Source organism: Nomascus leucogenys, unplaced genomic scaffold, assembly GCF_006542625.1.
Source record: "Nomascus leucogenys isolate Asia unplaced genomic scaffold, Asia_NLE_v1 Super-Scaffold_241, whole genome shotgun sequence".
Lineage (NCBI taxonomy): Eukaryota > Metazoa > Chordata > Mammalia > Primates > Hylobatidae > Nomascus > Nomascus leucogenys.
The window spans coordinates 1266801-1370485 of record NW_022095767.1 but is presented as its reverse complement, the minus strand read 5'-3'; the positions used below and the strand labels follow the sequence as shown (position 1 = coordinate 1370485).

The 103685-nt window shown below is 45.7% G+C and overlaps 2 protein-coding genes across 8 annotated transcripts in view; one reads left to right on the top strand and one right to left on the bottom strand.

The window, feature by feature from the left end:
* Positions 1 to 4526: 4526 nt before the first annotated feature.
* ACSBG2 (acyl-CoA synthetase bubblegum family member 2) lies at positions 4527 to 63150 on the bottom strand. 6 transcript variants are annotated; one of them, XM_030807811.1, is made up of 15 exons: positions 63120 to 63150; positions 62874 to 62959; positions 56822 to 56919; positions 50828 to 51057; positions 46743 to 46831; positions 37228 to 37308; positions 32380 to 32529; positions 20568 to 20735; positions 14942 to 15123; positions 14602 to 14835; positions 11937 to 12154; positions 10175 to 10314; positions 9752 to 9998; positions 6891 to 6999; positions 4527 to 4963 (listed from the first exon to the last, which is right to left on the bottom strand). In XM_030807811.1, the coding sequence occupies exons 6-14, from the start codon at positions 37252 to 37254 to the stop codon at positions 6926 to 6928; spliced, it is 1440 nt and encodes a 479-aa protein (XP_030663671.1). In that variant the 5' UTR covers positions 37255 to 37308; positions 46743 to 46831; positions 50828 to 51057; positions 56822 to 56919; positions 62874 to 62959; positions 63120 to 63150; the 3' UTR covers positions 4527 to 4963; positions 6891 to 6925. The 6 variants fall into 6 exon arrangements, with proteins under 6 accessions (XP_030663671.1, XP_030663670.1, XP_030663667.1 ...); XM_030807810.1 differs by adding an exon at positions 42252 to 42372 and having other exon boundaries at positions 50828 to 51047; positions 62874 to 63124; XM_030807807.1 differs by lacking the exon at positions 63120 to 63150 and adding an exon at positions 42252 to 42372 and having other exon boundaries at positions 62865 to 63116.
* Positions 63151 to 99451: 36301 nt separating this feature from the next.
* The window catches only part of RFX2 (regulatory factor X2), a 120493-nt gene continuing 116259 nt past the window's right edge, over positions 99452 to 103685 (top strand). For both annotated transcript variants that reach the window (XM_030807780.1, XM_030807781.1), the window contains exon 1: positions 99452 to 99652. The gene's annotated coding sequence lies outside the window, so the exon portion shown is untranslated. The remainder of the gene's footprint in view (positions 99653 to 103685) is intronic.

Here is a 103685-nt window from a genome sequence, read left to right as displayed (position 1 = left end):
AGGTGGAGGTTGCAGTTAACAGAGATCGCACCTCTGCACTCCATCCTGGGGAACAGAGGGAGACTCTGTCTCCAAAAAAAAAAAAGTAAAAAAAAAAAAAAAAAAGGGAAAAATGTGATGAAGGCGGTTGGGGGCTGGAGTGAAGAGAAGGAGGAGCATAGAAGGAAATTAACCTACCACACCCATTCCCCACCTGGTGTGCAGCCCAGTTCATCCCCAGGAGGAGCTGAGGTATGTGGTCTCCCAGTCCCTCCCTCCCATCCACAACATATTTTCATGCCCCTCTGTCATTGGGAAGGCAGTGCCCACTCTGGGCTCTACCTTTTTTTTTTTTTTGAGACAGAGTCTCGCACTGTCGCCTAGGCTGGAGTACAGTGGCGCGATCTCGGCTCACTGCAAGCTCCGCCTCCCGGGTTCACGCCATTCTCCTGCCTCAGCCTCCCAAGTAGCTGGGACTACAGGCGCCCGCCACCATGCCCAGCTAATTTTTTGTATTTTTAGTAGAGATGGTGTTTTACGGTGTTAGCCAGGATGGTCTCAACCTCCTGACCTCGTGATCCACCTGCCTCAGCCTCCCAAAGTGCTGGGATTATAGGCATGAGCCACCATGCCCGGCCTCTGGACTCTACCTTTTTTTTTTTTTTTTTTTTTTTTTTGAGACAGAGTCTCGCTCTGTTGCCCAGGCTGGAGTGCAGTGGCACAATCTTGGCTCACTGCAAGCTCCGCCTCCCAGGTTCATGCCATTCTCCTGCCTCAGCCTCCCAAGTAGCTGGGACTACAGGTGCCTGCCACCATGCCCGGCTAATTTTTTGTATTTTTAGTAGAGACGGGGTTTCACCGTGTTAGCCAGGATGGTCTCAACCTCCTGACCTCGTGATCCACCCACCTCAGCCTCCTAAAATGCTGGGATTACAGGTATGAACCACCATGCCCAGCCTCTGGACTCTACCTTTTTATCAGCTTGATCACACCCCCCGTTCTAGCCATAGGGGGACAGTGGTCCCTAGATCAGACATCCAGAATGTTCCTGTCCATGGCCAGCCTGGTGCCATCACTGTGTATCCCGTGGCCCAGAGCCATGATGGGGACATGGCCCATTGCCTCTTTGTAGAGGCCAGTTTTAGCGGGCAGAGAGGATCTACCCAAGAAGACCCTTCACTGCCCTGACAAGCCAGTGGTCTGCAAGGTGACAGTCCCCTGGGAGGAGCCAGGGGCAAGTCTGGCAGCAGGAGGGACTCCAGAGTCACTGTTCTACATTGTTGACGTTGAGTGAGAGGGTTCACAAGGGAGCTGGAAGAAGAGTGGTGAGATGGAGGAGGTAAGTAAGTCGTGGGCATCATCGAGGTCAAGGAAGCAGAGCCCTGGGCTCCCAGAAGGTTGGATTAGAGAAGGACTTTGAGTTGCTGTGCCTGGGGGTTTATGAATTCATTTGCCCACCAAGCATAATTGAAAGCAGGGGCGTGAAGAGATATTTATACACCCGTGGTTTCTTTTCTGGGTATTGAGTGTGTTTCTACCATGGACTCTGAACCATGCCATGGACCCATATACATAGAATTATGATTCACAAGAGCCAAAAGGTGGAAGCAACCCAAGTGTCTATTGATGGATGAATGGATAGATTAAATTTATCCACGTATATATGTGTACATACACACACACACACGTACATACATGACGAAATGTTCAGCCTGAAAAAAGAAATGTTAACACATGCTAAACATGGATGAGGCCAGGTGTGGTGGCTCACACCTGTAATCCCAACACTTTGAGGGGCCGAGATGGGAGGATCAGTTGAGGCCAGGAGTTCGAGACCAGCCTGGGCAACATAGGGAGACCCTGTCTGTATTTTTAAAAAATTGTTAAAAAATTGAAAAAAGTTTAAAAAAGGATGACCCTTGAAGACATTATCCTCAGTTATATAAGCCAGTAAGAAAATGGCAAATATTCTTACATTATCACTTTTTTTTTTGAGATGGAGTCTTGCTCTGTTGCCCAGGCCAGAGTGCAGTGGCATGATCTCAGCTCACTGCAACCTCCACCTCCCAGGTTCAAGTGATTCTTCTGCCTCAGCCTCCTGAGCAGCTGGGACTACAGGCATGCACCACCAGGCCCAGCTAATTTTTGTATTTTTTGTAGAGCCGGGTTTCGCCATATTGGCTGGGCTGGTCCTGAACTCCTGACCTCATGATCCACCTGCCTCGGCCCCTCAGAGTGCTGGGATTACAGGCATGAGCCACCATGCCCGGCCGACAATTTCACTTTTAAGGTGCTTAAAGTTGTAAAATTCAAGAGACAGAAAATAGGATGATAGCTTTCAGGGGAAGGGGAAATGGGGACTTGTTTGATGGATATAAAGTTTCAGTTTGCAAAGATGAAATTTCTAGAAATGCGTCATGTTGATGGTTGTACTACAATGTGAATGTGCTTAATGCCACTGAACTGTGTACTAAAAAAGGGTTAAAATGACACATTTTATGTTACATATATTTTACCACAGTTAAATTTTAAAAGCCTTCCTGACATTAGTAGATTCTTGTCGTTTCTCAAAAAATATTGAGAGAACATTAAGAGAACAGTGAGACCAGGGTGATAATCATTATAGAAAATACATACATTCCTCTCCTGTATTCGAGCTTCCCTCACTTGACATAATCAACCATTTGTATTTCCTTGATGAGGAATCAGTATTGAAAAGGAAGTGAAAAAATATTTGCAAAAGATATGCACATCTCTGTAAAAAGCTTACACATTTTGAGAAATAGGTTAGCAGTGAGGTGTCAAAATATAATATTAACATACAAAAATCAACAGCACTTCCATATACCAACATTAACTACCTAGAGAAAACCTAAAAGTGGGGAGATCACATGGACATTAGAAACAAACCATAAAATAGAATTATATTGACCAAAAATTGTACAGTGTAGTCATGGATAAAATTAGAAGGGTTTGGCTGAGTTCACTGGCTCATACTTGTAACCCCAGTGCTTTGGGAGGCCAAGACAGGAGAGGATCCCTTGAGCCCAGGAATTTGAAGTTACAGTGAGCTGAGATCACACCAGTGCACTCCAGCCTGGGTGACAGAGTGAAGCCCTGTCTCTATTTTTAAAAAACTCAAAAAGGTTTACTAACAGAAACACGAAAATGCAGAAAATGTGGCATGAGATATACCTCAGAAAGGGCACTGTTGACAGTGTGAGAGCTGAAACAAGAAGCCAGAGCGTTGCCTTGTTCAACTTCAGCTGGGAATGTATAGTCGGCCACTCAAATTTTTCACTCCTGTGTATGTCCTGGAATGACCTCTAAAGTGCCATAACTATTGATTTGGGGTTTACAAGCAAATTCTAGTGATGAGGCGAATTTGCAAATACGGAATCGGCAAATAATGAGGACCAGCTGTACTAACTCATTAAAAAGTAAAAGCCCACCAAATAGTTGAGGAGGGCCATTGATGTGGTTTGGATATTTGTCCCTGCCCAAATCTCATGTTGCACTGTAATCCCCAGTGCTGGAGGTGGGGCCTGGTGGAGGTGTTTGGGTCGTGGCAGGGGGGTGGATCCCTCATGGCTTGGGGCTGTCTTCACGATAGTGCGTTCTCGAAAGATCTGGTCATTTAAAAATGTGTGGCACTCCCTCTGGCTTGCTCCTGCTTTTGCCATGCGACATGCCTGCTCCCCTTTTGCCCTCCGCTATGACTGTGAGCTCCCTGAGGCTTCACCAGAAGCTGAACAGGCACAGCACCATACTTTCTGTAAAGCCTGTAGAACCGTGAGCCAGTTAATTAAACCTCTTTTCTTTATAAATGACCCCATCTCAGGTATTTCTTTATAACAGTGCAATAATGGTTTAATACAGCAATCAAATATGACATTAGCCTTATCTACATTGCATTAATTTTTTTTTTTTTTTTTGCAAGGAGAATGCCATTTTAAGTTACTGGTGTATTTAAAAAATGGAACTCAAAAGGGTCTCTGGCCTGCCTCTGAATATCTAGAACCTTAAGAGACACTGGGAGTTTTGTTGCTCCTGATATGCTGTTTCTGTCCAGGCTGGGAGATGTTCCCTCTCCCACTCTCCCTACTAATATTTCAGGGACACACTATGAATATGCTGTATCAGCTCTGGTCTGCTTACAGTGGACTGTTGGATGGGAGAGGAATAAACTATCTTCTTTAAGTTGTTATTATTGAATTTTACTACAACAGCAAAACTCCTCCCTAATGATGGAATTAGTCAAGAGTCATACCTTGACTCTTGAGCTAACCAAGAGTGACTGTGTTGATGATAACCATTAACTCAAACCGAGGACTTTCTGGAGTTAGATACTGCATTCCCTGTACATCATCTCCATGAACTTCCATGGCCACCCTCCGAGATGGGGATCTACTTTCCAGATTTAAAATCTCCGAGCCTCAGACAGTTGAAATCACAGCTGGTCACAATTTGAACCCAGAACTGATTTCAGAGTCCAAGCCCTCCCCATCACACTAAATAAAGGACAAAGTATTTGTGTCAAGCCAAAAATCAAGACATGGAACCCTGAAGTGCTTTATTATCAGGACTTATTGGAAGGGTTTCCCAGTTTCTTTCAGGCAGGTGAGTTGATTTGGGGGTCCAGTTCTTCAAATCTGTGAAGGCTTTTTCTTTCTAATGTCTAATTCCCCTGAGGAGAAAAAAATCAAATGGGAGCCCACAAGTTCAGATCTTTCTTCTAAATCAGGCAGTCTTTAGTAGACTTCCCAATAGGCTTCCCTGGAGTCATTACTTGAAGGTCCTTAGAAAGATCTACAATGATTTTATTGCTTTGAAATGTATGGCAGATTCTTCTAGGGAGCACCTCTCCAACAGACGAACAATCAAGAAACTGACCAATGAGGAATGTGGCTTCTTAAAAACAGCAGGGAAAGCTTCTACCTAGAGCAGCATTTCACTTTTTGCAATGAGGCCTTCCTGCTGAAGGCTGCAAAGAGGAGAAACACAAGTTACCACATAGGGATTCTTGTAATATGTGCATTCAGTCTCCAAGATCCCACAGTCACCATATGATGAAAATATTCCCGAGTGAATTGATCCATTTATAAATTGGCTGTCACCCAAAATCTCCCCAAAATGAACTTTAGAGTGGCACCATCCAAAAGAAACATTACTGGAGCTACCTACACAATTTAACAATGTATAGCAGCCACACTTTTAAAAAAGGAACTTGGCCAGGCACAGTGGCTCACACCTGTAATCACAGCACTTTGTGAAGCTGAAGCAGGAGGATCGCTTGAGGCCAGGAGTTTGAGACCAACCTGGGCAACATAGAAATACCTAATCTCTACAAAAACATTTAAAACATTAGGTGTGAATGCATCACTGCACTCCAGCCTGAGCAACAGAGCAAGACCCTGTCTCTAAAAAGTAAATAAAAATTTAAAACCGGTAAAATTACTTTTAATAATAAATATTTTATGTAACCCAGTATTCCAAAACATCATCTCAACATGTCATCAAAATTTTAAAATGCTGATGAGATATTGTGTATTCTTTTTTTTTTTTTTTTTTTTTTTTTTTGGTGCTGAGCTTTTGAAGCCCAGCGTGTGTTTTATGTATTACAGCACATCTTGGTTTGGACAGACCATATTGGACAGCACTGGTGTAAGAGGGTCCATCTCTCACTCCCACATCAATGTCCAATGGTTTCTCATTCAGCTGGAAAGTGAAATTGGAAATCTTGCGAAAGATGAAGAAATGAATGTGGTATGTTGAACTGCTGGGCCCACCCTCAAGACATCGACAAATGAAGGTGTGGAAGGGTTAAACCAGTTAACATTGAACAAAGGACAATGCATATGATGAGTTACAGGCTGAGTTGTATCCCTCCACAATTCATACGTTGAAGTCCTAACCTTTAGTACCTCAGGATGTAACTTACTTGGAAACAGGATCATTATAGAAGTTAAAATGAGGTCATTAGGGTGGGCCCTAATCTTACTAACCTGTCCTTATAAAAGGGAAATTTGAACACAGAGACACCCAGAGGGAAGACGATGTGAAGACACAGAGAGAAGACAGCCATCAGCAAGCCAAGGAGAGAAGTCTGGAATGGATCCTCCCCTCACAGCCCTCAGAAGGAACCAAGCCAGCCAGCCTCTCGATCTTACACTTTTAGCCTCCAGATCTGTGAGACAATAAATTTATGTTGTTTAAGCCCTCCAGTCTGTGGTACTTTGTAATGTAGCCCCAGCAAACTAAAACATGGGTTGGCTGGTGGCATTAGAACAATTTGCCCATGAAAAGGTTACGGGAGCCTATAGGACAATTGAAGATGCATTCTACTTTCTGCCTGCACTGTGCATCTAGTGAAGAAAAAAAAAAACAAACCTCAATAACTATCAGCGATTCATGGTGTCATGGAGGCTCCCTCTGCACATGTCTCGGGGAAAGGAGAGGATAAATGGATAGTGGAAGTTCAAGCCTCCATCCCTTATTATCTGTGTAATGGGCCAACACACCTCATTCCTTGAGTTCCTGGCAAGTAGAACTTTCTCCACTAAAGTTTCTGACAAAAGGCCTTCTCCAAATAAGACCCAATGAGACATTTGGGATTCATTGCTTCCTACTTTCTAGAAACAAATAGAAAAGGCAGGAAGCACATCTAACAACATTGGTGGCCAGCTCAAGGAGTTTACACACCCTACCATGACCCTGGTAGAGTAGAGACAGCATGAGTCGAAGCCTGCTACTCAGAACCCACTGCAACTAAGTGTGTGTGTGTGTGTGTGTGTGTGTGTGTGTGTGTGTGTGTTTCTGCAGTTCCAATCACAGATCTGCCTGCCACACAGTGGAACCCTCTCTTGGACTCTGAAAGCATAGCCCAACAAAGCCAAGCAACTGAATCTCACCATCAGAACAGCTGAGAGCAGCTCCATCAAAGCAGTCAGTGGTACATGTGATCAATTTGTTTTTTGTATTTCTGGGCTACAAAATGTCTCTTAAGTTTCATCATGGGACCTATCGAGAAAGGAGAAATCAATTGAGTTGTGGAGATAAAAGAAAATTCCATACACCCATGCATGACCAGGCAACAGAGTCCCATGCCTGGGGCTAGGCTGGGTGGCTGGCTGTGCCATTGACTTTCAGGGTGTGTAACTTTTGCCATCTGTATGGGGATGATAAAACTTCCATGTGATCCTTCAGTTGTGGTGAGGATTCTGTGAGCTGGAAGGTGAAGAGCATGCTGCATTCTGTGCCTGATGTGGACTGTGCACCCAATGGAGGAGGGATATCATCATCTCAAACCATGCCCCTATCCCCATGTTACAGGTGAGGGAACTGGGCCATAGAGAGGACCAGTTCCTCTGAGGTCAGCCAGCAAGTGCATGGCAGAATCAAGTCTCAAACTGGGAGTTGTCTGCTCCTTCAGCCCAGGACTTTCATTGAAAGCCTCTGAGTCACCAGGGGCATTGAAGCCCCTCTGGGTGTCTCAAGCAACCCCACAAGGACTGTGTTTTCAACTTATAGATGAGAAGACCACCAGCCTGGACAACATGGCAAAACACCATCTCTACAAAACAAAAAGAGAATAGCGGCCGGGTGCGGTGGCTCACGCCTGTAATCCCAGCACTTTGGGAGGCCAAGGCGGGTGGATCACGAGGTCAAGAGATCAAGACCATCCTGGCCAAAATGGTGAAACCCTGTCTCTACTAAAAATACAAAAAATTAGCTGGGCATGGTGGCGCACACCTGTAGTCCCAGCTACTCGGGAGGCTGAGGCAGGAAAATCACTTGAACCTGGGAGATGGAGTTTGCAGTGAGTCGAAATAGTGTCACTGCACTCCAGCCTGGCGACAGAGCGAGACTCCGTCTCAAAAAAAGAAAGAAAGAAAATAGCCATGCATGGTGGCACGCACTCGTCCCAGCTACTCAGGAGGCTGAGGTGGGATGAGGTGGGAGGATCGCTTGAGCCTGGGAGTTAAGGCTGCAGCAGCAAGTCATGATTGTGCTATGGTACTCCAACCTGGGTAGCAGAGTGAGACTCTGTCTCCAAACAAACACACACACACACAAAAACAAGACTCAGTGGGTCAAGTCACTTCCCTGTGTAGAGGAGACAGGATTTGAACCCAGGTTGTTCAATGCCACATACTTGCTCTGACTCTTCCATCCACACCGTCAGATTACAGCTGAGCGCTGACAGCAAACTCCCAAATGAAAGTACGTTAGTAGAATCCAGTATCCCCACTCTGGAGTGAGCCCTTCCCTCATGGGGGAAGAGAGGCAAAAATAAAACTCATACAGAGACTAATTTCATGTTCTGATGCTTTAAAGAAGACAGGGTGGTATAATGGGGGTGACAGCAAGCTACAGGGTGAAATATTAAGGATGATGGCAAGCCACTTTAGCCAGCATGGTCAGGGAAGGCTGAAACCATCCCTAAAAACTATAATATTAATCAGAGAAGAAGGGAGGGGGAGAAACTAAAATCACCACACTTACAGCACACTCAACATTCATCATTAGGTCAGTTTGCTCTCTGACCCCTTCCTCATAGCTAGCTGTTTGCCAATTGCCCCAGAATCACACACACACACAAAAAAAAAACACACAAAAAAACCAATCACAAGATATAGTTCCCCTTAACTGCTCTACAGATAACATATTAAGCATTGTGAAAGGTTAAGTTTTCCATTTGAGATATCCTTTCAAGTCCTGCATACCAGTGAAACTACTGATGCCCGCTGATCTGAAGGACCCCACAGGAGCTGACTTACCAAAGAATGCAGCTTCCACATCCTGATGATTTCATCCCCCTTACCCCAACCAATCAATGACTCTTAATTTTCCAGCCCTTCACCCGCAAAGATCCCCTTAAAACCCCAGCCCAGAATTCCTCAGAGAGATTTGAGGTTTCCTTCCATCTCGGTTGGCTTCCCTGCAAGGGAATTTAATTTCCTTTTTTATTTTTTTTGTTTGGTTTTTGTTTTTGAGACAGGGTCTCACTCCATTGCCTAGGCTGGAGTGCACTGGCATGATCGTGGCTCACTGCAGCCTTGACCTCCCTGGGCTCAAGCGATCCTCTCAGTCTCCTGAGTAGCTGGGCACTGCCACCATACCCGGCTAATTTTTGTATTTTTTGTAGAGTCAGGATTTCACCATGTTGCCCAGGTTGGTCTCAAACTCCTGGGCTCAAGCAATCCGCCCACCTCAGCCTCCCAAAGTGTTGGGATTACAGGCATGAGCCACTGTGCCTGGCCATAATTAAACTCTGTCTTTGCTGCATCCCCTGCTGTCTCAGTGTATTGCTTTATTACTGTGCAGTGGGCATACAAACCTGGGGGTCCTGTAACAAGGCTGCTCTGAGGAGGAAGAGGCCTGTAGGGTGAGACGTGGACAATGAGAAGGAGCCATCCAGGCAAGGAATTGAGGGGGAAGGGTATTCCCAGGGAGGCAGACTGGCAGGTGCAAAGGCCCTATAGTTGGACAAAGCCCAGAGAGCTGCAGGAACATCAAGAAAGCCCATAGAGTTGGTGCAAGTGAATGAAAGGTCAGCAGGCGGGAGATTGTATAGAGCTATAGTAAGGAGGTTGGATTTTATTTCCAAGATGAGCTGGCGACCGGTTAGCTAGAGGTGGCAGCATCCCTCTCCTGGTCCCTGGCTGGTCTCATAGACCCTCTGACCTTCAGAAAAGGACCTGTCTCTTCAGAGCCCACACAGTCCCAGATGCTAACAAGGGACCAGCCTCCAAATGTCATGGCCACTCACCTAGCTCTCCACCATAGATGGAAAAGTCCTTCTCCAAGATGACCCACTTTTGAATCTTCTGTGCATTGTTCATGGCTTCCTGGTTCACAGCATTGATGCCTTGCTGGATGGCCTTGTAGACCAGGGGGTCTTGCTGCTTCACAATCTCAGTCACGGTGGATGCCTGGCTGCCCAGACCCCGACAGAAGTTGATGGCCTCGAAGTTCAGCTTGTCTAGAGGTTCTCCGCTCATCTGATTCATCTCACACTGCCCCCAGACACCTCTGTCACCACACATGCTCCTTGACCAGCACCCCTCCCCAGGCCCACAGACCAAGAAGTGGGTCTTGAACCCACAGGTGCATCCTCTTGACCCTGGGCTGGGGCCAGGGAACCCAAGACCGGCTGCAGAGACTTCCCCCAGTGACAGCAAACCCATGTTACCTTCAGTGTCAGCAACATGCTCAGAAACTTCAGTTTATCTCCTACTAACATGGCGTTACTGATGATGGGGATCTTCTTCTTAACCAAGGTCTCAACAGGAATGGGTGGCACGTTTTCACCACCGGCAGTGATAAGGATTTCTGGAACAGAGCTTGGCTTGGTACATGTCCAGCCATGACAACATGGAACCCCCAGTTTGAGACCAGCTTGGCCAACATTGTGAAACCCTGTCTCTACTAAATATACAAAAATTAGCCAGGTTTGGTGGTGTGCACCTGTAATCCCAGCTACTCGGGAGGCTGAGGCAGGAGAATCACTTGAACCTGGGAGGTGGAGGTTGCAGTGAGCTGAGATCGTGCCACCACACTCCAACCTGGGCAACAAGAGTGAAACACTATCTCAAAAAGAAAGAAAAAAACCTAGCGGCCAGACACAGTGGCTCACACTTGTAATCCTGCCACTTTGGGAGGCTGAGGTAGGCAGATCACTTGAGCCCACAAGTGCTAGACCAGCCTGGGCAACACGGTGAAACCGGGTCTCTGCAAAAAAAAAAAAAAATAGCCGGGTGTGGTGGCACGCACCTGTAGTCGTAGTTACTCAGGAGGCTGAGGTGGGAGAATCACCTGAGCCTGGGAAGTTGAGGCCACAGTGAGTCGTAATTGGACCACTGCATTCCAGCCTGGCCAACAGAGTGAGACCGTCTCTCAAAAATAAAATAGTACCAGCACAGAGGAAAACTCAAGAAAAGAATTTTAAAATTCCTTATGACCTTATTTTGGCACCCAGATCCAGCCATGCCTGAAGCCAGCTGACCTTTTGGCCAACTGACCTTTTCAGTTATGTTGAGTCAACAGTTTTGCTTTTTTTTTTTTTTTTCCTCAAACCTATTTAAACCCATCTTAAATGGGTTTGAGTAAAAAAGCACTAAGTGTTCTCCATCAGGTTTAGGCAAACTATGGCCCATAGTGGCCAAATCCAGGCCACTATTCAATTTTGTATAACCAAAAGCTAAAAATGAATTTTACATTTTTAAGTTATTGGAAGTCAAAAGAACTTTCTGACACATAAAAATTATGATATTCATATTGGCAGCTGGCCACACCCATTCTTTATGTGTTGTCAACAGCTGTTTTTGTGCTACAAATCACAGAGTTGAGAAGCTGCAACAGAGACACGTTTTGTGAACCCAAAAATATTTACTAAAGGGCCCTCTTCAGGAAAAGTTGGCTCATCCTTGTTCTATACTTTCTTTAATCTCTACAACTCTGTAGATTATTATCTTCTGAAAATGCAGGAGAAGAAAATGGCACTTTTTTACTCAAGCCCATTTGAACCAGCTGAATGAGTTTGAGTTAAAAAAAGTAAAACTGTTGGCTCAATATAACTGAAAAGTTCAAAAGGTCTTTGGCTTCAGGTATGGCTGCCAGGTGCCAAAATGATGTCACAAGGAATTTCTTTATCCTTCTCTTACTGAGTTTTCCTCTGGGCTGGTGCTACTCTGAAAGGGGCTTCAGGAGGTTCCAAGGCTTGTCTTTTGCAGGTCCATCCTCCTGAGGTTGGACCACGGGATACCAAGTGACCAAGGGGTAACTATTTGCTGGACAGGAGGATAGAACTGGATTGTACAGACTGAGGAGTTTCTGCACAGCTCCTCTTGGAAGATGAGGAACTGGGGGTGGCCTTTGTGCTGGTACGCTGGGCCCTTAAATGTTCAGGGTGGGCCTGCTTGCAGGAGATTCCCAAAGAGCTCAGCCCCTGGTACCTTTGATGCGGCCAGTGACATAGAGGAAATCCAGACTGTCCAGCTGGCCCAGATCCCCAGAGTGTAGCCAGCCTTCGTCATCGATGGCCTCTGTAGTTTCAGTCTCACTTTCCAGATAGCCCATGAAGATGTGCCTACCCCAGAGGCAGAGCTCCCCAATGCCATCCTTATTCTGCTGGAACAGCATATTCTTACATCCAGTCAAGATCTTGCCACAGCTGCCGGGGGACAGAAGCAGAGAAACTGAGGCTCATAGAGAAAAAGTCAGCCACCCAGCTCTGCCTGGATCTTCAGCCTAGGCGCCTAATACTCTGCTCAGCTAGGGCAGGCTGGATATGCACCCCAGTGCACAGAAGGAGGTGTTTGCTGCAGTGTTTAATCCAGCGTGTCAGATTCCCAAAGGCTTTGTGAACTGGGAAACCCAGCAGTGGCCAGGTGTGGTGGCTCATGCCTGTAATCTTAACACTTTGGAAAGTCGAGGAGGGAATATTGCTCGAACCCAGGAGTTCAAGACCAACCTGGGCAACATACGGAGACCCCATCTCTACAAAAATAATAAAAAAAAAAAGTTGGGCATGGTGGTGCATACCTGTGGTCCCAGCTACTTGGGAGGCTGAGGTGGGAGAATCACCTGAGCCCAGGAGGTCAAGGCTGCAGTGAGTAGTGATCACGCCACTGTACTCCAGCCTGGGTGACAGAGCAAGACTGTCTCAAAAAAAAAAACAAAAACAAAAAACAAAGAAAATCCAGCAGCATTGCAGGCTGTTTTGTTTTTTTGTTTTGTTTTTTCATCTCCACATATGTTGGCAAAGAAAAAAATGCTTTTGGCTTAAAGATAGGAACAAAACCCTCATTTTTAAGAAAACAGGTAGACCTCTCTGCAGTGATTAGGACAGCTAATTTTAAGTACGACAACCAACTACAATCTCTTTATAGGTAAAAGTTACTTTCATAAAACAGTAGCACTGTTTGAAATCTGGGTTCTTCTTCTTACTTTTTTTTTTTTTTTTCCTAGAGATAGCATTGGCCAGGACAGTTCTAGGATGCAGGAAAGGAAATATTTTCTCTTTGTGTTGCTGAGATCTCTTTTGATTAACAGTTAGCAAGGCCAATGGTCCCAGGGTTAAATGTAGGTATTCCCCCAGTTAGCAAAAGAAAAAATGGAGACAGACCTGAGAAATTTAAAACTTACAAAGAGCTGCCTTATGATTTCCCCCACTGAAGCCTTTTTAGGTATGTAGAAAAATCCAGAAGCCATAAAAGAAAAGATCGATAAGTTCAACCATCTAAATTTGTGACCACAAATTTCTGCACAGTAAGAAACAACTTAACTAAAATCAAAATACCAATGACAAGCCAGGGGATAAAATATTTGTAACTCATATGAAAGACAAAGGGCTGATTTTCCTAATATGTGAAGAGTACCAACAAACCAATAATAAAGGGACCAATAATCTAATTTTTAAAACAGGCAGATAATATGGAAAGATAGTTCATAGGAAAGGAAGTACAAATGACTTTTAAATGTATGGAAAGGCTGGGCATGGTGGTTCGTTCCTGTAATCCCAGCGCTTTGGGAGGCTGAGAATTGCTTGAGTCCAGGAATTCAAGGCCAGCCTAGGCAACACGGCAAGACCCCATCTCTACAAAAAAATTTTTTTTTTTTTTTTTGAGACGGAGTCTCGCTCTGTTGCCCAGGCTGGAGTGCAGTGGCGCGATCTCGGCTCACTGCAAGCTCTGCCTCCTGGGTTCACGCCATTCTCCTGCCTCAGCCTCTCCGAGTAGCTGGGACTACAGGCGCCCGCCACCACGCCCGGCTAATTTTTTTTGTATTTTTAGTAGAGACGGGGTTTCACCGTGGTCTCAATCTCCTGACCTCGTGATCCGCCTGCCTCGGCCTCCCAGAGTGCTGGGATTACAAGTGTGAGCCACCGTGCCCGGCCATCTACAAAAAAATTTTTACAAAATTGCCAAGCATGGAGGCTCATGCCTGTAGTCCCAGCTAGTTGGGAGGCTGAGGCAGGAGGAATGCTTGAATCGAGGAGTTCGAGGATACAGTGATCTATGATTGTACCATTGCACTCCAGCCTGGGCAACAAAGTGAGACCCTATCTCTAATTAAAATTTAATAAATAAACACATGTATGAAAAGATTTTTTTCAAACCTCACCCATGCTAAAAGGAGGGAGTCAGGGAGAGACACAACCAGAAGATTCTATGACTATGACAGCTCTCAGATGGGGAGTTGAACCTGAATTTGGTATTCTTAAAGTTTTCTTATCATTGGGTTCAACCTTGCAGCCTAGGGCAAGGTGAGCTTGGGGGAAAGCCAGGAATTGGCCATAGAGGTGTTTTGAGATGGAGGATCATGGGGATGAAAGGTGCTGAGGTCACAGGCAGTGAACTTGAAGGCAGAACTCACAAGTGAGAAACAGAGGGAGACCATGGAATGTTCAGAGAGCCATCCCCCTTATCTGTGGGCTCTCTTACCATCCAGGGTTTCCCACGGTCATGCAAAGTTAGGACTTGGAGGCTGGAGAACAGGATCATTCTGGAGACACCACGTCAGGATTCCTCTTAACGCAGAGGCCCATCTATCCACCCACCTTCCCCTTCTTGACCCTATGTTATGGGAGGAGCAGGGGTCTGCCCAGGGGGCTGGTACCTTAGAAGCCTGTAGTTATTCTGGTTGGATATTGTGTGGGGTCCCGAGCTTTCACTTAACCCATACAACTCGCCTATAGGTACGTCCAAGCTTAGAAAGAACTCGGCAGTCTCTTGGTTGAGGGGCGCAGCCCCACTGATAAAAGTGTGACAGTGATCCAAGCCAAGGGATGTCTTGACTTTGCTGAACACGAGAGTCTTAGCCATGCGGTAGCTCACGGGAGTATTATATTTCCTGTGAATAAGAATGCCATCAAGTGGAAAGGGGCTGATGGGACCCACTGGAGAAGGCTGAGCCTCCTCACCAACTACCCTCCCAACCCTCTGGATGCTCCACCTACCCCAGCATCTTTTTCGAGTTGACCTTGAAGCCAATGTTTCTTGCCCACACGAATGCCTTCTTCTTCAAGCCTGTGGACTTGGCACTATTTTTCTTCACCGTCTCATGTATCTTCTCCCAAATTTGAGGCACTCCAATGAAGACAGTAGGTTTTACCTCTTTTAGAGTACTTATCAAGGTGCCCTGTATGGAACGAAGCTAGGTTAGCCACAGCAGGGCCTTCCGTGCACCAGGGATGTCCATCACTCCTGATCCACCCAACTCTGCCCAAGAGAACATTCCTTCACCGATCAGATTACGCAGGGCTCCCAACCAAAAGGAGACAACCCATTAGCTGGGTTGGCCAATCAGATTTTTGCACTCTCTCTAGGGATTTGATGAGAAGCATAAACTGGTAAGGTATTTTTGGAAGGTAACATGACAGTACTATTAACATTTTAAATGCAGCCTGTCAACTTCACTTCTGTGGGTGAAGGAATTCAGCTGAAGGAAAGACTCAGGCACACAAAGAAACACATTCAAGACGTTCTTTGCAACACTGTTTTGTAACAATGGAAACAGCTTACAGGTTCAATGACAAAGCATTGGCTAAAGAAACTGGTCCAAGCATGCACTGGAATATTATACAACTGTTAAAAAAGGATGCAAGATTCTCCCCCAAAGAGACCTATGGGTTCAATGCAACCCCAATCAAAATCTAGGCAGGTTTTTTTTTTTTTAAAATACAAATTGACAAGCTGACTTTAAAATTTACATAGAAATGCAGAGAACCTAGAATAGCCAAAGCAATTTTGGAAAAGAAAGACAAAATTGGAGGACTTACTACCTGATTTTAAAATTTATTCTAAAGTAGGGTGAACAACCGTCCTGGTTTACCCAGAACTGCAGGAATATCTGAATGTGAAACTTTCTGTTTTAAAACTGGGGAAGTCCCAGGCAAACCAGGAAGAGTTAGCCATCCTGCTATCAAGCTAGTGTAATCAAGTTATTGTGGCTTTGGCGTAAAGACAGATATGCAGATCAGTGGAACAAAATAGAAGATCCAGAAACAAAACCTTACATTTATGATCAATTGATTTTCAACAAAATGCCAAGGCAATTTAGTGTGTGTGGGGGGGACTATTCAAATGCAAAACAAAATAAAACAAACAAACACTTCCACAAAACTTAGGATTAGAGCCTTATTTCTCACCAAACGTGAAAATTACCTCAAAATGCATTATAGCCCTAAATGTAAGAGCTCAAACTAAAAGCCTTTTGGAAGAAAACGTAGAAGAAAATCTGTGACTTTAGAGTAGGCAAAGATTTCCTAGATATGATACCAAAAGCATAAAAGAAAATAGATAAATCAAACTTCATCCAACTTAAACACTTTTTCCTCTTCAAAAGATTATTGAGGAAACAACAAGCCATAGAACTGAGAGAAAGTATTTGCAAAGCACAAATTTGGTAAAGGATTTGTAACCAGAATACATAAAGAACCCTTAACACTCAGCAAGATTAGATATGCAACCAATTTTTTTCATTTTTAATTTTCTTTTTTCTTTTCTCCTTTCTTTCTTTCTTTCTTTCTCTTTCTTTCTCTTTCTTTCTTTTTCTTTCTTTCTTTTTCTTTCTTTCCTTCCTTCCTTCCTTCCTTCCTCTTTTTCTTTTTTCCTCCCTCCCTCCTTTCTTTCCTTCTTTCTCCCCTTCCCTCCCCTCCCCTCCCCTCCCTTCTCCTCCCCTCCCCTCCCCTCCCCTCCCCTCCCTTCCCCTCCCTTCCCTTCCCTTCCCTTCCTTTCCTTTCGTTTCCTTTTTTTTTTTTTTTTTTTTTGACACAGTCTCCCTCTGTCGCCCAGGCTGGAGTCCAGTGGTACCATCTCGGCTCACTGCAGCCTTTGCCTCCCAGGTTTGAGCTATTCTCCTGTCTCAGCCTCCTGAGTAGCTGGGATTACAGGTGCACACCACCACGCCTGGCTAATTTTTTTTTTTTTTTTTTTTTTTATAGTAGAGACGGAAGAGACAGAGTTTCACCATGCTGGCCAGGCTGGTCTTAAACTGTTGACCTTAAGCAATCTGCCTGCTTTGGCCTCCCAAAGTGCTAGGATTACAGGCGTGAGCCACCATGCCCGGCTTTTACTTTTCTTTTTACTAGTCATGCTAGCACAGAAAGAGCAACCAAATTTTTAAATGGCCAAACTATTTGAGCAGATTTCTTTTTCCAAAGAAGATATGTAAATGGTCAATAAACACATGAAGAGATGCTCACTATCATTAATCATCAAGGAAATGCAAATTAGAATGGCAATAATAATAAAACATAATAACATGCATTAGTGAAGATGTAGAGAAACTGTAACCTTCGCACATTTCTGGTGCACTTCAGAAAACAGTCTGGAAATTTCTGAAAATACTAAGACACTTTTGTCACTATTCAGATTGACAAGTTTTAAACATTTTGACAATATTAGGAGTTGGTAAGGATGTGGGAAAATGGGAACTTCTCAGGTCCTGTAGGTAAATGTGTATGTATTATGTATTCAGCCAAGAAAGGAAATATGTATTGAAGACCTAACACATCTCAGGCACTGAGCATGGGGCATATGAGAGGGATTGAGAGGGGCCAAGGAAATATTTAGCAGAGAGCTAAGTGACAAAGAAGAGTCAGCCCTGCAAAGAACAAGAGAAAGAACCTTCTAGAAGCATGTACAAAGGCCCTAAGATTTAGCCTGCTTGATGGAGAGTGTGGAAGGCAAAATAATGGTCCCCTAAAGATGTCCACGTTCTAACTCCTGGGACCTGTGAATATATAATCTTTCATGGCAAAAAGGACTTTGTAGATGGGATTAAGTTAAGAATCTTGAGATGGGAGATCATCCTGGATGATCTGGGGGGCCCAGTGTTATCACAGGGTCCTTATAAGAGGGAAGCAGGAGAGTCAGAATCAGAGAGGGAAAGAAGCTGCACTGCTGGCTGTGAAGATGGAGGAAGGGGCCCTGAGATAAGAAACATAGGTGGCCTCTAGAAGCTGGAAAAGGCATGGAAATGGATTCTCCCCAAGAGCCTCTAGAAGGAATGCAGCCCTGATGACATTGATTTTAGCCCAGTGAGACCATTTTCAGACTTCTGACCACCAGAACTATAAGATAATAAATGGACCAGGTGCACTTGCTCATGCCTGTAATCCCAGCACTTTGGGAGGCTGAGGCAGGCAGATCACTTGAGGTCAAGAGTTCAAGACAAGCCTTGCCAACATGGTGAAATCCTGTCTCTACTAAAAATACAAAAATTAGCTGGGCGTGGTGGTGCACACCTGTAATCCCAGCTTGGGAGACTGAGACATGAGAACCGTTTAACCCGGAGGTGGAGGTTGCAGTGAGTTGAGATCACACCACTGCCACTGCACTCCAGCCTGGGTGACAGAACAAGACTCCATCTCTAAATAAATAACTAAATAACTAACTAACTAACTAAATAAATAAATATTGTTTTAAGTCACTAAGTTTCTGTTCATTTGTTGTGGCATTAACAGGAAACTAATTCAGAGAATGTAACTTGGGGAAAATGTCAGAGTTCTTTTCTGGCTCCGTTTGCAAAGTCTAGACATGTAGAAAATCACTGTAAAACAAATTAGTCAGGCATGGTGGCACATGCCTGTAGTCCTGGCTACAGGGGAGGCTGAGGTGGGAGGATCCCTTGAGCCCAGGAATTTAAGGCTGCAGTAAGCTATGATCATGCCACTGTATTCCAGGCTGGGTGACAGAGCACGATCTTTTCTCTAAAAAAAAATGAAAACAATATTTAGAAAAGCAATCAAAGTGTTCTCTCACATAACTACTTTGCAAAACCTACCAATGAATGACATCCTGCTAAATCAAAGAATAATCCAAAAAAAGAAGGCAAAGACCCCAGAAAATAGAGGATCCAACCCAGGAGTGGGAAGAAGGGATATCCCTGTATGGCAGCTTGTAGAAGATGCTGTTGATGTCCTATCAGATCTCTAGTGGCCCATGGTTCCCTCTTTTCCAGAAAACTGCCCTTCCTTAGAAATAACTGGGAAGTTATGCTCCCTATCCCACATGGGTGCCTGAGCCCACAGCCAATGACTATCTGAATTGGGGTTACAAAAGCACAGCCTCCTTGCCTCAAAATGGAACAACTCTGGTGTCACTCATGCCTCAGAGCTTCCTATGGGATCAGTCTGAAGTTACAATCCAGCTGAATGTACGTCATTTCTTGTTTTTTCCCCAGCTTATCCTTTTCTCCTCACTTCCTTTTGGTTTTCGTCTGAGAGCTCCCCATTGATAAATCACAAAGATCTCCAACTCAGATTTTGCTTCTAGGGTACCCAACCTAGGACAACCTAAAACAACAGTCCAGCTAAGTGCAAAAGGATGGAGGAAAAAAATAATGCAATGAAGCTGGGTGCAGTGGCTCATGCCTGTAATCCCAGCACTTTGGGAGGCCAAGGCTCACCTGAGGTCAGGAGTTTGAGACCAGTCTGGCCAAAATTGTGAAACGCCATCTCTATTAAAAATACAAAAATCAGCCAGGCATGGTGGCACAGGCCTGCAGTTCCAGCTACTTGGGAGGCTGAGGCACGAGAATTGCTTAAACCTGGAAGACAGAGGTTGCAGTGAGCCGAGATCATGGCACTGCACTCCAGCCTGGGCAACAGAGCAAGACTCCATCTCAAATAATAATAATAATAATGCAATGAATATTTGAACATTTGGAGAATATTGATAAGCATGTGACAGATCAGATGGAGCAACTGGACATGTATGCAAAAACTTCACCAAATTGGAAAAGAAAGGCAACTATTAATTCTGGGAAAAACAAAAAGTTGTACCAAACAGGAAATGGAATCATATAATAAACTACTTGGCTCAGTTAACTAAGAATAATTTATATTGAGAGAATGGGGAAGGAGAAATGAGAAGACGGGAGAGGAAGGGAGCTAAATCCTCACCACAATAGAAAGGCAAAAGATAATACTTAAAGGGTATAAGTCAAGAAAAGGTGGTATAAAAATTCTACAAATATATGCATCATCCCAGTAAGTGGAATAAAATGAAGACCACAAACAACATCATATCAATTCAGATCAGACTCCTGTTTTTTGGATCTTTTTAGATTTGGGAATACTGACTTATAAACACACACACACACACACACACACACACACACACACACACTTTCAATACCAAGTACATCTTTGTCTTGGGTTGTTCAGTGTTTAATTTACATAACCATACATGGATGCCCTGACTTGGATAAAGATAAAAACTAGGAGAATGTAGCCAGCTGGTTAAAAAAAAAAAGTTGTTTTATTTAGTCAGGTGTTTTTTGCTTTTTAGAAAAATTTACTATTATTATTGGTTTTTGTAGAGATGGGGTTTCGCCATCTTGCTCAGGCTGGTCTCAACTCCTGAGCTCAAGCAATCTGCCCACCTTGGCCTCCTAGAGTGCCGGGATTACAGATTGAGCCACTGTGCGTGGTCTTGTTTTTAATGCTTCTAAATAGAGCATTAACCGTTAGACCTGGGGCTTCACCCAAAAAATCTATCAAATGATTAACAACCATCTACTCACCTGGGCTGCCCAAGAGGATGAAGTGGGAGCCCCAGGTCCTTACTCAATCTTACCTTGAGAGCATCTGCTTGAGCAAAGTATGTGAGCGCCCCAATCTTTATGGGTACCCAGATGTCCATCATCTGTGCTGCAATGTGGCTGAGTGGGAGGTAGCTGACCACCGTCTCATGCTTTTCTGTCAGTTTAAAGTCCTTTGCCACTGCTCCTGCCATCCACGTGATCTGTAACATAGGGGACAATCCAAGATGCCTCACCCTCATAGAAGGGCCATTTTATATTTAATTTTTATTTATTTATTTTTCAGACAGGGCCTCACTCTGTCACCCAGACTGGAGTGCAGTGGTGTGATCACAGCTCACTGCAGCCTCAAACTCCTGGGTTCAAGGAATCCTCCCATCTCAGCCTCCTGAGTAACTGGGACTACAGGCACACACCACCACACCCAGCTAATTTTTTTAACTTTTTTTGTAGAGAGGGGGTCTCACTATGTTTACCAGCTTGGCCTCAAACTCCTGGCCTCCAGCGACCTCCCGCCTCAGCCTCCCAAAGTGCTAGGTTTACAGATGTGAGTGACCATGCCCAGCCTGGAGGGCTATTTTAAATGTATTTAGCTAAATAAATAAACTAAGTAAACACTTATAAAGCACCTACTATGACCAAGACACTGTCTTCATACTTTACAAACACCAAGTCATTTAATCATCATAACACCTGGGGGTTGGTAACTATAATTCTCCCAAAATTTTTGGAGCTTCACCCAAAAAATCTGTCAAATGATTAACAACCATCTACTCATCTGGGCTGCCCAAGAGGATGAAGTGGGGGCCCCAGGTCCTTATTCGATCTTACCTTGAGAGCATGTGCTTAAGCCTAAAGTATGTGAGTGCCCCGACCTTTACGGGTACCCAGATGTCCATCGTCTGTGCTGCAGTCTGGCTGAGTGCGTGTGTGTGTGTGTGTGTGTGTGTGTGTGTGTGTGTGTGTGTGTGTTGTTTTTTCATAAGTCAGTATAAGGCACCTTGGATGTCCCTTATGTTACAGATCACGTGGATGGCAGGAGCAGTGGCAAAAGACTTTAAACTGACAGAAAAGCATGAGACGGTGGTCAGCTACCTCCCACTCAGCCACATTGCAGCACAGATGATGGACATCTGGGTACCCATAAAGATTGGGGCGCTCACATACTTTGCTCAAGCAGATGCTCTCAAGGTAAGATTGAGTAAGGACCTGGGGCTCCCACTTCATCCTCTTGGGCAGCCCAGGTGAGTAGATGGTTGTTAATCATTTGACAGATTTTTTTGGGTGAAGCCCCAGGTCTAACGGTTTTTATAATTAGGGAGAATTATGTGAAAACAGAAGCACAGCGTCCTTAACTAACTTGCCTGAAGTTAGGAGGAGTTGCAAAATTTAGCAGGCAGCTTTAGGAGTGGGGAGGTTGCAGACACCCTTGGGTCCAATAACAGAACTCAGAAAACTGGATTCAGCAGGTGTCCCAGAGTCAAACCCTGACTCCACTGTTTGTTAGACAGTTGGGCTATTTACTTAAAATCCCTTGTGGCCTTTATTGCTTCATCTTTAAAGTGGGGACAGAGGCTTCTCAGGTCCAATATAGAACTATGGAACCAACATGGTCAAACAAAAAAGCTACCCGTAATCCCATCATATAAACACCCTAGCAATTAGCATTATTCGCATTTTTCTTTCTCCAATGCATATGTGGATGTAAAGTTTTAGTGTACCTATAATTTTGTCACTTATATTTCTCACTAGTGTCATAAATCTCTGGTGAATAGTTACTTTGTAATCCAGCCACCCAGACCTCCTTGCTGTTCCTCCAATGCATCAGGCATGGTCCAGCCTCAGGGCCTTTGCACTGGCTATTCCCTCTGCTTGGAATGCTCTTTCTTCAGCCTTTTCCCTCACTGCCCCCCACCCCCATGGCTGGCTACTTCTTGAACATTAAGTCTCAGCTCAAATGTCACCTCCTTAGAAGGGCCATCTCACACCATCTAAGGTGAAAGTGCCATTGACTGCCTAAGTCTGTACGTACCATGTCACACAAATTGAATGTTTTCATTTGTTCATTTCTTATCTGTTCCCAAGGTCCAGATTGAGTCTGTCTTGTTTGCTGCTGTTTCCCCTGCTCTTGGAATATTCCCCAGTACATACTAGGTGCTCACTGAATTTTTGTTGAATGAATGAGGAAATAGAAGGAATAGTTAACTGCAGTAAAGGACATAAAGCAGTCAGCCCAAAATATCCCTCAAGGCTAGTTCCACTTCTTTCCCTGGGCTCAGGATGAAAGCTCCCATAAACCTTGTCATGCACAGTCCAGGGTTCAAGGAACATAGCACACTTTTGTTGAGAGAAGGGGCTTGGTGTGTATAGTCTGTGATGTACAGTGGTTTAGACACTCCTGGTTCAGATCTCAGTTCAGAGCTTCCCTTGCTCTGTGATCCTGACCGAGTAATTTCCTTTGTCTGAGCCTCAGTTTTCTCATCTGTAAAAGGGTTAGTGAAAAAATTTTCCTCGTGGGGTTTTAGTGAGGGGTTAAAATGTGTTTATCTGAGCACAGAACATAGTGTTCCATACATGGGAGAAACACTGAGCTGTAGACATCTGGCAAGAATCTAAGGCTACCTTTAACTTCTTGCTATAAAGATGATGATGAGACAGGGCCTCACTCTGTCACCTAGGCTGGAGTGCAGTGGCAGCATCATAGCTCACTGCAGCCTCGAACTCCTGGGCTCAAGGGATCTTCTCACTTTAGCCTCCCAAGTAGCTGGGACTACAGGCATGTGCCACCGTGCCCAGCTAATTTTTAAAACATTTTTATAGAGATGAGGTCTTGCTGTGTTTCCCAGGCTTCTCTCGAACAATCCTGGCCTTAAGCAATCCTCCTGTCTCGGCCTCCCAAAGTGCTGGGATTGCATACGTAAGCCACTGCACCCAGCCAAATACAATATTAATAGCTATCCTTGACATGGCTTCCTATATGCCAGGGATTGTTCTAAGCATTTCATTTATGTGTGTAAACAGAGCCACAGATTCTCTGCTACTCCTCCCATTCTGAGGTGGAATTTGTTTCTCTTTCCTTTGAGACAGAATTGGTCCAGTGGTTTGTTTTGACTGACAGAAAGGAGCAGAAGGGATGCTGTGGAAATTCTGGGACTGACAAATCTTTGGGACCACTTGCTGTTGGGGGAGTCAGCCACCATGTTAAGAAGTTCAAGAGTGATGGCCAAGCATGGTGGCTCATGTTTATAATCCCAGCACTTTGGGAGGCCAAGGCGGGTGGATCACCTGAGGTCAGGAGTTCGAGACCAGCCTGGCCAACGTGGTGAAACCCTGTCTCTACTAATAATACAAAAATTAGCTGGGTGTGTTGGCACATGCCTGTAATCCTTGCTACTTGGGAGGTTGAGTTGGGGGATGGCTTGAAATTGGGAGGCAGAGGTTGCAGTGAGTCGAGATTGTGCCACTGCTCTCCAACCTGGCGACAGAGCAGACTCTATCTCAAAAAAAAAAAAAGTTCAAGAGTGATGTCCTCATGTTGGTCCTGTAAGCTACCCACAGACAGCATGACCCTGCCCAGAGCCCTGTGGCCTGAGCTCAGCCTGGCTGACAAGTGTCATCTTCCCTATTGTGGAAAGCCTTGTGGTTGGGAATCAGAAGGATATGAATGAGAATCTGCCACTTGCTAACAGTGTAATTGATATATGATGGCTGACAAGGGACATCAGATGTCAGTTTTCAGGAAGAAGATCAGTTACTGGTAAATGGATACATTTTGAACTGAAAATGGAGGAAAGAGAGGCAGGACCTATTGGAGTGCCCACAGGAAGAAGCTGCGGCATGGAAAAGGAAAGCTGTAAGGGCCTGGCAAAGAGCAGCTCCTGAGGAACTCAGAGCCCCATGGAAAAGATAGGTGGGCTCCCCACTCCCCTTTGACAATATCCTGATCACTAAACTGTCAGGGAGCTCCTCTGCCCTTGCAACCCAGGCCAACACCATCGGTGCTGATTAGAGAACTTCCCAGAGACAGAGAACCAGGTGGTCAGTTCACACAGGCATGCCCACACTCTCCTCAGACCTGAACTGAGACAGCAGGCACCATATCGGTTGTGCACCTGTGGTGCCACTGCCCTGCCTGGGGATTCTCTGCCCTTGACCCACTGCACCACCAGATTCCCCACAAACATACCCCACAATCTGCTGTGACTTTGGCAAGCACAGGGGACCAGTGAGCCTCTGGGGGGGCCACAGGATCCCTGAAGATCTAACCCTTGGCATGGGTAGCCCCTAGAGGAGGAGACCGCAGCCCACCAAGGCTGCCCTTCGGACAAAGGAAATGTGGGTGTGGCACAAACCACTGGAGTGGGCAGCACCCATGCCTGGGAAAAGACATGGAGAAGGGGTCATTTCCCACCTGCCATCCCACCCCACACTGCTGCCAAGAACCAAAGGATGAAGCCTTTATAAACAGAAGATTGTGAGCCCCATGACAGGGGTGTGATAGAGAAGTGGACTGCATTCCTGCTGGCTCAGGACAAGGAGCTGGTGCACTCCCTGCCGCTACCCCTGAGACCTCAGTGCACCCCATCATGATCTCTTCCTGCTACCTCCATCAGGGTATGCATGCCTACTCGGCAGCCTACCTGCTGGTTCTAACTTTTAAGTGCGATCTACTGGACTGCATCCTGCACTACACCACCAAACAAAAATCTTGCTACTGGAAGGGTTTCTTGACAGTGCATGAGATAAACCTCCTGAGACCTCCACACCCTCAGTCCTGCAGGAGATAGTGTTGGCTGTTATGTCCATTACATCATTACAACAAGCAGCATCTGAGAAAGCCACTGCACAGAAGCTATCCACAATCATGGAACCCATACAGACCTTAGCCACTGCACAGAAGCTGTCCACAGCCATGGAATTCATACAGACCTTAGTCACTGCACAGAAGCTGTCCACAGCCATGGAATCCATACAGACCTTAGCCACTGCACAGAAGCTGTCCATAATCATGGAACCCATACAGACCTTAGCCACTGCATAGAAGCTATCCACAACCATGGAACCCATACAGACCTTTGGCCCCCAAAAGCACTCAGAAGCAAGGCCATACAATCGTACACAACATACACCACAGCCATACCCTCAAGGGAAACTAGAATTAAAAAATATAAAGGCCCCATCCAAACAATAGAAGATTCAAAAACAAGAAGTGACAGCTTCCTCAGATAAGAAGGAATCAGTGCAAGAAATCTGGCAGTAGAAAAAGCCAGTGTTTCAACACCTCCAAAGAATCTCACCAGTTCTCTAGCAATGGGTCCTCACCAGATTGAAATGTTTGAAATGACAGATAAAGAATTCAAAATATGAATTTCAAGGAAACTTAATGAGATCCAAGAGAAAGTTGGAATCCAATATAGGGAAACTAGAAAAACACTTCAATATATGAAATACAACATAGGTATATTAAGAAAAAACCAAATTGAACTTCTGGAATTGAAAGTTTCACTACAGAAATTTAAAAATATAGTTAGACTAGACCAAGCAGAAGAAAGAATTTCAGAGCTTGAAGAATGATCTTTCAAACAACTCAGACAAAAGTAAAGAAAAAAGAAATAAAAAACCCAAAGTATTTGAGAAATATGGGATTATGTAAAGCAACCAAACCTGTGACTTAAATGCATTCCTGAGAGAAAAGAAGAAAAATTAAGCAACTTGGAAAACATATTTGAGGGAGTAATACAGGAAAATTTACCTAATCTTGGTAGAGAGGTCGACATCTAGATATGAGAAATCCAGATAACTCCCGTGAGATGCTATACAATATGGCCACCCCCAAGGCATATAGTCATCAGACCAAGGTCAATGTGGAAAAAAAAAACCTTAAAGGCAGCTAGAGAAAAGGGCCAAATTACATATAAAGGAAATTCCATCAGATGTACAGTGGATTTCTTAGCAGAAACCTCACAAACCAGAAGAGATTGAGGCCCATTTTTAGCCTTCTTAAAGAAAAATAAATGCCAGCCAATAATTTTATATCCCACCAAACTAAGTTTCATAAATGGGAAATAAAATATTTCTCAGATAGGCAAATGTAAAGGAATTTGTCATCACTAGATCAGCCTGAAAAGAAATGCTCAAAGGAGTTCTAAACATGAAAACGAAAGAACAATACTTGCTACCATAAAAGTATATGTAAGTACAAAGCCCACAGACCCTATAAAGCAACTACACAATCAAGACTACAAAGCAACCAGCTAAAAACACTATGACAGGAACAAAACCTCACATCTCAATATTAACCTTGAACATAAACATCCTAAATACAGCACTTAAAAGACATAGAGTGACAAATTTGATAAAAAAAAAAAAAATAAGACCCAACCTGCTGCTGCCTTCAAGAGACCCGTCTAACATGTAATGACACTCAGAGGCTCAAAGTAAAGGGACAGAGAAAGATCTATCATGCAAACAGAAAACAAATAAGATGAGAGGGTGCTATTGTTTTATCCAATAAAACAGATTGTAAACTAATGACAGTTAAGAAAAAAAAAGACAAAGAAAGGCATTATATAATGATAAAGAGTTAAATTCAACCAGAAGATCTAACCATCCTCCCAACATCAGATCCCCCAGATTTATAAGACAAGTACTACTAAACTTAAAAGATAGCCATACAATAATTGTGAGAGACTTCAACACCCCACTGACAGACAGAACATTGAGGCAGAAAATAAAGAAATTCTAGACTAAATTGAACATTTGACCAAATGGACCTAATAGACATCTTCAGAATACTCCACCCAGTGACCACTGAATATACATTTTTCTCATCTGCACATGGAACATTCTCTAAGATTAACCACATGCTAGGCCACAATGAAAGTCTTAATAAATTAAAAAAAATCAAAATCATACCAAGCATCTTCTCAGACCACAGTGGAATACAATTAGAAATCAATACCAAGAGGAACCCTCAAAACCACACAAATACATGGAAACTAAGCAACTTGCTCCTTAATGACTTTTGGGTAAACAAATTAAGGAAGCAATAAAAACAATCTTTGAAACAAATGAAAATAAAGATACTTTTTAGGTGGGCTTTATTCCTGGGATGCAAGGATGGTTCAACATACACAAATCAATAAATGTGATTCATCACATACACAAAATTAAAACCAAAAGCCATATGATCATCTCAATGGCTGCAGAAAAAGCATTTGACAAAATCCAACATTCTTTATGATAAAAACCCTCAACAAACTAGGCATCAAGGAATATACCTCAAAATAATAATAGCTGTCTATGACAAACCTGCAGCAAACATCATATTGAATGGGCAAAAGTTGGAAGCATTCCCTCTAAGAACCGAAACAAGACAAGGATATCCACTTTCACCACTGCTGTACTAGAAGTCCTAGCCAGAGCAATCAGGCACAAGCAAGAAATAAAAGATGTATGAATAGGAAGAGAGGAAGTCAAATTATCTTTGTTCACCAATGATATGATTCCGTATCTAGAAAACCCTAAAGATTCCTCCAAAACACTCCTAGATAAATGACTTCAATAAAGTTTCACGATACAAAATCAATGTACAAAAATCAGTAGCATTTCTATACACTAATAATGTTCAAGTTGAGAACCAAATCAAGAATTCAATCCCATTTACAATAGCTACACAAAAAATAAAATACTCACAGACACATTTAACCAAGGAGATGAAAGACTTCTATGAGAATAACTTTTCAAAACATTGATGAAAGAAATCACAGATGACACAAATGGAAAAACATTCCATGCTCATGGACAGGAAGAATCAACATTGTTAACATGACCATACTGCCCAAAGCAATCTACAGATTCATCACAATTCCTATCAAATTACCAATATGATTTTTCACATAATTATATAAAACAATTCATATGGAACCAAAAAGCTCAAATAGAGCAATCCTAAGCAAAAAGAACACAGCTAGAGGTATCACATTACCTGACTTCAAATTATACTACAAGGCTATAGTAACTAAAACAGCGTGGTACTGGTACAAAAATAGGCACAGAGATCAATGGAACAGAATAGAGAACTCAAAAATTAAGCCACACACAACTGATTTTTGACAAAGTCGACAAAAATAAACAATGGGGAAGGACATCCTATTCAATAAATGGTGCTGGGAAAACTGGCTAGCCATGTGCAGAAGAATGAAGAAACTAGAAGAAAACCTAGGAAAAAAGTCTTCTGGACCTTGGCCTAGGCAGAGAATTTATGACTAAGACCACAAAAGCAAATACAACAAAACCAAACATAGACAATTGGGGCTTAAACTCAAGAGCTTCTGCACAGCAAAAGAAACAACAAAGTAAAGACAACCTACAGAATAGGAGAAAATATTTGCAACTATGCATCAAGTAAAGGACTAATATTGGCCAGGCGCCGTGGCTCACACTTGTAATCCCAACACTTTGGGAGGCTGAGGTGGGTGGATCACTTGAAGTCAGGAGTTCGAGACCAGCCTGCCCAACATAGTGAAGCCCCATCTCTACTAAAAATACAAAAATTAGCCAGGCGTGGTGGTGGGTGCCTGTAATCCCAGCTGCTTGGGATACTGAGACAGGAGAATCGCTTAAACCCGGGAGGTGGACATTGCAGTGTGCCGAGATAGTGTTCACTGCACTCCAGCCTGGATGACAGAGCAAGACTCTGTTTCAAAAAAAAAAAAAAAAAAAAAAAATAAGGACTAATATCCAGAATCTATAAGGAACTTAATAAGAAAAAAAAAACAGCCCCATTAAAAAGTGGGCAGTCTTGCTCCAGGATCTATGCTTATAACCCTTGTGCTAGGAGAATGTCTTACCAGACATGCAGCCACTAAAAGCATAAATACTAGCCAGCATAGAGGGGAATATCCTGATATCCTGTTTAATCAGATTTCTTTCATTCATTCATTTCCCAAAAGTGGATTGAGTCCTCCTGCTCATCAGGCACTGCAGTTACAGTAGTGAATAAGACAGAAAACCCCTGACCTCAAGGAGCTGATGTTCCTGATAAACAAATGAGCATATAATATGTCAGTGTCAAAAAATTCTAAGGAAGAAAAAAAGTAGCCAAATGGGAATTAGGTAGTAATGGGGTGGTTTATTGTTTGCTATTTCAAACATGGAAGTTAGGGAGGGCTTCACTGAGGAAGTGACACTGAGCAGAGACCCACCTGAAGGAGGTGAGGGAACAAGCTGTGTGGCTATCTAGGGAAAAAAACTTCCCACGGAGCTCATGCAAAGACCTCGAGTCAGGACTTGTCTGGTGTGTTGGAGGAACAGCGAGGAGGACTGTTTGGCTAGAACAGAGTGAGCAAAAGGGAGAGAGGGAGGAGAGGAGAGGAGAAGGGAGATGGGGCTAGGCTTGCAGTGCCTTGTGGGCCTCAGGAGGCTTGGGCTTTTACCTGGAGGGAAGTGGGAGCCATGGAGGGCTGCGGACAGAGGAGGATTGGGACTTGACTCAGGTGCTTACAGGTGCTCTCTGGTGGCTGTAGAGAGGATGGACTTGGGGGGTGATGGTGGGAGTTGGATGGGAGGTGGGTAACCGGATGGGATGAAAGCAACCACACAGGTCCAGGGGAGCGATGATGGAGACTGGGCCAAAAATAATTTTTCTCTATCATGCATCATGCAGTTGAGTCCAAGGGCTTCTGTAATGTCTGAACTTTTAATTTTTACTCCAAAGATTTATTGCCAAACTTGAAGCCTGCTTTCCTTGTTATAGCAAAATATATTTATGCGACAAATTTTACAGGAAGCCAAGTTTTAATTTACATGTAGACCTTAGTCCTGGGCCTGCGATGTTGCTCACACAGACAGTGTGGGAGAGTCAAAACCATAGTTGTAGAAAAATCAGAAAACTTCTAAGAGGCCTTGAGCTAAGATTCAGGAGGAGGAAAGGAGTTCTGCAAGAAGGAGACAGCGTTGGCAAAAGATTTGGATTCATGTTAAAATGAGAAATTCAGAAAAGATTTCCAAGGTGTGGATCTAGGATCGGGACCTCCAGACCCAGGGGGATGATCCTAGCTCCACACCTTGCTATAGAGCACTAGCTGAGACAGTGTATTAAGGAAGTGGAGGCTGACCTTTGCAATCTTCCATTGCTGACCTTGCATGGGCCAGGCCCTCTGCCAGAATTGGGCACTCTACTCTCCCCATTTTACAGATGGACAAACTGACACACAGTTTGGTGATGTTATATGACCAATGTCACACCAGCTTACATGGTTACTTACAAGTAGCAAACCCAGGATTCCAACACCGAGGTGGTCAGACACCAGTGTGTGCTGGTAACTATTACCCTAGGCTGAGGGTGGGGGGAGCAGGGAAGCATTTATAAGGTAGAAATGCTTCATTTAAAAACCAGCAGGCCAGGTGTGGTGGCATGCACCTGTAGACCCAGCTACTTGGGAGGCTGAGGCAGAAGGATCACTTGAGCCTGTGAGTCTGAAGCTTAAGTGCACAATGATTGTGCCTGTGAGTAGTCACTGCACTCCAGCCTGGGCAACATGGCAAGATCCCATCTCTAAAAACAATTTAAAAACAGACCAGGTGCAGTGGCTCACGCCTGTAATCCCAACACTTTGGGAGGCCGAGGCAGGCAGATCACTTGAGGTCAGGAGTTTGAGACCAGCCTGGTCAACATGGTGAAACTCCATCTCTACCCAAAATACAAAAAATTAGTTGGGTGTGGTGGCACTGGCTTGTAGTCCCAGATACTCAGGAGGCTGAGGCATGAGAATTGCTTGAACCCAGGAGGCAGGGGTTGCAGTGAGTGGAGTGCCACTGCACTCCAGCCTGGGGGACAGAGCCAGACTCGGTCTCACAAAAAAACAAACAAAAACATACACACACACAACTGAAAAATAAAGTAAGCCGGCGGTGGTGGCTTATGCCTGTAATCCCAGCACTTTGGGAGGCCAAGGTGGTGGATCACCTGAGGTCAGGAGTTCAAGACCAGCCTGGCCAACTTGGTGAAACCCTGTCTCTACTAAACATACAAAAATTAGCCGGGCATGATGGCGGGTGCCTGTAATCCCAGCTACTTGGAAGGCTGAGGCAGGAAAATCACTTGAACGGAGGTTGCAGTGAGCCAACATTGCACCACTGCACTCCAGCCTGGGTGACAGAGCGAGACTCCATCTCAAAACACACACACACACACACACACACACACACACACACACACACCCTTCCTGACTCACACAGAGGAATCATCATTGTCTGCTGGGTACACACACACACCACACACAACCTTCCTGACTCACACAGAGTAATCATCATTGTCTGCTGGGTACACACACACACACACACACACACACACACCCTTCCTGACTCACACAGAGGAATCATCGTTGTCTGCTGGGTACACACACACACACACACCCTTCCTGACTCACACAGAGGAATCATCATTGTCTGCTGGGTACACACACACACACACACACACACACACACACACACACACCCTTCCTGACTCACACAGAGGAATCATCATTGTCTGCTGGGTACACACACACACACACACACACACACACACACACACAACCTTCCTGACTCACACAGAGGAATCATCATTGTCTGCTGGGTGCATACCCTGCCAGACATTTTTCTGCTTTTGACATGGCCATCATTCCTTGATCTCAATCACTGCACTCTGCTGCCCCCTAGTGAAGCAACTACGCTACTCTCTAACCCCCAATGGTGAAGGAGCCACACTGCGTGCTAGACCCTGGAATGCCACCCTGCCCCTGGAAGCCAGCAAGAGAAACAGCCCAAAGGCCACCACTCCAGAGCAAAGGGACTTTGGCGTACGTTGTCATGACTGAGCATCACTCCCTTGGGCATGCCTATGGTCCCCGAAGTGTAGATGAGCACTGCGCATTGATTCGCCTTCTGGTTCTCGATGACCTGCTCCAGCTGGGTGTCAGGGATGCTTCCGCCAAGTTCCATGAAATCATCCCACTGTGGACAGAAAAGACAAGCGGAGGATGAGAAGGCAGTCAGGAGTCCTCTTCCCCAGCCAGACCTCGTCCTATCAGCTTTTCCTAAAGAATGATCCTCAGCAGGTGGAAGGGCTTAGGATGTGCCAGTCCTGGCACCTCTTACAAAAGTCCCAAGATATTTGCTTCCAGTTCTGCCACTTCCTCGCACTGTCACCAAGCCACTTAAGCTCCCTGTGCCTCAGTTTCCTCATATGTAAAATGGGAATGATGTCAGGATGCAACTCCTTGGGCTGTTCTAAGCAGTAAGAGAGTTAATATATGCAAAGTGCTCAGAATAGTGGTTGGCAGGTAGTAAGTGTTCTACGGTGTTAGGTATTATTTGTTCGCTGCCTTCCCAAATTCCACTTCCCACCCCTACTTCTTAGTCACCAATTGGATGGGGCTGACTTCACCCACAGATCCGGAAGTCAACCCTAATTGGTTCAAACTATTCTATCAGCCTGGGTTATGGTGACTGGATCAAGTCTGGACATGTGACCTCAAGTGGTCCAATCACAATGAAGATGAATACATTACCTGGGAATTCTGAGACACAGACTGTGTATGTGAAAGAGTCAAGATGTAGCTCTGGGAGCTGCTGAACCATCTCAGGACTATGTGAGAAAGTAAGGCTGGAGTGGAGCCAAGAAATAGAGAAAGGAAAGTAGAGCCTGGGCACATTCTTTGAGCCCCTGGTTCCAGCCATGCCTGAAATCCACACCCTGAACTGTAGTTGCGTGGTCCAACAAATTACCTTTTTTTTTTTTTTTTTTTTTTTTTTGCTTAAGCCATTTGGGGTCAGACTTTTGTCACTTACGACCAAAGGCATCCTTATTGATAATTGATACATTGCCTCACTCTGGCAGGTGAAGAAGCTGAGGCTCAGGGGTGGCAGATTACTTGCCCGTGGCAGATTACTTGCCCAAGGCAGATTACTTAAGGCAAGTGAAGAGAGGAGCCAGCATTCAAACCCAAGGTCTGACTCCAGAGCTTGTGCTCTTAACTATGACAGAATTCGGTGCCTCAAAGTGAACTCTTGGGTTGTATCGACTGAGCATCACATGAGATCTGCAGAAATTCTACCACTGAACCCCCAACAAGGCTCTGGATGAGGGCGATGCGCTGACTTAAAGATTGAGGCCCCTCGGCCGGGCACTGTGGCTCACATCTGTAATCCCAGCACTGGGAGGCTGAGGCGGGCAGATCATGAGGTCAGAAGTTCGAGACCAACCTGGCCAGCATGGTAAAACCCCGTCTCTACTAAAAATACAAAAGTTAGCTGGGTGTGGTGGCAGGCGCCTGTAATCCCAGCTCCTCAGGATGCTGAGCCAGGAGAATCACTTGAACTGGGGAGATGGAGGTTGCAGTGAGCCGAGATCATGCCACTGCACTCCAGCCTGGGCAACAGAGTGAGACTCCATCTCAAAAAAAAAAAAAAAAGACCCCTCAAAGTCCTCCACAAATGGCCAGAGTTTTCTGAAACCTGCCCAGGGTGATGCTGGCTTCATCTGAGCAGGCAAAGCCCTTTGCCCAGATAATCTCTAACAGGGTAGAGCAAGGGTGAGAGGAAGAGCACACACAAACCCTCTGGGGGAACCTGTCCTTTCTCAGAGATGCCCCTAGGTCTCCCTACAAACGGTGTTCCTTCAAAGGCTGGTAGAAGACCCCCTGCTTCAACAGCCACAAATGACTGGATTGGGATGGGCACCAGACCCATGCTGGTCCAATCCAATCCCCTCTCTTGGAGATCTGGGTTGGTCCTCAGTCTGTTGGGCACACAGATGCCAAGCATCACAACTGGCACAGTTCATTGTCTTACTCTGCCATTTCCTTCGCAAATGTCACAGTTGACTTTCTCAGTCTCATTCGTTTTTATTCATTTCTGGGTCCTAAAACTGAATCTTTTTTTTTTTCTTTTTTTTTTTCTTTTGAGACAGAGTCTTGCTCTGTCACCCAGGCTGGAGTGCAATGGTGTGATCTCAGCTCACTGCAACCTCCACCTCCCAGGTTCAAGTGATCCTCTTCAGCCTCCCGAGTAGCTTGGACAGGCATGCACTACCACACCTGGCTATTTTTTTTGTATTTTATTTTATCGTATTTTATTTGTTTATTTTAAGACAGAGTCTTGCTCTGTCGCCCAAGCTGGAGTGCAGTGGCGTGATCTTGGCTCATTGCAACCTCTGCCTCCCGGGTTCAAGCGATTCCCCTGCCTCAGCCTCCTGAGCAGCTGGGACTACAGGCGTATGCCACCACGCCCAGCTAATTTTTTGTATTTTTTAGTAGAGACGGAGTTTCACCATATTGGTCAGGACGGTCTCGAACTCCTGACCTCAGGTTATCTACCCGCCTTGGCCTCCCAAGTGCTGGGATTACAGGCATGAGCCACCACACCCAGCCTTTTTTTTTTTTTTTTTCAGATGGAGTCTCGCTCTGTCACCAGACTGGAATGCAGTGGTGTGATCTGGCTCACTGCAACCTCCGCCTCCTGGGTTCAAGCGATTCTCCTGCCTCAACCTCCTGAGTAGCTGGGACTACAGGCACGTGCCACCATGCCCAGCTAATTTTTATATTTTTAGTAGAGACGTGGTTTCACCATGTTGACCAGGATGGTCTCGATCTCCTGAAAAGTCTGTAATTCTAATTGGTTGTCTTAGTCATTGTTCTGGTATTAATATGGACATTTATGTTTTCTGAAAAGCATGAAAGCTGATGAGTTTTGGCTGGCCAGAAAGGTTCATTTCTGCCATTTGCATGGAGGGAAAACAAAAATAAACTTCATGACTTTGAATTCCTTCTGACTGGAGCAATGGGTTTGAGAGCCTAATCTCATGGAAATTAGAAGGACTTTTTCATGGTCTCTCTTGCCCTGGTTTCTGTAAGATAACTCAATATATCCTTCAAAATAAAACAACAGCAGTGGCTCACACCTGTAATCCCAGCACTTTGGAGAGTGGATCACTTGAGGTCAGGAGTTCAAGACCAGCCTGGCCAACATGGAGAAATCCCATCTCTACTAAAAAAAAAAAAATACAAAAAATTAGCCAGGCATCGTCGTGGGTGCCTGTAATCCCAGCTACTCGGGAGGCTGAGGCAGGAGAATCACTTGAACCCAGGAGGTGGAGGTTGCAGTGAGCTGAGATTGCGCCACTGCATTCCAGCCTGGGTGACAGAGTGAGACACTGTCTCAAAAAAAAAAGCGCAAACTAAAAACAATAATAAAAGTCTTCTTTGGCTTAAGTGGATATCTGTTGCTTGCAAGCAAACATTTTCTAGCTCCAAAAGATGCTGCAGCAGACTATATTTTCCAAAAATGATTGTGACAACATGTATAATGAATGTCACACATTCTTCAGGGAACTTGTCTCTCCCTTAGTAAGCGGTGGTGTCTATGTCCCCACCCCTTGATCCCTGGCAGATCTTTGGCTTGGCCTTCATGGGCAAATGAGGGTGGGAGCAATGTTATGTGACTTCCAAGATTAGGTCATAAAATGTGAGACAGCTTCCACCTGGCACACGCGCTCTCTCTCAAGATATTCTCTATAAAGATCTCAGCCACCAAGTAAGTCCAACAATCTTTTTGTTGTTGTTGTTTAGATGGAGTCTCACTCTGTCGCCCAGGCTGGAGTGCAGTGGCGTGATCTCGGCTCACTGCAAGCTCCACCTCCCGGGTTCACACCATTCTCCTGCCTCAGTCTCCCGAGTAGCTGGGAATACAGGCGCCCGCCACCACGCCCGGCTAATTTTTTGCATTTTTAGTAGAGACGCGGTTTCACCGTGTTAGCCAGGATGGTCTCGATCTCCTGACCTCGTGATCCGCCCGTCTCGGCCTCCCAAAGTGCTGGGATTACAGGCGTGAGCCACCGCGCCTGGCCGCATATTTTTAAATGGTTGATGGTTTTAGTAAAAATATTATCAACGATTTTGCATCTGTTAAAGCCAGGAAAATAAAGTTATAATAAATTCTGGCTTGGGTATAAATAAAATATTTAAACTTAATGTTATTAGTTTTAACACACAATTTTCAACTTTCGAGTATATTGTTTAATTATCTTAATGTTCTTGGGAAAAAAATTAATAACAAAATGACTGATTTTTTTTTTTAGCCACCAGTTTTGGCAGTGATTTGTTGCCCAGCAGTAATTAGCCGGAACAGACACTGTTCATTAATCAGTTCCTTCGTGCCAGAAGGGAAAAATGCATCCCAAAGGTCCCGCCTACGTCCTTTTGCTAGGCCCCCACGCATTGCTCACCTCCCATTTCCCTTTGCAAAGGCCACACCCACTTCTCTTTGCAAAGCCTCACTACATTTGGGAAGCCCCACCCACTTCCCTTTGCAAAGCCCCACCTACCACATTTGTGAGGCCCTATTCCATCTCTGCTTACCTCCCACTTTCTTTGAAAGGCCACACCCACTTCCCTTGTAAGGTCACACCCCCTCCCTCTGCTCACATTTCACGTCCTTTGAAAGGTCACACCCACTTTCCTCACAATGCTCCACCCACTTCCTTTCCTCACCTTTCACTTCCTTTGAGAGTCCCCACCTACTTCCTTTGAGAGTTCCCACCCTTGCCAGGTCCCACCTCCTCGCTCTGCTCACCTTTCACTTCCTTAGGCCACGCCCACTTTTCTTGCAAGGCCCCGCCCTCCCCTTTCCCCAGTGCCCACCTCCCACACTTACAGAGTACAAGTTGTTGTTCTTCTTCATTGGCAGTCTGTACTGGATGATCGCTTTTAGGAGCTCCAGGCTGCTCTGTGGAATCTGAAAGAAAGTTCCCTGTGGGCTTCATGGCAACCCAGCCCTGGGAAAGACTAAAGCTGGGTTGGATGTCCTAAGCTCTCTCCAGCAACTCTAGCCTCTTTTTTTTTTTTTTTTTTTTTTTTTTTTGAGACACAGTGTTGCTCTGTTGCCCAGGCTGGAGTGCATTGGCGCAATCTCGGCTCACTGCAACCTCTGCCTCCCGGGTTCAAGCCATTCTCCCACCTCAGCCTCCCGAGTATCTGGGATTACAGGTATGCACCACCATGCCCAGCTAATTTTTGTATTTTTGGTAGAGCCGGGGTTTCACCATGTTGGCCGGCTGGTCTGGAACTCCTGACCCCAGGTGGTCCACCCCCCTCGGCCTCCCAAAGTGTTGGAATTACAGGCGTGAGCCACTGTGCCTGGCCTCCAGCCTCTTTTCTTCCCCTGCCCACACTATAAAACGCTGCTATTGGTCTTGACTGACCCCAAATGACCTGGTTTCAGGACTCCTGGATTCTTTGTAGTCCATATCAATAGCTTCCAACAGTGTAGGTAGAGGATGACAACAGTCTGCCCGAGACAACACATCTCTGACTGAATTATGCTACACAGAATTGTGGATCTTGGTTGATGAGCTAAAGGAAGTCCCTCCCGGCTCTTCCTTTTCCAGGACTTTGCACCTTGCAGCCCAGATTTAGCTAACCTTTTAGTTGGAGTCAGGCAACAAAAATCCCTCATGAAGTTGGCTGGAACCTAGACAGGTGCAGAGCCCTTTACCCATACCTAGCACGGTAGGGTTCAGGCGACCTGCGAGATTCTTTTTTTTTGGGGGGGGGGGAGGGGGACGGAGTCTCGCTCAGTCGCCCAGGCTGGAGTGCAGTGGCGCTATCTCGGCTCACTCCAAGCTCCGCCTCCCAGGTTCATGCCATACTCCTGCCTCAGCCTCCCGAGTAGCTGGGACTACAGGCGCCCCCCACCATGCCCGGCTAATTTTTTGTAGTTTTAGTAGAGATGGGGTTTCACTGTGTTAGCCAGGATGGTCTGGATCTCCTGACCTCCTGATCCGCCCACCTCGGCCTCCCAAAGTGCTGGGATTACAGGCATGAGCCACCGCGCCTGGCCCCTGCGAGATTCTTATACTCTGTTCACGCCAAAGGAAGGGGGAGGGGGTCTTTCTATGACACTTCTAGCCAATCCAATGAAAAAGTTACTTGCAACATCCATTTTGCTAATTATAGCCACGCCTCTGGCATGCATTGGAGAGAAAAGATGGCAGAAGCCCATATAGCAACTGGACAAGTTTTCCAGAGAGAAGAAACAGACATTCATGGAGACTGGGGCAGGCAACAGCTTGGGATGTCTAAGGGATACAAAAAGTCCAGGATGGCCGGAGTGGGGACCCAAGAGAGTATGATAGGGGAGGGGGCATGAAAGAATAGTGAGGCCCAGATCAGCGGAGGCTTGGAGGCAAAGATGAGGAGTTTGGAGTTTATTTAACTCCAACAGAAAACCGCTAGAGAATTAGAGGGTTATAAGCAGAGGAGGATCTATGATTACTCCCCCAGATAAAGATCTCCTAGTGGAGCTGGGCATCCAATTTGGGAGAAGCATCTCAGGAACCTGGTTTTGAATCTTCTAGACCTAGCAACTGGAACAATAAATCCTCCAGACTTCACCTTCAATGAAACTAGGAGTCAGAAATAATTCAGATATTGCCTTATTCACTTATTGCTGGACCTGCTAGAACAAGGACAGAAATCCACAGTAGCCAGGTGGTTGTAGAGGAGAAGGTTGTGTATGTGGCATTTTCCAGTTCTGGAAAACTCAAATTAAGCCAGCATTCCCAGCTGGAAGAAGGATCCCACCCACCCACCAGCACCCACCCCATAGTGTGTTCTGCTAAGAAGAGGACAAACAGGTATGACATGAGTTTTGGGAACCACCGATGCATCACTTAAGAAAGTAATTTTATGAGCAGTTGTTCATGCCTGTAATCCCAGCACTTTGGGAGGCCAAGGCCATTGGATCACTTGAGGCCAGGAGTTCAAGAGCAGCCTGGCTAACATGGCGAAATCCTGTCTCGACAAAAAAAAAATGCAAAAATTAGCCCGATGTGGTGGTGTGCACATGTAGTCCCAGCTACTTGGGAGGCTGAAGCATGAGAATCGCTTGAACCTCAGAGGTGGAGGTTGCAGTGAGCCAAGATGGCGCTACAGCTCTCCAGCCTGGACGACAAAGTGAGACAGTCTCAAAAAAAGAAAAAAAAAAAAAGAAAAAGAAAAAAGAAAAATTTTTTTTTCTTTACTGTAATGAAAGTTTTTTTTAAATTTTATTATTATTATACTTTAAGTTTTAGGGTACATGTGCACAACGTGCAGGTTTGTTACATATGTATACATGTGCCTTGTTGGTGTGCTGCACCCATTAACTCGTCATTTAGCATTAGGTATATCTCATAATGCTATCCCTCCCCCCTCCCCCCACCCCACAACAGTCCCTGGTGTGTGATATTCCCCTTCCTGTGTCCATGTGTTCTCATTGTTCAATTCCCACCTATGAGTGAGAACATGTGGTGTTTGGTTTTTTGTCCTTGTGATAGTTTGCTGAGAATAAAAGCTCCAGGCCAGAGGTGGAGGTCTGTCCTTCCTGAACCAAGTCAGGAATTAGGAGTCAAAGGAAGCCAGGCAGCAGAAAGTGTTGTATTTCGCTGAGTCTAGCTAGGATTTCATTGAATCTGGAAACTGTACCCAAATTTTGGAGATAGTAGAATGTGAGAAAACATATGGCCAGTAGTGATCAGAGAATGCCATCAATGAAAAGACACATCTTGACTCCAGACATGTTAAAAAGTGAAGAAATGAGTGACTCAGAGTCATGAAATCATGTATTCAAGAAACAGTCACAGTGGTCCTTGAGCTGAATGATGAACCTAGCCATCTAGGCTCACCCCTCCCAAGGACTCCCCTCCTCTCCAGGACCCTCCTGCCAAAAGCTGATTCAGCAAACTGCAGCTCATTCAAACATGTAGGAAATTTAAAGTTTTGACAATAGCCATAAAAAGACACTACAATGAAGAAGAAAAGTAAGACAGCAGCTCAATTTCACTGTACACAAGGAAAACTCACTGGATAATTTCAACACAATGCAAAAGAAAATTGTAACCAAGGCCAGGTGCAGTATCTCATGCCTGTGATCCCAGCACTTTGGAAGGCTGAGGCGGGTGGATCACGAGGTCAGGAGATTGAGACCATCCTGGCTAACACGGTGAAACCCCGTCTCTACTAAAAAAAATACAAAAAATGAGCTGGGTGTGGTGGCGGGCACCTGTAGTCCCAGCTACTTGGGAGACTGAGGCAGGAGAATGACGTGAACCGGGAGGCAGAGGTTGCAGTGAGCCGAGATCACGCCACTGCACTCCAGCCTGGGTGACAGAGCAAGACTCTGTCCCAAAAAAATTTAAAAAAAAAAAAAATTGTAACCAAACATTCCAGGATAAAACTAAAAATGTAATGAAGCAAACACAGCTAGAAAGGAAGAACACAAAGCAAACATACAAGCACTCAGGGAAGAGACAGCAGGACACTAGAAAAAAATGAAACAGGAAGGGATAGAACTTAGGCAAGAAATAGAAGAGAACAACAAAAGCATCTAGAAATGAAGACAATGACAAGAAATGAAGAAAATTACATAGTAGCATGGGCTTGAAATCATCACACTTCTAAAAGAAAAAAATAACAGTGGGATGTATATAAAATAATACATAAATATATTAATATTTTTACGTGGGGGCTTAAGGTCGGGCATGGGGGCTCATGCCTATAATCCCAGCACTTTGGGAGGCTGAGGCAGAAAGATCAATTGAGGCCAGAAGTTCAACAGCAGCCTGGGCAACATAGCAAGACTCTGTCTCTACAAAAAAAAAATGGTTTTTGTTTGTTTGTTTGTTTTGAGACAGGGTCTCACTCTGTCACCCAGGCTGGAGTGCAGTGGCTCAATCTTGGCTCACTGCAACCTCCACCTCCCAGGTTCAAGCGATCCTCCCACCTCAGCCTCAGCCTCCCCAGTAGCTGCATGCCACCACATCCGGCTAATTTTTGTATTTTTTGGTAGAGATGGAGTTTCACCATGTTGGCCATGCTGGTCTCAAACTCCTGACCTCAGGTGTTCTGCCTGCCTTGGCCTCCCAAAGTGCCTGGATTACAAGCGTGAACCACCACACCTGGCCCAAAAAATGTTTTAAAAGTCAGCCCGGGCTTGGCGTGGTGGCTCATGCCTGTAATCCCAGCACTTTGGGAGGCCGAGGCAGGCGGATCACGAAGTCAGGAGATCAAGACCATCCTGGCTAACATGGTGAAACCCCGTTTCTACTAAAACATATAAAAAAATTAGCTGGGCGTGATAGTGGGTGCTTGTAGTCCCAGCTACTCGGGAGGCTGAGGCAGGAGAATGGCATGAACCCAGGAGGCGGAGCTTGGAGTGAGCCGAGTTCGGCCCATTGCACTCCAGCTTGGGCGACAGAATGAGACTCCGTCTCGGAAAAAAAAAAAAAGTTAGCCCGACATGGTGGTACATGCTCGTAGTCCCAGCTACTTGGAGGACTGAGGCAGAAGGATCAGTTGAGACCAGGAGTTCAAGGCTACAGTGAGCTACAATCACAACATTGCACTCCAGCCTGGGGACAGAGTGAGACCCTGTCTCGAAAAAAAAAAAAAAAGAAAAAAAATGGAGGCTGAGTATTAAACTAAGTTAATACGAATTGGAACGCAAACTCCTCCACTTCAGTCTGCTTCTCCAAAAATCAGCTTCACCACATACACTAATGAGGTCATGGAGGACTCTTGCTGAATGGATGCATGGCCCTATCTTATCATTAGAATTTACCTGGGAAAAAAAGAACACCTGCCCAGAGCCCTGAGGTCCCCCTGGGTGACTTTGGCGGGCAGTGCTGGGTAGGGGTTTACCGAAAGGATTTTCTGTAACTGTTGATCATTCTCAACCAGCAAGATGTTCACTTTGGCATGAGTGATGACATATTGACAAGCCTCGGCAGAGTTGGTGGCATAAATACCAACACAAAGGCCCCTGGGAAAAGAAAACACATTCGTGTGTGCATCCACACACACCTTAAAGGCAGAATGGTGTGGAAGGTCAAGAGAGAGGAAAGGTTTGCAGGCAAGTTCTTAAGTTTGCAGCCACAGCACTAGCTTCCCTTCCTCCCCAACTTAACAACAAGACAACAAAAATGACAATGATGATAAGAGTGACAGCTTGTATGATGTCACTATGACAACAGGGCGTGGAACACTTAGAACACCCCATTTTACAGATGAGAAAAACAGGGGCCCGGCAGTGAAGTCACTCAAGATTACACAGCAAGTAGGTGTTAGACCCAGGATCTGAACTCCTGACTCAGCCCCTGTTCCCATCATTCACAGCCTTTTGTGCTTGCAGATGGCATCCTCTTTTGCTTTTAATTTGCATTTCCCAATGGATAATGACATTGAGCATCTTTACATGTGCCTTTTGGCTACTTTGTGGCATTTCTGTTGAAATCTTTTGCCCCTTTCAAATTTTTTTTTCCCTTTTTATTACTGAGTTACAGAATTTCTTTATCTATCTTAGATACCAGTCGTTTGTCAGAAATTCGAGTTTTAAGAATATTTTCTCCAAGTATGCAGTTTGCCTGCTCACCTTTTGTTTTGTTTTGTTTTGTTTTGTTTTGTTTTGTTTTGTTTGAGACAGGGTCTAGCTCTGTCACCCAGGCTGGCATGCAGTGGTGCAATCTCAGCTCACTGCAACCTCAACCTCCTGGATTCAAGCAATTCTCCTGCCTCAGCCTCCTGAGTAGCTGGGATTACAGGTATACACCACCACACCTGGCTAATTTTTGTATTTTTTGTAGAGAAGAGGTTTCACCATGTTGCCCAGGCTGGTCTCAAACTCCTGGCCTCCAGTGATCCACCCACCCCTGCCTCCCAAAGTGCTGGGATTCCAGGCGTGAGCCACCATGTTTGACAACTGTTCATCTTCTCGGTGTCTTTTAATAAGCAGAAGTTTTTAATGCTAATAAAATCCTATTTGGCAACATTTATGCTTTTTGCTCTCTGTGTCCTGTCTAAGAAATCTTTGGCTACCCCCAGGTTGTGAAACCATTCCGTGCTTTCCTTTTTCAAGAAGCTTTAGAATTTAACTTGCATGATTTAGTCTGTAATCCATCTCAATTTAATTTTTGCATATGATGTGAGGCAGGGATCAGGGCTGATTTATTTTTCCATACAAATATCCAGTTGGTCCAGCACCACCAGACTACTCTGCTGCCTTTGTTGGAAGCCAGTGACCATGTATGCATGGAGCTATTTCTGGGCTCTCTGCTCTGTTGATCTAGTTGTTGTGCTTTTAATATGGCAGGGAATGAGGCACATTATAATTATTTGAGATGGTTACTCTCATCACCATTCTTAAGCACATACTATTTGCTAAGCACTGTGCTAAGGGTTTATGAAGCATCCTCTTATTGAATCTTCGTAACAGCCCTGTGAGGCATGGAGATGTCTGCTTTCCTGCTCATTCATACAGAATACAAAATAGCAGACAACCCAAGATTTGAATTTGGGTCTGATGTGGCACCAGAGCCCAGTCACTGCATGACACTCTCTTATCATTCAGTCCTAAAATGGGGACAAATCTCTTTATTAAAATTTATTCTGGGCTGGGCACAGTGGCTCACACCTGTAATCCCAGCACTTTGGGAGGCTGAGGCGGGTGGATTACCTGAGGTCAGGAGTTTGAGACAAGCCTGGCCAACATGGAGAAACCCCATCTTTACCAAAAATACAAAATTTAGCCAGCCATGGTGGCGCACGCCTGTAGTCCCAGCTACTTGGGAGGCTGAGGCAGGAGAATCACTTGAACCCGGGAGGCAGAGGTTGCAGTGAGCCAGGATCACACCACTGCACTGCAGCCTGGGCAACAGAGTGAGACTCCACCTCTCTCTCTATAGATAATATAAGATATATTATTATATATTATTTATTATATGTATTATATATTATATATAATATATGTAATAATAATATACATTATTATATATATATATATATATTCCTTTTCTTTTGAGACGGAGTTTTGCTCTTGTTGCCCAAGCTGGAGTGCAATGGCATGATCTCGGCTCACTGCAACCTCTGCCTCCCGGGTTCAAGCGATTCTCCTGCCTCAGCCCTCCAAGTAGCTGGGATTACAGGCATGTGCCACTACGCCTGGCTAATTTTGTATTTTTTTTTTTAGTAGAGATAGAGTTTCTACATGTTGGTCAGCCTGGTCTCAAACTCTCGACCTCAGGTGTTCCACCCGCTTCGGTCTCCCAAAGTGCTGGGATTACAGGCATGAGCCACAGCACCAGGCCTCAAAATATATATATATATATTTCAACTCACTGTAAGACAGGGGTAGTATATGCTCATAAAAATTTGGAAAATAGAATATAACATATTAGGGTGGTGTTAGTCTCGATGATGAGATATAACTAATGTTAATATTTATTTCTAGTCACCACCCTCAATTTTTTTCACTCTTTTCTCTTTTCCTTCCTTTCTTCTTTTCTTTTCTTTTTTCTTTTCCTTCTTTTCTTTTTTCTTTTCCTTTTCTTTTCTTTTCTTTACTTTTATTTTCCAGACAGGGTCTCACTCTGTTGCCGAGGCTGGAGTGCAGTGGTATGACCATAATTCACTGCAGTCTCAACTTCTTGGGCTCAAGCCATCCTCCCACCTCTGCCTCCCAAGTAGTTGGGACTACAGGCACACACCACCACGCCTGGCTAATTTTAAAAACACTTTGATTTTATTTTTTAGAGACAGAATCTTGCGATGTTGCCCAGGCTGGTCTTGAACTCTTGGGCTAAGGCAAACTTCTCACCTCAGCCTCCCAAAGTGCTGAGATTACAGGCATGAGTCACTGTGCCCAGCCGCTCAATTTTTTTCATGGCTGTGGCTGCTGCTGCTGTTGTCGTTGCTGTTGTTATTATTAATCTTGAGTCAAACAAACAAGTTCAGATCTCAGGGTCTTTATCCAACCACAGCATGATTCTGGGGAAGACACTTAACCTCTATTGGTCCCAGATTATCGTCACCATCATTATTACTCGGGATCATGATGGCACCTACCTCGAAGGGCTACCATGAGCAGTCAATGATATCATATGGGTAAGAGTGACCACCAATAATTGGTATATTAATGGTTGGTATTTTAAATTTTTTTGTTTTTTTTTGTTTTTTTGAGACAGAGTCTCGCTGTGTCGCCCAGGCTGGAGTGCAGTGGCGCAATCTCGGCTCACTGCAAGCTCGGCCTCCTGGGTTCACGCCATTCTCCTGCCTCAGCCTCCCGAGTAGCTGGGACTACGGGCACCCGCCACCACACCTGGCTAATTTTTTGGTATTTTTAGTAGAGATGGGGTTTCACCGTGTTAGCCAGGATGGTCTCGATCTCCTGACCTCGTGATCTGCCTGCCTCGGCCTCCTACAGTGCTGGGATTACAGACGTGAGCCACCGCACCCGGCCTGGTATTTTAAATTTTAAGCATAGTTGTAACCATACAGTGTATAAAGATTTTGATACTTGCTTTGTCACCTCTGACATCAAAAATGCTTAAAATGTGCTCTTCAGAGCCATCATTTCAAAATATTACCCAGAATCCCATCCAGAAGGCATCTCATGGTTTAATCCCCAGCTGTGGGACACTTAGGTCGTCCCTGACTTTTTGCCATCACTAATAACACTTCCAAGAAGCATCTGTGCATAAGCCAAAATATATTCATGTTTTGGTTTTGTTTCTTTAAGTAAAACACCCAAAGGTAGAATTACAAGCTCAAAAAGAAATCAGTATTTTATTTTTACTTTTGTTTTTTTTCATGATTACAGCCTGGGCAACATAGCAAGAAACCATCTCTACAAAAAACAAACAAAAAACAAAAATTAGCTGGGTGTGGTGGTGTGTGCTCATAGTCCCAGTTACCCTGGAGGCCGAGGTGGGAGGATCGCATGAGCCCAAGACTTCAAGGCTGCCCACTGGCTGTGTGAGCCTCAGTTTCCTCATCTGTAGATACGGGATGGATAGGACCCACTTCACATTGCTGTTGTGAGGTTTTACAGGATCATACACGTGGAGCACAATGCTTCTGCACATAATCAGAAACCTCTAAATGCTATCTGTGATTATTATTTTGTCTGCAAAAAGTTCTTCAGCTGAAGAAAATCGAGAGGTCTGAGACTGCTCGTCTAATGGGTGTTACTGCATATGACCTGTGATCATAATGATTTGTTCGTGCATCTATCCTGCCTGCTAACTAGGGCGTTCATTCAAAATTCCTGTTTGCATCTCACACTGAACAAGACCAGGGGTCCCAGGCCCAGGGTAGCGGCTCCTTAACCCTCACCGTGAACCAAGCCAATTACCTTACCCGGCTAGGATGGCGCCAACAGCAGTGATAAACCACTCTGCAGAGTTAAACCCCAGGATGCCAACTCCGTGGAAACGCTCCAAGCCCAGCTGGGAAGGAAAAAACAAACAGAAAAACAAAACATAAACACAGAGATGTTATATCATTAGGATATGTGACGACGGAATCAAATGTAGTCACATGGAGGCCAGGCGCGGTGGCTCACGCCTGTAATCCCAGCACTTTGGGAGGTTGAAGTGGGAGAATTGCTTGAGGCCAGAAGTTCGAGACCAGCCTGGGCAACACAGTGAGACCCCTGTCTTTACAAAAAAAGTGGAAAAGTTCGCTGGGCATGGTGGCACACACTTGTTGTCCCGGCTGCTTGGGTAGTTGAGGCAGGAGGATCACTTGAGCCCTAGAGTTCGAGGCTGCAGTGAGCTATGATTGCACCACTGCACTCCATCCTGGGCAACAGAGTGAGACCCTGTTTCAAAACAAAACAAAAGTAGCCACACGGGGTGGGAGACGGCATTGAGCCTAAAATCTGAGGTGTAATATTTTTAATTTTTATGACTATGGGAGGTTTGTTTACCTCTCTCTACATAACACACCATTTATTATTTTTATTTTTATGTTTTGTTTCATTTATTGTGGTAAAATATATATAACATGAATTTTACCATTATCTTTTTTTTTTTTTTTTGAGACAGAGTTTCACTCTGTTGCCCAGGCTGGAGTCCAGTAGTGCGATCTCGGCTCACTGCAACCTCCGTCTCTTGGGTTCAAGCGATCTCCTGCCTCAGCCCCCAAAGTAGCTGGAATTACAGACACGTGCCACCAGGCCTGGCTAATTTTTGTATTTTTAGTAGAGTCAGCATTTCACCATGTTGGCCAGGCTGGTCTCGAACCCCTGACCTCAAGCAATCCTCCTGCCTCGGCCTCCCAAAGTGCTCACGCCTGTAATCCACCACACCCAGCCCGTTTTCACCATTTTTAACAGTGTAGTTTAGTCGCATTAAACACATCCACATGGTTGTACAACTGTCACCACCGTTCATCTCTAGAACTTTCTCCTCTTCCTAAACTGAAACTCTCTCTGTATAAAACACTCAGTCTCTATCCCCTTCCCCAGCCCTGGGCACCTCCCATTCTACTTTCTGTCTCTATGAATCTAACGACTCTAGGGACCTCCTAGGAATGAAATCACACAGGATTTGCCCTTTTGTGTCTGGCTTATTTCACCGAGTATGATGTCCTCAAGGTTCATCCACGTTGTAGCGTGTGTCAGAATTTCCTTCCTTTTTGTGGCTGAATCATATTCCCTTGTATGGGCGGACCACATCGTGTTTATCCATTCTTCCGCTGATGGACACACGGGCTGCTTCCACCCTCTGGCTCTTGTGAATAATGCTGCTATGACCCTGAGTCTACAGATAACTCTTCATGTCCCTGGCTTTTCTTTCTTTTTTTTTTTTTTTTGTTAAATATCCAGAAGTGGGATTGCTGAATCATATGGCAATTCTATTTACATTTTTTCTTTTTTTTAGAAATTGCCAGACTGTTTTCCACAGTGGCGGCACCATTTTACATTTCCACCAGCACTGCACAAGGGTTCCAGCTTCTCCATATCCTCCCCAGCACGTGTTGTGTTTTGCTATTTTTTAACGAATAGCTATCTTGAAGGGTGTGAATTTATTTTATTTTTTATTTTATTTTTATTTTATTTTATTTTATTATTATTATTTTTTGTCTCGCTCTGTCGCCCAGGCTGGAGTGCAGTGGGTGATCATAGCTCACTGCAGCTTCAACTTCCCAGGCTCCAGCAATCGTCCCACCTCACCCTCCCGAGTAGCTGGGACTATGGGCCTGCTCCACTGAATCTAATTTTTAAAAAATTACAGGCATGGTGGCTTGTAATCCCAGCGCTTTAGGAGGCCGAGGCGGGTGGATCTCTTGAGGCTGGGTGTGGTGGCTCACACCTGTAATCCCAGCACTTTGGGAGGCCAAGGCGGGTGGATCTCCTCAGGTCAGAAGTTCGAGACCAGCCTGGCCCACAAGGTGAAACCCCACCTCTACTAAAAATACAAAAAATTAGCCAGGCGTCGCAGCATGCGCCTGTAGTCCCAGCTACTTGGGAAGCTGAGGAGAGGAGAATTGCTTGAACCCGGAGGCGGAGGCTACAGTGAGCCAAGATCGTGCCACTGCACTCCAGACTGGGCAGCAGAGTGAGACTCTGTCTAAAAAAAAAAAAAAAAAAGTTGCACATGTAAAGGTACAGACTTGTCCTGAATGTGGGTGAGAATGAACCAGGAGACTCAGAAACAAAAGTGAGCATCCTTAGGGGAAAACTCCCTCTTTGTTCTGGGTACTGCCAACCAACGTTGTTGGCTCTTTTAGTCATATGGAATCACGGCTGGCAATGATCTGCTGTTCTTGGGGGAAAAGGAACCATTTGGAAGGCATTTGCCTGCTGGTACTTCAGAATGAGATGCCAAGTATTTCAGTAACCAAAAGGCTGGCTTTATTGTGGACAGAGTGTGTTTTTATTAATGCCTAGTTACACCGATTAATTTCTACTTGGGTCTCCAAGTAGTTTTGTTTGTTTTTATTTTTGGTTTTGTTTCTACTTCGGTCTCCAAGTTTTGTTTGTTTGTTTGTTTGTTTTTTGAGATGGAGTTTCACCCAGGCTGGAGTGCAATGGCACGATCTCGGCTCACTGCAACCTCTGCCTCCCAGGTTCAAGCGATTCTCCTGCCTCAGCCTCCTGAGTAGCTGGGATTACAGGCGTGCACCACCACACCTGGCTAATTTTTGTATTTTTAGTATAGACGGGGTTTCACCATGTGTAGACGGGGTTTCACCATGTCGGCCAGGCTGGTCTCAAACTCTTGACCTCTTGACCTTGATCCGCCCACCTTGGCCTCCCAAAGTGCTGGGATTGCAGGCATGAGCCACCATGCTCAGTCAGGTTTCCAAGATTTAGGGGAGGAGGGGGACCTTTAACTCCATGGAACTAAGAATATGGCTAAAGGAGACCATCTTTCAGGAGAGATGAACTAGCCACAGTGATATAGTATGAAGGTGGGACCACCAAGAAGAAACCCAGCCCAAGCACATGGTTCTCTTTTTTTTTTTCTTTACGAGACGATCTCACTCTGTTGCCCAGGCTAGAGTGCAATGGTGCAATCACAGGTCATTGCAGCCTCGACCTCCCAGGCTCAAGTGATCCTCCCACCTCAGCCTCCTGATGGCTGGGACTACAGGCATGTGCCACTGCACCTGGCTACTTTTTAAATTTTTTGTTGAGACTGGGGTCTCACTATGTTGCCCAGGTTGGTCTTGAACTCCTGGGCTCAGTGATCCTCCTGCCTCAATGTCCCAAAGCACTAGGATCACAGACATGAGCCACTGACCCCAACCTTGTTCCCTCTTTCTTTTGCTTCATTCATACTAGGGGTGACTGGCAACCATGCCTTGAAGACATTCAAGCAATTCTGTGGAGAAGGCCATGGAATGAGGAGCTGAGACTTCCTGCCAACAACCAGCCATCTAGGTAAGTAAGCTTGGAAGTGAGGCCTCCAGCCCAATTGAGCCTTCAGATGAGATAGCCCCAGCTGATAGCTTGGCTGCAACCTCATGAGAGACCTGGAGCCAGAACCACCCAATTTCAAAGTAGCTCCTAAATTCTCAATCCACAGAAACTGTGAGATGATAAATGTTTGTCATTTCAAGTTACTATATTTTGGGATAATTTTTTATGCAGCAGCAACTAACTAATACATAGAGATAATATGTTAGGGACAAATGCAAGGTGTAGAACCATGGGTGTAGCAGGCTATTATGTGTGTAAAAATTTGCATATATAAAAATTGCATTTTATATTTATACATAATTTATTTCCCAAAAGGACACACAAAAAACTGACAATGGTGGCTGCTTCCACAGAGAGGAACTGGGTGGCTGAGGCTCATGAATCAGAGGGAAATTTTCGCCAATTAACCTTTGTATATTTTGGTGCCTTGTGAATTTTGTACCGCATGTATGTATGTGTGTTACCTATTCAGAATGAATGGTTGAACAAAGGAGAATGAATGAATGAATCTTACCTTGATCAAGGATTTCGCAGCCTTCCGACAAGCCTCGTAGTACTGGTTGAAATTCAGAATTTCCCACTTTTTGCCGTTCTTGGATGCGAGGGCTGGATAAGCCCCAAATCGGTTGACTGACTCTCGAAAAAATTCAGGGATGGTCATCGGGGTCTCATGGCCCGGTCCGTGTTTGGATAGCCTCAGAAGGACTTCTCCATCTCGACAGGTGGTCCACAGCCTGGGAGTAACTGCAAATAGTCACCAGAGTTGGGTGGCAAATGTTTTTATTTATTTAATAACTTTGGAGGGGGGATGTCTTTTTGGACCTAAGGTACTGAGAGTTGAATTAATCCTCTTCTAGGGTGAAGTTATGTGGTCAACACTGGCAAGACAAGCTTCCTTTCTCTTTATTTATTTTTTCATTCCCCCCCAAAAAATTTTAATAAGTTGAAAGGATTGTATGCCAAACATTTTCTTATCCAACACCTAGATTCTACAACTGCTAGCATTTTACTATATTTTATCACACATCTATCCTGCTATCTTTGTTATGTCCATTTTTTTTCTTTCTTTTTTTCTTTTCTGGAGACACAGTCTTGCTCTGTCAGCAGGCTGGAGTGCACTGGCACAATCAGAGCTCACTGCAACCTCGACCTCCTAGGCTCAAGCCATCCTCCCACCTCAGCCTCCCAAATAACTGGAACTACAGGCGAACACCACCATGCCTAGCTAATTTATTTTTTAATATTTTGTAGAGATGGGGTTCTACTGTGTTTCCGAGGCTGATCTCAAACTCCTGGGCTCAAACAATCCTCCTCCCTCAGTTTCTCAAAATGCTGGGATTACAGGCATGAGCCACCACACCTGGCCCCATCTTATTTTTTTTATTATTATTTTGTTTTTTGTTTTTGTTTTTGAGATGGAGCTTTGCTCTTCTTGCCCAGGCTGGAGTACAATGGCACAATCTCGGCTCACTGCAAGCCCCGCCTCCTAGGTTCAAGCAATTCTCCTGTCTCAGCCTCCCGAGTAGCTGGGATTACAGGCATGCACCACCACGCCTGGCTAATTTTATATTTTTAGTAGAGACGGAGTTTCTCCATGTTGGTCAGGCTGGTCTCGAACTCCCGACTTCAGGTGATCCACCCGCCTTGGCCTCCCAAAGTGCTGGGATTACAGGCGTGAGCCACTGAGCCTGGCCTATTATTATTTTTTGAGACGGAGTCTCACTCTTGCCCGGGCTGGAGTGCAGTGGTGTGATCTTGGCTCACCCCAACCTACCCCTCCCAGGTTCAAGCGATTCTTCTGCCTCAACCTCCCGAGTAGCTGGGATTACAGGCACCCGCCACCACATCTGGCTAATTTTTGTATTTTCAGTAGAGATGGGGTTTCACCACGTAGCTCAGGCTGGTCTCGAACTCCTGACCTCAAGTGATCCCCCTGCCTTGGCCTCCCAAAGTGCTGGGATTACAAGCATGAGCCACTGCACCTGGCCCCATCTGATTTTTTGATGCATTTCCAAGTGAGCCAAAGCTATTCACCCATTTTACCCTTAAACACCCTTGCATGTAAATCATTAACAAGAGTCACATATTTAATATTATTTACAGATATTTTTTAAAGGTAAAATATACATGCAGTGGACTATGTATGCTTTGGCCAATGAAACATAAGAAGTGAGTTATGTGTATCGTTCATGGGGAGAAGATTTAAGACCCAGGGCATAATTCCCCATTGTCCATTGTCCTGTCACAAAAATGGTGGAGCAAATGTGAAGAAGTAGCCCCCTCTCCCCCAATGCCAGACACACAACATGAGTAAAAAACACACTTGTGTTGTGTTAAGCCATTGAGGTTGTTGAGGGGGTTGTTGAGGGGGTTGCCTGTCACAGCGACATCACCCAGATCAGCCAAATGGAACTAGCAAAGGGACCAACTCAAAACCAGTTTTGGGGTCCTGTATCTATCACCTCTTTGGGGGATGAGTAAGGGTTGACACTGAGAAAGAAGAGAACAGGGTTTCCTCTGGAGACAGTTGTTGGTTTGTTGTGTGTTTCTCACCACCACCCAGTAACGGGCAAGTGAGAGAAAATTCAACAGACACTCTTGGAGAATTGGGTGTGTAACCTTGAGTTTGTTCAACTGAACCTGGTCTACTGGGGAGGTGGTAGATGGCAATGGTAGAGTAGGCAGCTGTGTTGGAAGGAAATTGCACGTCCACCTATGACGGGATGCTACTTTTTTTTTTTTTTTTTTTTTTTTTTTTGAGATGGAGTCTTGCTCTATCGCCAGGCTGGAGTGCAGTGGCACGATCTCAGTTCACTGCAGCCTCCGCCTCCTGGGATCATGCGATTCCCCTGCCTCAGCCTCACAAGTAGCTGGGATTACAGGCAGGCACCACCACGCCAAGCTAATTTTTGTATTTTTAGTAGAGACGGGTTTCACCATGTTGGCTAAGATGGTCTCGATCTCCTGACCTCGTGATCCGCCTGCCTCGGCCTCCCAAAGTGCTGGGATTACAGGCGTGAGCCACTGCGCCTGGCCGGGATGCTACTTTTTCCCCTTGACTAGACATGGGCCTCGTAGATGGGCTTCTAAAGGCTCTTGGCTTGGGGCCAGCAGTAGGACCCAAGGACTGGAGATGTATGTTCAGATAGTCATCAACAGACACCAGACTGGTTCATGCCTGTAATCCCAACACTTTTGGGAGGCTGAGGCCGGCAGATCACTTGAGGTCAGGAGTTTGAGACCAGCCTGGCCAACATAGTGAAACCTCGTCTCTATTAAAAATACAAAATTTAGTCGGGCGTGGTGGCGGGCACCTGTAATTCCAGCTACTCGGGAGGCTGAGGCAGGAGAATCACTTGAATCCGGGAGGCAGAGGTTGCAGTGAGCCAAGATTGTGCCACTGCACTCCAGCCTGGGTGACAGAGTGAAACTGTCTCAAAGAAAAAACAGAAAAAAAAAAAAAAAAAAAAAAAAAAAAAACAAAAACCAGACACTGGTATGACTGATGTATTAATTAGCTAGGACTGCAATAACAAAGTGCCCCAGACCGGGTGTCTGAAACAACAGAAATGTATTGTCTCACAATTCTGGAGGCCACAAGTCTGAGATCAAGGTGCAGTCAGCATTGGTTCCTTCTGTGGGAGAGAATCTGACTGATGACTTTCTCCTAGCTGTGGTTGCCGGCAATCCTTGACATTCCTTGGCTTGTTGGTGCATCACTGCAAACTCTGCTTCGATCCTCACACGACATTCTCCCTGTGTGCAGGTTTGTCTCTATGTCCAAATTTCCTCCTTTTATAAAGACACTGGTCACATTGGATTTGGACCCAACCTCATGACCTCCTTTTAACTAATTACTTCAGTAGGCTGGGTGCAGTGACTCGTGCCTGTAATTCCAGCACTTTGGGAGGCCGAGGTGGGTGGATCACTTCAGATCATAAGTTCGAGACCATCCTGGCTAACATGGTGAAACCCTGTATCTACTAAAAATACAAAAATTAGCCGGGCGTGGTGGCACGCACCTGTTGTCCCAGCTACTCTGGAGGCTGAGGTGGGAGAATCACTTGAACCCAGGAGGTAGAGGTTGCAGTGAGCCGAGATCGCACCACTGCACTCCAGCCTGGGCAACAGAGCGAGGCTCCATCTCAAAAACAAAACAAACTAACAAAAAAAAACCAACAACAACAAAACCAAACAACAACAACAAAAAAAAACTAATTACTTCAATTATCCTATTTCCAAACAAGGTTACATTCTGAGCACCTGGGGGTTAGGACTTCCGCAAAGGAATTGGAGATGCACAATTAATCTCATAACAGCTTACAACAAGGGAAGCCTAGTTCATACAGGCCCCCTTCAACCCCACTTTCCCGAGCTAATCAGCTCTGGGAGTCAGTGCCAGCTCACAAAGAAACCACCTGGGGAGGTGGGGGTGATGAGAAGAGCATCTAGGAAATCAAAGAGCACCTTATCATGCCTTCCTGACCCCAGCCTGAAGCAGGGGGGAGTGGAGATGCTTTAAACTGGACAAAACCGTGGAGGTGTCACCTGGACACTGGTGGGATATTTTAATGGTGAACCTCCAAAATTCATGTCCACCCAGAATTTCAGACTGTGACCTTATTTGGAAACAGGGTTTTTGCAGGTGGATTTAGTGAAGGATCTTGAGATGACATCATGGCATCATCTTGGATTTAGGGTGATCCCTAAATCCAATGACTGGTATCTTTTTTTTTTTTTTTTTTGAGTCTCACTCTGTTGCCCAGGCTGGAATGCAGTGGTGCGATCTTGGCTCACTGCAACCTCACTACACACACCTTCATCTCAGAAATCTGGCCTCCAGAATTGTGAGACAATACATTTCTGTTGTTTCAGACACCCACTTTGGGGCACTTTGTTAAAAAAAAAATTAGCCAGGCATGGTGGTGCATTGCCTGTAATGGCAGCTGCTTGGGTGGCCGAGGCATGAGAATCGCTTGAGCCTGGGAGGCAGAGGTTGCAGTAAGTTGAGACTCACTATATTCCAGGCATGTGCCACCACACCTGGCTAATTTTTGTAGTTTTAAGAGAGACACGGTTTTGTCATGTTGGCCAGGCTGGTCTCGAATTCCTGGCCTCAAGCAATCTGCCCGCCTCAGCTTCCCAAAGTGCTGAAATTACAGATGTGAACTGTGCCCAGCCAATTTTCTAGGGATTTAGATGAATATTCCACCCCTTGGACCCATAAAAGTAGCATCCCTGAACTCCTTTGTGTGTGACGCTATCTTTCAAGTATGCCTGCACTCCCTCTCCTTGAATGTGTACTTTGCAATGCAAGTACTTTTATTTGCCATAAACCTCAGTACTTTCACTATTTTTTTTTTGTTTGAGACAGAGTCTCGCTCTGTCACCCAAGCTGGAGTGCAGTGGCATGATCTCGGCTCACTGAAAGCTCCACCTCCCGGGTTCACGCCACTCTCCTGACTCAGCCTCCTGAGTAGCTGGGACTACAGGCGCCCGCCACCACACCCAGCTAATCTTTTGTATTTTTTAGTAGAGACAGGGTTTCACCATGTTAGCCAGGATGGTCTCGATCTCCTGACCTCGTGATCCGCCCACCTCGGCCTCCCAAAGTGCTGAGATTATGGGCGTGAGCCACCGCGCCCGGCCCACTATCACTATTTTCAGGCTTGTTTCTTGAATTCACTCTCAATGGTGTCAAGAGCCTGGACAATGGCTGGGTTCGAGGTCCCACCGGCGTTTGGGGACCTCCCCCAGCCCACTGGTATCAGAGCTGTCTATGATGTCACCATGTCCCTTGACTTTAGCTCTGACAGTAAAATTATTACAGCCTAATGTTAATAAGTCACTATGATCATATCCGCACCATATCTGCATGGATGATTCCTGGGTACTTTATCCACTTGGGCTCACCATCCTGACAGGGAGCTGCTGTTATCAATGCCCCCATCATTCAGATATGCAAATGAGGCCTCCAAAGAACAAGTGACTTGCCCAGTGTCACATTACCAGTGGTGCAGAGCTCTGAATTAAGTGAACAACTTGCCCTGCTACCTCAACACCCTATCGAGAGTAGAAAATAGGCCCCAGGCTGGGCACGGTGGCCCACACCTGTAATTCCAGCACTTTGGGAGGCCAAGGTGGGAGGATTGCTAGAGCCCAGGAGTTCAAGACCAGCCTGGGGAGCATAGCGAAACCCTGTCTCTACAAAAAATTACAAAGCTGGGCACGGTGGTGTGCACCTGTAATCCCAGCTACTTGGAGGGCTGAGGCATGAGGATCACTTGAGCCTAGAAGGTCAAGGCTGCAGTGAGCTATGATTGCACCACTGCACTCCAGCCTGGGTGAAAGAGCAAGACCCTGTCTCAAAAAAAAAGGGTGGGGGGTCGGGGTCAGCAGGGTCAGGCAACGAATGGCTACATCTTTCTAGATCCAGACTCCTCTGCAAAGAGCCTTTGTGGAATCAATGTGCCACTCTCTCTCCCACGCGCTCTTTAGTGCAATATACCTTCTGTTTTATTCATGTCTACTTCAAGATCTTTAGCTCCTTCTTGAGTCTTTGGGGTTCCAGTCATTCTAGGTGTGCAGAAACCATGCTTCACAGCACTGCAAGGCAAAAAAAAGCAGGGAGTTTAACAGGATTGGCAAAGGGGCTGTAGGTATGAGGCCAACTCCTCCATCCACTGGTCATGTCTGCCTAGAATCCTAGGATCCATTGGTCATGCCTGTCCTGGGCCTGGGAGGAGAGGAGAGTGGCTGGCATGCTAGATGATAGAGCATTTGTAAAACCCAGAGGGTATTCAATCTGTGAGTTTACAGAAGAGTCTCTTAAATTGTTAGAATATAAAGTCTGGGTCTATATACAATTCTGCGGGTGAGAAAATATTTTGAAGCCTCCCAAGGGAAAGAAACTCTCATGGGACCACGCATTTTTCTTCTCTTAAAGGTAGTATTAACATGAAAACTCAAAGGGCCTAAAGGAGAAACAGGATAAATCTTGCTACATAAAATTTTCAAATTTTCCACATGGCAAAGAATACCATAAACAAAAATCAAGAGATTAACAACAAATTGGGGAAAGATATGGACAATACATCCAAAATATAAAAGCTTGATTTCCTTCATATGTAAAGAACCCTGAGGAATTAATCAGAAAAAGACCAAAACCCAATGGGAAAGTGGGCAAAGGACGTGAATAGATAATTACCTGAAACTAAAAAATGACTTTTAAAAAGAAGAAAACATGCTCAAATTCAGTCCTATGAGAAATACAATAGAAAATATGATGCAGTTTTCACCTCTCAGGTTAAGTAAGATCAAGAAAGCTGATGATATGGTCTATTATGAAAATGTGGAAAAACAGGCACTCTCATTCATTGTGGTAAAAATCAATGCCATCTCTTTCGAAAACACTTATCAATAATCAGAGTGAAGATCACATGGGATTTGGTTTTGTTTTGTCGCCTAGGCTGGAGTGCAGTGGCACAATCTCGGCTCACTGCAGCCTCCACCTCCCAGGTTCAAGCAATTCTTGTGCCTTAGCCTCTGGAGTAGCAGGGATTACAGGCCACCATACCCAGCTAATTTAAAAAAAAATTTTTTTAGTAGAAACAAGGGTTCACCACATTGGCCAGGCTGGTTTCGAACTCCCAACCTCAAGTGATCCGCCCGCCTCAGCCTCTCAAAGTGCTGGCATTATAGGCGTAAGCCATTGCTCCTGGCTGAGATCACATGCTCTTTAACCCATTAGTAGCGGACAGGATTCTGGGGCTACCCTGGGTTTTTGCGTAGTCATTAGTTGGACTCTACCGTTTGAGGGCTTTCGAGTGGTGTTTGTACCACCACTCCTTAAGGTTGTTTAATTCTCAGTGTGTTAATTCTTTTTTTTTTTTTTCGAGACAGAGTCTTGCTCTGTCGCCCAGGCTGGAGTGCAGTGGCTCGATCTCAGCTCACTGCAAGCTCCACCTTCTGAGTTCATGCCATTCTCCTGCCTCAGCCTCCTCAGTAGCTGGGACCACAGGCGCCCACCACCATGCCCAGCTAATTTTTTTGTATTTTTAGTAGAGACTGGGTTTCACCGTGTTAGCCAGGATGGTCTCGATCTCCTGACCTCGTGATCTGCCCACCTCGGCCTCCCAAAGTGCTGAGATTACAGGCGTGAGCCACTGCACCTGGCCTATGCCTAGCTAATTTTGTATTTTTAGTAGAGACAGAGTTTCCCCATGTTGGTCAGGCTGGTCTCAAACTCCCGACCTCAGGTGACCTGCCTGCCTTGGCCTCCCAAAGTGCTGGGATTACAGATGTGAGCCACCATGCCTGGCCTAAAATCACAAATTCTAAATATAAATTTATTCCAATCAAAAACGTCTCCAGATATTGTCAACTTTGTCCCCTGGGGGAAGTGGAGGCCAAATTGTTGGTCGACATTTATTGAAACTGATTTTTCCAGTGGCTTTCAGGGAGGAAAATTTTATGATTTTGTTCATGATAAAGAGTGTACTCGATGCAAGAATCAAGCAGCTGTTCTGAATTCTAGATTTGCAGTAATGTTTTATGAACTCTAAATGTTTCTATCAGTAAGTGCAGGAACACAGCAGGTGAAAACTTGAGTAAACGCTCTGGTGAATGAAGCCCTATAACATGCACATGGTTCTTACACCAGCAAAAACTGATTTTGTATTTCAGTGAAAACAGGTAGCTAAAAGACCATGTTCTAAGTTGAACTTGAGGCCAGGCGCGGTGGCTCATGCCTGTAATCCCAGCACTTTGGAAAGCCGAGGCGGGCAGATCACCTAAGGTCAGGAGTTCAAGACCAGCCTGGCCAACATGGTGAAACCCCGTCTCTACTAAAAATACAAAAACAGTTAGCCAAGCATGGTGGCAGACACCTGTAGTTCCAACTACTTGGGAGGTCGAGTCAGGAGAATCCCTAGAACCTGGGAGGTGAAGGTTGCAGTGAGCCAAGATTGCACCACTGGACTCCAGCCTGGGTGACAGAGCGAAACTCTATCTCAAAAAAAAAATTAAATTAAAATTAAAAAATAAATAAAGTGAACTTGAATGAGCCTGTGGTGTTTACACACGCAAAGTAGACCAATCAGCAGGACAAAGCGAGCAGCCCAAAACAGCAGATCCAGACCAAGCTACAAATATGCGTGAAAAATATGCACGGAGTGTGCGGCCCAAGAAGAAATGAGGAGGAAGCCCAAGGCCCCCCCCGGAGCAGCTGGATCTGGCCCAGAACCTCGAAGTCATCCTTAATTCACCTTTGACTTGCTTCCTTCCCTCTCTCCTTCCTCCCTTTGCTTCTTCCCTTTCTTCCCTCCTTTCTACTTCCTTCCTCCCTCCCCTTCCTTCCTCCTTTTTCCCGTTCTCCTACCCTTCCTCCCTCCCTCCCTTCCTTCTTTCCTCCCTTCTTTCTTCCACTACCTTCCTTCCTCCCTCCCTCCCTGCCTTTTCTTTCTTCCTTCTTCCCTTCCCTTCTTTCCTTCCTTCCTCCCTCTCTCCTCCCTCCCTCCTTCCCTCCCTCCCTTCTTTCCTTCCTTCCTTCCTCCCTTCCTCCCTCCCTCCCTCCCTCCCCTTCCTTCCTTCCTCCCTCCCTGCCTTTTCTTTCTTCCTTCTTCCCTTCCCTTCTTTCCTTCCTTCCTCCCTCTCTCCTCCCTCCCTCCTTCCCTCCCTCTCCTTCCTTCCTTCCTCCCTCCCTCCCCTTCCTTCCTCCCTCCCTCCCCTTCCTTCCTCCCTCCCTCCCCTTCCTTCCTTCCTCCCTCCCTCCCCTTCCTTCCTTCCTTCCTCCCTCCCTCCCCTTCTTTCCTCCCTCCCTCCCCTTCCTTCCTTCCTTCCTCCCTCCCTCCCCTTCCTTCCTTCCTTCCTCCCTCCCTCCCCTTCCTTCCTTCCTCCCTCCCTCCCCTTCCTTCCTTCCTTTTCCTCCTTCCTCTTTTCCTCCCTCCCTCCCCCCTCCCCCCTCCCCCTTCCCCCTTCCTCTCTCTCTCTCTCTGTCTCTCCCTAGTACATTGACTCATTAGCTAATTCCATCAGCTCAGCCTTCAAAATAGGATCCACTGTCTCCGCCTGCCTGGACCTAACCTGCCTCCCAGGAGCCACAGAGGTCCTGGTCACGTGAGAGGCCTATCACCCAGGCGCATTGTGGGTTCTGCTAGATCCCAATTCAAACAAGATGTGCACGAGGCCGCCAAGAACTCAACCACTGACTGTGTCTCAGACGACATGAAGAAATGAAGAGGGGATGTTTACTTCCTTAAAGTATGATAATTGCTTTGGGGTGAAGTTAGAGAAAGGAATCCTTGTTGCCAAAGGACTCATGCATGAAATAACACACTGTCTGGTGCTTGCTTTAAAACTACCCACAAGGAGTGGGGCGACACGGAAATGACCAAGGCTGACTTTAAGTTGGAGCCGAGTGATAGGTGGATGGGGACTCATGGTACCATCAGCTCTACTTTTGTGTGTGTTTGGAACTTTCCACGATAAAAGTGTTTAAAAATACAAATGAATGCCAAGTACGGTGGCTCATGCCTGTAATCCCAGTGCTTAGGGAGGCCGAGGCGGGTGGATCACCTGAGGTCAGGAGTTTGAGACCAGCCTGGCCGTGGTTCACATGATGAAACCCCGTCTCTACTAAAAACACAAAAATTAGCCGGGCATGGTGGCGGGCGCCTGTAATCCCAGCTACTCAGGAGGTTGAGGTGGGAGAATTGCTTGAACCCAAGAGGCAGAAGTTGTAGTGAGTAGAGATCGAGCCACTGCACCCCAGCCTGGGAGATGAGAGTGAAACTCCATCTCAAAAATAAATAAATAAACAAACAAACAAATAATAAATAAAATAAAATAAAAAATGAAATGCTGGCCCAACCCTGTCTCTCCTCTGCCTGCAGCCCTCCATGGCTCCCACCTCCCTCTGGGTAAAAGCACAAGTCTTCCCCACGGTCCACAAGGCCCTGCACCTCCCTGCGCTCTCCTCCTTTCTCCTTCCCCCTCCTCACTCTGCTCCAGCCACGTGGGCCTCCTCACTATTCTTCCAACTCACCAGGTGCAGTCCTTCCCTGGGGCCTTTGTACAGGCCGTGCCCTCTGCCTGGAACTCTCTTCCCCTCGGATAGCTGGGACTACAGGTGCATGCCACCATGCCTGGCTAATTTATTTTTATTTTTGTGGAGCTGGGGCCTTGCTATATTGCCCAGGCTGGTCTTGAACTCCTGGCCTCAAGCAATCCCCCCACCTCGGCCTCCCAGAAGTGCTGGGATTTGCAGGTGTGAGCCACCGCACCAGGCCCCTCTTTTCTTTATAAATTACCCATCTTCAGGTATTACTTTATGGCAATGCAAAATGGGCAAATAAAATTAGTATCCAGAGTATGAAAAGAACTCTGGATTTAAAAGACAAACGTAAACAACCCAGTGTTTTATGATGAAAAATGTAAACAGCCAGTTCACAAAAAAGGAGCCTGGAAGGGGCTATAAATCCTGGACAAGATGCCCAGTAGCTTTGGTCATCAGGGAACTACATGTTAAAAATCCCACCATCGGCCGGGTGCGGGGGCTCACACCTGTGATCCCAGCACTTTGGGAGGCCGAGGCAGGTGGATCACTTGAGCTTAGGAGTTCTCTACAAAGGACTTGTAAGTTACTAGTAATATTCGATTTCACAAAGTGAAAAGGGCACACAGATATTTATTGTTATTCATTAAATTGTACAGGTATGCTTTGTGTTATTTTATATGCATTATATGTTTCACAATTTTAAAAGGCCATGTGGGGTTCAGATGTGGTGACTCACACCTGTAATCCCAGCACTTTGGGAGGTTGAGTCGGGTGGATCGTTTGAGGCCAGGAGTTCGACACCAGCCTGGCTGGCATGGTGAAACCCCATCTCTACTAAAAATACAAAAATTAGCTGGGTGTGGTGGCGTGTGCCTGTAATCCCAGCACTTTGAGAGGCTGAGGCGGGCGGATCACCTGAGGTCAGAAGTTCAAGACCAGCCTGGCTGGTATGGCGAAACCCCATCTCTACTAAAAATACAAATTTAGGCCGAGCGTGGTGGCTCACGCCTGTAATCCCAGCACTTTGGGAGGCCAAGGCAGGTGGATCACGAGGTCAGGAGATGAGACCATCCTGGCTAACATGGTGAAACCCCGTCTCTACTAAAAAATACAATAAATTAGCCGGGCATGGTGGCAGGCACCTGTAGTCCCAGCTACTCGGGAGGCTGAGGCAGGAGAATGGTGTGAACCCAGGAGGCAAAGCTTGCAGTGAGCCGAGATTGTGCCACTGCACTCCAGCCTGAGCGACAGAGCAACAGACTCTGTCTCAAAAAAAAAAAAAAAAAAAAAAAAAATTAGCTGGACATGGTGGCAGGTGCCTGTAATCTCAGCTACTTGGGAGGTTGAGGTAGGAGGATCGCTTTAGCCCGGGAGGCAGAGGTTGCAGTGAGCTGAGATCGTGCCACCGCACTATAGCCTGGGCGAAAGAGTGAGACCCTGTCTCAAAAAAAAAAAAAAAAAGAAAGAAAAGAAAATGCATGCCCTTCTCCCATACCACTGGCACCTGTCACTCTTCGAGAGGTGTGGTTCTGGCCATCTGGCAAGGCACCTGGAGCTGGGACATCTGATCACTCAGGTGTTTTCTTCTTCCTGCAAAGACAGTAAACAGGTAGCCCCTCCTGGAAACCTGAACATGAGCTGCCCCTTCCCAGCCCCTATCACCCTCTCCGTCCAGCCAGGATGGTGGTGGTGGTGGGAGGCAGGAGGATGGGTGGTTTCCCTCTACAACAGGCCTTCTACCCCATTCAACCTTCCAGAACCTTCCATCCCAGCCACCTCTTGTGACATCACTGGCTGCCCCTGCCTCCGCACCCCACCCCCACCCCTAGGGGAAGCTGCTTCCAGGACCGGGAGATTGCTCTTTTCACGCATCATTCATTTATTCATGCAGGCATGCACTTCTGCATGCGTTCGTGATGTTTTTATGAAGCCATGACCCTAATGCCAGGGATTGTGCTGGATGCTGGAGACATAAAGATGAACAAAACCAGATGAGGCCTGTTCAAGAAAATAAGAGGAGGCCTAGAATCACACAAACAACTGCAAAGTTATCATTGTGAAGAGAGCCCCAAGGCGTGTTGAGGGCTTGATCAGAGGATCCCACCCACGCCGGGAGTCTGGGAGTGCTTTCTTTCTTTTCTTTCTTTTTTTGACACGGAGTCTCGCTCTGTCACCCAGGCGGGAGTGCAATGGCACGATCTCAGTTCACTGCAACCTCCGCCTCCCAGGTTCAAGCGATTCTCCTGCCTCAGCCTCCCGAGTAGCTGGGATTACAGGCGCCCACCACCACACCCGGCTAATCTTTTGTGTTTTTAGTACAGACGGGGTTTTGCCATGTTGGCCAGGCTGGTCTCGAACTCCTGACCTCATGATCCGCCCGCCTTGGCCTCCCAAACTGCTGGGATGACAGGCGTGAGCCACCGCCCCTGGCCTGGGAGTGGTTTCTTGAGCTGGGATCTGAAGTATGCCTGGATGTTATTCCTGTGCTTGTGACTTTCTCTTACGCCACCTGTCTTCATGTGTTTACAGCAGCCTCCCCTTTCTCGTTCTCTGTTTTAGTCACTGCTAACAATGCCTGCTACCAGGCACAGTGGCTTGTGCCTGGAATCCCAGCACTTTGGGAGGCCAAGGCTGGAGCATCACTTGAGGCCAGGAGTTCAAAACCAGCCTGGGCAATGTAGCAAGACCCTGTCTCTACAGAAAAATTTAAAAAATTAGCCGGGCATGGTGGTGGGCAACTGTAACTCCAGCTAGTAGGGAGGCTGAGGTGGGGAGATTGTTTGAGCCCAGGAGTTCCAGGCTGCAGTGAGCTGTGATGGTGCCACGGCACTCCAGGCCTACAGAGCAAGACCTTGTCTCAAAAAAAAAAAAAAAAAAAAAAACCACAAAACAATGCCAGGTGCAGCACATACTAGATGCTCAGTAAATAAAGATGTAGCAACAGAATCTTCTGCTGTGCCAGGAGAAAAGGACAAGGAGTGTTCCATTGTCTCCAGGGCCTTTTGTGTGTGTGTGTGAGAGAGAGAGAGAGACGGAGTTTGGCTCTTGTTGCCCAGGCTGGAGTGCAATGGCGTGATCTTGGCTCACAGCAACCTCTGCCTCCCGGGTTCAAGTGATTCTCCTGCCTCAGCCTCCCAAGTAGCTGAGGTTACAGGCATGCACCACCGCGCCCGGCTAATTTTCTGTATTTTTAGTAGAGATGGGCTTTCACCATGTTGGCCAGGCTGGTCTCCACATCCTGGCCTCAGGTGATCCACCCGCCTCAATCTCCCATGGTGCTGGGATTACAGGTGTGAGCCACCGTGCATGGCCACCAGGGCCTTCTGAATGTTTCACAGATATCCACTCTGCAGAGCACCTGGGCAGCTGTGCTAGGAGAGCCAGTGTCCACCAATGTTCATTCAGCCCTTCTTCCGCAGAGCCCTCACCTAAAGAGAGAGAATGTTTCCCAGGCCCCCTGACTGCATGGCGTGTCCATGTGGCTACATCCTGCCCTGTGGGATGTGGGCATAAGTGGTGGGGGCCATGCCTGGTCATGCCTATAAAGGAAAGGAGGTGACGCCCTTCCCCATCCCCCCACCCAGTAGAATCCTGGGATCAGGAGCAGCCCCCTTGGACAGGGGTGAAGCTGGAGGGGAGGGAGCAGGTCAAGGGACCTCTTGATAGGAGGTCCCCAATAGGAGGGAAGGGACCTCTGTCTCTAATGACGGTTGAGCCACTTTGCTGGTGCCAGACAGATTTATGCAAGTTGCACACACGCTCGCTCGCTCGCTCAGACACTCTCACGTGCACAGGTACTCACACTCAGACCTTCCCATGGGCACACAATCACAAGCACACTCACATACACACACTCACACTCATAACATGCTCCCACAATCACACCTGTTCACACAATTCAAATGCCTTCATACAGACGCAAACTGGCAGGCATGCACACACACACGTGCACACACTCACAGTCACATGTACTGTCATACAGACACATGATTACATGCATGCACACTCATCCACATAGTCATGCACATATGCAGTCACACACGTGCCTCATTATAGAGACATCCCATTTCGTACACATGTACACTGTCAGACACACAATGTGTGACAGTCACACAGTCACATTGCTCAGGCCCTTATACGCACAATTACATACACTCACACACACACACATGGACACGCGTGGTCACACACACCCTCATATAGACACACAATTACACGCTCCCACACTCACACACATTCACACACATATGCACACACTTGCTCACACTCTCACCCTCATACAGACACAATTATATATATGCATTCCCATACTCACACATATATGGACATGCATGGTCACACAGCCTCGTACAGACACACAATTACATACACACACTCCCACACTCCTCCACTCACATACATATGTGGGTGCTCTCAGCCAACCTCCAAGACACATACATGTTTACACACATGCTCACACTCTCACACACCCTCATACAGACATACAATTACATACACACACACACTCACATACATATGCACACACGTGCTCCCACACACCCTCATACGGACACGACTACATATATGCATTCTCACACATATATGCACACGCATGGTTACACAGCCTCATACAGACACATAATTACATATGCACACCCACTCACATATGCACACACATTCTCACACTCACACACCCTCAGACACACAGTTACATACACACACACGTATGCACTGATATACACCTAATTATACACATAATAATAATCACACACACACACACTCCTGTGTGCCCTCATGCAGACAAATACACACAAGCACACACACCCTCATGCAGATACAGTCACATAGTCACACTCGTATGTCCTCACACCTGCACACACACTTGCACACCCCACATTCTCACACACCCTCATACAGAAACCCAATTACATATATACACTCACACACATATGCACACACCTTCTTAGACTCATACAGAATCTCATACACACAGTTACATACACACATACATTATGACACACATGTGCACTCATATACACTCTCATACAGACACACACAGACACATACACATACTCCCAAAGAAATGCACACACACCCTCATGCTGACACACAGTTGCACATACAGTCACCACACATTCACACACACATACTCATAGTTACATACACACACAGTATGACACACACACATATGCACTCACACCTTCATATAGATGCACAATCACACGTACACTTAATTCACACATGCACACATACACACTCAGTTACATACAGTATGACACACACACGTATACACTCACATACACCTTCATATAGATGCACAATCACACACGTGCACATAATTACACGCATGCACATGTACATACTCAGTTACATACAGTATGACACACACACATGTGCACTCACACCTTCATAGAGACACATAATCACATACACACACACACCCTCTCACCATGGAAAAGTAAATCTGCTTAGAGAAAATCTGTCCGTAGCTGTCCCAGACAAGTTTCAGCAAGGATGAGGAAGACGCTGCTGTGCTACCCAGATCTTTTCAGCGATGAAAGATGTGTGCCCCAGCCTGTGGGAATGTTGCTGGAAGCAGACCTCTGCTGTCCACCCCTTCAGGTCAGCATCTGACGAATGGCACCTCCTCATCCAGGGTCTTGTTCCCTTCCCCGGGCCACCAACATCTGTATGGAGGCATAAAATCTCAGGCCCCTCTCCTCAAATCTCAGGACAACTCAGAGACCATCCCAGCTACAGAGCTGGGGGCAGCTGGACTTTTCATGCCTCTCTCTCTCTCTCTCTCTCTCTCTCTCTCTCTCCCCCAATCCTGTTTGTTTCCCTTTCCTTCCCTTTCCCTTCCACCAGTACCCATCCCAAGGGTGGGTCCCCTCTAAACAAAGCTTTTGCAAGCTCAGTTCCTCTCATCTGCTTCCTAATAAGCTCGCTGCAACAAAGGCAGTCATTGTATGCCACTAAAATCCCTCCACTTACCTTCTCTTACCTTTATCCCACCTGCCCCAGGTAATATAATAACGTGGACTCTCATCCCCACACCCCTCCCCTGAGGACTCTGAGCTGACCACTCTCCCAGAGTCTTGGCTGTTAGTCTTTGAGCTCAATTCCCCACTCCCTTCCAGGCGTTCTTCCTACACGACCCGAAGCTGAGCCTGGCTGGGCAGTTGAGGACATTTCCTCCACACAGAGGGATGAAGTTCATTCCAGGCCATGGCTCACATTTTAATGGAGAAAGAACTGAAGATAGAAATGACATTGCATAAAGGCAACAGCTGCAGAAAGAGAAGCATTCATTTGGCAACATTCATCTCTTCTAATCCAGCAGACCCCAGGAGACTCCCTCTTCCCCCAGAGCCAAGGGCAAAGTGAACTCAAGTCAAGGGTAACTGTAAAAGAATCCAGGTGTTCACACTGGAAATGGGGAAGGGGGGACTCAGCTGGCAGTGTGAGTCACCTGTGCATCCTCCACCGGGGCCTCTCTGGGCAAGGGGACAGTTGGATCCTCACTACTTGGCTGGCTCTAGGATCCTCCACTGGGGCACCTGCTTTCACCTCATGCGCCATCTTGTCTTAAGAGTCGAGAACAGTGGGAGCTCTCAGCCAACCTCCAAGACACCCAATTAACCAACTCATCCATTAACCCAAGGTCTGTCCCCCATAGAGCATGCACGGTCCCTGGTTCATACGGAACGCTTGCAGGGTTGCTCTGAAATGTACATGCAACCACTTCCATACCAGGCTTGCTGTGTGCTCACTGAGTGCAAGCCGTGTATTCCCAAACCTGTTTGTGCCAGTTGTGCTTCTTATTCTAACAACTATTTTATTTTATTTTATTTTATTATTTTATTTTATTTTTTGAGACTGTCTCAAAAAAATCCCAGCCTCCTGAGTAGCTGGGATTACAGGTTCCTGCTACCACACTGGGCTAATTTTTGTATGTTTAATAGAGACGGGGTTTCACTATGTTGGCCAGGCTAGCCTCGAACTCCTGACCTCAGGTGATCCACCCACCTCGGCCTCCCAAAGTGGTGGGATTACAGGCATGAGCCACTGCGCCAGGCCCTAACAATGTAATTTGATCAAATATTATACCCCTCAATGTAATACAGCAGAAAAAAAAAATCATTGTTTCTAAGTCTCAAAAGTCCAGCTGATAAAAGAGTGATGAATTACGCATGGACGAGATGACTTACTAACTCAGGGAAAAAAATTGGAAATTGACCCTGTCCAATATGGTAGCTACAAGCCTATGTGAGTATTTAAATTAAAATTTTAATGACTTAAAATTACACAAAATTTACAACTATACACTTAAAAATGGTTAAGGTAGTAAGTTTAGTGTTATACGTATTTTGCCATATTAAAAATAAAAATAGAGCCAGGTGTGGTGGCTCACGCCTGCCATCCCAGCACTTTGGGAGGCAGAGGTGGGAGTTCAAGTCAGGAGTTTGAGACCAGCCTGGCCAACAGGGTGAAACCCCATCTCTACCAAAAATACAAAAAATTAGTTGGGTGTGGTAGCAAGTACCTGTAATCCCAACTACTCGGGAAGCTAAGGAAGGAAAATCACTTGAACCTGGGAGGCAGAGGCTGCAGTGAGCCGAGATCGAGCCACTGCATTCCAGCCTGGGCAACAGAGCAAGACACTGTCTCAAAAAAAAAAAAAACTTAATAAAATATATTCACATATCCAATGGATTACTCATGGGAGGAATTTCAACACCTCTCTTTTGTTTACTACTTTATTTATTTATTTAGACAAAGTCTTGCTCTGTCACCCAGGCTAGGGTGCAATGGTATGATCTTGGCTCACTGTAAACTCTACCTCCTGGGTACAAGCAATTCTCCTGTCTCAGCTTCCCAGGTAGCTGGGGTTATGGGCATGCACCACCATGCCAAGCTAATTTTTGTATTTTTAGTAGAGATGGGGTTTGATCATGTTGGCCAGGCTGGTCTCAAACTTCTGACCTCAAGCGATCCAACTGCCTCGGCCTCCCAAAGTTCTGGGATTACAGGTGTGAGCCATTGCACCCAGTCCAAAGGTTTCTCTTGGGACCAGCCTCCCTCCAACATGACTCCACAGTTCTGGTATCCTTATCATTTCTGTTTCTGGCCCCCTCTCCATCAGTAAGCAGCATTCACTGCCTGGGTGGGTGGAGGAGAGCAGGGTGAATTGAACAGAAGCAGGGAAGAAAGACTGACTTGAGGCCGGGCGCGGTGGCTCGCACCTGTTATCCCAGCAATTTGGGAGGCTGAGTTGGGTGTATCACTTGAGGTCAGGAGTTCAAGACCAGCCTGGTGAACATGGTGAAACCCCGTCTCTACTAAAAATATAAAAATTAGCCAGGCGTGGTGATGCGTGCCTGTAGTCCCAGCTACTTGGGAGGCTGAGGGAGGAGAATTGCTTGAACCCAGGAGGGGGAGGTTGCAGTGAGCCGAGAATGCGCCACTGCACTCCAGCCTGGGCAACAGAGCGAGACTCTGTCTCAAAAAAAAAAAAAAAGCTCCAACAATGTGAGATACAGAGTCAAAGCCTCATATGTAACTGTTACAAACCAAACTGGATCCATTTGCCTGTATGCAAGGGAACATCAACCAGCAAAGCACCATGTTTTTGCAGTGAGAAAGGTTTAATGTGAGCCAACTGGCAAGAAAATGGGAGAAAACACTCAAATCTGTCTCTTTGAACTGGGAGTTGGAGCAGGTTTTATAGTCACAGGGTAATGAGGCATGATCTGATTGGCTCTTGCAATGGTGTGATGCCAGGGCTCGAGCTGATTGGATAGTGGATCATTGCCATGTGGCGTCTGTTTCTTAATTCAGTTCTGCTCCTTAGTCTGAGCACTTAGGTTCCACCTGTGGTTGACTTTTTAGCTCATCTGGACATGTTCTGATTATGTAACTTGCAACCTGGGGTCCATGGCAACTGAAAGACAACTCACAACTTTGTTACATAAAAATTGAACTGGATTGGTCCGATATTATTACATAATGAACTCTCACCATTGAGTGAGGTCAAATTGCTGTAATAGGTATATGTCTTTTTCTCATTCTTTTTCACAGCTCTATAGTATTCTATTTCACAGCTGGAATACTATACAGCTGTAAAAAAGAATGAGATGACATATCTATAATATATCCCTTATAGATAACATAGCTACGATATAGCCCTTTCTCATTCCTTTTCACAGCTGTATAGTATTCCAGCTATGAAATGGAATACTATACAGCTGGGAAAAAGAATGAGAAAGGGCTATATCGTAGCTATGTTATCTATTGGCAGGCAAGAAATTACTAAAAAACTTAGCAGCTTAAAACAATAGTAATCACTCATCATCTCTCATGGTTTTTGTAGGTCAGAAATTCAGACAGGGCACATCTGGGACAGCTTGAAGTCATGATGTGCTGGAGCTGGCATGTATCAACTGCATGAGTCAGAGCCAATTGCATGCATGTCTTCTCAGCTTCACATTCAGTGGTATCACATCTGTACCTTGAAATCAGCCACAGTGGGAGTATTTACACCACAGGAATTGGCAAACACTGCAAATCAGTGCCCCATGCCACTCAAGAGCCAATTATTAAATATTTACTAGAACATAACTGCTTTAAAGAATTATTTAAAATTCTCAACAATATAAAGGGACATTTTATTACTAAATCTTTAGGGATGGTCCCACCAAAATCCCATATACAGCATATACAGTAATATTAGCAGACTCCAAATGTACTTAGATTTGCTAAAATTCTCAAGTGTATTTTTTTGTTTAGAGACAGAATCTCACTCTATTGCCCAGGCCCAGTGGTGTGATCATAGCTCCCTGTAGCCTTGAATTCCTAGGCTCAAGCAATCCTCCCACCTCAGCCTCCTGAGTAGCTAGAACTACAGGTGTGCACCACCATGCAGGGCTTATTATTTTATTTTTTTGTAGAGGTAGAGTTGTCCAGCCTGATCTGGAACTCCTGGCCTCAAGTGAGCCTCTTGCCTCAGCCTCCAAAGTGTTGAGATTGCAGCCATGAACCATGACAGCCAGCCTCAAATGCTTTTCCAATAACACACAGACACAAGCCCTGAAATTTAAATCATTGAGTTACTGAATACATTTATGTGCCTGGATTTCCCTAGCAAAAAGTGGGAAGAAAACATTTGCTTTCCTTTTCCAGGCAGGGTGAGTTAAATGGTATGTCTGCAGCTTCATTGCCAGGGGTCATGGCTTTTCAAAAGTGGGTGTCCCTACTGGCAAAAGTGGATATGGGGGTCTGCATGTTCCGTGGCAGCTTCCAGGAAGAATGAGAAGTGGATAAGAGTGGATGGTGCAGGATAAGAGTGGATGGTGCAAGAAAGGTTTGAACTACATTGGTTGTCACTTGCTATATAAATGAGCCAAAGATGGTGTCTTTCTATCAGCCCTATCTCATTTATTTCTTTACAGCAGGCAGGCAGGGACCTCTCAGCTCAAAGCCCGCCAGCACCATGCTCAAATTCTCACACAATCCATTGCTATAAATATTGCACAAATAAGCTTGTGTTTAGTCATTTAGAGCCTACCTGCTTTGCATACCCCACAAAATTGCACCCAATACCTATTAATCAGAGAAGAAAAATAGCCATAAGAAACCCCAAATTATTGTTGCCTTTCAGAGTTCTATGATGCAGACTCTCCCCACCTTGCTACTCAATGACATCACTTAGACACTTAAGCCCTGCCTCTAACTGTCCTCTGTCCCAGGAGCTCCTCTGGAAGGAGTCCTGCTGGAAGGGACATTCCCCGCATGCAAACCTATCTAAGTGCTGCGCAGTAAAGCTTGTTATGCAATACTGCCATCTTGTGGTCCTGTTTTGTTTTGTTTTGTTTTGTTTTGGTTTGGTTTGGTTTGGTTTGGTTTGGTTTGGTTTTTTTTTTTTTTTTTTTTTTTTTTTTTTTTTTTTTTTTTTTTTTTTTTTTTTTTTTTTTTTTTTTTTTTGGTTTGGTTTGGTTTGTTTTTGACCTGCCCCATCAGGAATCAATGATGTCATAAGTCATGGCTCCTGAAATTGCAATTTTCTTATCGTGTGTGTGTGTGTGTGTGTGTGTGTGTGTGTAAGCAAAATTAGGCCAGGCATGGTGGCTTACACCTGTAATTCCAGCATTTTGGAAGGCCAACACAGAGGGATCGCTTGAGGCAAGAGTTTCAGGCCATCCTGAGCAACATAGTGAGACCTCATCTCTCCTAAAAATTTGAAAATTAACGCCATGTGGTGACATGTACCTGTAGTCCCAGCTACTTGGGAGGCTGAAGCGGGAAGATTGTTTGATCCCAGGAGTTTGAGGTTGCAGTGAGCTGTGATTGCACCACTGCACTCTAGCCTGGGCAACAGAGAGAGACCCTATCTCAGTTTAAAAAATAAAATACAATAAGTTTTAATGAATTAATTTTTGTTATGTCTTGTGGTCTTTAAATGACACACTTTTTTTTTTTTTTTTTGAGACGGAGTCTCACTCTGTCGCCCAGGCTGGAGTGCAGTGGCGCAATCTCGGCTCACTGCAAGCTCCGCCTCCCGGGTTCACGCCATTCTCCTGCCTCAGCCTCTCCGAGTAGCTGGGACTACAGGCGCCCGCCACCACGCCCGGCTAATTTTTTTGTATTTTTAGTAGAGACGGGGTTTCACCGTGGTCTCAATCTCCTGACCTCGTGATCCGCCCGCCTCAGCCTCCCAAAGTGCTGGGATTACAAGCGTGAGCCACCGCGCCCGGCCAAATGACACACATTTAACAGAATGCAGTGGACGCTGACAGTACCAAGTAACACTGCTATGGCCGAGAACAGGTGTGGCCAGGTGGCATCTGAAAAGCTCTAGTTTCTTGGTGTGTCATCTACAGCCATGAGCAACCTCATCCAAGGCTCCTGTCAGGGTGGCCAGTATGGAGTGAGGTCTGGAGGTGTGTCTTTGATCCCTACGTCTGACACTCGCTGTCCACCATGAGCATCCTGTGTCACTGTGGATCCAGGTACCGGAAGATACTGAAGGAGTCCATGTTCCAGGTGCCAAGGTAAGGCCATGAAGCCAAGGTGCAGTTCTTGGAGGAGACCAGAAGGGGGCTCCTGGTAGATGCAGCTTCAGATAAAGCCTCCAAGTCCCCATCTTCACATGTATCAGATTCTTCTGTCAATTTGCAGCTGGTATGCTCTTTTAGCAGGGATCAAGCCAGCAACTGGATGACTGCTCCAACAATGCATGCAAATTAGAGCATCATTATCATTTGAAGTGCCTGATGGGAAAACACTCAACTGGATTCAAAAAGCCATTTACATCATTATAAGAATTTTTGAAACTTATATTTGTTAATGAATAAAGAAGAAGAGAAGTTGGGGTCCTTAGACATAATTTCACCTGTTATAATTTTTTAAAGGCTTGTAGAAAATGGTTTGAAGTTTCTTACCGCTTGCTTGTGTGCATAAAGTTTCTTGCCAATTGTGTCTACTAAAAATTTGAGGGGCTGGGCACAGTGGCTCGTGCCTGTAATCCCAACACTTTGGGAGGCCGAGGTAGGCGGATCACCCAAGGACAGGAGTTCAAGACCAGCCTGGCGAACGTGGTGAAACCCTGTCTCTACTAAAAATACAAAAATTAGACGGGAGCGGTGACGGATGCCTGGAATCCCAGCTACTCGGTAGGCTGAAGCAGGAGAATCACTTGAAACTGGGAGGCAGAGGTGGCAGTGAGCTGAGATCTCACCACTGCACTCCAGCCTGGGAGACAGAGCGAGACTCCATCTCAAAAAAAAATTTTTTTTTAAAGAATATTAGAAGCAAACCAAATGTCTGTCAACAAAAGAATAAACCTATAAATAGTGGTATATTTATATAATGAAATACCACTCAGATTTTTTAAAAGAATAAACAACTGATGCATTCAACAATATGAATGAACTTCACAGATATAATATGCTAAAGAAGCCAGAAAAGGCCAGGCACGGTGGCTGACGCCTGTAGTCCCAGCACTTTGGGAGGTTAAGGCAGGTGGATCACTTGAGGTCAGGAGTTCAAGACAAGCCTTGCCAACATGGCGAAACTCCATCTCTACTAAAAATACAAAAAATTAGCTGGGCGTGGTGGTGTGCACCTGAAGTCCCAGTTACTTGGGAGGCTGAGGCAGGAGAATCGATTGAACCAGGAGATGGCGGTTGCAGTGGGCTGAGATCACGCCCTTGCACTCCAGCTTGGGCAACAGAGCAAGACTCGTCTAAAAAATTAAAATAAAAGAGTAAGCAAAATACATGTGGTGGTAGAAGTCAGAAAAATGGGGTAGAAGTATTAACTGGAAAAGGACAAGAGAGAACCTTTTGGGGAGAAGAAAATGTTGCATACCTTGATCCAGGTGCTAGTGGTAAAGGATTCACACACACACACACACACACGTACGTAAAAAGTCACACATATGTAAACAATTAAGAATTATGCACTTTGACGTCTGTAGGTTACATCTCAATTTGTTTGTGTTTTGTTTTGAGACAGGGTGTCACTCTGTTGTTTAGAATGGAGTGCAGTGGCGCAATTGTGGTTCACTACAGCCTCAACCTCCCTCAGCTCAGGTGATCCTCCCACCTCAGCTTCCCAAAGTCTGGGATTACAGGCATGAGCCACAGTGCCCAGCCTCCTGTCTCTATTAAAACAATAATAATAATAAAAGTAGTACAGTTCACACAGTGATATCCTTAAAATAATGCAGCTGAAGCCAGTGTCGTTTATAAAGATGTGAACTAGTTGCAAAGCCCCCACTGACCCTTTTGTTAGATTGCCTTGCCACGTTGTAAGGTAAATCTTTGTATCAATTCTGAAAAGTTGCTAACATTCAGGCACAGAACCTAGACTCGTCAATGCACTATGTTACCGTTACAGCTTGGTTGTAATAAAGCTAAGAATTGAACATTCTCTTTTTTGAGTTCTTCTTATTATTTTGAGACAGGGTCTTGCTCTGTTGCCTATCATACAATGGCACAATCTCCGCTCACTACAATCTCAACCTCCCCAGGCTCAAGCAATTCTTCCACCTCAGCCTCCCAGGTAGCTGGGACTATAAGTCCACATCGCCATGCCTAGTTGATTTTGATTGATTGATTGATTGAGATGGAATCTTGCTTTGTCACCCAGGCTGGAGTGCAGTGGTGCAATCTCGGTTCACTGCAACCTCTGCCTCCTGGATTCAAGCGATTCTCCTGCCTCAGCCTCCCGAGTAGCTGGGATTACAGGCGCCTGCCAGCATGCCTGGCTAATTTTTGTATTTTTAGTAGAGACAGGGTTTCACCATGTTGGCCAGGCTGGTCTCAAACTCCTGGCCTCAAGTGATCCGCCCACCTCAGCTTCCCAAAGTACTGGGATTACAAGTGTCAGCCACTGTGCCCAGCCTGATTTTATTTAATTTTTTGTAGAGATGAAGTCTTGCTTTGTTGGCCAGATTAGTCTCAAACTCCTGGCCTCAAACGATCATCCTGCCTTGGCCTCCCAGAGTGCGGGGATTACAGGCAGGAGCCACAGTGCCCGCCCAGAATTGAACGTTTTTATCTCTAGTTTCATAAAGAAGGCAGCTAGTATACTTGACAGCTTCTGTTACTGAAATTTTTTGTTTGTCTGTTTTTTATAAACCTCTTTCCTTCTCATTCCTCACCTTTTTTTTTTTTTTTCCCCTGAGACAGGATCTTGCTCTGTCGCCCAGGCTTGAGTGCAGTGGCACGATCTCAGCTCACTGCAGCCTCCACCTCCCGAGTTCAAGAGATTTTTGTGCCTCAGCCTCCCGAGTAGCTGGGATTAACAGGCGCCACCACCACACGGGCTAATTTTTTTTTTTTTTTTGAGACAGAGTCTCACTCTGTCGCCCAGGCTGGTGTGCAGTGGTGCCATCTCTGCTCACTGCAAGCTCTGCCTCCTGGGTTCATGCCATTCTCCTGCCTCAGCCTCCCGAGTAGCTGGGACTACAGGCACCCACCACCACTACCGGCTATTTTTTTGTATTTTTAGTAGAGACCGGGTTTCACTGTGTTAGCCAGGATGGTCTCGATCTCCTGACCTTGTGATCCGCCTGCCTCGGCCTCCCAAAGTACTGGGATTACAGGCGTGAGCCACCGCGCTCGGCCTAATTTTTTGTATTTTTAGTAGAGATGGGGTTTTTGCCATGTTGGCTAGGCTGGTCTCAAACTCCTGACCTCAAGTGATCCACCCACTTGGGCTTCCCAAAGTGCTGGGATTACAGGCGTGAGCCACCATGCCCAGTTACCCCTCTTATTTTCTCTCCAAATTCTCCTTTTTTCCTCCTTCTATTTCTCTTTTTCCTCTTTCCTTTCCTTTTTCCTTGCCTTTGAAGTTAATATGGGACACAGCCACTCACAGCCATTCTATCCTTCTGCTTCCTGGTTGCCTAGAAGTGGTTAATACCTCTGGCTGAAAACAAAATGTTTTTTTTTTCTTTTAAATGTGTTTGGTGTGTATTCAGCTTGCCCCTTCGATGGCTGTTCGGGGTCACAAGTATTTGCTATGGAAATGATTCTGTGTTGCAGAGAAACGTGGCAGCGGACGGCAAAAAAGCCGTGAGACAAATAAAAGATCTCTGCAGCGCTCAGGTGCTTTTTACAGAAAATCCGCTATTCAGAAGCCCCGTCATTATGGAAATTGTCCTTTTATGCTTCTCTTGAAAGGATCAGATGCTCAAACTCAGGTTTGTACCAAGTAAGAGGCTCTTAAAACCACGCATCAGTGCGTAAATGGCCTGTAAAGTTCTAATAGAGCTGGTTAATTAACAGTCATCAATTAAATAACAACAATCAATTAGGGAGAAGCTCGTCTGGGAGAAAAAAAATAGTTTTAACAATCACCAACGATAAATTCTCTCAAGGAGACCTGGAAATGTCCCAGGAAGGAGGCAGTTTTTGTATCGTTCTCATACCCAAACTCGTTTTCACTGGCCCTGTGGTTTTACTAATTCTTTCCTTGTAAACGTGCTGTCTAAATGTTTTTGTTTGCAGCAGGGAAGGGTGGCTCATGATTATAATCTCAGAACTTTGGGAGGCTGAGGCCAGAGGATAACTTGAGCCCAGGAGTTTGAGACCAGCCGGGGCAGGATGGCGATACCTCGTCTCTTAAAAAAAAAAAAAGAAAAGAAAAATAAATTAGCTGGGTTTGGTGGTGGCAGGTGCCTGTAGTCCCAGCTACTCTGGAGGCTGAGGTGGGAGGATCCCTTGAACCCAGGAGTTTGAGGCTGCAGTGAGCTGTGACCATATCACTGTACTCCAGCCTGGGCGACAGAGCCAGACCTCATCTTTAAAATAAATAAATAAATAATTTTGTTTGATTTTATTTTGTATTTTAGCAGAAAAATATCTTTTTATCATGCCGTTTGAGTTCTATGGCAAAAAAGAAGATTGAAAAATAATATCCGTGCTTGGTAAACAATGCAGACAGACTCAACAGCATGAAAGGTTCTTCGATGAAAGTTATTTCATATATCTTCTACTCTTATGTATCTCCTTAGTGTATTTTTTTTAATCTTTCCAGAAATATTATCTGCATATACAAGCATGCTGCAAAAGGGCGCAGAGGAGGCATGGTACAGGGTGGAGGTGAAGAACTCGGATTTTAGAGACGTGCTGCTTGGGCTCAAATCCCAGCTTTGCAATTTGCTAGCTAGCTCTGTAAGTGTGGACAAGTGACTGACCCCTTCTGTACCCCAGTGTGGTGGGCAGCCCCTACATGGGCCCCCAGGGTCCCCATTGTCTCATGTTCACACCCTTATCTAATCCTTCCCTTGAATGTGAGATGGAGTCTTGCTCTGTCGCCCAAGCTGGAGTGCAGTGCTGTGACAATCTCAGCTCACTGCAACCTCCGCCTCCCAGGTTCAAGCCATTCTCCTGCCTCAGCCTCCCAAGTAGCTGGGATTACAGGTGTGCTTCACCACGCCTAGCTAATTTTTGTATTTTTAGTAGAGACTGGTCAGGCTGGTCTAGAACTCCTGACCTCAAGTGATCCGCCCACCTCAGCCTCCCAAAGTGTTGGGATTACAGGCGTGAGCCACTGCATCCAGTCTCACCGACTTACTTCTTCTTTTTTTTTTTTTTTTTGAGATGGAGTCTCACTCTGTCACCCAGCCTGGAGTGCAGTGGCATGATCTTGGCTCACTGCAACCTCCGCCTCCTGGGTTCAAGCAATTCTGTGGCTCAGACTCTCGAGTAGCTGGTATTACAGGCACCCGCCACCATGCTTGGCTAATTTTTGTATTTTTAGTAGAGACGGGGTTTCACCATCTTTGCCAGGCTGGTCTTGAACTCCTGACCTCATGATCCACCCGCCTTGGCTTCCCAAAGTGCTGGGATTACAGGCGTGAGCCACTACGCCCGGCCTACTCACTGACTTACTTCTGACAAATAAGTCAGAAGTGATAGGTTGTCACTCCTGATATAGGGCTATAAAAAGACTGTGGTTTCTGTCTTGAATGCCTAGGGGAAGCCAGCTGCCAGGTCCTAGCTGCCATGTCACAAGGACATTAAGGCATGTTGTTGAAAAGCTTACACGGCAAGGAACTGAAATCTCTAGCCAATAGCTGTTGAGCTGGCACTCAAGCCTGCCAGCAACCACGTGAGTGAGCTTAGAAGTGAATCCTCTCCCATAGGGAGTTGCTGTTCAACAGGTATGAAGTTTCAGCTATATGAGAGGAATAAGTTCTAAGATATGCAGCACAATATTATGCCTAGAGTTAATAATACCGTGCTGTGCACATCAAAATGTAAGAGGCTACATCTCATCTTAAGTGTTCTTACAAGAAAGAAAGAAAAAGAGAGAGAAAGAAAGAAGAAAAAGGGGAGAGAGAAAGAAGAAAGAAAGAAAAAGAATAAAGAGAAAAAAGAAAGAAGAAAGAGAGAAAAAAGAAGAGAAAGAAAGAGGGGGAGGGGAGGAGGGAGAAGGGGACAGAGAGAGGGAAGGAGGGAAGAAAGAGTGAATAGGTCAGGTGTGGTGATTCGTACTCGTAATCCCAACACTTTCAAAGGCTGAGGTGGGAGGATTACTTGAGCCCAGAAATTTGAGACCAGCCTGGGCAACATAAGGAGACCCCATCTCTACAAAATATGAAAAAAATTGCTGGGCACGGTGGCATGCCCTTGCGGTCCCAGCTACTCAGGAGGCTGAGGTGGGAGGATCACTTGAGCCTGGGAGGTCAAGGCTACAGTGAGCCGTGGTCACACCACTGCACAGCAGCCTGGGTGACAAAGCAAGACCCTGTCTCAAAAGAGAAAGAAGGGAAGAGGAGAGGAGAGGAGATGAGATGAGAGGAGAGGAGAGGAATGGAGAGGAGAGGAGAGGAGAGGGGAGGAAGGAAGGAAGGAAGGAAGGAAGGAAGGAAGGAAGGAAGGAAGAAGGGAGAGAGGGAGGGAGGGAAAGAAGGGAGGGAGGGAAGGAAGGAAAGAAGGGAGGGAAGGATGGAGGGAGGGCAAGAGGGAGGGAGGAGGAAAGAAAGGGAAGGGAAGGGAAGGGAGGAAGGGAGGGAGGGAGGGAGGAAGGAAAGAAGGAAGGAAGGAAGGAAGGAAGGAAGGAAGGAAGGAAGGAAGGAAGGAAGAATAATTTTCCCAGTTGAGCCTTCAGATGAGCCTGCAGCCCCAGCTGACAGTTTGGCCACAATCTCCTGAGAGACATGGAGCCAGAACCACTCAGCTAAACTGCACCCAGATTCCTGACCCACAAAAGCTATGTGAGATCATGAATGCTTGTTTTAAGCTATTAACCTTTGCGGTAATTTGTTACACAGCAGTAGATAGTGAATGCATTCAGTTCCCTTATATGTAAATGGGACTAATAATGCAAAAATTATCATGAAGATAAAATGAGTTCATATGGCAAAATGATGGAGAAACTATTTAGCACATAGTAAACAATAAATGTTTGTATATTGACTTTAAAGGGTAATATATAGATAGGTATCTACTATAAGACATACACACACACACTCTGTAGGTAGACATATACTTTATTTTATTTTTATTTTTTATTTATTTTTATTTGTTTTTTTGAGGCAAGGTCTTGCTCGTCACCCAGACTGGAGTGCAGTGACACCATCTTGGCTCACTGCAATGTCCGCCTCCTGGGTTCAAGCAATCCTCCTGCCTCAGCCTCCCGAGTAGCTGGAGTACAGGCATGCACCACCATTTCTGGGGTAATTTTTGTATTTTTTAGTAGAGACAGGGTTTTGCCATGTTGGCCAGGCTGATTTCAAACTCCTGGCCTGAAGTGATCCACCTGCCTTGGCCTCCCAAAGTGCTGGGATTACAGGCACAAGCTACCATGCCTGGCTGGTAGATATACACTTTAAAGGGTACTACTTTAAAAGCTACTACTTTAAAGGGTACTCTTTTTAAATAAATATCTTTCTTTAAAAACACAAATAGGAGTGCACTATGAACACTGTACTGCATTTACTTTTTTTGTTTAATAAGTAGATTGTAGCCATTCTATACTGCTCAGATAGTTTCATCTTATTCTTTTTCATTGCTGCATAATATTTCATTGTTTAGCTGAATGCTGCTTTAGGTAATCAGTGCTTTATTGTAGGCTGTTTAGGGTGTTTCCAGGTTTTTGTCATTCACTTTTTCTCAATACCTCATCTTAAATTATAATGTTTTTCACTCACAGACTATTCGAGGTGACAGAGACCCATCCTTGGAATTACTTGATGCTGGGGTTTCAAATCGGTGATTCTGGGCATGCAAACACTCTGTTGTGCCCCTTGCCTTCAAAACAGCTCCATTTTCACCTGTTTGACTCCAAACCCAGGTCTCTAGACACCTAACCCTCCTCACTAGCCTTCCATGGGAATTGAAGCTTTATCCACAGCTTTATTATGGGGTGATGTGAGGCAAAGAATTCATTTCACAGCCAAAAATTTGGGAATACGCCTAGATTATTCTTCTTTCTTTCTTTCTTTCTTTCTTTCTCTTTCTTCTTTCTTTCCTTCCTTCCTTCCTTCTTCTTTTCTTTCTTCCCTTCTTCCTCCCTCCCTCCTTCCCTTCCTTTCCCCCTCTCTTCCCTTCTTCTTCCCTTCTTCCCCCTTTCTCTTTCTCTCCCTTTCTCTCTTTCTCTTTCTTTCTCTCCCTTCCTTCCTTCCTTCCTTCTTTCTTTTCTTTTCTTTTCTTTTCTTTTCTTTTCTTTTCTTTTCTTTTCTTTTCTTTTCTTTCATTGACAGAGGCTCTGTTGCCCAGGCTGGAACACAGTAGTAAAACACAGCTTACCGTAGCCTCATATTTATGAGCTCAGTCTTCCTGCCTCAGCCTCCCGAGTAGCTGGGACTACAGATGTGTGCAACCATGCCTAGCTAACATTTTTAATTTTTTTTAGAAATGGAGGTCTCACTTTGTTGCCCAGACTGGTCTCAAGCTCCTGGCCTAAGTGATCCTCCCACTTTGGCCTCCCAAAGTGCTGGAATTACAGTCGTGAGCCACTGCGCCCAGCCTAGATCACATTTTGTTTATTCATTCCTCCATGGATGGACACTGGAGTCATGTGCACTTTCTGGCTTTATGAGCTAATGCTGCTAGGAATATTCATGTAGAAGTTTTTGCGAAGACCTAAGTTTTCAATTCCTGTGGGCAGACACCTAGGAGCGGAATTGCTGGATCCCATGGGAATTCCACTTTTTACATTTTGGGGAACTGGAACTTTGAGTTTTAGAAGTGGGAAAGTCCCGAGGAAACCAGGATGAGTTGGCCACCCTGAAAATGATTCCTCCTTGGTGTCACTTGCCCTTGAGCCTTAGGTAAGAGGAGCAAGGGAGTCAGGTGTTGCCTTGTACACACCCCTTTCCCTCTACCACTACCTGGTTATCCACTCCTGTGGCCTCCTCTGCTGCAGACTTCAGCTCTGCTATTTCCCCTCCAAGCCGTGCCCAACAAGATCCTCCAACATGGTTCAAGTGGCTACTTTAAGCAGGCAAAGCTTTCTCTCTGGAATGAACTGGACCAGAGTCCACTAGGAGAAAATATCAGCCTTACCTCCATTCATTCAAGAATTAAGGTTCATCTCTCTCCTCCCTGTCTGCCCTGGGTGTCCTATGTCAACAGGAATGTGGCACTTCTGCAATTTCTCTTTTCTTTTCTTATTAAGAGACAGGGTCTCTCTCTGTCACCCAGGCTGGAGTACAGTGGCGTGATCATAGCTCACTGCAGCCTCCATCTCCTGGCCTCAAGCGAGCCTCCTGCCTCAGCCCCCCAAGTAGCTGGGACCACAGGCACATGCCACCACGCCCTGCTAAGTTTTTAAAATTAATTTTTGTAGAGATGAGCTCTCACTGTGTTGTCCAGGTTGGTCTCCAACTCCTGAGCTCAAGTGATCCTCCCACCTGGGCCTCCCAAAATGCTGGGCTTACAGGCATGAGCCAACACACTTTGCTTATGTGGCACTTCTTTGATATGACATTACTTGGGCTACAGTAGGGATACTGGAGAGCAAACAGTGACCAAACAGAGTGTAAGTCCAAGCTGAAATTTTCTGCAGGAAATTCACACCTAATTCCTCCTGCTGTATTATAATATATAATCACTGTTTGACCCTGAAATTGTAGAATTGCAATGAAAAACTAGGGATAAATCTCACAGCAACTCTTAGATCTCTCTTTTTTTTTCTTCCTTCCTTCCTCCCTCTCTCTCTCTCTCTCTGTCTCTTTCTTAGACAAAGTCTTGCTCTGGTCGCCCAGGCTGCAGTGCAGTGGCATAATTTTGGCTCACTTCAACCTCTGCCTTCTGGGTTCAAGCAATTCTTGTGCCTCAGCCTCCCACATAGCTGGAATTACAGGCATGCACCACTACACCTGGATAATTTTTTTTTTTTTTTTTAGTAGACAGGGGGTTTCGTCATCTTGGCCAGGATGGTCACAAACCAACTCTCTTACATCTCTTTCCCAGATTATTATCAGATTTTATGTTTGGTAAATTTTTTTTTTTTTTTTTTTTGAGACGGAGTCTCGCTGGGTCACCCAGGCTGGAGTGCAGTGGTGCAATCTCGGCTCACTGCAAGCTCCGCCTCCCGGGTTCACGCCATTCTCCTGCCTCAGCCTCTCCGAGTAGCTGGGACTACAGGCGCCCGCCACCACGCCTGGCTAATTTTTTTGTGTTTTTTAGTAGAGACGGGGTTTCACCGTGGTCTTGATCTCCTGACCTCGTGATCCGCCCGCCTCGGCCTCCCAAAGTGCTGGGATTACAAGAGTGAGCCACCGCGCCCGGCCATGTTTGGTAAATTTTAACACCCTTCATATAAGTGCAGAATTGCATTCTTTTTTCTTTACATTTCCCTGATGGAAGAGTTTCTTTGCTATTTCTGCCCACCCAGCCTTAAGAGATTTGGGCAATCAAAGAATTGAAAGCAGGGTCTTCAAGAGATACTTGTACATTCATGTTTATAGCAACATGATTCACAATGGTCAAGAGGTGGAAACAGCCCAAGTGCCCACCCATGGATGAATGGATGGATAAAGGCAATGTGATCCATCCATATGGTAGAATATTACCCAGCCTTAAAAAGGAAGCAAATTCTTACACATGCTACAATATGTATGAAGTTGAAGACATTATGCTAAGTAGAAGAAGCCAATCACAAAAGGACTAATATATGAGGTCCCTAGAGTAATTAAATCCATTGAAACAGAAAGTAGAATGCCAGGTGCTAGGGGGTTGTGGGGGGATGGGGACTGAGTTTTTCATGGGGACAGAGTTTTAGTTTGGGAAGAGGAGAAGGTTCTGGAATTGATGGTGGTGATGGTTGCACAACCATGGGAATGTGCTTAATGCCACTGAACTGAGTACTTACACATGGTTGCAGTGGTAAATTTTATGTTTGGTATGTTTTACAATTTTTAAAAATGTTAATAAAGGCTGGGTGCAGCGACTCACGCCTGTAATCCCAGCACTTTGGGAGGCTGAGACAGGTGGATCATGAGGTCAGGAGTTCAAGACCATCCTGGCTAACACGGTGAAACCCCATCTCTACTAAAAATAACAACAACAACAACAACAAAAATTAGCCAGGTGTGGTGGCACGTGGCTGTAGTCCCAGCTTCTCTGGAGGCCGAGGCAGGAGAATCACTGGAACCCGGGAGGCAGAGGTTGCAGTGAGCTGAGATCGTGCCACTACACTCCAGCCTGGGCTACAGAGTGAGAATCCATCTCAAAAAAAAAAAAAAAAAAAAAACCAAAAATTAGCCAGGCGTGGTGACGTGCACCTGTAGTCCCAGCTATTCAGGAGGCTGAGGCAGGAGAATCACTTGAACCCAGGAAGCAGAGGTTGCAGTGAACCGAGATCATGCCTCTGCACTCCAGAGTGAGCAACAGAGCGAGACTCTGTCTTAAAACAAAATGAAAAATAAAAAATAAAATGTTAATAAAGATTTGGGCAAGAGATTTGCACCTGCCAGCTTGGCATTTCACCATCCATTTCTTCTACTGTAATTTACTGAAGAGCGACAGTGAGTCAAGCATGATTCTAGACTAGGGTCTCTCCCTCTCAGCACCATTGGCATTTTGGGCTGGATCATTCTCCAGGGTGGGACTGTCCTGGGCACTGGAGGGTGCTGAAAAGCATTCCTGGCCTCCATCCACTCGATGCCAAGAACAACTTCTAGTCATGATAACCACAAATGCCCCAGACATTGCCAGTGTCCCCTGAGGGACAGATTCAATCCCAGTGAGAACCACTGAGTTAGGGGGTTCCAATGACCCCCAAGAGACTCTGCATCCCATAATCATCTGCCCGCCTAAGGTCCCAGGAGGCTAAACACATTTAAAGCCACACCCTGAGTGGGGAGGGAGAGGGGAGGTGGATCCCAGGAGCTGGGGGTCCCCTTGGTTTCTACCGTCTGCCCTGTTGGGAGTTTATTCTGGTGTCTAGTGTGTGAGTGAGGGACCTAACTCAATTTTCCCCTCATTAATGCAGTTTTTTTTTTTTTTTTTTTTTTTTTTTTGAGATAGAGTCTCACTCTGTCGCCCAGGCTGGAGTGCAGTGGCGCGATCTCGGCTCACTGCAAGCTCCACCTCCGGGGTTTACGCCATTCTCCTGCCTCAGCCTCCTGAGTAGCTGGGACTACAGTTGCCTGCCACCACACCCGGTTAATTTTTTTTTTTTTTTTTTTATTTTTAGTGGAGACGGGGTTTCACTGTGTTAGCCAGGATGGTCTCGATCTCCTGACCTTGTGATCTGCCCGTCTCGGCCTCCCAAAGTGCTGGCATTAACAGGCATGAGCCACCACGCCCGGCCCATTAATGCAGTTTCTTAGCCTCAGGACTGTTGACTTTGGGCCATATCATTCTCTGGGGTGGGGCCGTCCTGGGCACTACCGGGTGCTGAGCAGCATCCCTGGCCTCCACCTACTCCATGCCAGGAACACCCCCAGCCCTGAGAACCCAAAATGTTCCCAGACATTTCCAAATGGCCCCTGGGGAGCAGAATCGCCCTTGGTTGAGAACCTTTGCTCTAGATCGTGGGGAGATAGAGAAGTAAGACAGAAAGAAAAAGGTCCCCACTCTAATGGAATTTACACAGACTGGAGATTCAGGGTAAAGGCAATTCACAGAAAAGCAAATGAAGTGGGTTGCAAGACTGAAATTCCAACCAGAGAACTGAGACACAGTGGTCGTGGAATTCCCCAGTGAGGTGGCAGCCTGCTGGGCAGGTTTTTACTCATTTATTTTTCATTTTAATTTATTTTATTTTTACTTATTTATTTATTTTTTGAGATGCAGTCTCACTCTGTCGCCAGGGCTGGAGGGCAGTGGTGCGATCTTGGCTCACCGCAACCTCCACCTCCTGGGTTCAAGCGATTCTCCTGCCTCAGCCTCAGCTAAGATTACAGGCACCTGCCACTACGACCAGCTATTTTTTTTTTTTATTTTTAGTAGAGACAGGGTTTCACCATGTTGGCCAGGCTGGCGACAAACTCCTGACCTCATGATTTGCCCCCATTGGCCTCCCAAAGTGCTAGGATTACAGGTGTGAGCCACCGCGGCCTGCCAAAATTTTTAATGACTTTTGAGCAAGGCACCCTGCATTTTCGGTTTGCACTGAGCCCCACAAATTCTATAGCTGATTCTGGTTTGTTTCCAAGGCACCCCATGAAAGAGTCAGCTTTAAACCTTGGCCAGGATCAAAGGAAGAGAAACTGGCTTACAAGAGTACTGGTTAAAGAAGACTCCCCTGCTCAGAGCAAGACTCCGTCTCAAAAAAAAAAAAAAAAAAAAAAAAGAAGAAGAAGAAGAAGACTCCCGTGCTTCTCTGCTTCCCCTTCCTCCTTCACACTGGCCACTCTTTGCCCCGATGGGTCAGAAACAGCAGCCTCCTGGAGGAGAGGAGCTGACCACAACTCCAGCCCCTTCTCAAAGCCAGAACTGCCACAGGTTCTAGATGGGAGATGCTCGTATAGGTGAGGACCCAAAATGCCACCCCTGGAACTGACAACTCTAAACACGCAACACAGTAGCTGCACCACATGAAGCTGCTGTTCCTGCATCTGTTTCCAGACGCCCACAAACTAAAGGCTAGACATCAAAATGACGATAAAGAAAAGTCCCCATAATCTCTATGGCTGTGCTTTTCCAGCAGCAAAAGCTGAGGCAGCAAGAAAGATGAGCTCCCCCTAGCGTGCAACAGTGTCAAATGCAAGCAATGATGGGAACTTAACTCGCACCCTAGCTGTAAGGGAGTCTGGGAAATGCAGTTTTTCGATGTCTCAACTTTGCAAGACCAGAAGGCATACGTGAAAAATGTTGGAAGAGACGTTACATACTAATCCCACTTGTTCACCCCAGGCTAACAGAGGTAGAATGCAGTTTGGTATTCTACCTCCAATGACCTTAGACAGTCCCTTCTTCCAGGGACTAAGCAAGAAGACAAAATGTGTAATAGTGTTGAACATCAATGAAAGTAGGTCTTTGGCGGGTGGGATGCTGCTAAACTTCTGAAAGCTTCCTTTTTCTTTTTTTTTTTTTTTTTGAGATGGAGTCTCACTCTGCCACTCAGGCTGGAGTGCAGTGATGAGATCTTGGCTCACTGCAACCTCCACCTCCCAGGTTCAACCAATTCTCCTGCCTCAGCCTCCCAAGTAACTGGGACTACAGGTGTGCACCACCACGTCTGGCTATTTTTTGTATTTTTCATAGGGACAGGGTTTCACCATGTTGGTCAGGCTTGTCTTGAACCACTGACCTCAAGTGATCTGTCCACTTCAGTGTCCCAAAGTGCTGGGATTATGGGCTTGAGCCAACATGCCTGTCCTGAAAGCTTCCTTTTAATGGTAATTGGGTTTTTTTAAAAGGTCACAGGATAGGGTCCCCACCTTGTCCTGCCCCTCTACTGGAGACAATTGTCACTTAACCAGCCTAAACCTACTGCTACGTACAATTAGTTCTGCTGTAATATGATATACGTGTTACTAAAAATCACTGGCCTGGGCAAAATTGTGCAATTATGGTGAAAGTGAGGTTAGGATGACAAATACTCAAAAACTTTGTCAGTGAGTGACACATTAAAAAACAAGAAAAAGGACTGGGCATGGTGGCTAATGTCTGTAATCCCAGCACTTTGGGAGGCCAAAGTGGGGGGATCATGAGGTCAGGAGTTCGAGACCAGCCTGGCCAACATGGTGAAACCCCATCTCTACTACAAATACAAAAATTAGCTGGGCATGGTGGCACACACCTGTAATCCCAGCTACTTGGGAGACTGAGGCAGGATAATTGCTTGAACCCAGGAGGCAGAGGTTGCAGTGAGCTGAGATCATGCCACTGCACTCTAGCCTGGGTGACAGAGCAAGACTCCATCTGGGGGGAAAAAAAGAAAAAAAAAAGAAAAAGGACCTAATAAATATAATATAGTAGCAGGGTTTTAAAAATAACAATTTTATGGAGATATAATTCACATTCGATGAATTCATCCTTTTAAAGTATATAATTCAGTGGTTTTTAGTATGTTCATAGAATTGTACAACCATGACTACTACCAATTTTAGCACATTTTTATCCTTCCCACAATGAAACCCCATATACTTTAGCAGCCACTCCCCATCACCTTCTTCCCCTAGCCCCTGGCAACCTTTTTTTTTTTTCTTTGAGATTAAGTCTCACTCTGTCACTCACGTAGGAGTGCAGTGGCACAATCACAGCTCACTGCAGACTTAGCTCCTGGGCTCAAGCCATCTTCCTGCCCCAGCCTCCCAAGTAGCCGAGACCACAGGCACATGCCACCATGCCCAGCTAATTTTCTCTCTTTAGGGCTGGGCACAGTGGCTCATGCCTGTAATCCTAGCACCTTAGGAGGTTGAGGCAGGTGGATCAGCTGAGGTCAAGAGTTCAAGACCAGCTTGACCAACATGGTGAAACCCTGTCTCTACTAAAAATACAAAATTAACCAGGCATGGTGGTGTACACCTGTAATCCTAGCTGTTCAGGAGGCTGAGGCATGAGAATCACTTGAACCTGGGAGGTGGAGGTTGCAGTGAGCTGAGGTTGCACCACTGCACTCCAGTTTGGGTGACAAAGTGAGACTCTGTCTCCAAAACACACACACACACACACACAATTCTTTTCTTTTCTTTTTTTTTTTTTTTTTTTTTGTAGAGAAAGGGCCTCTCTCTATGTTGCCCAGGCTCCTGGCAACCATTAATCTACATTCTGTGTCTATGGATTTAACTATTCTGGATATTTCAAACAAATGGAGTCATACAATATGTTACCCTTTGTTACAGGCATCTTTTATTTAGTGTAATATATTGAAGGTTAATCCATGTTGTATCAGTATTTCATTCCTATTTATTGCCAAATAACATTCCATTGTATAGATTTACCGTATTTTATTTATTCATTCATTCATTGATAGATATTTTGATTGCTTCTACTTTTTGGCTATTCTGAACAATGCCACTATGAACATTTGTGTATAAGTTTTGGTGTGGATGTAGGTTTTCATTTCTCTTGGATATTTACCTAGGAGCAGAATTGTTGGCTCATACAGCAATTCCATATTTGACTTTTTGAAGAGCTACCAGACTGTTTCCCGAAGTGGCTGTACCATTTCATACTCCACTAGCAGTGTATGAGGATTTCAATTTCTCTACATCTTCACCAATACTTGCTATTATCTGTCTTTTTTATTATAGCCATCCTAGTGGGTGTGAAGTGGTATCTCATGGAAGTTTTGGGTTGTATTTCCCTGATGATTTTCAGCATCTTTTCATGTGCTTATTGACCATTTGTATATCTTCTTTGAAGAAATGTGTATTTAAATTTGTGCCCATTTCTAATTGGATTAGGTGTCTTTTGTTGTTGAGCTGTAAGAGCTCTTTATATATTACAGATACAAGTCCCTTATCAGATATATGGCTTCCAAATATTTTCTCCCATTTTGTGGCTTGTCTTCTCACTTTCTTTATGGTGTCATATCAACCACAAAAGTTTTGAATTTTGATACTGTCCAATTTATCTATTGTTTTCTTTGTTTGCTTGTGCTTTAGGTATCATATTTAAGAAACCATTGCCAAACCAAAGTAATGAAGATTTACTCCTGCATTTTCTTTTTTTTTTTTTTTTTTTTTTTAAGACAGAGTCTCACTGTCTTCCAGGCTGGAGTGCAGTGGCACGATCTCTGCTCACTGGAAGCTCCGCCTCCTGGGTTCACGCCATTCTCCTGCCTCAGCCTCCCGAGTAGCTGGGACTGCAGGCGCCCGCCAACACGCCCAGCTAATTTTTTGTATTTTTAGTAGAGACGGGGTTTCACCGTGTTAGCCAGGATGGTCTCGATCTCCTGACCTCGTGGTCCGCCCGCCTCGGCCTCCCAAAGTACTGGGATTACAGGCGTGAGCCACCGCGCCCGGCCTCCTGCATTTTCTTCTAAGAGTTTTAGTTCTTACATTTAGGTCTATGACCTATTTTAACTTTTGTGTATGGTGTGAGGTAGGGGTCTAATTTCATTCCTTTGCATGTGGATATCCAGTTATCCCAGCACCATTTATTGAAGAGACTACTCTTCTTCATTGAGTAATCTTGATGCCCTTGTCAAAATCAATTGACCAGGTCAGGCACAGTGACTCAGTGATGGGAGGACCATTTGAGACCATGAGTTTGAGACCAGCCTGGGCAACATAGTGAGGCCCTGTCTCTACAAAAAATAAAAACATTAGCTGGTCATGGTGGTGCATGCCTGCAGACCCAGGTACTTGGGTGGCTGAGGTGGGAGGATTGCTTGAGCCCAGGAATTTAAGGTTGCAGTGAGCTATGATTGTGCCATTGCACTTCAGCCTGGGCAACAGAGTGAGATCCTTTTTTATATAAAAAAAAATCCCTTTCAGATTGTTAATTGCTAGGGCATAGAAATACAATTGTTGGCTGGGCGCAGTGGCTCACGCCTGTAATCCCAGCACTTTGGGAGGCTGAGGCGGGTGGATCACGAGGTCAGGAGATCGAGACCATCCTGGCTAACATGGTGAAACCCCATCTCTACTAAAAATATAAAAAATTAGCCAGGCGTGGTGGCAGGCGCCTGTAGTCCCAGCTACTCAGGAGGCTGAGGCAGGAGAATGGCGTGAACCTGGGAGGCGGAGGTTGCAGTGAGCTGAGGTCGTGCCACTGCACTACAGCCTGGGTGACAGAGCGAGACTCTATCTTAAAAAAAAAAAAAAAAGAAATACAATTGGCTTTTGTTGTTGCTGCTGTTGTTTGCTTGTTTGTTTCTTCTTCTTCTCCTTCTCCTTCTCCTTCTCCTTCTCCTTCTCCTTCTCCTTCTTCTTCTTTCTTTTTAAATAAAACGGCAGGCAGTTCCACAAGAGGCCCGCCCTCCTCACTTCCCCAGTACCAGCACAACGTGTGCACCTCAGCCTCCATGGCCCAGAGGAGCCCAACCCAGCCCACCTGACCCTGGTCTGCAGTGCCAGACACCAGGTTCTAATTGTCTTCATATATTGATATTGTACTCTACAACCTTGCTGAACGTGTTTCTTAATTATAATAGCGATTTAGTAGTTTCCTTAGGATTTTCTGTATACAAGATCATATCATCTACAAATAGAAGTAGTTTTACTTCTTCCTTTCCAAACCAGTAGCCTTCTATTTCTTTTTCTTGCATAGTTGCCCTAGCTAGCTCCATCAGTATAATGCTGAATAGAAGTGGTAGAGTGGACATCCTTGTATTGTTCCTGATCTAAAGGGTAAAGTATTCAGTTTTTTGGGGTTTTTTTTGCCAGTAAGTACTCTAATATTAACTGTGGGATTTTCATAGACGCCCTCTATCAGGTTGAAAAAGTTCTATCTCTAGTTTGTTGTGTTTTTATCATGAGTGTTGGATTTTGTCAAATGCTTTTACTGCATATATTGAGATGATCATATCGTTTTTGTCCTTTATTCTACTAATATGAGTTTTAAAATGTTGACCCAACCACCTTTGCATTCTTGGGATAAATTTGACTTAATCATAGTGTATAATTCTTTTTTTTCTTTTTTTTTTTTGAGATGGAGTCTTGCTCGGTCGCCCAGGCTGGAGTTCAGTGGTGCGATCTCGGCTCACTGCAAACTCCACCTCCCGGGTTCACGCCATTCTCCTGCCTCAGCCTCCTGAGTAGCTGGGACTACCGGCCCCCGCCACCACGCTCGGCTAATTTTTTTTTTTTTTTTGTATTTTTTAGTAGAGACGGTGTTTCACTGTGTTCGCCAGGATGGTCTTGGTCTCCTGACCTCATGATCTGCCCACCTAGGCCTCCCAACGTGCTGGGATTACAGGCATGAGCCACCACGCCTGGTGGTGTATAATTCTTTTTATATGTTTCTGGATTTGGGATTGAGGATTTTTGCATTTATAATCATAGGACAGATTGGTGTGTAGTTTTATTTTTTATTATAATGTCTTTGTGTGGTTTCGTTATCCAGATAATACCAGATTCATAAAATAGTAGTGTTCCCTCCTTTTCTATTTTAAGACAACAGATGCTCCTCAACTTATGATGGGGTTATAGCTTGATAAACCCATTGTAAGTTAAAAAATACCATAAGTCACCCAGGCGTGGTGGCTCACGCCTGTAATCCCAACACTTTGGGAGGCCTAGGTGGGAAGATCATGAGGTCAGGAGATCAAGACCATCCTGGCCAACATGGTGAAACCCTGTCTCTACTAAAAATACAAAAATTACCCAGTCATGGTGGTGGGTGCCTGTAATCCCAGCTACTTGGGAGGCTGAGGCAGAAAAATTGCTAGAACCCAGGAGTGGGAGGTTGCAGTGAGCCGAGATCACGCCACTGCACTCCAGCCTGGTGACAGAGGGAGATTCTGTCTCAAAAAAAAAGAAATTATATATATATATATATAAAGTTGAACCATCATAAGCTGGGGACTATCTAGTTTGTGAGGGATTGATGCTAATCCTTCTTTAAATATTTGGAAGAATTAACTAGTACAATCATATGGTCCTGGGCTTTTTGTGGAAAGTTCTTTCGGATTACTACTCAATTTCTTTACTTGTTATAAGTCTATTCAGATTTTCTATTTTCCATTGAGTCAGTTTTGGTAGTTTGTGACTTTCTAGGAATCTGTCCATTTCGTTTAGATTATTTTTGGGTTACCAGGTTTCATTTAGTTTATCTAATTTGTTCGCCTACAATCATTCATAGCATTGCTCCATCATTCTTTTCATTTCTGTAAAATTGGTAGTGATGCTTCCTCTTTCATTCCTGATTTTAGCAATTTGAGTCTTCTCTCTTTTTTTCTTGGTTAGCCTAGTTAATTAAAATTTTGTTGATCTTTTCAAAAAACCACCTTGTGGTTTTGTTGATTCTCCCGATTTTTATTTCTCTATTTTGTTTGTTCCTACCCATATGTTTATTATTTCTATCCTTCTACTAGCTTTGGGTTTAGTTTACTCTTCTTTTCTCAGTTTCTTAAGGTGGAAGGCTATTGATTGAGATCCTTCTTCTTTAGTAACATAGGTGTCTAGCAGTTATATATTTCCCTCTGCATTAGCTGCCTCCACAAATCTTGGTAGGTTATATTTTTATTTTATTCATCTCAATGTGTTTTTCTTTTCTTTGTTGAAATGGAGTCTGTTGCCCAGCTAGAGTGCAAAATGGCATGATCTTGGCTAATTGCAACCTCCGCTTCCCAGGTTCAAGTGATTCTCCTGCCTCAGTCTCCTGAGTAGCTGGGATTACAGGCTCATGCCACCACACCCAGCTAATTTTTGTATTTTTAGTAGAGACAGGGTTTCACCATGTTGGCCAGGTTGGTCTCAAACTCCTGACCTCAGGTGATCCATCTGCCTCAGCCTCCCAAATTGCTGGGATTAGAGGTGTGAGCCACTGTGCCTGGCCCTTAATGTATTTTCTAATTTCCCTCATGATTTCTTCTTTGAGATTGAAGTTTTACACGTTTTAGTTGGTTAAGAAATACATAAATACTATAGTAAATATGCCACATTGCCATGAAAAAGGCCTGAAGTTTGCTTGAGGAAGTTGCTATTGAAGGATTGCAGCTTGTGAATTATTGTGAAAAGGTAGAAAAGTAATCTGTAATCAGATGGAAAGTTGTAATGCTAGGTGTAGATAAATGTGGCTCATAATTCACAAGAAGCTGAGGTGGCTGGTAGATATTTCAAATGTGTGCTTATGCATATTTTGTGCAGTCCTACACTATTTGGTCCAGACAGGTGCAGTTTTCTATTAACCTAGTGTTTCTTGCAGGCAAAATTGTGCATAAGGAAGGCAAAATCCACATTATGCTCAAATTGTTTCCTGTTATATCCACCACTTTGGGACTAACTCACATTTCAAAGACAAGCATTCTAGCAGAATGGAGTGTACAAACCAGCTACAAGGCACCTCCTGTCGCACCCTAAAACATTATCCCTCACTCCCCACATCTCGTCCACTACAGTGTTCTTCCAAATGTACCCTCAGTCCACCCACTCATGTCTGCCTCCACTACCAGGTCCCTAAACCAAGCCACCATACTTTCCCACCCAGGAGAACTGGGACAGACTCCTAGGATCTCTCTCTGTCCCTTTTGTCTCCTACAATCTATTCCCCATGAGGTGGCTCAACTGAGCTTTCATTTTTATTTTTATTTTCATTTCTATTTTTTGAGATGGTGTCTCTCTCTGTTGCCCAGTCTGGGGTGCAGTGGTGCGATCTCGGCTCACTGCAACCTCTACCTCCCGGGTTCAAGCTACTCTCCTGCCTCAGTCTCCAGAGTAGCTGGGACTACAGGTGCCTGCCATCATGCCCAGCTCATTTTTGGATTTTTAATAGAGACCAGGTTTCACCATGTTGGCCAGGCTGACCTTGAGTAATCCACCCCCCTAGGCCTCCCAAAGTGCTGGGATTACAGGCATGGGCCACTGTGCCTGGCCTCAACTGAGCTTTTAAAATTATAGTTTAGGCTATGCATGGTGGCTCATCCCTGAAGCCCCAGTACTCTGGGATGCCAAGGAAGGAGGATCACTTGACGTTAGGAGTTCAAGACCCTGTCTCTACACACACACACAAAAAAGTCTTGTATTTAGCCAGCCTTGGTGGCACATGCCTATAGTCCTAGCTACTTGGGTGGCTGAGGTGGGAGAATCCCTTGAACCCAAGAGTCTGAGGGTGCAGTGAGCTATGATCATGTCACTTCACTCCACCCTGGGCGATAGAGTAAGAGTCTCTCTTTTTTTTTTTTTTTGAGACAGAGTCTCACTCTGTCGCCCAGGCTGGAGTGCAGTGGAAAGATCTCGGCTCACTGCAAGCTCCGCCTCCCAGGATCAGGCCATTCTCCTGCCTCAGCCTCCCGAGTAGCTGGGACTACAGGCGCCCGCCACCATGCCCTGCTAATTTTTTGTATTTTTAGTAGAGACGGGGTTTCACCGTGTTAGCCAGGATGGTCTCGATCTCCTGACCTCATGATCCGCCCACCTCGGCCTCCCAAAGTGCTGGGATTACAGGCGTGAGCCACCGCGCCTGGCAAGAGTCTCCTAAAAAAATAATTAATTGACAAAATAAAATAAAATCACAGATCGGATTACATTCCACCCACTCCCCCGCCCACCTGTCCCCGCACACCCCCCTGCTTAAAACCCTCCATGGGGACCGGGCAAGGTGGCTCACGCCTGTAATCCCAGCACTTTGGGAGGCTGAGGGGGCCAAATCACTTGAAGTCAAGAGTTTGAGACCAGGCTGACCAATGTAGTGAAACTCCATGTCTACTAAAAATACAAAAATTAGCTGGGCGTGGTGGCATGCACCTGTAATCCCAGCTACTCGGGAGGCTGAGGCAAGAGAATCGCTTGAATCCAGGAGGCTGAGGTTGCAGTGAGCTGAGATTGTGCCACTGCACTCCAGCCTGGGTGACAGGCGACTCCATCATAAAAAAAAAATTAAAAAAAGAAAATGCTTTGGAATTAGATATAGGTGGTGGTTGCACAACATAGTGAATGTACTAAACGCCACTGAACTGTTTCCTTTTAAAATGGCTCATTTTATCGTATGTAAATGTCACCTTAATTTAAAAAAAAAATGTGCCACACAAAAGCAGTACTCTAAGTTGCCACTTGTTGGCTTGTCTTTGGCTACTCAATGCTTGTCTTTTGAGATAACTTGGGCCACAGTTTCCACCTCTGGCCAGGGCTGGGAGCGGGAAGAGGTCTAGCTTAGCTAAACGGGTTGACCAGGACAGGCAGTCACCTTACTCCCCGAGGCTACAACTTGAGATCGCACCACTGCACTCCAGCCTGGGCCTGGGCGACAGAGCGAGACTCTATCTCAAAAACAAACAACAACAACAACAACAACAACAACAAAAGACACCCTCCATTGGTTTCCCAGTTTGATCGTGACTTCTTCCCTATGGCCTCCAATAAAATTACTGCCATCATGTCATCCCCTGACTCACTTGCCCCACCCACTCACTGCTCTTCCCCTTTCACTGGGCTCCAGCTATGCCCAAGGACCTGCTTTCTGTTTCTTCCACATCAGCTTTCACCCCAGGGATTTCGAATTCCAAACTGTTTTCCTTTGTTCCTCGTTACTCCAACGTTGCCTCAAATGTCAGCTCCTTAGAGAGACCCAGGGTGACCAACTCTTCCCGCTTTGGGGATTTCCCGGTTTTAGCACTGAAATTCCCATATCCTGGGAAACCCCTCAGTCTTGGGCCAAGCAGGATTGTTGGATATCCCAGGGAGATCATCTCCGGCTGCTCTATCTCAGACAAGCCCCACCCACCCACTTCTCCCACCAAGCCAGTGCTGTATCACTTTTCCTATGGGCATGGGAATTTTATCTATTTTATTTACACATCTGTCCCTAGCACCTAGAAAACAGTAGGCTCTATCTATCTATCTATCTATCTATCTATCTATCTATCTATCTATCATCTATCTATCTATCATCACATACACTATATATATATATTAGAGACAGGTTCTTGCTCTGTCTACCAAGCTGGAGTTCAGTGGCACAGTCATAGCTCACCACAGCCTAGAACTCCTGGGCTCAAGCGATCCTCCCACCTCAGCCTCCTGAGCTGCTGGGACTATAGGTGTGCACCACTGCACCTGGCTAATTTATTTTACTTTATTTTTATAGAGATAAGGTCTCACTATGTTGCCCAGGCTGGTCTTGAACCCCTGGCCTCAAACGATCCTCCTGCTGAGTCACTGCACTTGGACCTCAATAAATATTTTTGACTAAATTAATAGTTGAATGAAAGGGACTGATTACTGTAGACCACTTAAGCTTAAGACTCTGTCACATAGCCGGGCGCAGTGGCTCCTGCCTGTAATCCCAGGACTTCGGGAGGCTGAGGCGGGTGGATCACTTGAGATCAGGAGTTTGAGACCAGCCTGGCCAACATGGTAAAACCCTGTCTCTGCTAAAAATACAAAAATTAGCCGGGCGTGGTGGCAGGCGCCTGTAATGCCAGCTACTCGGGAGACTGAAACAGGAGAATCGCTTGAACTCGGGAGGTGGAGGTTGCAGTGAGCCGAGATCATGCCACTGCACTCCAGCCTGGGCGACAGAGACTCTGTCTCAAGAAAAAAAAAATTAGAAGATGATGAAATCAATTTAGCAAATCACCGTCCACATTTTAATTAAAATGAAACAACAGGAAATATCAGAGTGCGTTAAAGTATCATTTCAAGGTACTTTAGTTACAGTATCATTTGTTTTAGTTATAGATATGTTTGTGTGGACTGAACCCCTAGGTAAAATGTATTTCCTGTTGTATGCTATGGTAAAAAATGTTTGAAAACCACCCATCTAGTGATCAAGAGCATGGACTTTAGCACTGGACTACTAGGGTTCCGATTCCTCACAAGCTGTTTGACACTGGGCAAATTCACTCATTCTTTCTGGGCTTCAGCTTCCTGATCTGAAAAATGGGGATAGGCCGGGCATGGTGGCTCATGCCTGTAATCCCAGCACTTTGAGAGTCCAAGGCGGGCGGATCACTTGAGGTCAGGAGTTCCAGGCCAGCCTGGCCAACATGGTGAAACCCCGTCTCTACTAAAAATACAAAAATTAGCTGAGCGTGGTGGTGGGCGCCTGTAGTCCCAGCTACTCGGGAGGCTGAGGCAGGAGAATCACTTGAACCCGGGAGACGGAGATTGCAGTGAGCCAGATCACACCACTGCACTCCAGTCTGGGTGACAGAGAAAGACTCTGTCTCAAAAAAAGAAAAACAAAACAAATAAAAACGGGGATAATGCCTAGCATCTTTCTAAAGATGCGACTGTAAGATTTAATGAGTTTGCATATTAAAAAAATGCTTAGATCACTTTCTGGCACATAACAATTTAATCAGTGTTCACTAATATCATTTCTTTTTGAATGAATGAGTGGGGCTGAAGCGTAATCTCCTGCCTTTTCTCAGTACAAGTTGTTTTCTCCTATTCTTCCAGCCCCTTGTCTGGAATAACTATGTTTACCTCTTTATTCTGTTTGCTGTCAGTGTTCCCTCACGAGAATAAAAGCTCTATGAGGATCTGTCTGTCTCTGTCCTACTCATAGCTGAATCTACCAGCTTGAGAGGAGGGTTGGTGAGTTTGGCAAACATTTTCTGTAAAGGACCGTATAGTAAATATCTTAGGCTTTGCATGGGACATGCCGTCTTTGCGCAACTACTCCACTCCTCCCCTGTAGTGTCAAAGCAGCCTTCCAAGCCGTTCAAGGAAATGGGCGTGGCTATGTTCCAATAAAACTTTATTTACAAACCCAAGCAGGCACAATTTGACCCGCAGGCCACAGTTTGCCAATCTTTAAACTAGTTCAAAATACTGGACCCAATACAATAAAAGAGAGTCTCCTATCAGGTTCACACGCCACAAAAGCTCCTTTTGATAGTTTTCTTTTTTTTTTTTTTTTTGAGACGGAGTCTCGCTCTGTCGCCCAGGCTGGAGTGCAGTGGCACGATCTCGGCTCACTGCAAGCTCCGCCTCCCGGGTTCACGCCATTCTCCTGCCTCAGCCTCCCGAGTAGCTGGGACTACAGGCGCCTGCCACCACGCCCGGCTAATTTTTTGTATTTTTAGAAGAGCCAGGACGGTCTCGATCTCCTGACCTCGTGATCTACCCGCCTCGGCCTCCCAAAGTGCTAGGACTACAGGCATGAGCCACCGCGCCCGGCCGATAGTTTCTTTTAACCATGTAAAAATATATATTTATTTAAATTTTTAGCTGGGGGTCCGTGAAAAACAGGCCGCGAGCCAGAGTTTGCTGACCCCTGATCAGACTGTCCCCACATGTGCCACACTCCTCCTGTGGGGGTAAACGAAGTCCCTTGGGTCCCCTAAAACTAGACTTTCCCAAAACGCGCCACCAACCCCCGGCCCCGCGCGCGCCACCGGTTCGCCAACCCTCTGAGCTGCGCGCGCCTCCCGCCAAGACCCGCCCCTCTTCGCGGCCATTGGCCGAGTCTCGCACTCTTTTTCACCGGGGAACGCCTTCTCCTTCCGACAGACTCTGCAGACAGCCAGTGGGACGCCGCAGGATCTCGCGCCCCGCCCTCTTCGGGCCCATTGGAGGCGGGCGTGGGCGGGCCGTTAGGAAGGTGGGGCGCGGAGCCTGGTAACCGTTGCCGGTAACAACGCCCCGCCCCGTCGGGCGGGCGGGCTGCGCGAGGCTGGCTGGCGGCGGGAGCCGGAGGAGGAGCGGCCGCCGCCGCCACCGCCGCCGCCATAGAGACTGTAGCCGTGGAGACTGTTACTTACCAACGGGGACCAACACGCAGCAGCCGCTGCCGCCGCCGCGGGAGCCGCTGCCCGAACTGCCGGCCCGAACTCCAGGTGACCGATGCGACCGCCCCGGGCCCAGGCCGGCCGGGGAGTGTGGGGGGCGGCGGGGACCCCGCTCGGGGGGCCGGGGGGCGGCAGCACGTCCTCGCCGCTCACCCCAAACGTCCGGGTGGTGCGCCCGCGGGACCCGCCTCCGCCACCCCGTCCCGCGCGCGCGGCGGAGTTTGGGGGGACCCTGGCGATGTCCCCACTTTCCTTATCGACTGAACGCGGGGGAGGTGCGCTGCCGTCGCCTCACTTTTTACAAAACTTCCTTAGGTTGGGGCGTCCAGGGCCCCTTTCTCACGCTTACCTTCAAACTCGCTGAGTTGGGGGCGCCCCGGGAACGTCTCTCAAACTCCTCAAACTCCCTGAATTGGGGGCGCTTGGGGACCCTCTTCTCACTTTAACCCCCTAGATCTCTGAGTTGGGGGCACCCGAGGACCCCTCTTTTACTCATACCCTCGAATTTTCTGAATTGGGGGTGCTTGGGGACCCTATCCTCACTTTTACTCCCCAGATCTCTGAGTTGGGGACACCCGGGGACCCCTCTTTTACTCATACCCTCAAACTCCTTGAATTGGGGCCACCTGGGGCCCTCTTCTTACTTTACTCCCCAAACCTCCGAAATTGGGGTGACCCCAGAGCCCTTCTGTCACTCTTAGTCGCAAACTTCTTGCATCAGGGGGACCTCGAAGACTCCCTTCTCATTTTTACCCCAAATTCCTAGATTTGACTTGTCCCGGGGACCCCCTTTTTAGTGGACTCCCAGACACACTGAATTTGGGGGCACCCCTGGAACCTTTTTCTCATTCCTTAACTGAAAGCTGGTGCGTCTGCCCTGGGGAGAACCCCTCTTGCCCTTCTCACCTTTTCATCCCAAGCTTCCCGAGCGAGCTTCCCCGGGAACCATTTCTCACCTTTTCGCCCCAAATCCTCGCGTTCAGGGCGCCTCGGACACCCCCTCCCCTTCTCCGTGTGACCCCATATTCCTGAGTTTGGGGGTTCTTGCGTCCGCCAATCTTTCCACGTGCCCCCAAGAAGCCCCTCCGCACGTCCGCAGCTCTCCTCTTAGGACTGATCTGGAAGGGAGAAAAGTTTCACCAACGCGAGTGAAACTTTTTTTTTTTTCAATTTATTTATTTTGTTAAAGAACCTAAACTGCTCAGGGCATTTTCTCCGAGGCTGTGCGAGTGCGTGTGTGTGTTTGTGGATTTAAACTCCACCCCGCCCCCCCCCAGCGCTCTCGCGGGCGCACACACACACTCACACACACACTCATTCACTCACACCCCAAATGCTCATTTCTTTCTCCTTCCTCCCTCCGAGAAGCCACCGCGCTCCCTCGCCACCAGCCTCCGGCTCGGTTCCTTTTGGTTTTCCTCTCTGCCCCGCTGGGAAAGTTGGGTTTCCCGATCCTAGTGGCTATTTCAAGGGCCCCCGAGGGCCCCAAGCGCCCGGGCCATTCTGGCGGCTGCCGGTGTGGTTCATCTTCCTATTTTAACCTCCTGGTTGTGCGGCAAGAATGGGGAAGGGAGAGGGCAGGAGGGAGCTCGGGACCCAGGGCTGGCTGCCTGACCCCCGCCCCTCCAGGCTTCATTCCTACTTTGGGGTGTTCTCCCTGCAATTATTTTCCTGCTTTGTACCATAAATGACCAGCGCAGGCTTCGATGAGTTCTTTTCCCTCTCTGTCAGCTTCATCTCTGCAGATCCAAGGTATCAAACCTTGTACAAGCTTCATTCTCTGTTTCAACTAAGAGTTCCCCAACAAAGTAACAGTAATAATAAGAATGACACAAAACAACAAGGAGTTTTTAAAAAAATTTTTGCCTGTACATATTGTTGACATGTATTTTATCTTTTTAAGTCATGCCCTGAAACATTGTTTGCTTATGGAAAGATCCTTACCTACCGTCCTTCTGGATAAGGAGGAGGGGGGCATCTGTGCTTTCTCCTGCTCTAGTTTAAAGACTTGAACTGACTCTAAAATAACCTTAGAAACGGCAACTCACCTACTCTGACCAGAGAAGTAAGAGTTTATGGTAACCTCCCCTAGGAAAAGAATTTAAGTTCTTGAATTACCAGGGCTTCTTCATCAACAGGCATGGTACGGAAGGCAACTTACAATGTATGATGGGAAAGATCACTGTCCTGTGATTCTGTGACAGTTCAACGGACTTGGGTTGGGAACGAGTTCTGAAATAGTTTGCTCCTGCAGGAAAAGCAATACTGAAATATTTTAGTTTTTTAAGTTCTTTCTTATAAACCACTGAATCTGAGAAGAGAGAGACAGTTATTACCTCAGTAACAGGACAAGATCTTTGAAATCACTTGCTCTTTGCTTTCTGCATGAAGGGCATGCATTACCTCAATGTATGTGTGATGCATATTTAAATATAACAATATAATATAATGTGTGTGTGATGTATATTTAAATGTAAATACTCATCTTTTAACATTGTTTATCATTGAAGTGCTGTTAAGGATGGTTCTGTCCACCAGAAATGCAGGTGCTGGGGAATTGCTTATCTGGGTCTTATTCCTTAGATCTAATTGTTTAGTTTTACATTAGCATTATAATTAATAAAAATATTAAATTGGCTTAACTTTAATATTATAACTGAGTCAAAATTTTAAATGCACCTGTGGATTTTCTTTTTTTTTTTTGAGACAGGGTCTCACTCTGTCACCCAGACTGGAGTGTAGTGGCAAGATCTCAGCTCACCACAACATCCACCTCCCAGGCTCAAGGGATTCACCTGTCTCAGCCTCCCGAATAGCTGGGATTACAGGCGCACGCCCCCACACCCGGCTAATTTTTGTATTTTTAGTAGGGATGAGGTTTCACTATGTTGGCCAGGCTAGTCTCAAACTCCTGACTTCAAATGATCCAAGCGCCTTGGCCTCCCAAAGTACTGGGATTACAGGCGTGAGCCACCGCGCCTGGCCCCTGCACCTGTGGATTTTTTTGTTTGTTTGTTTGAGACAGAGTCTTGCTCTGTCTCCCAGCCTGGAGTGCAGTGGCACCATCTCAGCTCACTGCAAGCTCCACCCCCGGGGTTCACGCCATTCTCCTGCCTCAGCCTCCCAAGTGGCTGGGACTACAGGCACCTGCCACCACGCCCGGCTAATTTTTTGTATTTTTAGTAGAGACAGGGTTTCACTGTGTTAGCCAGGATGATCTCGATCTTCTGACCTTGTGATCCGCCCACCTTGGCCTCCCAAAGTGCTGGGATTACAGGCGTGAGTCACTGCGCCCGGCCAGCACCTGTGGATTTTTATAGTAGCTAGTGATTGTTTTGCTCATAAAATTCTGGGGCCAGAAGGAACCACATCTTATAATATATATTTGTTTCTAAAGTTGGCATCTATTTATTAAATATTTAAATATTTTTAAAATATATATTGAAATATTAAAACATGTATATGTAATATATACTTATATATTTAAATATTTATATATTTAAATATAATACAATTTAAGTATAAATATATTTTAAATATAAAACAAATATATTTAAATATTTACAAACATTTAAACAGTATACCCCCATACATACCCACTTACTTGTAAAATATGAAACTTTTGAAAAACCAAGGGAAGTTCTCATCTTGCTTGTCGGGACACTCACTAAACTACAGGGGAGGAGAATGCGAGTCTGTGGGCCTGTCTCTGAAACTACGGGTCCAGGGCATTCCCACTAAACACAGCAGTATTTCTGGTCTGAACTATATGAATATTCACCCGAAGTGGGGAAGAGAAGGACCATAAGTAACCTCATGTCAATTCAGGCCAGCTTTTGTCATCAAGTGAATCCGTGCCAAATTTACAAAAAAACTTCCAGTTTTCAGAGTTTCCTGGATTTCAGTATTGTTGTAAGGGGTTGTGGGCTTATGTATTTTTTAAAAAGATGTTTTGACTCCGTCTCTAGAATTTAAATGGCGATTAGCTCCTCTGCTGGTCATGTTCTCATGTTCTCTCATGTAGACATATGCCTGGCATAGTGAAAGGTCTTATTTTGTTGGATGGATGGATGGATGGATG

Excerpts from the sequence above, each read along its gene's own strand:
- ACSBG2 (XM_030807807.1), bottom strand. The coding sequence starts at position 56,888 with ATGACTGGAACCCCAAAGACTCAAGAAGGAGCTAAAGATCTTGAAGTA. Across the intron at positions 46,832-50,827 it reads CTGCGAAATCCTTGATCAAG|CTGGGCTTGGAGCGTTTCCA; the intron begins GTAAGATTCATT and ends TTTCCTTCCCAG. Across the intron at positions 32,530-37,227 it reads AGAACAACAACTTGTACTCT|TGGGATGATTTCATGGAACT; the intron begins GTAAGTGTGGGA and ends TTCTGTCCACAG.